General features: G+C 42.3%; 8 protein-coding genes across 16 annotated transcripts in view; 6 read left to right on the top strand and 2 right to left on the bottom strand.

Annotated features, from left to right (window-relative positions):
- Positions 1–21,494: 21,494 nt before the first annotated feature.
- On the top strand, positions 21,495–31,077 carry LOC106605200 (transmembrane protein 106B). The gene is made up of 8 exons (XM_014200589.3): positions 21,495–21,658; positions 22,457–22,667; positions 22,904–22,967; positions 23,105–23,264; positions 27,989–28,129; positions 28,543–28,592; positions 28,679–28,732; positions 30,385–31,077. Exons 2-8 carry the CDS (start codon positions 22,463–22,465, stop codon positions 30,503–30,505), a joined length of 795 nt encoding a protein of 264 aa, XP_014056064.1. The 5' UTR covers positions 21,495–21,658; positions 22,457–22,462; the 3' UTR covers positions 30,506–31,077.
- A 9,334-nt stretch (positions 31,078–40,411) lies between these two features.
- On the top strand, positions 40,412–42,735 carry seraf (Schwann cell-specific EGF-like repeat autocrine factor). The gene is made up of 5 exons (XM_014200590.3): positions 40,412–40,783; positions 40,980–41,075; positions 41,313–41,417; positions 41,705–41,800; positions 42,400–42,735. Exons 1-5 carry the CDS (start codon positions 40,543–40,545, stop codon positions 42,507–42,509), a joined length of 648 nt encoding a protein of 215 aa, XP_014056065.1. The 5' UTR covers positions 40,412–40,542; the 3' UTR covers positions 42,510–42,735.
- A 373-nt stretch (positions 42,736–43,108) lies between these two features.
- On the bottom strand, positions 43,109–59,503 carry LOC106605194 (von Willebrand factor D and EGF domain-containing protein). The gene is made up of 25 exons (XM_082974931.1): positions 59,454–59,503; positions 59,125–59,194; positions 58,785–58,935; positions 58,346–58,563; positions 56,449–56,522; positions 56,031–56,304; positions 55,492–55,694; positions 54,288–55,177; positions 53,928–54,064; positions 53,620–53,784; positions 53,161–53,265; positions 51,966–52,172; positions 51,257–51,622; positions 50,643–50,862; positions 50,079–50,321; positions 49,758–50,021; positions 49,076–49,504; positions 46,026–46,121; positions 45,683–45,778; positions 45,494–45,529; positions 45,227–45,379; positions 44,960–45,055; positions 44,488–44,764; positions 44,270–44,367; positions 43,109–44,174 (listed from the first exon to the last, which is right to left on the bottom strand). Exons 1-23 carry the CDS (start codon positions 59,501–59,503, stop codon positions 44,661–44,663), a joined length of 4,647 nt encoding a protein of 1,548 aa, XP_082831057.1. The 3' UTR covers positions 43,109–44,174; positions 44,270–44,367; positions 44,488–44,660.
- Positions 59,504–64,364: 4,861 nt separating this feature from the next.
- On the top strand, positions 64,365–66,247 carry LOC106605203 (uncharacterized). Its single transcript, XM_014200591.1, has 2 exons — positions 64,365–64,490; positions 64,722–66,247. Exons 1-2 carry the CDS (start codon positions 64,436–64,438, stop codon positions 66,245–66,247), a joined length of 1,581 nt encoding a protein of 526 aa, XP_014056066.1. The 5' UTR covers positions 64,365–64,435.
- An 868-nt stretch (positions 66,248–67,115) lies between these two features.
- Positions 67,116–68,649, top strand: LOC106605204 (uncharacterized). The gene is made up of 2 exons (XM_014200592.3): positions 67,116–67,277; positions 67,487–68,649. Exons 1-2 carry the CDS (start codon positions 67,229–67,231, stop codon positions 68,575–68,577), a joined length of 1,140 nt encoding a protein of 379 aa, XP_014056067.3. The 5' UTR covers positions 67,116–67,228; the 3' UTR covers positions 68,578–68,649.
- An 8,419-nt stretch (positions 68,650–77,068) lies between these two features.
- On the top strand, positions 77,069–80,197 carry c05h7orf78 (chromosome 05 C7orf78 homolog). Its single transcript, XM_014200593.3, has 5 exons — positions 77,069–77,155; positions 77,310–77,790; positions 77,946–78,030; positions 78,250–78,392; positions 78,815–80,197. The coding sequence occupies exons 2-5, from the start codon at positions 77,347–77,349 to the stop codon at positions 78,896–78,898; spliced, it is 756 nt and encodes a 251-aa protein (XP_014056068.1). The 5' UTR covers positions 77,069–77,155; positions 77,310–77,346; the 3' UTR covers positions 78,899–80,197.
- Positions 80,198–80,993: 796 nt separating this feature from the next.
- Positions 80,994–84,368, top strand: LOC106605206 (ADP-ribosylation factor-like protein 4A). 5 transcript variants are annotated; one of them, XM_014200598.3, is made up of 2 exons: positions 80,994–81,132; positions 82,933–84,368. In XM_014200598.3, the coding sequence occupies exon 2, from the start codon at positions 83,033–83,035 to the stop codon at positions 83,633–83,635; it is 603 nt and encodes a 200-aa protein (XP_014056073.1). In that variant the 5' UTR covers positions 80,994–81,132; positions 82,933–83,032; the 3' UTR covers positions 83,636–84,368. The 5 variants fall into 5 exon arrangements, with proteins under 5 accessions (XP_014056073.1, XP_014056071.1, XP_014056072.1 ...); XM_014200596.3 differs by lacking the exon at positions 80,994–81,132 and adding an exon at positions 81,183–81,924; XM_014200597.3 differs by lacking the exon at positions 80,994–81,132 and adding an exon at positions 82,014–82,553.
- Positions 84,369–129,964: 45,596 nt separating this feature from the next.
- Positions 129,965–131,815, bottom strand: part of etv1 (ETS variant transcription factor 1) — an 18,232-nt gene continuing 16,381 nt past the window's right edge. For all 5 annotated transcript variants that reach the window (XM_082975303.1, XM_082975302.1, XM_082975304.1 and 2 more), the window contains one exon: positions 129,965–131,733. In XM_082975303.1, coding sequence (XP_082831429.1) covers positions 131,506–131,733 — 228 coding nt within the window. In that variant the 3' untranslated portion in view covers positions 129,965–131,505. The remainder of the gene's footprint in view (positions 131,734–131,815) is intronic.

Raw genomic sequence — 131,815 nt, 5'->3', positions numbered from 1 at the left:
TTACTTAAAATACTATTTGAACCCAGGTCTGACATTAGCTTACCAATTGGTACAACGAGCGGAAATCTGATTAGGGTTGGAGACAATTACAATGCCGCTACGTCACTTTCCCTTGGATGTAACGAACCCCGTTGTTTCCTTCTGGCTGTGATCCTATTCTGGTAAATGTATGGCGTAATCCACCCTAAACAGTCCTCATTGGCTTTAATGAACGTGCCATGAGGGCCCAGGTGGCTAATGGCTTAATGAGATTAAATCTGGGGTCAGGTCACGGCAGTCCTTCTTTTTTACAAGTCCTCTGGCACACTAGCAGAGATCCCAGCATGCCAAAAGGTAAAGATATTAAGTATGCACACAAGCAACCACACGTACAGTGGCTTGCGAAAGTATTCGCCCCCCCTTGGCATTTTTCTTATTTTGTTGCCTTACAACCTGGAGTTAAAATGGATTTTTGGAGAGTTTCTATCATTTGATTTACACAACATGCCTACCACTTCGAAGATGAAAAATATTTTGGGGGGTGAAACAAACAACAAATAACAAAAAAACTGAAAACTTGAGCATGCATAACTATTCACCCCCCCCCCCCAAAGTCAATACTTTGTAGAGCCACCTTTTGCAGCAATTACAGCTGCAAGTCTCTTGGGGTATGTCTCTATAAGCTTGGCACATCTAGCCACTGGGATTTTAGCCCATTCTTCAAGGCAAAACTGATCCAGCTCCTTCAAGTTGGGTGGGTTCCGCTGGTGTACAGCAATCTTTAAGTCATACCACAGATTCTCAATTGGATTGAGGTCTTGGCTTTGACTAGGCCATTCCAAGATATTTAAATGTTTCCCCTTAAACCACTCGAGTGTTGCTTTAGCAGTATGCTTAGGGTCATTGTCCTGCTGGAAGGTGAGCCTCCGTCCCAGTCTCAAATCTCTGGAAGACTGAAACAGGTTTCCCTCAAGAATTTCCCTGTATTTAGTGCCATCCATCAATCCTTCAATTCTGACCAGTTTTCCAGTCCCTGCAGATGAAAAACATCCCCACAGCATGATGCTGCCACCACCATGCTTCACTGTGGGGATGGTGTTCTTGGGGTAATGAGAGGTGTTGGGTTTGTGCCAGACATAGTGTTTTCCTTGATGGCTTAAAAGCTACATTTTAGTCTCATCTGACCAGAGTACCTTCTTCCACATGTTTGGGGAGTCTCCCACATGCCTTTTGGCGAACACCATGTTTGGCGAACACCAAACATGGCGAACACCAAGCACTGAACATACAAACAGATACACACGTGTGTGCACACAGATACTGTGTAAATTTGTTTTCCCACACTCTAACACACAAACACACTATGCATTATGCCCATACACACCCACTCACACTCTCGCTCTCTCTCTCACACATCTCCCTCACACTCAAACACAACCTCACACACACATGCACACCCCTCCTGCAGAGAATTGTCGAGACTGTGCGATGCATGTGAGTAAGATACTGCACCTTGGAGTGCACTAGAGTCCCAGTCGTGTCCTCCCAGTGAGGCAAGGAAGGACTTCAGGAGATTAAGAGCTTACCTCATCTGCCTCGACCACTCTCAGCTGTCCTCATCTACTGACCATGGGCCAAAACCAATTAGTCTGATGACAGGCTAGCGTCACAACACACACGCAGTAGGCTGGGCAGATTTTTTTCCCCACAAAGCCTGCTGCTGCTGCTACTTCAAAATAGCTCCACATTAATTAATGGACTGTTCGACTAAACATTCAACTCTTTGATGCGACTTTGATCAGTGCCCTCACTAAAAGCTGGGGTCAAACAATCAATTACATAATGGACCACTCGACTAATCAATGGCAGTCGAGTCACACCCATTTTTTAACTAATCAAAATGAATCTATTGATTAATCAAAATTACAAATATGTATTTTGTCAATGAATGATAATTAATTGGAATTAGTTGTACTGTAACTACCAGTAAGATCATAAACGACAGTTGTGATCGACATATCTGTTGATCTTCTAAACTTTGAAAAATATGAGCATATGAAAGCAAATGGTTCTATTGAGAATAAAAAGCACCTTCCATAACTATTTTCATATAGATGCTCGGATGGAGTCAAAGTAAATATGGGTCAGTAGCATTGAAAAACAAGCCAAAAGAAGCCAGGAAAGAACGAGGTCAGGTGCAGTTTTTTTTAGTGGCCTCCCAGCCAATCCACCCAAAATAGAGGAAATGACCCAGATGTCATATCACAGCCTACACTTCACGTCATCATGTAGACCACCTGCATGGCTGGACGTTTAGCAGAGGTTCAATAATGTACGGAACATATCATGGAGGACGGAATCATCAATAATGTCGGTTTCTCAAAGTTTGCAGGTTGAATAACTCAAATTTAACCATTAACGCCATGCAAATGGTGAAAAAAGTGAAGGAGTTACATGCTTTTATGGTAAGGGTATTTAGTCATTTTGAGTAATACAATAACAGCAGGAGCCTGCATATGTTCTTTTTGGTGATAATAATGCTTTCTAGTATAATTCTGACACCGCTGACTTGTGGCTGGTTTTTCTTTTGAAGGCGCAGCCTAGAGCCTAGAGGACAGGCCTACAGCCAGACACTTTTCAATGAGTGCTGCCATAGCAACGGCGACGAGAGCAACCAGACCCAATGGTAATGTACTGTGACAAGCAGACAGGATGGCAGTGTGTGTATGTATATGTGTGTGTGTGTGTGTGTGTGTGTGTGTGTGTGTGTGTGTGTGTGTGTGTGTGTGTGTGTGTGTGTGTGTGTGTGTGTGTGTGTGTGTGTGTGTGTGTGTGTGTGTGTGTGTGTGTGTGTGGCCGGCGTGTGCCTGTGTGCATGCCTGTGTGTGATGCTCATTAACTACTCAACACCACTCATTTGTCTTTGCTGTTCAGAAGGAGAGACTTGGGAAGAAATTGGAGCAGGGGTACACTATAGCTAGTCCTGAAGCACTCCTACTGTGTGTGTGTGTGTGTGGGGGTGTGTGTGCACACGTGCGTACGTGCATGTGTACGTGGCGTGTGGCGCAGGAAGGCACAGCCAAGGTTCTGCCCCCACAGGCATCACATTGGGCCCCTGGGGGACGCCTTAGTGAGTCCAAACAGAGAGAGGTCCAGTGGGTCAGGTTCACCAGGCATTACCATGACCTACAATCACACAGCCTGCTCTATTTCCATCTCCTGCCACTTCCTTATACTCTATTGGTCTCAAAACACACCGCAATTTGATCAATTCAAATTCTGTCATGGAGATTAGAGCGACTTCAATCACATTTCATTTCCCCCCCAGCCTACTAGTCAAAACATGGTATCTGCCTTGCACAGTCGTACATAACACAAAAAGAACGACCAAAATACAGACTGTAACCTCAAAACCCTCGTGACGCCCAACAACCTACTGGCTACACCATCCACATCTGGCCAGACCATCCACATCTGGCCACAGTCCTCCCCAACGCACCAGTCAGTTCCTCTCCTATAGTCTCAATCCCAACAGGACGCTAATGCTACAGTCTAGCAGCTGTGGTGAAACACAGATAGCGTGGCATGTTAATCCAACCACTGGCCTGACGCTCCAAAAAACGTGATTAATGTGCAGCCCTCCAGATTGACGGGCTAAGTAATTGACCTTGGACACATGTTGGGACCAATATTACACCCCTCAGAATGAGGGGGGTTCAAAATGGCAAGCAGGTGATCAACAGCAACAAACAACATCTCAGCAAATATTAAAGTAAGTAGTGTAGTATGTGTGTCAAAGGTCACCGTAACATGTAAACAAATACAGTTAAGTACAACAAAAACATATGAGGGCAGAAGCATTTTTGGGGAAGGTTAATGTGTTAACTTAAAGAGCCATGCTGAGCATCAAGCATTAGTCGAAACCCCAATAGTCCAGAGGGAAAGTCTGCATGGGCCACGACCAAGCCCTCTGAGCAATCGCAGATCTCAAGAGTCATATTCTAGGAGAGAGCAAAGCAAACCAAATCAGGTCAGCACTACAAGGAGTGGCCCATTTCATTCATTCAAAGAAGGAGGGCAAGAAAAAGGAGGGCAATAAAAGAACCATTTAACCACACACTAAAAGCCTCATGCAAACCATGATCTAATCCCACATACACCCAGACACTGTCATAAAATCTCTCCCCAGCTTTTCTCAATTTGGTCAGAATGTGATTGGATGATCCTCTGTGGAAACAGATGTACGTACTGTACATAACCAAGATCAATCTAGGGTTAGCTATGTCTGACAACAACCTCAACACACACGGTATGCTGAACAGTTTATACTATATAGGACACAGTTAAACTGTTTCAATACTGTAGATCCCCCCCTCAAGATTACCTGTCTCCTTGTAGTTGACTCCTTGATCCCTAAAACAACATTTTACATTGATAATCTATAATTCTGTAAGTGGTGTTGTAGTTATTTGAACCACAGTACAGGACTGTGCAGTAATAGCATTTTTGATTGAAAAGCTAGTGAATATTCTTTGAGATTGTTGAGAGATGGGGTTGAAAAAAAGGCAAAAATGCCCCCAGGACTCATCTGAAAACTGTATGATTGCATGTTGAGTAATCACAGTTTATCATAATTATTAGGAGGATTCAACCAAGACGACTAATATTCATGCTTCCTGGATTTCCGAGGGCTCTGTATCCTGGTGGCTTTTGACTTTGCCTGCAATTACCAATTCATGTAAACTTGTTCTAACCAATCGCAGAGGGAATGGCAACGTTAATATTTCATTGCAGTTCAATATTGAGAACTTACAGAGCAATTACAAACAAGCACATGGCAATTCAAGTGAGGATATTGCTTTAGGGAGTTGTGGAGTTGTGCCTCGTCCCTAACGTAGCATCGCTACTCCCAGTTTAAGCGTGACTATTCCGTTTTAACATCAGTGCGTAGTTTATAGAATTCAAACGGCTTATGGCTGGGATTGATAACGTCCAGACCTCTTAAGGCCAATTCCAGAAATGTAAAGAGAGAAAGCATGCTTGGTATTTACATGATTAAATTCCACATTCTTATTATGTCGTTGATAATTTCAATTAACATTGGTTGCCTAATGCCCCGTTACTGATTTATGATTGACAGTTGAAATTGACAGGGGCAAATGAACTTAGCAGCAAATGGACTGAAGGGACTGCAAAAATAACCTTGCAATATGGATTTCATCCGCACCCTCTGCACAGATGCTGATAGTTTGCTGACACTGGGAGAGGGCGGATGTGTCTACAAGGCTCTCCCTAAGGTCTTATCAGAGACACACAGGCAGCCTCAGACTGTAGTCTGTCTGGAACGGCAGTGCCAGAAGACTCTTAACTCTCCACCTAAGACTGGAACGGAAGGGTTTTCCATACCCCTTATGGTAATCCAGAGTAAATTATGTACAAATATGATTGTGTTTGTAGTGGGAGCTGAGTGCTTAGGATGCTGTAGCCGTACGGTAACAGGAAACTCAGACTGAGTAAGAGGAAGCCACCTCTCTAATAAAAGGTGGAGGAAAGTAGGACAGCAGTCAGAGTTCAGTATAACTGCAGTATGCTGCAAATACTGCATCCAAAATAACAGTTTTTTTAATACAGTAATTTTGCAGTGTAATTGCAGTTTGAGTGCAGTATAACTGCATTTCAACTGCAGTACACTGCAGTTATTCTGCAATTACTGCGCCCAAGATACCACAGTTGACTGCTGTTACTGCATTTTTACTGGAGTTTCAAAACGGGATCTTTTTTTGTAAGGGTCTCTCTGGGCTTGTTAAATCTCTACATGTAAATATGTTTGAGCACCTCAAGACTCCTTCTGTATTGGTCTGCATTTTAGGAATATTTTGTACATTATACTCATTAGCATCGACTGATTTCAAGAATATTTTGTACATTATACTCATTAGCATCGACTGATTTCAAGAATATTTTGTACATTATACTCATTAGCATCGACTGATTTCAGGAATATTTTGTACATTATAATCATTAGCATCGACTGATTTCAGGAATATTTTGTACATTATAATCATTAGCGTCGACTGATTTCGTCATGCTTGGAGCTGCCTCTAATTTTCTTAGTGTGGGCACAATGACGAAACTAGTGGCAATACAAAGTAGTCCACGACTAAAACACTGTTAGTGCAAAATATTTTGAAATGTTTCTACTTGACAGCTGTCCTAATTCACAATTTTTTCCACATTATTTAGAATAGCTCATGGGAATAAGTACAGAGATTGGAATAAAACTATTGTTCCAATAATCTGCTGAGGAACTATCCAGTCATCTGCAATACTTACAGTATACTGCCCTCCTGTGGTTATCAAAGACAATACTCCTCCTCCTGCCAGGCAATTCTAGAAATGTAAAAAGTGTGTATTACCTCACATGTCTTCTTATCTGAAGGAATAGTGAGTTCTCTATATGTCTATCATCATCCTCTAGTCTAGCTAATACAAATAAATGCACACTGCCTACCAAATTATTTGAGTCTTAGTTCCTTTCCATTATTTGAGTTTCAGTTCCTTTCATTAATTTTCAAGAGCGACTGCCCCTAAAAAGCAACTTCTCATTTGAAAACGGCCCATGAGGCATCGATATCAGTCCAAAACATTTATTCAAGTGTCAAAATTGGATAAAAAGTTTAAATAGGAACATTTTTGTCATAAAGTCAGTCTCATCCAAAAGTACGTTTTGCGAGATGATAGGAAAAAAGTGTATGTCACAGAATGAAGGGTATTTCAATCCTGCCTACATGCCCACAGCTGGCCGCATCCAAGTAATCATGCATTTACTGCAATTCTACCCATTTTGCCATGGGGTGGAGAGAATTTTTTATTTATTTTGAAGCTAATCTCTTGCAATTCTACACATTTTGCCATGTTAATGATGTCTGAGTGAGAGTGACTAACAAAGTCTATGGGGGCTCCCTGGAAGTCAGAGCCCCGGGGCCTGGTCGGTTTTGGCCTTTAGAACAATAAGTTTAGATAGCTGGCTAGACTAACTTACCAATAAACTTTTTTCGCTGATATGGCTAATTGATAGACTGTTAGTGACTGACATAACAAGATAAAAATTGCTGATGCACAAACAAATTTCAAACATGAACCTTGTATATTCTACCTCCCAACAGTAAGTGTTTTATTATTTAACCAAGGAAAGTCGGTTAAGAACAAATTCTTATTTACAATGACGTCCTACACCAGCCAAACGTGCGCCGCCCTATGGGACTCCCAATCATGTCCGGTTGTGATAAAGCCTGGATTCGAACCAGGGTGTCTGTAGTGAGTCCTCTAGCAGTGAGATGCAGCTGGCTAGACTAACTTACCAATCAATTTTTTTTTCGTTGATATGGGTACTTGATAGACTGTTAGTGACTGACATAACAAGATAAAAATTGCTGATGCTCAACCAAATTTCAAACTTTCTCCTTGCATACTCTACCTCTCAACAGTAAGTTTCTTAACCAGGCAAGTCAGTTAGGAACAAATTATTATTTACAATGTAAGCCTACACCAGCTACACCCGGATGATGCTGGGCCAATTGTGCGCTGCCCTATGGGACTCCCAATCACAGTCGCTTGTGATAGAGCCTGGATTTGAACCAGGGTGTCTGTAGTGAGGCCTCTAGCAGTGAAATGCAGGGCCTTAGACCACTGTGCCACTCAGGAGCCCTGAGACCCTGACTGAGCTCCAAAAAAATAAATACAAAATGTTGCCGTTTTAAAGCAAGTTTTCTGCAGTTCTACACATTTTGCCATGGGGCAGAGAGAACATTTTGCAATTTTATAACAAATTTCATGCAATTCTACTAATTTTGCCAAAATGTTACACATTTTGCCAAGACTAATGCCATGTTAATGGCATCTGAGTGAAAATGACTAACAATATCAATGGGGGCCCCCTGGAGGTCAGGGCTCTTGGGGAAGTTACCGGTCGGTATTCAGCCATGATTACTACAAGTTTAGATAGCTGGCTAAACTAATTTACCAATCTAAACATTGTTAGCTGACATGGCTAATTGAGTGACTGTCAGTGACTGACATAACAAGAGAATTTAACCATCTAACCATCAGTAGGACATGGGCTCCTTCAAGGAATACACACACGGTAACCTTATTTCAGTATTGGAATCATGTGACAAACTTGTAGCCCGGTTACAATGCTGTCATTTGTAGAACACCTGGAAAGCCAAGAATTACAGTAGGTTAGTCTCTCCCATGAGGTGACATAGTCTACCAGGAATCTGACAGTAGAATTAGAACCTAAAGCCATGCTAGAATACTAAGTATGCTCTAAATGTCCCACTCCCACCTGAATTGCCTGTTTGTTCTAGAAACATGCAGTATACAGACTACATAATCAATATGAGACACAGCAACCAACATATTTGAAATACAAAATAGATGTAAGATTATTTACATTATCACACTAGTATTGTAAACACATTTTATATAAGATCTAGGCCTATAATTGTCACACAATTACATAACAACAAAGTCAGTCCAATTTAGATAGTGAGGGGGCATGTACGAATATCGTTCTCCTAGCAGCAGGATATTTTTCTGGCAGCACGATTGCGGAATGTTTCTTTCAAAATAAGAGTCCCCTTGCAAATGCATGCTAAACTTTGGGAATATAATTTTTTTGAACTCTAGTGCAGTGCAACTGTTTTTCACAGCATTGCAACCACCTTTGATTTTTTTTTTAAATACACTTTGAATAAAATACAAATGTATGTTATTGGAATTACTCAAAACACTCTGCAAAACTTAAATGGTTCTTGTGCTGAGCAACCGATGTAGTGCAGAGTACTGGTGACTCCTTACTCCAACCACTCCAAAACGTTTCTACCTGACTCAGCTAAAGTGGGGTGGGAAATACTCAGTGGGGTCTCTACTCAGTGGTGGAAAAAGTACCCAATTGTCATACTTGATTAAAAGTAAGATACCTTAATAGAAAAAAAAGTCACCAAGTAAAAGAATACTTGAGTAAAAGTCTAAAAGTATTTGGTTTTAAATATACTTAAGTAACAAAAATAAATGTAGTTGCTTAAATATACTTAAGTATCAAATTTCTAACTCTTTATATTAAGCAAACCACGGCACCATTTTCTTGTTTTTAAAATGTACGGATAGCCGGGGGTACACCAACACTCAGACATCATTTACAAATGAAACATGTATGATTAGTGAGTACGCCAGAGCAGAGGCAGTAGGGATGACCAGGTATGTTCTGTTGATAAGTGTGTGAATTGGACCATTTTCCTGCACTGCTAAGTATTCAAAATGTAACCAGTACTTTTGGGTGTCAGGGAAAATGTATGGAGTAAAAAGTACATTATTTTCTTTAGGAATGTAGTGAAGTAGTTCTCAAAAATATAAATAGTGAAGTAAAGTACAGATACCCTAAAAGTAGTACTTTTTAAAGTATTTTTACTTAAGTACTTTACACCACTGTCTCTACGAACCAAATATGGTTACTTTTGGAGGGAGTCTTTGTTTCACGGCCTGCTGCTGGATTTTCACTCCGTCCCCTCTGTAGTCCCTAATGCAATACACTGTAATAAACTGTATATGGGAAACATATTGGCTTGTAGAGATAACTTTTCCAGCTTTCTCAGCTAAAGTGAAGTGGGAAATACTTAGTAGGGTCTCCACTAACCAATCACAGCTTTAAATCACCTGCTACTATCCATGCTCTTGAAATCAATACACACTCAACAACAACAAAAATTAAACACAAAAGCTAAACTTTTTTTAATCAAAACTAAATCTAATTTATTTACGAGTTAAATGTAATGAATATTTACCAGGCTATTAGGACACAGTATAATCACACTTTCTGAACAGCAATGGACAGAATTATTTACGTTGTAGGGCAATATGTGCTTCTTATCTATCAAGGTTTGCATTACACAGTAAAGGCCTATTACCTAGTTTAAAAACATTATAACAAAGATTATTTACAAGATTATTTACATGATTATTGATCAAGGTCAGCAAAAGCACTTTTTGTAGAGATTAAAATGTATTACAAGAGACAACAAGGTTACAAGGCTAACAGTACACAGTAAAATCAAGCTTTCAGAACAACAATGGAGAACATAATTTACAAGTTATAGTGTGAATGAGAGAAGGTGATACTCGCGACTAGCGACTGGCTGGCGTGGGAGCACAGCGTGAGCACAGTGTGATGACTCATCCCCAGCTATAACATTTTCCAACAAGATAGAACTGCCAAAGGGGGCGGAGTTGCAATCTACTGCAGAGATAACCTGCAGAGTTATGTCATACTATCCATGTCTGTGCCCAAACAATTCAAGCTTCTACTTTTAAAAATCCACCTTTCCAGAAACAAGTCTCTCACTGTTGCCACTTGTTATAGACCCCCTTCAGCCCCCAGCTGTGCCCTGGCCACCATATGTGAATTGATCGCCCCCCATCTATCTTCAGAGTTCGTACTGTTAGGTGACCTAAACTGGGACATGCTTAACACCCCAGTCGTCCTACAATCTAAGCTAGATGCCCTCAATCTCACACAAATTATCAAGGAACCTACCAGGTACAACCCTAAATCCGTAACCATGGATATCATCCTGACCAACTTACCCTCTAAATACACCTCTGCTGTCTTCAACCAGGATCTCAGCGATCACTGCCTCATTGCCTGCGTGCGTAATGGGTCCGCACCCCTCATCACTGTCAAACGCTCCCTAAAACACTTCAGCAGGCAGGCCTTTCTAATCGACTTGGCCCGTGTATCCTGGAAGGATATTGACCTCATCCCGTCAGTAGAAAATGCCTGGTTGCTCTTCAAAAGTGCTTTCCTCACCATCTAAAATAAGCATGCCCCATTCAAAAAATGTAGAACTAAGAACAGATATCTTGGTTCACCCCAGACTTGACTGCCCTTGACCAGCACAAAAACATCCTGCGGCGTTCTGCATTAGCATCGAATAGCCCCCGCGATATGCAACTTTTCAGGGAAGTCAGGAACCAATATACTCAGTCAGTTAGGAAAGCTAAGGCTAGCTTTTTCAAACAGAAATTTGCATCCTGTAGCACTAATTCCAAAAAGTTTTGGGACACTAAAGTTCATGGAGAATAAAAGCACCTCCTCCCAGCTGGCCACTGCACTGAGGATAGGAAACACTTTCACCACTGATAAATCTACGATAATCGATAGTTTTAATAAGCATTTTTCTATGGATGGCCGTGCTTTCCACGTGGCCACCCCTACCCCGGCCAACATCTCAGCACCCCCTGCAGCAACTTTCCCAAGCCCCCTCCCCCCCACTTCTCCTTCACCCAGATCCAGACAGGGGATGCTCTGAAACAGCTGTAAAATCTGGATCCCTACAAATCAGCTGGGCCAGACAATCTGGACCCTCTCTTTCTAAAATGATCCACCAAAATTGTTGCAACCCCTATTACTGGCCTATTCAACCTCTCTTTCGTCTAGGATCCCCAAAGATTGGAAAGCTGCCGTGGTCATCCCCCTCTTCAAAGGGGGAGACACTTTAGACCCAAACTGTTATAGACCTATATCCATCCTGCCCTGCCTTTCTAAAATCTTCAAAAGCCAAGTGAACAAACAGATCACTGACCATTTCAAATCCCACCGTACCTTCTCCACTACGCAATCTGGTTTCTGAGCTAGTCATGGGTGCACCTTAGGCATGCCATCTTCATCGACCTGGCAAAGGCTTTCGACTCTGTCAATCACCGCATTCTTATTGGCAGACTCAATAGCCTTGGCTTCTCAAATGACTTCCTTGACTGGTTCACCAACTACTTCTCAGATAGATTTCAGTGTGTCAAATCGGAGGGCCTGTTGTCTGAACCTCTGGCATGTTCTATGGGGGTGCCACAGGGTTAAATTCTCGGGCCGACTCTTTTCTCTGTATATATCAATGATGTTGCTCTTGCTGCTGGTGATTCTCTGATCCACCTCTACGCAGACGACACCATTCTGTATACATCTGGCCCTTCTTTAGACACTGTGCTAACAAACCTCCAAACGAGCTTCAACGCCATACAACACTCCTTCCGTGGCCTCCAACTGCTTTTAAATGCTAGTAAAACTAGGTGCATGCTCTTCAACCGATTGCTGCCCGCACCCTCCCGCCCGACTAGCATCACTACTCTGAGCGGTTCTGACTTAGAATATGTGGACAACTACAAATACCTAAGTGTCTGGTTAGACTGTAAATTCTCCTTCCAGACTCACATTAAGCATCTCCAATCCAAAATTAATCTAGAATCGGTTTCCTAGTTCGCAACAAAGCCTCCTTCACTCATGCTACAAAACACACCCCTCGTAAAACTGACTATCCTACCGATCCTTGACTTCGGCGATGTCATTTACAAAACATTCTCCAACACTCTACTCAGCAAACTGGATGTAGACTATCACAGTGCCATCCGTTTTGTCACCAAAGCCCTATATACTACCCACCCCTGCGACCTGCATGCTCTCGTTGACTGGCCCTCACTACATATTCGTCGCCAAACCCACTGGCTCCACCTTATCTCAGCTCATTGGTCAACATAGCAACACCCACCCGTAGCAGGCAGTCCAGCAGGTATATTTCACTGGTCATCCCCAAAGCCAACACTTCCTTTGGCCACCTTTCCTTCCAGTTCTCTGCTGCCAATGACTGGAATGACTTGCAAAAATCACTGAAGCTGGAGTCTTATATCTCCCTCTCTAACTTTAAACATCAGCTGTTAGAGCAGCTTAACGATCACTGTACCTGTACACAGACAATCTGTAAATAGCACACCCAACTACCTCATCCCAATATTATTACTTACTCTCTTGCTCTTTTGCACCCCAGTATCTCTACTTGCACATCATCATCTGCACATCTATCATTCCAGTGTTAATGATAAATTGTAATTATTTCGCCTCTATGGCCTATTTATTGCTTTAGCTCCCGACTCTTCTACATTTGCACACACTGTACATTGATTTATCTATTGTGTTATTGACTGAACGTTTGTTTATCCCATGTGTCACTCTGTGTTGTTTTTTGTCGCACTTCTTTGTTTTATCTTGGCCAGGTCACAGTTGTAAATGAGAACTTGTTCTCAACTGGCCTACCTGGTTAAATAAAGGTGAAATAAAAAATAAATAAATAAAAAGACCATCTGTGGGCTATCACAGAGGTAAAACATACCTTATCTGTGGCAATCTCGATGAAAAAACATTCCCACAGAAGTTATAGGGTCACTGAAGCTAGGAGAGGTTGTGAGAGAAAATGTTGTCTGAAGAGATAGTATTGAATTGTACACAGCATCTCCTCTCCCTCTATCTTGGTTCGTGCAGGTGACTGTGACCTCCTCCTCAGACCAATTGGCAGTACGCCAAGAACATTGTTCTGGGAACCAAAATGATACCTCAGTTTCAAAATCTCAGCTTGGAGAGGAGATGCCTCATGAGGTATAGGTTGGTCTCATGCAGGAACCAAATGTTAATGATGAATTAATAATGAATAATGTAAATCATGCAAATATAACTTGTCTGTGTAAGCAGTATATAAGAGAACTAACGGGACTGCCCTGGCAGAGCTCCCGACGAACATGTACTATGTGTAAGGCTTGGGCGTAGTGGGGGTGAGGAGTCAAGCGCAGGAAGCAGAGAATACAGGGTGGTGGCTTTTAATGAACACGATGGCGGAAAAACAAGCCACCCCAACAGCGATACTGAGCGCACACAAAACCAAAGTGCCCCAAACACAGGGGACAGAAAAAGGTTGGCGCAAACCACGCACTAGCACCTAAACACATATAGCGTGAACACAAGCCAAAAATACAGAGCAATAATCCCGCACACAGAGCAGGCGGGCCTACTGGCTAAAATAGCCCAGTAAATCAGCCCAACACAGAATAGGTGCAAACAATAACGGAAAGGGGGGGAAAAAAGGGAATCAGTGGCAGCTAATAGGCCGGTGACGACGACCACCGAGCGCCACCCGAGCAGGAGGGGGAGCCACCTTTGGTAGGAGTCGTGACACTATGGCGCATTAACCTCTCCAGCTTGCTGATTATAAAGAATGATTCATATAAGTTTGACTTTGAGTTCCTGGTGGTAATTTCCACAATAAGGTGAAAACTAATGAAACTTGAATCAAGGAAATTAGTGTTACTGTGTCAATGTTTGGATTGTTTCAAGAGTTCATAAAGAGCTATGCATTTTGATGTGTTTCATTGTACTGTAAGTGCTATGGATTTATAGTTATAGAGACACTGTTATTCTATTCATTGGATGGCGGATAGTTCAAAGAGGAGAGACACAGGGGTGCACCAGTATCATTTAGATAAGAGTTGTGATGATTAGATCCAAGAATGTGTGTGTTGTTTTCATGCTGTCATGGTTGTCGTTGGGAAAGGAGGACCAAAATGCAGCAGAAATAAGTGTACTCATCCTCTTTATGAAATAAAGAAGGAAAACTGAAAACAACAAACACGTACACTGAAACACTACGACAAAATAACAGTCTGGCAAGGCACACGGCTAAACACAGAACAATCTCTCACAAAACCTACACCAAACAATTACCCATATATAGGACTCTCAATCAGACGCAACGAGGAAGCACCTGCCTCCAATTTGGAGTCCCAACCCCCCCATTAACCTAACATAGAAATCCACTCACTCGACTAAACATAGAAATACCTAAACATAGAACATAAACCAAAACCCGGAAATAATAAATCAAACGCCCTTCAACAAACACACCACCCCGAACCACATAAAACAAATACCCTCTGCCACGTCCTGACCAAACTACAATAACAATTAACCCTTATACTGGCCAGGACGTGACAGTACCCCCCCCCCCCCCCCTAAAGGTGCTAACCCCGGAAGCACCTCAAGAATAACGAAAACCCCAAACAACAAAAAATCCCCCTAAACTAAAGGGAGGGAAGGGAGGGTGGCTGCCGTCACCGACGGCACTTGTGCTACACCCCCCCTCCCCAACCCACATATGCAGGTGGTGGTTCAGGCTCCGGCCTATTGTCCTCCAGAGTGCCGACCGACCCGATCAGCCTCGGACCGTAGGGAGACTCCCCTTGCTCCAGATCATGGGCAGACTTCTTCCTCTCCACCCTGTAGGCAGCCTCATTAATTAAACAGTTAATCACTTTAAGTTCTGAATTGTCAGGCTTACTCAGTTCAGGGTTGCTGCTAGACTCCCTTGGTTTTTGGTCATCGGCAGACTCTGGGCAGATGGGCCACTCTGGCATCTCCGGGCAGTTGGGCCGCTCTGGCGACTCCGGGCAGTCGGGCCGCTCTGGCGACTCCGGGCAGTCGGGCCGCTCTGGCGACTCCGGGCAGTCGGGCCGCTCTGGCGACTCCGGGCAGTCGGGCCGCTCTGGCGACTCCGGGCAGTCGGGCCGCTCTGGCGACTCCGGGCAGACGGGCAGCTCTGGCGACTCCGGGCAGACGGGCAGCTCTGGCGACTCCGGGCAGACGGGCAGCTCTGGCGACTCCGGGCAGACGGGCAGCTCTGGCGACTCCTGACTGAGCCGACGCACTGGAAGCCTGGTGCGTGGTGCTGGTACTGGGGTTATCAGCCTGGGAACACGCACCTCCAGGCTAGTGCGGGGAGCGGGAACAGGACGAGTCGGACTGGGCTGACGCACTTGAAGCCTGGTGCGTGGTGCTGGTACTGGAACGTGCCAGACTGGGAACACGCACCTCCAGGCTAGTGCGGGGAGCGGGAACAGGACGAGTCGGACTGGGCTGACGCACTTCCAGGTCCGCACGAGAGACAGGAAACTGGAAACCCAGGGGTATGGAGGCGCACAGGCGGTCTTGATCTTACCTCCTGCACAATCTGTCCTGACTGGATGGAACTAGTAGCCCTGTACGGCTAAACACAGAACAATCTCACACAAAACCTACACCAAACAATTACCCATATATAGGACTCTCAATCAGAGGCAACGAGGAAGCACCTGCCTCCAATTTGGAGTCCCAACCCCCCCATTAACCTAACATAGAAATCCACTCACTCGACTAAACATAGAAATACCTAAACATAGAACATAAACCAAAACCCGGAAATAATAAATCAAACGCCCTTCGACAAACACACCACCCCGAACCAGATAAAACAAATACCCTCTGCCACGTCCTGACCAAACTACAATAACAATTAACCCTTATACTGGCCAGGACGTGACACATGCATTTGTTTTAATGTTTTGGGCCATGCAAAGTGATGTTAATTAGAGAATAGGAGATACTCGGAGTTGGCACTCTTGGAAGAATAAAAACCGGGTTTAAACTTAGATCATGGAGTCACTGGTAAACCAATCTCGTGATGCACGTTAGTATGTCATAGTGGGGAATTTTCTATGCTGTTAAGACAGTATCTTTTGTATTATTTTTATTGTTAGATTTCTGGTATGTTGAATAAAAAATATGAGCTGGCACACAACAAGAGAAAATTGTTTTGTGTAGAGGCGATGACTAACGGCAAATAAATTATAAGCTATAAAAATAAAGAAAGTCGCACACTCTGTATATAAACTCCCAGTAATTTATTGGGTAAATCAGCAATGTTTTGGCATCACTGTGCCGTCTTCAGGGTAATGTCATGAATGCTTGAACCAGGTTATGTAGACAAACAGTGCAATTAGTGCAGCCAATGACAATAGTGAGGGGTGTGTCATAATTATTAAGTTAATTAGAATTAATTGTGTGAAACTGTTTAATAACATTTGTTTATAGCATATTGAATATATTAGGCCATTTTATCTTATGAAAACATTATAAAATATTGTACATAATATTAGCATCAACATACATTATTGTTTAATTCAATTTCACATATATATTTAATTGTTTCCTATTTCATTTTTTTTAGCAACATGCTCAATGCCTGTGTATTTGAGGGAGGAGATATGATGGTTAGCTTCAACAAAGTGAGCTGCTTCTGGATAGCCAATGTTCTTACGCCTGATTGAGCTAGGGTGTTCAGCTATGCGTTGTTTATTAAAATGTATTACGTAGTCATTTTCTCTCTGATAACTGATATAAAACATACTCTCACATGCCATTGTGACAAAGCGTATTCAGAATGTCCTCTAATAAGTCTGCATTACAGAATAGGCACACATTAAGACCACAACTACTACCATCTGACTGTCTTCTAAAATTGGATGAACTGATGAGAACAATTCATAATTTAGTGTCACATCCACCACAAATCCATACATTGCCAGATACTGTAATGCCAGGTATTTCTGAAGTGGAAGTAGTGTATCCTTTAATTCTCTTTCATTTAAGGAATCCATCATTTTAATATGTAATGTAATACAATTACTGCTACTAACTATATGTTGCATATCTATGGCTATAACTGTCCAATGTGACATTAAGTTCACAGGCACGATCACATGATCAAATCAAATCAAAGTTTATTTGTCACGTGCACCAAATACAACAGGTGTAGACCTTACAGTGAAATGCTTACTTACCAACAGTACGATTATTAAGTAGAAAATAGGTATTTGGTGAACAACAGATAAGTAAAGAAATAAATACAACAATAAAAAGACAGTGAAAAATAACAGTAGCGAGGCTATATACAGTAGCGAGGCTATATACAGGCACCGGTTAGTTGGGCTAATTGAGGTAGTATGTACATGTAGGTATGGTTAAAGTGATTGCATATATTATAAACAGAGAGTAGCAGTAGCGTAGAAGAAGGGTTGGCGGGTGGTGGGTGGCGGGTGGCGGGACACAATGCAGATAGTCCGGGTAGCCAATGTGCGGGGGCACCGGTTAGTCGGGCTAATTGAGGTAGTATGTACATGAATGTATAGTTAAAGTGACTATGCATATATGATAGACAGAGAGTAGCAGCAGCGTAAAAAAGAGGGGTTGGGGGGGCAATGCAAATAGTCCGGGTAGCCATTTGATTACTTGTTCAGGAGTCTTATGGCTTGGGGGTAGAAACTGTTGAGAAGCCTTTTGGTCCTAGACTTGGCGCTCTGGTACCGCTTGCCATGTGGTAGTAGAGAGAACATTCTATGACTGGGGTGGCTGGGGTCTTTGACAATTTTTAGGGCTTTCCTCTGACACCCCCTGGTGTAGGGGTCCTGGATGGCAGGCAGCTTAGCCCCAGTGATGTACTGGGCCGTACGCATTACCCTCTGTAGTGCCTTACAGTCGGAGGCCGAGCAGTTGCCGTGCCAGGCAGTGATGCAACCAGTCAGGATGCTCTCGATGTTGCAGCTGTAGAACCTTTTGAGGATCTGAGGACCCATGCCAAATCTTTTTAGTTTCCTGAGGAGGAATAGGCTTTATCGCGCCCTCTTCACGACTGTCTTGATGTGTTTGGACTATTCTATTCTAGTTTGTTGGTGATGTGGACACCAAGGAACTTGAAGCTCTCAACCTGCTCCACTGCAGCCCCGTCAATGAGAATGGGGGCGTGCTTGGTCCTCCTTTTCTTGAAGTCCACAATCATCTCCTTTGTCTTGATTATGTTGAGGGAGAGGTTGTTATTCTGGCACCACCTGGCCAGGTCTCTGACCTCCTCCCTATAGGCTGTCTCGTCGTTGTCGGTGATCAGGCCTACCACTGTTGTGTCATTTGCAAACTTAATGATGGTGTTGGAGTTGTGCCTGTCCACGCAGTCATGGGTGAACAGGGAGTACAGGAGGGGACTGAGCACGCACCCCTGAGGGACTCCAGTGTTGAGGATCAGCGTGGCGGATGTGTTGCTACCTACCCTCACCACCTGGGGGCGGCCCGTCATGAAGTCCAGGATCCAGTTGCAGAGGGAGGTGTTTAGTCCCAGGATCCTTAGCTTAGTGATGAGCTTTGAGTGTACTATGGTGTTGAACGCTAAGCTGTAGTCAGTGAAAAGCATTCTCACGTAGGTGTTCCTATTGTCCAGGTGGGAAAGGGCAGTGTGGAGTGAAATAGAGATTGCATCATCTGTGGATCTGTTTGGGCGGTATGCAAATTGGAGTGGGTCTAGGGATTCTGGAATAATAGTGTTAATGTGAGCCATTACCAACCTTTCAAAGCACTTCATGTCTATGGACCTGAGTGCTACGGGTCTGTAGTCATTAAGGCAGATTGCCTTAGTGTTCTTGGTCACAGGGACTATGGTGGTATGCTTGAAACCAGTTTGGTATTACAGACTCAATCAGGGACATGTTGAAAATGTCAGTGAAGGCACCTGCCAGTTGGTCAGCACGTGCTCAGAGCACACGTCTGGTAATCCGTCTGACCCTGCGGCCTTGTGAATGTTGACCTGTTTAAAGGTCTTACGTCGACAACGGAGAGCGTGATCACACAGTTGTCTGGAACAGCTGATGCTCTCATGCATGCCTGTGTTGCTTGCCTTGAAGCGAGCATAGAAGTGATTTAGCTCATCTGGTAAGCTCGTGTCACTGGGCAGCTCGCGGATGTGATTCCTTTTGTAGTCTGTAATAGTTTGCAAGCCCTGCCACATAAGACGAGTGTCGGAGCCGGTGTAGTATGATTCAATCTTAGCCCTGTATTGGCGCTTTGCTTGTTTGATGGTTCGTAGGAGGGCATAGCAGGATTTCTTATAAGCTTCCGGGTTAGAGTCCCGCACCTTGAAAGCGGTAGCTCTACCCTTTAGCTCAGTGCAAATGTTGCCTGTAATCCATGGCTTCTGGTTGGGGTATGTATGGACAGTCACTGTGGGGAACATGTTCCAGTCAAGTAATATATTGACGGTTACAGCAGCTTTCCCACTCGCCTTCTGCGGATCCTTGCGAGGCACCCCACTCTGTGTCCTCTGTACCTGCGTCTCTTTCTCTTGCCAATGACGGTGATGTTGGCCTTGTAGGGTGTTCGAAGTACATCCTGTGCGTGCCTTGCAGTCAGAGGCCGAGCAGTTGCCTTACCAGGCAGTTGCCTTACCAGGCAGTATGCTCTCGATGTTGCAGCTGTAGAACCTTTTGAGGATAATAATTCATAAAAATATATATTATTACATTATTTTACGAGGCAAGTCAGTTAAGAACAAATTCTTATTTACAATGACGGCCTAGGAACAGTGGGTTAACTGCCTTGTTCAGGGGCAGAATGACAGGTTTTTACCTTGTCAGGTCGGAGATTCAATCTAGCAACCTTTCGGTTACTGGACCAATACTCTAACCACTAGACTACCTGCCGCCCCCATAAATAACTCCTGCTGTGTCCTGCATGTTTGTAGATTCTATAGAGATCATCTCTATAGAGATAATCTTAATCTTAAAAGAGTCAAATATAAGATGTGCCTTGTAGTGTCCTTTTTTGGCATTTATCCCTGAATGACAGATTACTGAGCTCAATATGTAGGTCAACCTCTCATTGCGAACTGCTGAAAGAGCAATAAAGCGAGATAGGGACACAAGGTTTCATATTACCGTGGATGACTTTTGACCTTACACGAGAAACATAAAGTGCAAGAATATCTGTACTGCTGGTCCAAATAGTTAGTCTACTGAGTACGGCTGCACATTTACTACATGTGCGTGAGGCTTCTCCCTTTGCAATCATTTGCTTGAAAAGAATGCCAAGCGTGCCTTTTTATGTTTGGTAGTGAAGTTTCTAATAAGGAGAGTACGGAAAAAAATTATGAAATGTATGCATTCACTACTGTAAGTCGCTCTGGATAAGAGCGTCTGGTAAATGACTAAAATGTCAAATGTAAATGTGATGTGCTGTGATCCATGAATCAGTCCAAAACCCAAATCCAAGAGGCCAGCCTTTGGATTGATTGCGACCGAGGTGGGTTTAAGAAAATCGTTGGAAGGCTATGCATAATTGGGGTGATATAAACCTATAGCAACATGATTTTACTAGGATGCTACCTAAAAGATTGTTTTATTTGTCAGGCCAAGTGATTGAGCTGATGCATGTTTTGGCACATGTCAAGGTTGGTCTTGGGCTCCATTTAAATGTGTAACGTTGCAGCCATTACCATCACCATTAGGTTAATCTAGGTCTTTAACAGGTATGCCAGTCCATCCTTGCTTACGTTGTGTCTTTGTCTTTGTTTACATTTTATTTCACACTGGAAGCAAACAAGGCAGTTTTCTCTCTACAAGCAAATATGTATGCCATGTACAGTCTATTACAGTATATTGCATTGGGGGCTATGGAGGGGGTGGAGAATGAAGTGCTGCTGGATATGTATGACACAGTCCCCTTCCAAAACGAACTATATTTGGTTAGTAGAGATCCTACTGAGTATTTCTAACCCCACTTTAGCTGAGATAGGTGGAAACGTTTTCTCTTTAAAGCCCAATATTCTCAACATACTAGTGTCAACATTGTATTTTCATTATTGGTCTTAAAATATATTATTTACATTTGTTTTCATAAATTACTTATTGCAATTTCTTGTTGGCACAGTAAAAGTGGCCATAGATTAAAATTCAATATAATTTGAATTAGTTATACACATTGACATAGCATTTTTGAAATTCGGGCTTTTATTTTGAAGGTTTCAACATTACCATACGAAAGTGACGTCATCGTTGGAGCTGCTGGCAGAATACTAGTGCGTGTATTTATGTCAGTACTCTATATTGACATAAACAGCGGCTGTTCGTGACCAAGCATATGTAAAGCAATTCTGCGTGAATATATGCAAAGGTAAGCAGATGAATCCAATATCGAATGTTGCCATTTTGATCATATCCGTAGTGCGTGTGTAATAGCGCACAGTGATGCTTTGACATTGTCAGAGGAACCGGGCAACATTTTGCAATATGGAAACATTTTATCCATGCTAACAATGCCCTATGCTCTGCAAGTATTCTACGCAATCATCCACATCAATAACTTGACACCAAATACAAATACAACAGAATATCGGAGCGAATACGCAACAATGTATTCGTGAGTTTCGGATTAAAATGGCAGGCGGCGAACGAGTTTCTCTGGAAGGAACATGGTGTACTGTGCAGCATAATGATCGTCTGCACGTCATCACAGTACCTCGACCATCGGCGCACAATATATAGTAGGAGCAGAAGACACGATGCGATGTGTTTTGCTGACTAGGTTACGTATATTTGGTCCATACGAAACCTTGGTCAGACCAAGTGTCTTTTGTTTGACAATAATTGTTTGAAGCACGCATGAATTACATAGATGGTGCACACTTAATAAGAGCTTTTGGGGAGTTGGTGTAAACTGGTCTAAACAAAACCAAAATAATCTGCAAAAATGGTATAGGAGAATGGTAGCCTGTGTACAGTATAAATTGGCTTTAAAACCTGTATTTACATGGTCATGACATAGGCAGGTACATTGTTATAGTACAGAAGTAGTATAAAACAATTTGTGTAAACTGACCATAACTACCATGTAAATATCAAACGAATATGTGGCATGAGTTTACACTACCAACCACACCTACTTATTAGATCTTAAATGTTTTATTCACAGAAAGTGATGGGGAAGTCACACTCCCTCTTGTCGAAGGGGAAAGACGACCACGACAGTCAGAGTGGCCTGGCGACTGGTCCAGAGTACATAGATACACAGAGTGAAGAGGATGGAAAGAATGGAGATGTGTCTCAGTTCCCCTATGTGGAATTTACTGGCAGAGACAGTGTCACATGCCCCACATGCCAGGGCACTGGCAGGATACCACGGGGTAAGGGGATAAACATAAAAACAAATGCATTCCTACACACTAATAAACATGAACTCTCACTCACTGACACAATACACCTACATCTGTTCTAAAACTCCACCTCATGAGCTGCTAATCATTTTTGCCTAATTTGCATTTTGACTGACTTCCAACATTCACTGAAAATGAAAAAGACATAAGTTGAACCAATATCAGTTTCCTCTGTAAATGGCTTTGTCATCCCATCTCTAATGCAGGCCAAGAGAACCAGCTTGTGGCTCTGATTCCATACAGTGACCAGAGGCTCCAGCCAAGGAGAACGTAAGTCTCTCATCTCACTCAGCCAGACGTCTCTTTTTTTGAAAGATGTGCAATTGAATAATTCAACTGTGGTTGACTGTGGTCTATATCCAACTTCTGTCTTTCTTTTAATGGCGCTTCCTCCCTTTTTCTTGCAGAAAGCTGTATGTCACAGTGTCCGTGTTTCTTTGTCTTCTGCTGTCTGGCCTGGCTGTGTTTTTCATGTTCCCTCGTTCTATCGACGTCTCCTATGTGGGCGTGAAGTCTGCATTCGTCTCCTATGACCAGGACAAACGGATTGTCTATCTCAATATCACGGTAAGATCCTCTCTCTGGTGTTAGTTGTCCTTGTGTTTCCATGACATGGTTTCAAATCAATTTGTATTTGTCACATGTTTCGTAAAACAACGGGTGTAGACTAACAGTGAAATGCGTATTTACCGACCGTTCTCAACAATGCAGAGAGAAAAATATAAAAACAACAACACAAGGACTAAGTACACCATGAGTAACAATAACATGGCTATATACACAGAGTACTAGCACCGACTCAATGTGCAGAGGTATGAGGTAATTGAGGTAGATATGTACAGTTGAAGTCAGAAGTTTACATACACTTAGGTTGGAGTCATTAAAACTCGATTTTCAACCACTTCACAAATTTCTTGTTAACAAACTATAGTTTTGGCAAGTCAGTTAGGACATCTCATTTGTGCATGACACAAGTCATTTTTCCAACAATTGTTTACAGACAGATTATTTAATTTATAATTCACTGTATCACAATTCCAGTGTGTCAGAAGTTTACATACACTAAGTTGACTGTGCCTTTAAACAGCTTGGACAATTCCAGAAAATTATGTCATGGCTTTAGAAGCTTCTGATAGGCTAATTGACATAATTTGAGTCAATTGGAGGTGTACCTGTGGATGTATTTCAAGGCCTACCTTCAAACTCAGTGCCTCTTTGCTTGACATCATGGGAAAATCAAAAGAAATCAGCCAAGACCTCAGAAAAAAGATTGTAGTCCTCCACAAGTCTGATTCATCCTTGGGAGCAATTTCCAAACACCTGAAGGTACCAGGTTCATCTGTAAAAACAATAGTACGCAAGTATAAACACCATGGGACCACACAGCCGTCATACCACTCAGGATGGAGATGCGTTCTGTCTCCTAGAGCTAAATGTACTTTGGTGCGAAAATTGCAAAAGTGCTAATCAATCCCAGAACAACAGCAAAGGACCTTGTGAAGATGCTAGAGGAAACAGGTACAAAAGTATCTATATCCACAGTAAAACAAGTCCTATATCGACATAACCTGAAAGGCCGCTCAGCAAGGAAGAAGCCACTGCTCCAAAACCGCCATAAAAAAAGCCAGACTACGGTTTGCAACTGCACATGGGGACAAATATCCACATTTTTGGAGAAATGTCCTCTGGTCTGATAAAACAAAAATAGAACTGTTTGGTCATAATGACCATCGATATGTTAGGAGGAAAAAAGGGGAGGCTTGCAAACCGAAGAACACCATCCCAACCATGAAGCACGGGGGTGGCAGCATCATGTTGTGGTGGTGCCTTGCTGCAGGAGGGACTGGTGCACAAAATAGATGGCATCATGAGAAGGAAAATTATGTGGATGTATTGAAGCAACATCTCAAGACATCAGTCAGGAAGTTAAAGCTTGGTCGCAAATGGGTCTTCCAAATAAACATTGACCCCAAGTATACTTCCAAAGATGTGGCAAAATGGGTTAAGGACAACAAAGTCAAGGTATTGGAGTGGCCATCACAAAGCCCTGTCCTCAGTCCAATGGAAAATTTGTGGGCAGAACTGAAAAAGCGTGTGCGAGCAAGGAGGCCTACAAACTTGACTCAGTTACACCAGCTCTGTCAGGAGGTATGGGCCAAAATTCACCCAACTTATTGTGGGAAGCTTGTGGAAGGCTACCCGACGCATTTGACCCAAGTTAAACAATTTAAAGGCAATGCTACCAAATACTAATTGAGTGTATGTAAACTTCTGACCCACTGGGAATGTGATGAAAGAAATAAAAGCTGAAGTAAATCATTCTGTACTATTATTCTGACATTTCACATTCTTAAAATCAAGTGGTGATCCTAACTGACCTAAGACAGGGAATTTTTACTCTTGATTTAAATGTCAGGAATTGTGAAAAACTGAGTTTAAATGTATTTGGCTGAGGTGTATGTAAACTTCTGACTTCAACTGTACATATAGTTAGGGGTAAAGTGAATAGGCAACAGGATAGATAATAAACAGTGTCAGCAGTGTATGTGATGAGTCAAAGTGCAAAAAGGGGCAATGCAAATAGTCCTGGTAGTTATTTGGTTAACAATTTAGTGGTCTTAAGGTTTGGGGGTAGAAGCTGTTCAGGGTCCTGTTGGTTCCAGACTTGGTGTATCGGTACCGCCTGCCGTACAGTAGCAGAGAGAACAGTCTATGACTTGGGTGGCTGGAGTCTTTTACAATTTGTAGGGCCTTCTGTTACACCAACTGGTTCTGGATGGCAGGGAGCTCGGCCCCAGTGATGTACTGGGCCGTACGCACTACCCTCTGTAGCGCCTTGCGGTCGGATGCCAAGCAGTTGCCATACCAGGCAGTGATGCAACCAGTCAAGATGCTTTCAATTGTGCAGCTGTAGAACTTTTTGAGGATCTGAGGGTCCATGCCAAGTCTTTTCAGCCTCCTGTTGGGGGAGAGGTGTTGTTTTGCCTTCTTCAAAACTGTGTTGGTGTGTGTGGACAAGGTTAATTCCTTAGTGATGTGGACACTGAGAAACTTGAAGCTCTCAACCCGCTTCACTACAGCCGTGTCAATGTGAATGGGACCGTGCTTGGCCCTCCATTTCCTATAGTCCACGATCAGCTCCTTTGTCTTGCTGATGTGGAGGGAGAGGTTGTTGTCCTGGCATCACACTGCCAGGTCACTGACCTCCTCCCTATTGTCGTCGGTGATCAGGCCTACCACCATTGTGTTGTTAGCAAACTTAATGATGGTGTTGGAGTCGTGTTCGGTCACGCAGTCATGGGTGAACAGGGAATACAGGAGGGAAATTAACACGCACCCCTGAGGGGCCCCGTGTTGAGGGTCATAGTGGTAGATGTGTTGTTGCTTACCTTCACCACCTGGGAAATATACACCTGCTCAAAAAAATAAAGGGAACACTTAAACAACACAATGTAACTCCAAGTCAATCACACTTCTGTGAAATCAAACTGTCCACTTAGGAAGCAACACTGATTGACAATACATTTCACATGCTGTTGTGCAAATGGAATAGACAACAGGTGGAAATTATAGGAAATTAGCAAGACACCCCCAATAAAGGAGTGGTTCTGCAGGTGGGGACCACAGACCACTTCTCAATTCCTATGCTTCCTGGCTGATGTTCTGGTCACTTTTGAATGCTGGCGGTGCTTTCACTCTAGTGGTAGCATGAGACGGAGTCTACAACCCACACAAGTGGCTCAGGTAGTGCAGCTCATCCAGGATGGCACATCAATGCGAGCTGTGGCAAGAAGGTTTGCTGTGTCTGTCAGCGTAGTGTCCAGAGCATGGAGGCGCTACCAGGAGACAGGCCAGTACATCAGGAGATGTGGAGGAGGCCATAGGATGGCAACAACCCAGCAGCAGGACCGCTACCTCCGCCTTTCTGCAAGGAGGAGCAGGAGAAGCACTGCCAGAGCCCTGCAAAATGACCTCCAGCAGGCCACAAATGTGCATGTGTCTGCTCAAACGGTCAGAAACAGACTGCATGAGGGTGGTATGAGGGCCCGACGTCCACAGGTGGGGGTTGTGCTTACAGCCCAACACCGTGCAGGACGTTTGGGATTTGCCAGAGAACACCAAGATTGGCAAATTCGCCACTAGCGCCCTGTGCTCTTCACAGATGAAAGCAGGTTCACACTGAGCACGTGACAGACGTGACAGTCTGGAGACGCCGTGGAGAAAGTTCTGCTGCCTGCAACATCCTCCAGCATGACCGTTTTGGCGGTGGGTCAGTCATGGTGTGGGGTGGCATTTCTTTGGGGGGCCGCACAGCCCTCCATGTGCTCGCCAGAGGTAGCCTGACTGCCATTAGGTACCGAGATGAGATCCTCAGACCCCTTGTGAGACCATATGCTGGTGCGGTTGGCCCTGGGTTCCTCCTAATGCAAGACAATGCTAGACCTCATGTGGCTGGAGTGTGTCAGCAATTCCTGCAAGAGGAAGGCATTGATGCTATGGACTGGCCCGCCCGTTCCCCAGACCTGAATCCAATTGAGCACATCTGGGACATCATGTCTCGCTCCATCCACCAACGCCACATTGCACCACAGACTGTCCAGGAGTCGGTGGATGCTTTAGTCCAGGTCTGGGAGGAGATCCCTCAGGAGACCATCCGCCACCTCATCAGGAGCATGCCCAGGCGTTGTAGGGAGGTCATACAGGCACGTGGAGGCCACACACACTACTGAGCCTCATTTTGACTTGTTTTAAGGACATTACATCAAAGTTGGATCAGCCTGTAGTGTGGTTTTCCACTTTAATTTTGAGTGTGACTCCAAATCCAGACCTCCATGGGTTGATAAATTGGATTTCCATTGATTATTTTTGTGTGATTTTGTTGTCAGCACATTCAACTATGTAAAGAAAAAAGTATTTAATGAGATTATTTCTTTCATTCAGATCTAGGATGTGTTGTTTAAGTGTTCCCTTTATTTTTTTGAGCAGTATATATTTTTTTTCAACCTAGGGGCATTCTGTAAGGAAGTCCAGGATCCAGTTACATAGGGAGGTGTTCAGTCCCAGGGTCCTGAGCTTAGTGATGAGCCTAGAGGGTACTATGGTGTTGAGCTGTAGTCGATGAAGAGTATTCTCGCATAGGTGTTCTTCTTGTCCAGGTGGGAGAGGGCAGTGTGGAGTGCAATAGAGATTGCATCATCTGTGGTTCTGTTGGGGCGGTATGCAAATTGGAGTGGGTCCTACGTAATGACTCTCTTTCCAACAACTGTTGTGCCGTATGTCTTTTCTTCTAGAACACTCTGAACATCACCAATAACAACTACTACGCTGTATCCCTGACCAACATCACAGCCCAAGTGCAGTTCTCTAAGACTGTGATTGGGAAGGCCCGTATTAGCAATGTGACGACCATCATACCACTGGATAAGCAGCAGGTGGGTCTTTACCATGTGTAGTTCAGAATAACATGCCTTGGTATAACTGCTTGTTATAAACATATTACAGTGTATGAAGTGAGCATAGCTTGACAAGTGCATCAAAGTTGTACTTTCAACTGTCCTGAAGTGCTTTTCTATCGCTCAACACAGCAGCTCATTGTTCCGCCCGCTTTGCTGCAAAATCTAGCAACAAAATCAGGCAGCATTGATAATGAACCTTGTTGTTGTTGATGAATCCACTAGAACATATGTCCCTGTTCTGAGGACATCAGTAGCAGCAAGGATGGAATAAGGATGACATTTTTGGACTGTTGCCCTCAAAAGTTACTCATTGCTTAGTCAGCACTCAACCGCCCTGTTCAATATGGGAGATAGGTAACGGCTGCATTACAACATATTGTTTATTTCAGATTGACTACATGGTTCCCACAGTAATTGCTGATGAGATGAGTTATATGTTGTAAGTATTTCACAAGTAATTACATTTTATTGTGTGGTTGACAGTACAAATCGTGACATTTCTTTAATAAATGTTTTGTGTTGCAGCGACTATTGTACCCTGCAGTCCATAAAGGCTCACAACATTGTGGTCATGATGCAGTAAGTATACAGTGCATTCGTAAAGTATTCAGACCCCTTCCCTTTTTCCACATTTTGTTACATTACAGCCTTATTCTAAAATTTGCATAAAAACTTTTTTGCTCATAAATCTACACACAATACCCCATAATGACAAAGTGAAAACAGGTTTTTAGACATTTTTGGAAATGTATTAAAAATAAAAAAACAGAAAAACCTTATTTACATTGGTATTCATACCCTTTGCAATGAGACTCAAAATTGAGCTCAGGTTCATCCTGTTTCCATTTATCAGCCTTGAGATGTTTCTACAACTTGATTGGAGTCCACCTGTGGTAAATACAATTGATTGGACATGATTTGGAAAGGCACACACCTGTCTATATAAGGTCCCACAGTTGACAATGCATGTCAGAGCAAAAACCAAGCCATGAAGTCGAAGGAATTGTCTGTAGAGCTCCAAGACAGGATGGTGTCGAGGCACAGATCTGGGAAGGGTACCAAAACATTTCTGCAGCATTGAAGTTCCCAAAGAACACAGTGGCCTCATCATTCTTAAATGGAAGAAGTTTGGAACCACCAAGACTCTAGAGCTGGCCGCCTGGCCAAACTGAGCAATCGGGAGAACGGCCTTGTTCAGGGAGGTGACCAAGAACCCGATGGTCACTCTGACAGAGCTCCAAAGTTCCTCTGTGGAGATGGGAGAACCTTCCAAAAGGACAACCATCTCTGCAGCACTCCACCAATCAGGCCTTTATGTTAGAGGGGCCAGACGGAAGCCACTCCTCAGTAAAAGGCACATGACAGTAAAAGGACTCTCATACCATGAGAAACAAGATTCTCTGGTCTGATGAAACCCAGATTGAACTCTTTGGCCTGAATTCCAAGCGTCAATACTGGAGGACACCTGGCACCTTCCCTACGGGAAGCATGGTGGTGGCAGCATCATGCTGTGGTGATGTTTTTCAGAGGCAGGGACTGGGAGACTAGTTGGGATCGAGGGAAAGAGGGAGGGAGCAAAGTACAGAGAGATCCTTGATGAAAACCTGCTCCAGAGCGCTCAGGACCTCAGACTGGGGCAAAGGTTCAACGTCCAACAGGACAATGACCCTAAGCACACAGCCAAGACAATGCAGGAGTGGCTTCGGGACAAGTCTCAATGTCCAGCCAGAGCCCAGACTTGAACCCGATCAAACATCTCTGGAGAGACCTGAAAATAGCTGTGCAGCAACGCAGAAACTCCCGAAATACAGGTGTGCCAAACTTGTAGCGTCATACCCAAGAAGACTCAAGTCTGTAATCGCTGACAAAGGTGCTTCAGCATAGTACTGAGGAAAGGGTTTGAATACTTAATATAATACTAATGAAATATCACATTTACATGATTTTTTTGCAGAAATTTCTAAAAGCCTGTTTTTGCTTTGTCATTATGGAGTATTGTGTGTTAAAAAACTATTTAATCCATTTTAGTATTAGGCAGTAACGTAACAAAATGTGGAAAAAGTCAAGGGGTCTGAATACTTTCTGAATGCAGTGTACCTTTTCAAATATCTACTAATACATTGAGTTTACACATGTTACTGTACCTACTCTATTTATTTTGTCAAACCTCACACGCCCATATGGGCAGCCATTTGGGGGAAACTCACTACTGTCTATTGACTGGTTTTCAGGGTGACTGTGACCACATCCTACTTTGGGCACTCGGAGCAGGTCTCCCAGGAGATGTACCAGTATGTGGACTGTGGGGGCAACACCACCTCACTGCATGGACATGTGAAGATGTATCAGTAAGGCAGTAAAAACAAAGCCATAATGGAAGCCCATCGATCTAAAGGTAGACGAAAGGGTTTTACGGAGTTCCTTTGGGCAGACGTCTACTGTAGAAGGAGGAACCATGTCTCAGAGAAAGTGAAGTTAGCAAGGTGCCAATGTACAGTTTAATGAGGGTTTGATGATGTCACCGGTAGAAAATCTCTTGTGCAAATTCTTCTTAATAGAATGATCCAATGTGTATAGGCATTTGAGATAAAGATGCACTTTAGCTTTGTATGGGGAAACGCAATCATAGGAAAGTATTTATACGGCAGAGTTGTTGATGTAATGTAATCTGTACCACTAACCTTCCCAGACCACTTGGTATGGGACATGCAATACAAATAAAGTAATAGGACAGCATTCTCATTTTGATTATCAGCACCACTAATCACCCCAAACCACTGTTTGATGGCATTTTATTCCATTCTTTTTTTATACCCGCCATTTTGTTTTCTTCAAGGATGTATTTTGTACATAATAGTACTTCCTGATGTGTGTCGTTACTCTTACATTTTCATTGTAATGATAGTTAGATTTACATCTAATTCCGAGGTGGCTTATCATGTCAGGGTGAAGTCAGCGTAATTATGATGACTACGGACCTTAATTAGATTGCAACATTTAGGTATCTAATGAGAGGAATCTTGTATTTTTATATCATTCAAATACAGTACCTGTAACTATTAGATGTGTTCTGTATGATGTGAATTACTCTTTAATTGTAAACCTCTGAATTGTTTTTTTTAATGGGAATGTTAGGTGTTTTTTTTTCCCTTACTTGGGTAGTAGATGACTACTTATTTCGAAATATGATATTAAGTAAATACCCTCAATGGTGTTGTAAAGTTAGGTCTTTATTTTCTCCTTGGGAATCGATTTTTAAGAGGTCATTTTGTCTTTCCATGTTTTGTTTGATGCCCTTTTGCCCCTTTTAATTCTTCATGATTGATCACTGAAACTTGCAAGTAAGTTGTGCTTTTCGAGTTTGTGTTTCTTTCTGACATGATTAAATGTCAGGATACAGTAAGTATCCATTTGTTTATTTTCCTTAAACATTTGTTAAAGTCTGTTGTGCATGTACAGAATACTTAACTGAGGACAATTAAAAATGCCCAAGGTAAAATATCAGATGGGTACATTGTTTATATTATCTGATATACCCTATGGAGGAACAATCACACCAATGTACTGTTGTATATGTCAATGTACCATATTATGTACCAACTCATTCAAGAAGACAATTTTCATTTTAAAGTCCGTTCTGAATCATCACTGAGGTGTGTTGACCTTGTACTACTGTGTAAATGTGGATACTGTCCATGTAAGCCACTGCCAATCCATACAGTACATGTAACAATGTTTTTTCCTTGCATGAAACTGGGAATAAATGTGGTTGATTTTGAGGTTTTTGTTTGGTGCATTTATTGATAGTTTTGTTGTTGGGGGATAATTCAAAGGTTGGAGAAATGTGCAATACCAATCACCATCACAGGGTAGGCGCCTAATTTAACAAAATTAACTTAGAAATAAGTAAGTGTTGGATGAAAATATAGTTTCTATAATGACCAATGACCATATGCACAGGTTTGCATAAAAAGCTTACCATACTCACTATTGAAGTCCAAGTAATTAACAACACAATGCATGCCATTCATGTGTAAAACACACCAAGTCCAATATTTAGCATCTTAAAAATAGCATGACGTTACATTTAAAGTCACACAGAATAGACAGGCTTAGGTATGTTTGACAGGGTGATCTAGTGAACAAATGTGAGTGTTTTATTCTAAATGGACAGCATACAGCATGTTTGCTGTCATACAGTATTGTGTCAATGTGGTACACTGTTCTACAAGATCCTAAACAGGTTTGTATGCTGTATTGTAATGCATGTGTATTGTAATGCATCTGCTAGTCCTGTATGACCTTTGAATTTATTTGTAGACTGTTCTGGATGTGTGTCAGTGTGTTACTTTGTTTGCTTCCAGATGTTCACTGGTGCTTCAGGTCCCCAGTGTGTAACGGTATGCTTACCTCACATCTGTTGCTGTCGTTTAAACGGCAGTTGACTTCCTCTCCAGGATTCAGGTCAGGGACTTGGAGCGGTTCCTAATTAACCAGGGCCCAGTTTCCCAAAAGCATCTTAAAGCGATAGTTCACCCAAATTACTAAATGACACATTGGTTTCCTTCCCCTGTAAGCAGTCTATGGAAAAGGTATGACAGCAATCCATGATTTGGTTTAGTTTCCCTGGCACTGTTTCCACATGTTAACGTTCTAGCATTTGGCACAAATCCCATTCAAGTCATGGGACCAATATTAGCATTTTTCACGCACCATGTCCAAATCATCTGAACGTATCTAAAATTGATTGTAAAAGCTCAACAAAGTCAGTTATAGATGTTTTTGAACATGATGCTAATATCGGTGCAATGACTTGAATGGGATTCGTGCCTCAATGGTTTCCCAAAACCATTTTTACTAAAGTTTCACTTGAAAACATTTACATTTTTGTCATTTAGCAGACGCTCTTATCCAGAGCGACTTACAGTAGTGAATGCATACATTTCATACATTATATATTTTTTTTGTACTGGTCCCCCGTGGGAATCGAACCCACAACCCTGGCGTTGCAAACACCATGCTCTACCAACTGAGCCACACAGCTAAGTGCGTCGTTAGATGCTTTTTTGCCCTTCCGTGTCATTTTATACACAGAAGATCTCCACTGAACATACAATAAGGATGTTTATACACCTCTGTGACCACAAAGTTCAATAGAAATACAAAGTTGCCAATGGCTTTGCAATTGTTACAAACAAGCAAAGGATAAAAATATGCTTCAAATGAAAACCGAGATGACTGCATTAAAATGTAAATACAGTATAGGCTACATAGGCCTATGTATTTCAATCATATTGTGTAACATGTTCGCGACTTGTAAGCTTAAGTTCCATCTATTGGGAAACCGGGTCCAGACACAGACAAAATGCAGTCACGTGCTGTGCTCACTGGCCCCATTTATGACCACCAACTCTGAGGGAGATTGAGTTTTCCTGTATTCAGAGTGTATTGAAACTAATGGCCAAGATTCTGAACTATTTGTAATGGTGTGGGGTCTACTGTGCTTCCTCAGCATGATACAAGACATCTGGAAAATAAAGTAGACTGAGTGAGGATGTGAATTTGGTTTCAGACTTCTGGGTTAAGCAGTTCATGCAATGTTCACAAAATGGAGTTCTTGCGGAAATATGGTTGTTCTTCAGGGAGAAAAGGTACAAATGGTGAAAGTAACATGATGTTTTTACAGCTATTGAGGAAGTACATTAACCCAGGGATGTATGGATGCCAGTGTATGGGTTCATGTTTCAGGGATGTAGCCTAGACAAACAACAAGGGTGTGAAATAATTATCTAAATCCAATTGTGTTTCTACAAACAACACTAAATATCACAGCACACCGAAAAATACATTTAGATATCAGTGTAAGGTAGACTAGGAATTTAGAAATGGGAGCACACTAGACCAGATTGGCTGTGTAAATGTCATTTCCTTCCCCATAGATCATATATACTTTCCCTTTTCCAGATGTAAGGAAATTACTTTTCCAGTTGCGCTGTCGATGGACTTCCATTACAGAGAAAACCAACTGAACATTTATGTTCTACCACTACCCTAGTCTCCCTTCCATGATGGAGAAATAGAGTTGCCTAGTACAACCTAAAATGGTTCCTTGAATAACCCTTTTTGGTTCCAGGTATAACCCTATTGCGTTCCATGTAGAACCCTTTTTCCAGAGGGTTCTAAATGCAACCCAAAATAGTTCTACCTGGAACTAAAAAAGGGTTCTAACTGGAACCAAAAGGGTTCTCCTATGGGGAACCGATTTTTCTAAGAGTGTACCTATCATTGTGAATTAGGTCTACTTCAAACTCAGCAGACTATACTTTACAGGCTATAGCCTACATTAGGCCTACATTCTGACTAATAACCATCACATCATGCATCGAACGTAATAATGAAGCCTTGATCATTTTTAAACTTCTATTGAAGTCTATCATGTGAACACGTTAGCCAGGTTGCTGTCTCTGTTCAGCTATTACATTCCACTCCTTGCCACTTGTCATTTGCCAAAGAGACTGGCCTTTCGGCAATCTTCAAATATGAACATTCTATCATTAATGAGCTTGAGGAGATCAGAGGATTTGATCCTGATTCGATAACCCTCACAGCTATCCAACCACAATGTTTATGCAAATTAGATCGCATTTCAAAAAAAACTTCATTCATACATTTGATTGGAAGCATTCTAACATTCAGCATTCTGACATAAAACATTTAATTGTAAACATAAACATTGGGCGCGGGGAGAACAGAGCATTCCCGTTCATTGCTTTTTTACCACCAGTCAATGTGATCACATCACACCAGAGAAGCTTCCCCACCACTGTGAACACTCTAGCATATTTTATATCTAGCAAGCAAGAGCAAGGTGCTTCTTTGTCGAATATATGTTTTATTTGCTCAAAATAGGTGACCAAACTACATTAAGTGTACTAAACATTAGGAACATCTACTCTGTCCATGACATAGACTGACCAGGTGAATCCAGGTGAAAGCTATGATCCCTTATTGATGTCACTTGTTAAATCCACTTCAATCAGTGTGTAGATGAAGGGGCGGAGACGGGTTAAAGAAGGATTTTTATGCTCAGAAAGAAAGGAGGACCAAGACACTCTTCATATAATTAATTAAAATGCCTTTATTTGTATGGCATGTTCAATGGAAACAAAGTTTTAAAAATCCAACGCGTTTCGGCTGCATGACCTTCGTCAGGGAGTACAAAGAAATGATAATACAATGCCCTCTTTGGAACAGCTTTTTCCAAACAGAGGATTTTTAAGCCTCTAGACAATTGAGACACGGTTTGTGTATGTGTGCAATTCAGAGGGTGAATGGGCAAGACAAAGGATGTAAGTGCCTTTGAAAGGGGTATGACAATAGAAAGAGGCAACTCAATATTAGGAAGGTGTTCCTAATGTTTTGTACACTCAGTGTGTTGGGACACACATTGGGCTAGACTACTGGTTCAAGAGTTATAACAGGAATAGAGAGAGGATGGATGTAAGAGATGCCAGTGGAGATGCCAGCGAAGATGCATGAATTGCACAATAATATTTTTTTGTCTGACGCACGTTTTGTGCCAATGAATTGAAGTTGAACATCACCAAATGCGTCAGTTTAATTAAATGTGCAATAAAAAAGTATAATGTCTAGGCCTATTTAATTAAACCCTGACAGGAGTGTCAAGGAGTGGAATGTAAACTAAAAAAGACTGGTACACAGACTATGAACACGTGACATAGTAGCTATAAGTATTCAAATGTTTGTGTGAACTGGAAAAGGACCACAATTGGGTTTCTCTAACATCAAGGGAGTCCCTTGTTGACATTTCACATTAGCTGGAAAAGTCTTGACAGAGTTCAGAGACAGCTGTCAATAAATCACTTCAAAACAGTGAGTGACTTCTGTGCAATGGTAATTTCGGTTATCCCAGAACTAAAGTCTCAAGTAATTTGTCAGCTGCCCACCCACGAGAGATTAGTGCAATGGTAAAAATGTTGTAAATGTTCAGGCTATCTCAATTCTCTAAATCTAAGTCTAAGTCTAAGTCTTCATGGCAGGCATTCCTCTCTGCAGAACCACTTAACAGAGAGGTCCCAAGAGAAAATTGAGGCCACGTTCAAACTCCCCAATCCCACCCTGTCCACACCGATGTGAAGCTAGCCACAATAACTATTAGCCACAATAATGGAATTTGCGAGTTGTCTTCAAAATAAAAGTCCCACATGGAAAGTGATGCAAACGGATACAAATAGTGGAACTATGCCATATTTGGACTAGATAATGCTAAACAAGCCTCGCTTGTGGTTATATAATTCTAAATAAATACAATAATTCAATAATTTGAAAATAAATAGTACAAAAAAAAATTTCATCCCACTGTGGATATATTTGACTGCATAATTGCATTTGGGGCATACATACAGTATATGCATTGTACAGCCTTACCTATGGAGTGTGGACTGTCTGTGAACCCATGGAACGGGGTCTCAGCCTATTCAGTGACACCCACAGATTACAACTCGGTACAGTTTACACAAATATTAGCGTCAGAGCTCTTCTTGTCATTGGTAATCAGTCCTGCTACCGTCATGTCGTCAGCAAAGTTGATGATGGTGTTGGAGTCAAAAATATTAGCGTCTTATTGCAGGACTTTATCTGTGGCAAATCACCTCCTCAGTCGAACCATTGTGCGTATTAAATATTCATTCATATTGGACTGTACAGCCTTAACTATGGAGTGTGTGCCCATGAATTTGGGTATCAGCCTACTCAGTGACACCCACAGATTACAACTGTAGAGTTTACACATATATTAAAAATCTAATCAAATTATTATTTGTCACATGCTTCGTAAACAACAGGTGTAGACTAACAGTGAAATGCAGAGTTAAAGATAAAAGATAAAATAAAAAATGGAAATAGTGACACGCGGAATAAATACAGAGTGAATAACAATAACAATGACGAGTAAAAATAACATGGCTATATACAGGAAGTACCAGTACCGAGTCGATGTGCAGGGGTACGAGGTAATTGAGGTAGCTATGTATATATAAGTAGGCTTACTGTAAAGTGACTAGGCAACAGAATAGATAACAAACAGTAGCAGTAACCTTTTGGAATTACCCGGATTTCTGCATAAATTGGTCATAAAATGTGATCTGATCTTCGTCTAAATTACAACAATAGACAAACACAGTATGATTAAACTAATAACACACAAATGATTGTATTTTTCTTGTCTATATTGAATACATAATTTAAATATGTGAACCCCTAGGCTAATGACTTCTCCAAAAGCTAATTGGAGTCAGGAGTCATCTAACCTTGAGTCCAATCAATGAGACGAGATGGGAGATGTTGGTTAGAGCTGCTCTGCCCTATAAAAAACACTCACAAAATTTGAGTTTGCTATTCACAAGAAGCATTGTCTGATATGAATCATGCCTTGAACAAAAGAGATATCAAAAGACCTAAGATTAAGAATTGTTGACTTGCATAAAGCTGGAAATGGTTACAAATGTATCTGTAAAAGCCTTGATTTCCACGGTAAGACAAATTGTCTATAAATGGAGAAAGATGCTACTCTCCCTAGGAGTGGCCGTCCTGCAAAGATGACTGCAAGAGCACAGCGCAAAATGCTCAATGAGGTTAAGAAGAATCCTAGAGTGTCAGCTAAAGACTTACAGAAATGTCTGGGACATGCTACCATCTCTGTTGACGAGTCTACGATACGTAAAACACTAAACAAGAATGGTGTTCATGGGAGGACACCCCGGAAGAAGCCACTGCTGTCCAAAAAAACCCATTGCTGCACGTCTGAGGTTAGCAAAAGAGCAACTGGATGTTCCACAGCACTACTGGCAAAATATTCTGTGGACAGATTAAACTAAAGTTAAGTTGTTCGGAAGGAACACACAACATTATGTGTGGAGAAAAAAAGACACAGCACACCAACGTCAAAACCTCATCCCAACTGTAAAGCATGGTGGAGGTAGCATCATGGTTTGAGGCTGCTTTGCTGCCTCAGGGCCTGGACAGCTTGCTATCATGAATTCCCAAGTTAATCAAGACATTTTGCAGGAGAATGTTAGGCTATCTGTCCACCAATTGAAGCTCAACAGAAGTTGGGTGATGCAACAGGACAACGACAAAAAACACAGAACTAAATCCACAACAGAATGGCTTCAACAGAAGAAAATACGTCTGCTGGAGTGGCCCAGTCAGAGTCCTGACCTCAACCCAATTGAGATGCTGTGACATGACCTCAAGAGAGCAATTCACACCAGACATCCCAAGAATATTGTTTAACTGATACAGTTTTGTGAAGAGGAATGGTCCAAAATTCCTCCTGACCGTTGTGCAGGTCTGATCCGCAACCACAGAAAATGTTTGATTGAGGTTATTGCTGCAAAAAGGAGGGTCAACCAGTTACTAAATCCAAGGGTTCACATACTTTTTCCACCCTGCACTGTGAATGTTTACACCGTGTGTTCAATAAAGACATGACAATGTATAATTGTTTGTGTGTTATTAGTTTAAGCAGACTGTGTTTGTCTATTGTTGTGACTTAGATGAACATAAGATCAAATTTTATGACAAATTTATGCAGAAATCCAGGTAATTCTAAAGGATTCACATGCTTTTTCTTGCCACTGTATTTAGTAGTCTTGTTTAGCAGTCTTATGGCTTGGGGGTAGAAGCTATTCAGGGTCCTCCTCTCCACCCTCTCAGGGCTGGGCATCTCAGGCTCCGCACACTTTTTAATTGCATCCTACTTGGCAGGACGCTCCTACCATATGACATGGAGAGGATCTGTGACTGCACCATGTACTCTAACTACTGGTGTCCTCCAGGGCTCGGTTCTAGGCCCTCTCCTCTTCTCTCAATATACACCAAGTCACTCGGCTCTGTCATATCCTCACATAGTCTCTCCTATCATTTCTATGTGGATGACACGACTATCTTTCTCCTTCCCCACTTCTGACACCCAGGTGGCGACACGCATCTCTGTGTGCCTGGCAGATATCTCAGCTTGAATGTTGACCCACCACCTCAAGCTCTGCCCTCCAGCCTCTTGTTGTGCCCTCTTCACAAATGTGTGGGTGTGTGTGGATCATGTTAATTCCTTAGTGACGTGGACGCAGAGGAACTTGAAGCTCTTGACCCGCTCCACTACAGCCCAATCGATGTGGATGGGGATGTGCTCGCCCCTCCGTTTCCTGTAGTCCACAATCAGCTCGTTTGTCTTGCTGACGTTGAGGGAGAGGCTGTTGTCCTGGCACCACACTACCAGGTCTCTGATCTCGTCCCTACAGGCTGCTTCATTGTCGTCGGTGATTAGTCCTACCACCATCGTGTCATCAGCAAACTTGATGATGGTGTTGGAGTCCAAAAAAATTGCGCCATAGCTCTTATTGCAGGACTTTGACCATGGCAAATCCCCTCCCCAGCCATTCTATTGTGTGTACTGAACATTCATATTGAACTGTATAGTCTTACCTATGAAGTGTGCACCCATGAAATGGGGAGGTGATTTGCCACAGTCAAAGTCCTGCGATAAGAGCTATGAGTCTAATATTTGCTAACTCTACACAGTTTTGTTCTGCGGGTGTCACTGAGTAGGCAGATACCCCATTTCATAGGTGCACACAATAGGTAAGGCTGTACAGTGCATATACACTACATGGCCAAAAGAATTTGGACACCCTTTCAAATGAGTGGATTTGGCTATTTCAGCCACACCCGTTGCTGCCAGGTGTATAAAATCAGCCGCACACAAGCCTAAGATCACCATGAGCAATGCCACACGTCGGCTGGAGTGGTGTAAAGCTCGCCACCACTGGACTCTGGAGCAGTGGAAATGCGTTCCCTGGAATGATGAATCATGCTTCACTATCTGGCAGCCCGAGGACAAATCTGGGTTTGGCGGATGCCCACTTTCGTCTGTTGGAATTGTCCGTCTATAGCAGCAAAAGGGGGACCAACTCCATATTAATGCCCATGATCTTGGAATGAGATGTTGGACAGACAGGTGTCCACATACTTTTGGCCATGTTGTGTATGTATGCCCCCAATGCAATAATTTTATAATCCAACCTTTTATTAGCATTACCTAGTCCAAAACTGTCACGAAAACCAGTATTTGTATCCGTTTGCGTCACTTTCAATGAGGGACTTTTATTTGAAAGCCGAACTATTGTTGTTAATCGACATTGTGGCAAGCTTCACATAGGTCCCGTCCTCTCAGTATCCTTTCTCTCGACTAACATCTGCTGTAGTATCTCTGTCCATCAGTGGGGGCGACGTGGAGAGAAACCCTGAGGTGTCATTGTTCGAAGAACTTCGTTTCAACCCCAGTTCCCAATGTCCACTAAGTGAAGAGGATGGTGCTTGCTCGCTGCTGCTTTCCCGCGTCGATAAAGATGACCGTTGCGCTGCTGGCCTGCTTGGTTGCGCTTGTGGGCATCTGCTTAGCGCGCTCGGACGCTCCGCGAGGGGTGGCGGTGCCCTTTGTTTTTGACCTCAAAGCGACGTGCGACCCTCCGTGCCAACATGCTGGCATCTGCATCCGAAACAACACCTGCTTCTGTTCTCGCGGCTATGAGGGAGAGACCTGCCAGTATGGTGATGTTACAACTTTATATTTACCTAGAAAGGAAACAGTAAACAAAATGGCCAAACTAGAAAAGAAAAGTGATGCATTGAAGAATATATGAAAAATGTATATCATATATTTTTTAATCACAACATGTATGTAAAAGTTGCATGACTTACTGACTGGGTGAGTGCTGATGAATATATTGTCTGTTGTTTTGAACAGCAAACTGCTATCCCAAATGTAAGAATGGAGGAGAGTGTCTTCGCCCTGGAAAATGCAGATGTCCTTCTGGATTTGGAGGAAAATATTGTCATAAAGGTACTTATCTAACTCAGTTAACCTTTTAGATATACAGTATGTTGGTGCTTGGTTAATGTTAAAAATCTGATTAAATATTGTAATTATATTTATTTATTGGTAACTACAGTACATGTTTTATTTAGAGAGTGTGGTTTGAAAAGGGTAGGGAGTTAAGACTTAGTCCTATAGTAGAGGTTATGAACATGGACATGGAGAGGTAAGTGGATGATCTGATTTTATGTCTGTCTTTTCCAGTGAAATGTGATAGTGGATGCTGGAATGGTGGCGACTGCATCGCTGTGAACGGAGTGGCCAAGTGCATCTGTCCCTCCAGCTGGACTGGCTCCAAATGCCAAGAGGGTTTGTTTACCTCCTAATTAGCCTAATCCACACAGAGGTGAAACCAGCAGTGAGACTGGTTGCACAGCTGGCCTATTAATCAACAGTAGCATATTCATCCTCTCCGGAAGCCTCTGACAACTTCATTAAAATGCTAAGATGCCTTCACACGTACTAAAACAATAAAGAATAGTTGATTCGATTACGATCGAATGGGACAAAGAAAACGCTTCACATGGCCAAAGGTATAATGGTGATTTATTGGTTCCCGGAATGTTGAGAATGCGTTGTTGCGATGTTTTCCCCAGCGATCTGTCCCCAGGGGTGCAGGAACGGGGGCAGCTGTGTGGCCCCAGGAATCTGCAGCTGTCCAGAGGGCTGGCTGGGTGGAGCCTGCCACACTGGTGAGTGAGATCTTAAGATGAATGCACCAACTGTAAGTCGCTCTGGATACGAACGTCTGCTAAATTACTAAATGTAATGTAAAACGTGAGAATCATACACAGTTCACTCTTATACACTCTCATATATTTGGCACACAACCAACATACACTATACACATTTTCAGACATGCACTTTCTTACTCTGACCCCAACAGACACACAAACACGGTAAATGATGCACACACTTGCAGACACACTTACACAGATACAGGCAACAGGCCAAATAAATGTATAACCCATAACTGGAGCCTAATCACTGATCTGTTCTGGATGTGTGTTAAGTGTGTTATTTTTTAACACTGACACACTTGGGTCAATCAATAAATAACAGAGAAGTTAATCAGGCATGCTAAATAATAACACATATAAATCTGACTGTCCTTTATCCTGAAAGAATCTACTGAGTCAGAAACCTGTCAATATGAGATACCTGTTGAAAATGACTGTTTTGAGATTTTGTTCTCAGAGCTGTCTTTCCCAAGATGTGAAGGGGCCACCAGACCACATAATGAGCCCTCCTTCCTCTTTTTCTCATTTCCCCCCCTCTCTCTATCTTGCAGCTGTGTGTCACCGGCCCTGTCTGAATGGAGGCAAGTGTTTGTCTCCCGATTCGTGCCGCTGTCGCCCTCCTTACTCTGGACCACACTGTGAGGAGAGGAAGGTGTTTTAACCCTTTAGGGGTCAGGGGTCAAAGAGGACCAGTCAGAGGCCATGTAGAACCGTATTCATTCCAAATCTGGTGCTTTAGATATCGTCTCTCTACCTTTTGTAAAAATGTTTTTCTTATAAAGAACCACAGATTTTTGTGTTAACAATAACATTTGACTGTTAACGTAATATCTACTATACAATTTTGGGTTTGTGCTATATAATGAATAAAATGTGGATAAAAGGTTTATTATTTTCTTTTGAAATCATTTCTTATCATGCAGTCAGATGATTTACAGTAAAACAACACTTAGCGAACTGCTGTTACTAACAATATACTGTAGCCAATTAATAGTATAACTAAACTGTTACAAAAGTGTACGTCCAGCCCTTATTGAATTGCATTTCAACTATTCAACCTGAAACCCCACCTCTTTAAGGAATACCTAGGATAGTATAAAGTAATCCTTCTAACCCCCCCCCCCCCCCCCCACCCTTAAAAGATTTAGATGCACTATTGTAAAGTGGTTGTTCCACTGGATATTATAAGGTGAATGCACCAATTTGTAAGTCGCTCTGGATAAGAGCGTCTGCTAAATGACTTAAATGTAAATGTTACTTAAAGCAAATGACACAATAACTTTTTATTTTGTTTCCATATGCGTGATTTACAACAACGCGGTGTACATGTTAAAATAACAACTGTTTTGACCTATGTACAGTATAATGTACAAAAGTGATCAAGTATATCTGAATTGATACTTACAACAGATCTTCGTCAACAGTTACAAAACAATTGCAGACAAGTGGCCCTAAAAATCAAACAAGCTAATAACATTTCCAAGGCAGGTGTGATGTATAAAGAAGAATAGTCTTATTTCTCAATACATATTAAGTATTAAACAGTGCACAACAGCTTAGGCAAAAAAAAACACTTTCAGTACCACAATAAACCAGAGCTGAAAAAACTTTGGTCAAATCAATAACAAGGAACAACAAAACCAAAAGAAAAGTGGGTATTAATATCTTATAAAGCTAGATTGTTCTTCAATAAACCATCAACTAGTTTTTAATCTGATTCTCTTCTCTTACTCCAACATAATACTGTGTGCAGTAACACTTCTGTATAAAAGCCTAGGATAAGGACTATAAAACACATTTGTATGCATTAAAATACATTAATTCATGTCTATGTTAGATTACATATTTTGGCTGCGTTTATACAGGCAGCACATTTCTGATCTTTTGCCCAATTATTGTCAAACGAGCTGATCTGATTGGTCAAAAGACCAATTGGTGGAAAAAGATCAGACTTGGGCTGCCTGTGTAAACGTAGCTTTTGAGACATCAACACGATTGGCATAAACATTTCTGAATGGCTATGCAGTGTTTAAGACAGTATTATGCATTGTTTATGAATATGTTATGCATTTCTTATGCAAGGGCTTTACATCAATGTGCTACCTTGAGCATTGAGGTAGTAACAAAACAGGGACAATTAGATACGTGCAATATATCCAGTCCCCCTGTTAATGTACAAAGATACACACACACACACACAAGCACACACACACATACAGGCACACACACTCCACGATCACACACTGCCTAATAAGGACTCTCCACTTGCGCTGTGTATTTTGTAAAACTTCTGCATCTTCAGTCATTTCCCTTATGCAAGAGCGGCCTACAAAAGAGCAAAGAGATTTTACAGTACATAATCTCCCAACAATTAAAAAAAAAAACAGTTAATAAACATCCAAACTGTGGCCCCATGCTTACCTTTAACCCACAGGTGACGCCAGTGTACCCGTTGCGGCAGTGGCAGAAGTTGGGCAGGACACACCTTCCCCCGTTGAGGCATCTCTGCTTACAGACGGCTGTCCGTCCGGCAGAAGGAGGAAATAGTATAGAACTCAATATAAGTACAGGATAAAAGTATATAGCTATGTATTGAAACTTGGCAGCAGTATATCATATTGAATGAGAGAAGGACTCACCAGACTGACACTGTAGGCCTTCCCATCCTGTGGAACAGTGGCAGGTGTTGGGTCCCACACACTCACCACCGTTCTTACACTTCTGCAGGCACACGGCTAAACACACACACAGAGTTGCTTAGCATTGTAAAGGCATCTTTACATGGTGACAGATTCAGGTTAACATTATGTTGTCACTCACGAATGTTACACCTCTTCCCCCTCCACCCAGATGCACAGGAGCAGGAGTTGGGCCCCACACACTTCCCCTTGTTCATGCACATGGGGTCGCACACACCTGAAAGACACAATGCAACATGCATTTTTGGCTCAATTAACATAACTACATGTACATACTAGCTTGCTACAGGGTTATTACAATTAGGTCCTTTCACATGTATTTACGTTGGTATAGGGCCTATAACCATGTAATACTACATGGATAGACAGTGATGTGGGGTGTTTGGTTGTGTTGGGTGGCAGTGGCTCTTACTCTTCTGACACCGCTTCCCTGTGTAGCCCCCGGGGCAGGAGCACACGTTGTTCCTCATACACTGACCTCCGTTCTTACAGGGAGGGCTGCACACAGCTGGAGGGCACGGCGCACAGTGACACAGCTACAGTTATACCTCACTAAACCACAGTACCACCATGCAATAGACTTCTGTGCAAATTGACGGATCAATCACTAATAGGGGAACAGTAGAATGTGTCACAATCAATTGAGGTTATTGATTGTCAGTGTGACACCTATTCTTACCAATCTGACATTGGGAGCCATAGAAGCCACCGGGACAGGCGCAGATGTTGGGTTTGATACAAGTCCCACCATTCAAACACACTGGATTGCAGACAGCTGGAGGTGAAGACAATGGAATATTTAGCCCATAGCTAAACATACTGTTGTCGAAAAGAGATATTTGTCATGGGCTTCTAAGTAGAAACACGTGGTGTTGATTGGCGTTACCTGAGTTACATGTTGGTCCGTACCAGCCAGCCTTGCACTTTCACACATCGGGAGAAATACACTCCCCTCCGTTTTCACAGTGCCTGTTGCACACCACTGAACAGAGACACACATAGACACAGTTACACACGACAACTCCTAACCCCTATACACACATTCCATTTTTTTAAAGAAGCAGACTGGTTTAGATAATTGTAGGGAAACATGATACATGCCAGAAAGGAACAAATGGATTGAATTATCTCTCACTGATTTCACATCTTGGTCCCACGTAACCGTAAGGACAGGTGCAGAGATTCCTGACCAGACAGGTTCCTCCATGCTGGCAAGATGGCTCACAGTTAGCTACAAACACAGCAACCAAGGGGTGTACAGAGCATCCAGTAAGAAAAGGAGAATATATACAATATTTACAATGGAGAACATATAGCCTGTACCCAGATCTGTTTGTGCTATCTTACCATCTCAAATTACGACATTGTCATGCCACACAATGAGTGGCAATGAGTCGGCAAGTTAGCACAAACAGATTTGGGGCCAGGATATAGAGTACATAGTTAGAGTTCAAATATGTGTGGGATGATATGTTTACCTTCCTCACATGTTGGTCTGCTGTAGCCCACGGGACACACACACACACCTGGGCTGACACACTTCCCCTGGTTCTTGCAGTCCGGTCGGCAGACAGCTGAGAAGTTAGAAGGTTAATAGAATTTACAACTTCTATGTGTAACTGAAAACAACTTATTCTAATTTACAGACATTTTTGCAGAAGTTACTTTGTAACTCTCATAAAGAGCCATAAGAATAGAAACTCAGCTGTCTCGTCCAACCCTGACTGTTGTTCCTACCTATGTGGCAGTTATATCCGGTATAGCCTTCTTTACAAGTGCAGGTGTTGGGTAGAGAGCAGTCCATATTCCTTCCACATGGATACCGGCACACAGCTGGAAAAACCCAACAAACAGTTTCATGGGAACCTACAGTACACAGTGGCTTGCGAAAGTATTCACCCCTCTTGGCATTATTCCTATCTTGTTGCCTTACAACCTGGAGCTAAAATAGATTTTTGGGGGGGTTTGTATAATTTGATTTACACAACATGCCTACCACTTTGAAGATGTAAAATATTTTTTATTGTGAAACAAACAAGAAATAAGACAAAAAAACGTAAAACTTGAGCGTCCATAACTATTCACCCCCCCAAAGTCAATACTTTGTAGAGCCACCTTTGGCAGCAATTACAGCTGCAAGTCTCTTGGGGTATGTCTCTATAAGCTTGGCACATCTAGCCACTGGGATTTTTGCCCATTCTTCAAGGCAAAACTGATCCAGTTCCTTCAAGTTGGATGGTTTCCGCTGGTGTACAGCAATCTTTAAGTCATACCACAGATTCTCAATTGAATTGAGGTCTTGGCTTTGACTACGCCATTCCAAGACATTTAAATGTTTCCCCTTAAACCACTCGAGTGTTGCTTTAGCAGTATGCTTAGGGTCATTGTCCTGCTGGAAGGTGAACGGCCATCCCAGTCTCAAATCTCTGGAAGACTGAAACAGGTTTCCCTCAAGAATTTCCCTGTATTTAGTGCCATCAATCATTCCTTCAATTCTGACCAGTTTCCCAGTCCCTGCCGAAGAAAAACATCCCCACAGCATGATGCTACCACCACCATGCTTCACTGTGGGAATGGTGTTCTCGGGGTAAAGAGAGGTGTTGGGTTTGCGCCAGACATAGTGTTTTCCTTGATGGCCAAAAAGCAAAATTTTAGTCTCATCTGAACAGAGTACCTTCTTCCACATGTTTGGGGAGTCTCCCACATGCCTTTTGGTGAACACCATAACGTGTTTGCTTATTTTTTTTCTTTAAGCAATGTTTTTTTTCTGGCCACTCTTCCATAAACCCCAGCTCTGTAGAGTGTACGGCTTAAAGTTGTCCTATGGACAGATACGCCAATCTCCGCTGTGGAGCTTTCCAGCTAAAGAAATCAGCCAAGACCTCAGAAAAAAATTGTAGACCTCCACAAGTCTGGTTCATCCTTGGGAGCAATTTCCAAACACCTGAAGGTACCACGTTCATCTGTACAAACAATAGTACACAAGTTTAAACACCATGGGACCACGCAGTTGTCATACCGCTCAGGAAGGAGACGCGTTCTGTCTCCTAGAGACGAACGTACTTTGGTGTGAAAAGTGCTAATCAATCCCAGAACAACAGCAAAGGACCATGTGAAGATGCTGGAGGAAACAGGTACAAAAGTATCTATATCCACAGTAAAACGAGTCCGATATTGACATAACCTGAAAGGCCGTTCAGCAAGGAAGAATCCACTGCTCCAAAACCACCATAAAAAAGCCAGACTACGGTTTGCAACTGCACATGGGGACAAAGATCGTACTTTTTGGAAAAATGTCCTCTGGTCTGATGAAACAAAAATAGAACTGTTTGGCCATAATGACCATCGTTATGTTAGGAAGAAGAAGGGGGAGGCTTGCAAGCCGAAGAACACCATCCCAACCATGAAGCACGGGGTGGGCAGCATCATGTTGTGGGGGTGCTTTGGTACAGGAGAGACTGGTGCACGTCACAAAATAGATGGCATCCTGAGGAAGGCAAATTATGTGGATGTATTGAAGCAACATCTCAAGACATCAGTCAGGAAGTTAAAGCTTGGTCGCAAATGGGTCTTCCAAATGGACAATGACCCCAAGCATACTTCCAATTTTGTGGCAAAATGGCTTAAGGACAGTAAAGTCAAGGTATTGGAGTGGTCATCACAAAGCCCTGACCTCAATCCTATAGAAAATTTGTGGGGAGAACTGAAAAAGCTTGTGCGTGCAAGGAGGCCTACAAACCTGACTCAGTTACATCAGCTCTGTCATGAGGAATGGGCCAAAATGCGCCCAACTTATTGTGGGAAGCTTGTGGAAGGCTACCCAAAATGTTTGACCCAAGTTAAACAATTTAAAGGCAATGCAACAAAATACTAATTGACTGTATGTAAACTTCTGACCAACTTGGAATGTGACGAAATAAATAAAAGTTTAAATAAATCATTCTCTCTACTATTATTCTGACATTTCACATTCTTTAAATAAAGTGGTGATCCTAACTGACCTAAAAAAAGGGGATTTTTACTTGGATTAAATATCAGGAATTGTGAAAAACTGACTTTAAATGTGTTTGGCTAAGGTGTATATAAACTTCCGACTTCAACTGTATATACTGAGATCCTGTGACACTTAGATTACACACACGTGGACTTTATTTAACTAATTATGTGACTTCCGAAGGTAATTGGTTGCACCAGATCTTATTTAGGGGCTTCATAGCAAAGGGGGTGAATACATATGCGCGCACCACTTTTCCGTGTGTTATTTTGTAGAATTTTTTAAAACATGTTATATTTTTCATTTCACTTCACCAATTTGGACTATTTTGTGTATGTCCATTACATGAAATCCAAATAAAAATCCATTTAAATTACAGGTTGTAATGCAACATAATAGGAAAAACGCCAAGGGGGATGAATACTTTTGCAAGGCACTGTACGTCCATGTAAGGAAATTAATGTTAAAAAGATATGAAAAAAGAACAAAGACCATATGAATGAAAAACAGACAACAAGAGTGCTGACCGCTAACCTTTGCAGGTGACCCCATCTCCAGTGTAACCATACGGGCAGCGGCCACACTTGAAGGAGCCTGAGACAGTGGGCTCGCAGGGCACACTGGAGAAGCAGGGCGAGTCCGCACAGGTCACTATTTTAGACGATGACCCCCACCTGACCCCATGGCTGAGGTCAGGAGTCAGGTCCACCTTGCTGCTCTGACCTCGGTTGTGATTGGTGGGGGTGGAGACTCTGGTGATAGTTTGGTCCTGGGGGCTAATAGATGTCTTTCTGTCCACGGAGAGGACTTTATTGCTACCCAATGAGGGCCCCTCAGTTTTTCTCCTGTTCTGGGAGGAGGTGGAGGAAGAAGAGGAGGAGGTGGTGCCAGTGATATCCCTACTGGAGTCTTCCGTCACTTGGGGACGTCCATCTTCTCTGTTGGTGGTAACTGGCCTCTGTCCTGTAAAACACTGGAAGTTAGAGGATAGAGCTTGAAAAGGAACTCAAATGGGATTTGTATAGCGCTATTATAACTCAATCACCTCTATCAACTAACCCTGAAGACCTAGCATTACAGTTAGCTTTACTAGGAGCCAGCTATAAAACTATGAAATAAGCCCATATAAGCCCAGATATTTAATAACCTTATAATAAACACCCAAACACACAAACCCTGTGAATCATCAGCTAAGTGATCAGGTGACCCTTCTCACCTGTTGTGGTGCTTCTACTACAGGTGTGTCCGTTGCCATGGAGCCCAGGTGGACAGGGTCCACAGATGTACCCTACGGACACGTGTGTGCTCTCGAAGCACTGCACCCCTGGGTAGCATGGTTGTCTGGAGCAGGGGGCCTGGCTTGATGGTTTAACCGTGCCAGAACCCTGGTGACCTCCTGTGGGTACAGCGGGTACAGGCACGGTCACTCTATGAATAGGCTCATAGTCATCACCCTTACCACTGGACGGCTCCGATTTAACTACAGGAGAAGAGGAGGTAGAATATAATTATTCACAGTCAATAGAAATATATTAAGAAATTAATGAGGGGTGGGGGTGAGCGGATATGGGTAGAGAAAGAGAGAGATACAGAGGGAGGGAGAGAAACAGAGACAGGGAGAGGGGGAGAGTGGGACCGGACCCACTGCAACTCTTCCCGTCCCCAGTGTAACCCTCTGGACAGGAGCCACAGGTGAATGAGCCCAGTGTGTTTTTGCAGCCCACCCCAGGGAAGCATGGCTCTGCGGCACATTCATCCACATCCTCTCTACAGGTATGACCTGGAACACAAAAACAACATGAATGAAAACAGCCTTCCACACACATAGGATGTAATCCACTAACAAAACATCAAAATCTAAATTCACTGAACCAGATAAGGAAATCTGGCACGGCTTGTATCCAAACACTGAAAGAGTGGTCATAAGGAGTATGGTTCATAGAATGGAGGGTCAAAGCACAGCTTCCTAACTGATCGATTCAAAGTAAGCTCTCAGAGTCATGAAAGCATCCGAGACCCACGAATGAGCTGCAGTATTAGCATGGACAGCATGTACAACGTACAGTGTGTGTTGTAATTCTAATTCTGTCATGTACAGTACCTGTCATTCCGGGGGGACAGATGCAGGAGAAAGAGTTGGGTCCGTCTATACACTTGACCAGACGGCAGGGGTTGGGTTTACAGTCGTCTATGTCCTCCTCACACCTGTCCCCTGTGAAGCCAGCGGGACAGACACATAGGTACTCCCCGCTGCCAGAGGGGAGGTTGATGTTTGTAACACAGGAAGCTCCGTTCAGACAGTCACAGGGCCGCAGAGAGACCTGGACACACACACAAACACAAACACGCACACACACACACAAAGGAGCGGGAAGTGTTAGTAGAGCTTTAGTTTAATTCACAAACACTTTGAAATAGACATATAAGCATGAGGAAGAACGATTGACAATCCGTGAGTAATTACTACATTTTAGTTTTGAATGTCTTGCTAACAGACATACCAAAGCAACAGACGCAGAAAGACTAGTACAGCGGCAGGCTGGACAATAAGGATTGTACATCTAGAGCTCCCTCTTGCGGTAGACAGAAAAGCTGACAATCAAGAGAAATCTATAGGAATCCCCATTCACAGAATCAAGTCAAGGAATTCACATCCCAAGTTTCTTATTTTGGGAACATCCTTATTCAACGGTGTTCTCATCTTTTGAAACCTACCTGTACAGAGGCAAGCGTCTCAGCACTACAATCGTCTGTGATAGTGAACTGAAAGGTCTGCGTGGAGGAGACGGCAGCAGTGTCAGTAGCCTTCCAGATGAGCAGGCCAGCGGGGGAGAGGGAGGCGTCACTGGGGCCTGACTCCAGAGTGAACAGCACCACAGAGCCTTCTGGGTCCTGAGCCTGCAGCTGGTACACAAAGTTATCTCCCTGGAACGTCTGCAGACGCCCCTGGGCTGACTGAAACACTGGTGGCTCATTCTCTTCCAGGAGCGGAATAGTAATATTTAGTAATAACGTTAATAATGTCATCATTAAAGTGCATATCATTATCTGAGGTACAAAATATACAATCATTTTCCCTTTATTTCAACTTGTTTATCTATCTTTGTAAATTGTTCTATTCCTAATTTGAACCAGTTGTATTAATTTCTATAATTTACTCTGATTGATTTGGAGTGATTTGGCCTCATTTTGTATAAACACTCAAATCAAAACACAGCACAAAGAACACATTGAGTCAACCACAATTACAGTACCCAGAGGCCTGACGTTACTATAATGAGTCTGACCCCAATAACACCTTGTTCTCTATAGCATGACCAACGCTGAGCTGTAGTCATATTGCGGAGACCGTGCAGCCATATGTGTTCTCTGTGACTGTGTGCTGTCGTCAGTAGTGAGTGGCAGCAAATACCTTTCAGTTTGCGTGTTCTGAATTTGTATAGAGATGCTGTTGTATAATGTAAACAGCAGTTGTAGAGTAAAAGTACGTTGTAGGTAAGAGGACATTGTACTTACTCTCAGCGATGGACCATGTGTATTTGGAGGAGTCTGGTCGGCATATCAGGCAAGGGCTGCTGGGATTGAGGTCTCCCTCTCCATAACACACACTGTCAATGTTGCATGTTTTCTCCTGCTGATTGATACACAGTAACACAACTGGCACGTATCTGTTTGCCTTTTAGAAAACATAAAAACATCTGTTCTTGCCATTGAAATAGGAACCAGGAACACTTTTCAGGCCAACAAGAGAACAAGGGCTGGCAATGTCTTACTGCATATACACGCAAGTGAACCTTGACAATCACACTGTACATGTGGATATGGCTAAAACACCTAATTGTTTCCTGTGTTAAGAGATGCCAGGGAGGTAATCAATCAGAGCATTGGCCACTTTTCGTTTGGGTGATAAATGTTCTGTTTGAGTTCTTCAGAAGAAACTGGTTGGCACGCATAACTAGGAGTGGTGCTCATATAGCACATGGGGATGTGTGAAACGTACTCGTCAGCATGAAGCGTCTCCACTTGCGCCACATAGCTAGCTTTTTGTGTGGCGCCGACTGGTAAGACGCTTCGGGCTGAGGAGTACGTTTCATACATCCCCATGTGCTACACTCACAGTTAGCTTTAAGAGAATCCGGGCCCATGTGCTACACTCACAGTTAGCTTTAAGAGGGTCCGGGCCCATGTGCTACACTCACAGTTAACTTTAAGAGAATCCGGGCCCATGTGCTACACTCAGTTAGCTTTAAGAGAATCCGGGCCCATGTGCTACACTCACAGTTAGCTTTAAGAGGGTCCGGGCCCATGTGCTGTTTTTTCCTGGTGGGGAAGGGGCCTAAAATTTGAGCTAGCCTGAATGTCCCACAACATAATGTACAGTATCTGTTGAATGTTAGTGGCTGAAAAAGAACCCAAACTACAAAAAGCGGATTCATGCATCCTCAGGCTGAAAACATGTTCTCAATACACTTGGAAAACACAAGGAACAAGGACATGGAAAAAAGGTTACCTTGTTACAAGTATTGAATCATTTAAAGTCAGATTCTAATCATTAAACAACACATTCTGATCATGCTACCAGAAACGTTGCTACCATTAAAACCCTGAGAGAAACCCACCCTGGAGGTACAGAGAACGTCAGCATTGAGCGTGCAGATCTGACAGGCTCCATCGAACAGGGTCAGGATCTTGGCATTACTGTAGCCGTAGCCGTCGTTGGACACCTGCCAAGACAACGTTAATGACTTACTTATCAGTGACTACTGGTAATAAACATTTACAGAAGCTACTACAATAAGTAAGAGTATCTTGTCCAGGTTGCACCATCTTGAAAACATCTGGTAGGTGTGCGAACAAACCACATTACAACACTAGGCCAGAACCCTGCCCTGCTGCAAACAGTACTATTGTTTAGGGCTCTGTTACCCAGCTGTATTTTATGGGTGATTTGCCCATTCCCAAATGAGTCTGGACCCATTGGTGGGTTGGGACCTTTTGGGTAACAGCTTAAGACTGACTCCTGGTTAGAAACGGTAAAAACTTTACTGCGATGTGCTGCATAGTGTTGTTCCACTGACTTTGATCTGCCAGCGTGCGAGGGGTCTGTCGGTGGCCGTATCCAGGTCCAGGCCTGCACTGGGTTGTCTGTACTCCAGGGGGAGCTGACACTCCAGACCTGACACATCCAGGAAGTTAGCCAGGGTAAACTGAGGTTCGTCCAGGGTCCACTCACCATCCACAAACTGGACGCACGCAGACAGAGACAGGTGGGGACACTTGGGTCAGAAGTACTGTGCTACAGAAATTAAAATCACAAATATGGAGGTGTGCGTGTGTGTGTGTCGGTGTGTATGTGTGTGTTTCTGTGTGTTATGTAGTATGGTACCTTTTCCTTCAAAAATTCACACTTGAGTTCATAGGAGTCTTTGAAGCCTTGTCCAAAGACCTGTACAGTGGAGCAGTCACGCTGTCTGACATCACACAGTCCCTCGTTCCCCAGCTCTGTGATCTCTGGAGTCTGGTCTTCACCATCCCAAATGACACCAGAAACAGACAGAAGTGAGAAGCAAAAAAAATGTCAGCAGGTTTTTAACAAATAATTTCACTAGGATTAGTAAATTACTGTGATATGTCTTTCATTTTGATGAGCTATGAGCCAAACCCTGGTCTAGTGTTGACTTACAATATGTATGATTGACTTAGAGTATAGATGTGTGTTACAGATCCAACCCTCCCCTCTTCTTACCAGAGATAACGCTGCAGTCGTAGGAGCCGAACCCGGGGAAGCACACACACCCCCACTCGGAGCACTGCCCATTCCCATTACATAGATTAGGACACTTGAGGAAGGACAGCATGTCCTGGTGCTCTTCCTCTCTCCCCCTCTCCTCCACTAGCCTCCTCTCACACTCATTCTCAAGCAGAGGCAGAGTGGCGCCCACCCAGGCCTGGTCGTCCTTTAGCTGGAGGTCGCTGATGCACATAGCCACTGCCTGGCTCACTATGGCCGGGCCTAAGAGCCGGCCGCAGCCCAGGGCCACGCTGGAGTTAGCCACCGCCCGCTGGCACTGCACCCTGGCCTGGAGCTGTGTTAGCCCAGACAGGGTGGGCCAGGTGGGGGGAGGGGAGGACTCGGGCCGGGCCGTCAGCTCGTGGTCCTCTGGGAAGAAGTAGGTGAAGCCCTCCAGGTCGGACTGGCTCAGGCTCTGGTAGGGCGTGTCGGGGAGGAACTGGTAGGACTGGCGCCTACCACGGCTCCTCTGGTTGTTGGCTCCATGGCTGGAGCCTGTTAGGGTAGAGCCTCTCTCTGCAGGCTGGGCGGCGGTGTCCTCGGCCCGGCCGTGCCGGTTGGTGTTCCCTGAGGGCTGGTCGTGGTGGTCTTTGAACAGCTCTACTGAGTTGATGTATTCGGCAGTGATATCCAGAGTGGGGATGATACTGTGGAGTCTCACGTTGCCGTGGTGAGAACAGGAGGAGTCGGAGCCAGGGATTGGCTGAGACCTGGTTTGCGGGGATGTGGGGCGGGACTCCTCTTCACAGTTACAGTACCTGCGAGGGTTTGGGGCGCTCTGATAGGACGGAACAGCGTCAAACAAGCTGCCACCAGGAGGGAGTCTGCCAGAAGAGAAATACATCCTTATCAGTTAGGATCTCGACGGAAATACATTCAACAAATAATAATGTAACACACCACAGCTGAAAGAGCTCATGTAAAATGTTAAAAATGATTCATATCCATCGTTTAAAAGAACAGTCTCAGGTCCAGATTTGGTTGTTGCACTTGCGCTTTGCAGATCTAAAGAAATTCTATAGAATTAGGAATTACAATGAAAGCTGCAGTGCAATCACTGATAGGCTGGTTAGAACAATCACCACATATCTTCTTCAGATCTGCAAACTCCATAGCGTTAGAGGCTAGAGGTTGATTTGAGACTTGGCATCAGACTAACTTCCATTCAGAGATGAAGGTTGCTACGTCTTCGTTGTCCAGCGCTGCGCCCCCTGCTGTGTGGAGGTCATTGTGGGTCTGTCCGTCATACGTCCCACACAGGCCCTGGGTTTGGCTCCAGTCTGAGCTGGGGGCCCTCAGGGTCAGACTCATGCCCCAGTCAGACACATCGGCACGCACAAATGCCCCAGACGAGAAGGTCATCTACAGCACAGACAGAAAGGGGATTAGATCCTATTGTATTCTGTTGTATTTAATTTTGCTCTATTCTATTACAACTAAATTATTTTCTGCTTTCCAGTGCGTCGCTATATCATCACAGTCTGTATCATATCATAGTTAGCATAAACAATTGAATACAGACTTTGCACTGTAGTTTACACTGCCTTTCTCAACACACTATTGGCTAATGACTACTACCTGTGGGCGTGAGCTTCAACTCGGTGAGCTTTTCTTTTTCCTGCCACCACCAACTCATCGGAAGACAACTTTAATTTAATTCAATTTTTTACGTTACACTTTATTTATTTATTCACTCACTGTGACTTTGCGTCCTTGGTAAGACTCAGTGATGCGGATGCGGCTTTTGCCCACGTCCCTGTTCTTCACCGTCAGGTGCGGCCTGGTGTCCCCCAGCTCTCCGTTGCACATGTCGAAGGCTATGACGTCACCGCCGTCTCTCGCCACGAAGCCGCAAATGCACGAGGCACCGTGGACAACGCTCCCACACTCCCACTGGCGCACATGGACCTCGAACGGCTGCCTCGTGCTCTTGTACAGCACAAACGTCCCGATCTGATAGTTGTCATACTGCCTGGAAGGAAATGCATGAAATATATTACACTACAGTATCAGTTACGGTAATGTGTATTCTTATGATTGTTATCATATTTGCAGGCTAACATTGCCTTGACTGCATCTATCATTTATGCTGACTATAAAGGAGTGACTGAAGTACCTGCCATCAAACGTGATGATGTGAGGATCAGTGAAAGAGTAGCAGTATGCAGAGGGAACATCCGTCACTGTGATCTGAAAACACAGAGAAAATATCACATATCAGATATGATTTATTTCAATTTCACATTCAGCTATCTAGATGAGAAAATAAAGTGTATACAGTGCATGCTTACATGAGTGTGTTGGCAACTTACAGTTTGTGTTTGGGCACTGTGGCAGTGAGCAAATGTACACTATACAGTGTATACAGCATCATAGCATATTCTGCCTCTCTTGGGTAGCGGGCAGTATTTTGACGTCCGGATGAAAAGCGTGCCCGTAGTAAACTGCCTGCTACTCAGGCCCAGAAGGTAGGATATGCATATTATTAGTAGATTTTGATAGAAAACACTCTTAAGTTTCTAAAACTGTTTGAATGATGTCTGTGAGTATAACAGAACTCATATGGCAGGCAGAAACCTGAGACAAAATCCAACCAGGAGGGGGGAATCTGAGGTTTGTAGTTTTTCAAGTGATTCCCTATCCAATATACAGTGTCTGTGGGGTCATTTTGCACTTCCTAAGGCTTCCACTAGATGTCAACAGTCTTTAGAACGTTGTTTCATGCTGCTACTGTGAATGGGGACAGAATAAGAGCGCTTGGAATCAGATGACTGAGAAAATGACATGAGCTTACCGTTGCTGTTCGTTGTCAGAATGCACTCCCAGGACTTCTACTTCAACAACAAATCTTGTTTTGGTTCCAAATAATCCATAGTTATATTCAAATAGCTCTGTTTTGTTTGTGCGTTCAGGTCACTATCCGAAGGGTGACGCGCGAGCGCATTTCGTGACAAAAAAATGTCAAAATATTCCATTACCGTACTTAGAAGCATGTCAAACGCTGTTTAAAATCCATTTTTATGCTATTTTTCTCGTAAAATAGCGATAATATTCCAACCGGGCAACGTTGTATTCATTCAAAGACTGAAAGAAAAAAATGGAGTAGTCTCGTGAACAGCACATCTCAGTCTCACTGTCCCCAGGCTGACCACTCACAACCTCTGCTGCTGTTCTTTGCCCAGAGACAGCAGACACCCCATTCCACTTTCTGGCGGCTTTAGAGAGCCAATGGGAGCCTTAGAAAGTGTCACGTTACAGCACAGATGCTGTATTTTCGATAGAGATGCAACAGAAGGACAAGAAATTGTCAGACAGGGCACTTCCTGTATGGAATCTTCTCAGGTTTTGGCCTGCCATATGAGTTCTGTTATACTCACAGACACCATTCAAACAGTTTTAGAAACTTTAGAGTGTTTTCGACCCAAATCTACTAATTATATGCATATTCTCGTTTCTGGGTAAGAGTAGTAACCAGTTTAAAATCGGGTACGTTTTTTATCCGGCTGTGCAAATACTGCCCCCTGGCCCCAACAGGTTAATAAGAGTGTGCTCCTAATCTCAGCTCGTTACCTGTATAAAAGACACCTGGGAGCCAGAAATCTTTCTGATTGAGAGGGGGTCAAATACTTATTTCCCTCATTAAAATGCAAATCAATGTATACAATTTTTGACATGCATTTTTCTGGATTTTTTTGTTGTTATTCTGTCTCTCACTGTTCAAATAAACCTACCATTAAAATTATAGACTGATCATTTCTTTGTCAGTGGGCAAACGTACAAAATCAGCAGGGGATCAAATACTTTTTTCCTCCACTGTAAGTTACACCCAGATCTGTTAACAACCTAGACTGGTCCCAGACCTGTTTATGCTGTCTTGCAAAGTTTTATGGCAAACAGTGTGACAATGACCATAGGAGTTATCAAGACAGCACAAACAGATCTGGGACCAGGCTAAAAACAACCGTCACTCTCCTCCCAACCCATCACAAGGGTATTTTTTCCAGTTCCAGTACCTGCACACTCTGTGGTGTGTAGCCGCTCCAGAGGAAGTTGGATGTGACGATGGGTTTGACAAAGATCTGTGTTGTCCTGACCCCATCCTTGAGGAAGTCTGTGACCGCGCTGAGGTGAACCAGGGCCTGGCTACACACCCCATTATGACACCCCAGGCTCTGAGAGAGATCCACCCGGCACGACGACAACACCACGTCTGGACCCAGCAGATCGTCTCCTGCAGAGGAATAGATCATGTAATGGTTGTTGTCATTGGCTTTGGTTTTGTCTTTTTCGTAGGGACACCAACATGTCAATATGCGTTGTCACTGGAGAATCAAGACGCTATGGAAATCAAACGTATTGCCAAAATCAGTTATTAAGAATACTACATTTTGAAGAATAAAACTTTACTGTGGTGATACTGTGAGTATGCATGATTACTTACGAAGCCTTTACCTTGATTGCTTGTACTCAGGTGTAAGGAGAGAGTACACTGCTCTGTGGTGGAGGAGGAGGCACCATCAGGGCAGGGGACAGGGATGGTACTCTCCACAGTCAACTTATAGTCCTTCCCATCCTCAGACACAGTAGTCACCTCTGGTCTCAACTGCAGAGACAAATCACAAGAGAAATTCTGACTAACCAGTGACTATTTAAAACAAAAAGGAGACACACAAACCCAGACCCAGAGAGAGAGAGACAGACAGACAGGCATGCACGCACACACAACTTACACACTTTACACACACTCAAACACCAAATCCTTGAAATAGTGTTCTCTATCTCTTTGACGTACCCTGATCCCGGCGAAGAACTCTTCGCTCTCCGCAGGGGTTCCCTGGATGTCCGGCGAGTCCAGAAAAAAACTGGAGCAACAGCAGTAAATCTGACAGAGAGGGAAGGACAGCCACAGCCGTTCAAGAGGAAGAGAGAGGCTACAGTTCAGGATGTATAAAAGCCTTTATAGTTGAAGCCAGGTAATATACATGACACCACAGGAAAACAAAGCAACATGTCTGACAAGAGTTTCATAAAAGGATGACACGACAATATACTGTATAACTTTGATGGCCGGTGACAGTCTAGGTTTTCAACACGGCCAGCTCGATTGCTCTATATCCTCACTTGTAAAAGAAATTCACTTCAGTTTTGAGAGAGAGCTCGGAAGCTAGCATTATTCTGGGCGTTTGACTGTTTTACAAGAGAGGTAGAAGCTACCCGTAACCACAAGTCTCGGATCAAATGACACCACCCCCGATCTTAACCTTAACCATTAGAGAGAGGAAAAATATGTGACCCTGCGTCAGTGGTTAGGGGTAACTTCTACCCACCTTGTCCCCCAGTCGGAGGTTGATCCCGTCCAGCTCGATGAAGGCAACGGTTTGGACAGTAGTCTCTTGTTTCAGTTCTTCTTTGATGCCTTGGGGGGAGAGGCGAGACCAGGCAACCACATAGCCTAGGGAGCTGTTCACTCTATGGCCCTCGAAGCTGCACTTCAGGTAGACGATGCTCCCAGAGAGCTCTGCTACTATCACAGGTATTGCTGGAGAAGGAGGCTGTTTGGCTGGAAGGGATAACGGAGTCGTGTTCAGTAGGGTACACCGAAGCAAAATGTTTAGCAACATATTTTATTGGACAAAATTAGACAAAATGTCTTATTGGACAAAATGGGTAGTTTCACTCAGTTTTATTCCTACTGAACACGTAACTGGTATTTACATGGACATAGCAGGTAATAATGTATACAGTATTTGGGTGATATGAGATTGTTGTGTTATAATAGAAGCTTGGCTGAATGTTTTTGTCCTGTGACCCACCAAGTAATCAAAATCTATATTTCAGGCAAAGATCCAGTTATCAGCCACTGCTTTCCAGTGGGTCCCAACATTTTGGTCTATTTCTGTAACTCTAATCAGGGAAAGGGGCCAACCATAACAAACCAAAAGAGTAGGTACCTTCTCCTATTTATAGTATCCCTTCCAACTTGATAACGTCTCTTGTGTGAATAAAAGTGAATTAAACCATCCACCTATGTCCCCAGCCACCCTCCTCCTTCCCCCTAAAACCGGCAGAGGGATAATTCAGGACCTCGCCGAGAGATGTTGTCATGGAGACGGGGCGAGGGAGGCAGGACACACATGCTTAGCTCATTAAGAGGACCTGTGAGGGGCCTGTTGCTGCATTCCACACCGCATGGCAATTCTGACGTGGATTGTTGTGGTGTCTGACTTTAACAAGGGCCTCCTATAGAGCCAGACAACAGACAGTCAGGAGGCAGAGAGCTCACTCACCTTTACACGCTCCATCAACCTCCACCTCGTCAGGACCACACACCACCGCCGAAGAGTCTGACATCTCTACATGGTGAATGATAGCAGGACAATTAACAGACAATTAACAATGGTGGTCTTAACAGTTAACACTGCAGAGGTCTGAGTCACAAGCACATAAATAACAGTTTAATGAGTTACATGTGGTTAGTGCTAATTCTTTAGCGTTTTTACAGTTGTATCATGTCACCTTTACCTACACTATTACCACTATAAGAATTCCCTCTTAATAATAATAATAAAATGAGTTATATCCTATTCTAGGAGCATGTACAGCATTTAGCAAACACTTTTAAAGAAACCTAAAGTAATGTCATGTTTACATTGACACATACAGGAAGAGATCAAAGCATAGAGCATTGGCAATACGCATTTAAAAGTGATGCAGCACTACATCGTTCTGTACTTCCGGGGTCAGCCCTAATCTTTTGAATGGGCTTGACGATTATTTCATCAAATTCATGAAAACACGTCCGTTTATACAATTATATATGTGTTTGTGGATGAATAGCCTTTTATGACATTTTGGCGCTGAAGACCATAGCACTCCGTTTTTGCCCATTGAAGAAAAGAAAAAACTACAAGGCTACTTCCTAGAAAATGCAGCCTCACTTTCATAGCATATGGAGCTCCTCATTGCCTCCACCTAAACAGACTATCGTAAACAGCTGCTGTACCCTGTGCGCAGTAGCCCATGCAACCCTGGGTGGGCTGGAGCAGGTAGACGTAGAAGTCTCCACAGTTGCGCACGGTGACAGGGATGCGGAACAGGCAGCAGTCCTTACTGCTGCTGAGGAAGAACTGCCAGGTGGCACAGGTCGTCAGCTGCGTCACCTCCAGGGGCCGAGGAAGGCTCTCGCCCTCCCCCAGAGACAGCCAGACTGGGGCCTGGGTCCCACAGTGGTTCACCTGGTGGACACAGATGAAGACAATGGAGAACAGAATAAGACTACTTTAGCCAGGTTCCAGATCTGTTTGCGCTGTCTTGCAAACTTCTAGTCACTCAATGTGATAATAAGTAAGACAGCACAAATATGTCTGGGACCAGGCTAGTTTATACTGGGTGGTAATAATACAACCACATGGGTAATGATTGGCAGGGCGACACTTTGCAGGCAACAACTGCAATATGACACATGACAATGCCCTGGGAAGAAGAGGAAGCTGACACCTCTGATGGATCCTTCAGTCTGCAGTACAGCAGGCAGCCCAGGGAAAATGAGTCTCCCCATCTCTCTCCTGTCTCTCGTCTCTCTCCTGTCTCTCTTGTCTCTCGTCTGTCTCCCCGTCTCTCTCCTGGCTCTCTTGTCTCTTGTCTGTCTCTCTCCTGTCTCTCCTTTGTCTCTAATATCTCTCTCCTGTCTCTTGCTCTCTTCGATCCTGTGCTTAATGCTGATACCATCCCAGGGTCCTCGGAACAAAGAGCCTATGTTCACTTGAAAATGCAAGACTAGCACTCATGTTACCACTGCAATGACTTGGCTACTCACTGAAAAGTACTCAAGTGCAAGAATAGCTGCTTAAGAAAATATTTACTATATAAACTAAAGTAAAAAATGTAATAAAAAGTAACACAATAAAATAACAATAACGAGGCTATATACAGGGGGTACCGATACCGAGTCAATGTGTGGGGATACAGGTTAGTCAAGGTAATTTGTACATGTAGGTAGGGGTAAAGTGACTATGCATGAACAATAAACAGCGAGTAGCAGCAGGGTAAAAACAAGGGGGGGGGGGGGGGGCATTTGATTAATTGTTCAGCAGTCTTATGGCTTGGGGGTACAAGCTGTTAAGGAGCCTTTTGGACCTAGATTTGGCGCTCCGGTACCGCTTGCCGTGTGGTAACAGAGAGAACAGTTTATGACTTGCGTGACTTGACAATTTTTGTGTCTTCCTCTGACACCGCCTAGTATATAGGTCCTGGATGGCAGGACACTTGAACCCAGTGATGTACTGGGCGGTACTCACTACCCTCTGTAGCACCTTACAGTCGGATGGCGAGCAGTTGCCATACAAGGCGGTGATGCAACCGGTCAGGATGCTCTCGATGGTGCAGCTGTAGAACGTTTTTTAGGATCTGGGGACCCATGCCAAATCTTTTCGGTCTCCTGAGGGGGAAAAGGTGTTGTCATGCCCTCTTCATGACTGTCTTGGTGTGTTTGGACCATGATAGTTTGTTGGTGATGTGGACACCAAGGAACTTGAAACTCTCGACCCGCTCCACTACAGCCCCGTCGATGTGAATGGGGGCATGTTCGGCCCCCCTTTTCCTGTAGTCCACGATCAGCTCCTTTGTCTTGCTCAAGCTTGTTGTCCTGGCACCACACTGTCAGATCTGTGACCTCCTCCCTATAGGCTGTCTCATCGTTGATCAGGCCTACCATTGTTGTGTTGTCAGCAAACTTAATGATGGTGTTGGAGTTGCGCTTGGCCACGCAGTCGTGGGTGAACAGGGAGTACAGGAGGGAACTTAGTATGCACCCCTGAGGGGCCCCAGTGTTGAGGATCAGAGTGGCAGATGTGTTGTTGCCTACTGTTAGCACATGGGGTGGCCCATCAGGAAGACCAGGATCCAGTTGCAGAAGAAGGTGTTTAGTCCCAGAGTCCCTGTTTAGTCCCAGTCCCTAGTGATAGGCATTGTGGGCACTATGGTGTTGAACGCTGAGCTGTAGTCAATGAACCGCATTCTCACATAGATGTTCCTTTTGTCCAGGTGGGAAAGGGCAGATTGGAGTGCGATTAAGATTGCGTCATCTGTGGGTCTGTTGGGACGGTATGCGAATTGGAGTGGGTCTTGGGTTTACGGGATGATGGTGGTATAAACACCATGGGACCACGCAGCCGTCATACCACTCAGGAAGGAGACGCGTTCTGTCTCCTAGAGATGAATGTACTTCGGTGCGAAAAGTGCAAATCAATCCCAGATCTTCACAAGAACCTTGTGAAGATGCTGGAGGAAACAGGTACAAAAGTGTCTATATCCACAGTAAAATGAGTCCGATATCGACATAACCTGAAAGGCCGCTCAGCAAGGAAGAAGCCACTGCTCCAAAACTGCCATAAAAAAAGCCAGACTACGGTTTGCAACTGCACATTTTCACTCAAAGCACACGCACGCATATGCACACAATTTGATTTGAAGGTACCGATCCCAAGTTACCCCCCCAACACACACACACACACACACACACACACACACACACACACACACACACACACAAAATCAACTGAGTTAGCAATGAAACACTGTCAATACTATGTTGCAACCATGTAATAACTTGGCCTAGCCTGGTCATAACAATTGTAAAATAGGAGTTATGGGATTATGAGACAAATTAATGTTGAAATTATGTTGATCTTGGTGATCTTGTTTGTACTTTTGTGCATAAAAAAACAAGTTTATTTGGAGAAATGAAACTCTTTAACAAAACAACAATTTTCTGGAAGTGGAACGTCTAGGAGTTGTGACTAGAGGGAGTACAACTACGACCGGAAGTTACTTTTCGCAGCAGGTTAGGAGAGCATTTTAGCTAACCCTAAACTTTTTCTAACCTTAACCTAAGTCTCCTAACCGGCCACATGAATTATCCTAACCTGCTACGAAATAGTACCATCCGGTCGTAGCTGTACTTTAGTCAGAACCAAGTAAAAAATGGTGACATCATAGAGAGACACTGACATTCTAGGTGCATCAATCAAACAATTACTTGACTAAACAACAAAGTACTTTCAAAAAATATTGTGTTAAACTAGTTAAAATAACTGTTTATAACTATGGAGGATCATAGCCTTTTCCAGAGTAATGCCTTCACACCTGACTCAACACAAGGTAAGCATTTTATGTTCAATTACAATTCAAACCTCTCAAAACTGTCTGTTAGCTTTTCAGCTCTCTAACTATCTATGCTTTATGCTTTATTCTAAAGTTAGCATGAAATGATCATTTTGCATGACAGAAATTAACAAGGCAAAGACAATGACTTTAAAAAATGCATTTATTCATAACATACTGTACAAAATATTTTGTGAATCAAAAAATGATAATTTGGTTTCCTTTCAGGAAACAGTTTACTGGCAGGACAGATAACTCTGGTCATAGATCACAGCACAAACCCTCCGGTTGTAACAGCCCATTTCCAGCAGCCTCCTAATCATCCCAATCTCCTTCATCACCATCTTCATCATCACCCCCTTCTTTCTCATCTTCAAACCCATCAACATGCGATCTATGGCACATTGTTGTCTACCAAAGATCAGCCCCCTCAGCCACCACCAGTGCCACAAATCTGGGCAGTATGCCCCCCACCAGGGTACATCTGTGTGGCTGCACCAGCACCAGCAGCTGCAACCAACATTACCATGGCACCTATTGACACAACAATGAACACTGGCAATCCAGTTGTCCCATTGGAGGAGGCCGCAGGAAGCCCTGTGATGGAAGCTACTAAAAAGAAAGAGGATGCAGAGCAGGGAAGAGGGGAGACGACAAAGGAAACAGCCATCATTGGAGAGGTTGGTGACAGTAGTGATGGCATGAACAGTGAAAAGATAGAAGGTGAAAAGAGGGATGGAGAAAGAAGTGACGAGGAGAGTAACCCTAGTCCTGTGAAGGAGGTGGTCCAATGTGCAAGGAGCGGTGCTGCAGATGGAGGTGGGGACAGAACAGGTTCAGACATTTCCTCATCCAGGAAGCAGAAAGGTAGCGTTAAGGGGGCTAAGTTAGGGGTGCGGCCTACCCAAAACGCTCCCCAACCTCCAAGGAGCCGTCTGGGTCATCAGATGATGCAGTCTGTTCAGGTTTTCCACAAACTTGGGGTAAAAGCCCAGACATCCAATCAGTCCAACCAGTCCATTCCCAATGAACAAATGACAGAAGAACAAGTAATTTTGATGGACCAGGACCTGCTAGACTTTGAGACGATTCATGTTACCGTAGCAAACAGTAACTCCTCAGTGGTGGAAATAAGAATACGAGATGATGTAGATACCATTGGGGCATCCCAAGCTGAACATCCTTCGTCTGCAAAACCAACTGTCTTTGACAACCCAATAACACTTGACAACCTTTCACAGAAGTCTGCTAGCTCCACAACCAAGTCTGTCTCCCCATCCTGTCAGAGTAGGCAACCAACTTCATCAGGGGGCACAATCCACAGCGACCCCACACACTCCCAACCCTTCGCACCACCCATTACCCAAAACCACCCCCCGTTCAAAGCCCCCAACCCTCACCCAAGGAGAAGGTACCGTGGTTCTCGCCATCAGTTTCCCAACACGTGCCATCACCCAACCCCTCCTGGGCAGTACGGGAGGTTACCCCCTCCTGATTCCCTCTACTTTCCCAGCCCCTGGCAGGCCTCGGTGCCCATCTCTCTGTGGCAGAGGGAGGAGAGGGAGGACATGAAGAGGAAGACCCAGCAGCAGAGAGAAAGGGTGTCCCGGATCACCAAACAAGGCTGGGACCACAACGTGTTCATCAACAGGGACCAGTACACTCTGGAGAAATACCTGAGTAGTTCCACAGTACCCATGCTGAAGGGCACCATGAGCGCCTGGAAAAAGCTAATGGAGATCTGGAATAAATGAATGGCAATTTTTTTGGTTTGCATGTGTTTAGTGCATCTTTTCGGAAACTATAGTGATGCACGAGGTATACTACAAAAGGTGGTAAAGACGGTTCACTTCTATGTTTTCTACATTGACTGTCACTGTACTGTATGCAAGTTACGGACAGTCGTGTTCCACTAATTGAATGTGATTTACAGGGAAGTGTGATTGTCAAATCCACTATGCACAGTGCAGGAGATCCACTTTGTATGTGATTTTCTTCAACTTCCCCTACATCTATGTTGTAATTTAATGTATCCAATGACAGTCCCAGCTGGGAGCAGTTAGAGTGGAAGTGTTTAGTATGAAAGGATCTGTTACCAAACATGGCGTCTCCAAACATGGCGTCTCTTTGGCTACGGAACTAAGCCGTAGCCAAAGCTAACAGCCTTATTATTTATAGGCTTCCAAGTCAAGTAGAGACACTTCAGCCTTGGCAGGATGTGACTGCTAATGTCCATATGGTCCATTTTAATATATGCCTTCACATGAGAGGTATCATAAAAGGGGGAAGGAATATGAAGTACTTGCTATTCAATGGCATGTGGTAAAAACCTGATGTGGTGATCAGAATGTTGCTTAAGATAAGCATGTTTAAAGCAGCTTCAAAGACAGTCCGACTTCTCAGTTTAGGGTGAAATGTGAAATTGAAAAAGGAGGGAAAGTATTTATTTGTAGCATACCGAAGCAAGACCCTCGGGTGTTGGACAGAATCTAAATGAAAGACATCCTCTTGAAACTTTGCTGAGAGGGAAAGTAGGCCTACTGCAAATACAGCTGTTCTGAAGCAGGAATGGTTGGTAGTTGCCACAGTAACACCAGCTGTGTTCACCTGAGTAACAATTCTGACATCACAGTCAGGTAATGGTGGAGCAACATTCTAAAATGTGCCTCTGATGCTCTTGATTTTATGTAGGTGTGTCCTTTATAATGTATCTGGCATAAGAGCAGAGGATAAAAATGAACTTTCAGTACAATTACCAACAACACTTATTACAACAAGATCATGGTAAGTGTGTTGTTTGAACATCTTTTAATAGCATAACCACAAAACCAAAAATGATGAAACAATCAGAAATTGCTTCACAAAGAAAAAGTGCACTTAGGTCATACTAGCATCAAATATGATTACTATTAATTGCATGCCTAACAAAAATAGATGGTCATGATTTCTCAAATATTGAATATAAAACTAATTTGATTGTCTTCAATATACAGGACACCGTTCAAAAATGGGCCTAGATTCTGCTGTTCTTGCAAACATTTCCACAGAGGCCTACACCTCTGGAGGTATCATCCAGACATCTACTCCATTGATTGATTATGTCTACACTCCACACCCTCAGCACCTTCCGATGATGCCTATTGGACCAGCCTGGCCCTCACAGCCATACCACTGTGTTCCAACCATGGTGGGTGCTGCTAAACCTCCCGTGTCTGTGGTTGATCCCAGCATCCCCTCTACGGTGATGAAAGGAGAGAAGAATAAAAGGCAACGAGCTGTTAGGTCGAGGGCAAAAAGAGACCCTAACAGTTTCACTCAGAAATATAGGAGACTGATGACAGTGATGGGCAAGACTGGAACCAAAATTGACGACACCTCTTATTCAAACTATCAGAGATGGGACGCTACTGATATGGTGAATCTTCCAAGTCAGGCAACTGAGGCCAAAACAGAAGAGGTGGGTACCGCTGACAGAAACTTATATATGCTAATGGTTAATGAAGAGCAGAACAGCATGAGGGAAAATAAAGACGAAGACAAGATGAATAGAGAGAAAGATGGAGAGGAAACTCCAAAAGTGAGAGCTGTGGGACTTAAAGGCCAACATGAGATGAGCATGAGGCAGAGATTTCACAGCCAAGTGAAAAGTCATCGCGCAACTAACTATGACACAGTGACTACAGTCGGACAAGTTGTTGCAGGTGACGACAGGATCTTTCAGAGGTACCCTATCATCGTTCACTCTCAGCAGCACCTGGCCAGTCCATCTCTCTTCCACCAAGACGGGAACTCTCATAGTCAATGTCCTGAGATACCCTTCAGCACCATATCTCTGTCCGAGTGGGCGGCCCTCATGGACACGTGTCTCTTCCCACCTTGGCCGCAGGGGTCAAAGGCTTGTGTGGTTGGAGAAGACACAGAGACAGGCTTGGCCCCTGCTGCCTCCAATGACAGGTCAACAGACTGCCATAGCAATGAGAGTCGTAGGTATGTGCCCTTGGATGACAGCACCTTGATTGATGAACTTTACTATCAGTATGCACGCCACAGATTTACATCATTCTTACCAGATGGACAGGACTAACGAATGGAGAGAGCGGATACAAAATCACCCGAGACTTTTGAAAATGTTTATCTGGCTCTAATAAAGTATATATTTTCAGCATTAAAAACGGTATTGTCACCTTTTCTTCCATAGCTATGCTACATTTATCCCCCAGTTCATAATAGTAGGCTTAATGTGTTCATAATATTCATCGTAACCCATGTCCGTTGAAAAAAAGAAGTTTGAAGCCCATTGGTAGGCTACAGGTAATTTTCGCACATCATTTTACGGTCTACATACAATTTAGTCCCAATTTGCCATTATCAATTAATAACATTGGCATATCACTTACCTGTTTGACAAAACATTGTATTAGGGAGTAAAATGATAAGGAAATAGAAATGTTCCAAAAATGTGTTAAGTTTCATCGTTCACGAGCCAATGTGAAGCCTTCCAAAATGACCTCTGACAGACCACGGTTTTACAAAGGTCCTTGGCTCCTCAAAAGGTATGCTCAGTTCAGCTGCCTTGGGTTTTCCAGTAGCCTAAAAAAAAAGAGTAGGCATAGGCAGAAATAATCGACAATCAAAGACACCGCCGAGAGTCAAAGAAAGACCGTTTCTAAGAGGTTCGCAAGAGCTGATAAAAGCACTTCCCCGGCACGCCGGACTGCGGCGCGTGACCACAAACTCCAAGAGCAAAAGCAGCAACATATTAGGAGGAGAGTCCACGAACCTTATCTCGACCGAATCTACAGCGACGACTGTTTGGACAAGGACAAGTGATAAAAGGATTCTAGTCGGGGTCTATCCAGCTGCATCAACAGGAAAGTGGTCGGGTCGTCATCATGATTGTGGTCATTCATTCGCGGAGAACTGTTCAATTTTGAGCAAATGTAAAAATGGTAGGCCTAAATCAATGATGAAATAAAAGTAGAATTTATGCTTTTTTGGTTGTTGAAAATTATGGACTGTTATTACAATGTTTGTTCTTGGTACAATGTTATTAGTCATGATTGATTTTTCCTCTGGACTGTAATTACCACTCAACAAACTGAACTCTACCCAGAACACATCATCATTTTGTCACAGTTGTTGCTGCTGAGTGGATGACGTTGAAGACTATCATATTTACTAATGCATAATAAACAGAAACAACTATGGAAATTATTAGCACTAAAATGTATGACATTACCATTAGTTGATTGAACCTGACCAACTTGACCGAGCTTGGCAGGTAATTTGCCTTATAATTATTCTGCAGTATACAATAATTATACATTCCATACGCCCATGTAGAACCAGAACAGTAAGGTTAAACTGAATTTACCACAGGCAAAGATGTGTACAGTCTATGATTTTTTCTCTCTCTCTAGTCATCTAAAAAAATGCGTTGATTTCTCTCTAATTATCCAGCGACTATCGAGGCGATAATGATGTCCATCCACTATGCAGTCATGGGATGTTTAGTCACCACTCGAATCCACTAAACCATCTGGTCATACTGTATCTTTCGGGAAAATGACTCGGCCAAAGAGTGAGATTTTGGATAGGCCAGATATCACGTAGGCCAGTATAGCTCACTCTAAACGGTATCTTTCCATTCTCATTTAATTTGAAAGTGTATTGTGCAACCGTATACCTTGCTTACTGCATTCCAAGATCTCTTTCAGTGTTTAGATTTGAACCGACAATGATCGCTCAGTTTGAATTGTTTATACACAGATGTAGGATCTTAATTTGAGCCAGTTTGCTACAGCAGGAAAATAGTCCTGCAGCAACATGTTGATTGTAATATGGAAATGTTTTGTAGGGGCTGATACATTTGTTATGGCAAATCAAGTCTGAAATTTTAAAATGGAAATTACTATGTTTATTATGATGTTAGAAGATTTTTTTTAAACCTTCGAATACACCATCTTTGCTTTTCCTGATGTATGGGGAAATTCTCAGCAACAATAGTGATCAAATTAAGATCCTACATAGGGAAAAACGTGAAACGCTATTCATTGCTGAGCCCCAGTTTAACCTATGATATAAAGGTAAATCTGTTCAGTGATGTGTGTGAGACATAAAAAGCAGTCAGATCACCAGAAACCAGCTGTTGAATTGTGTTTATAAAGACAGAAATGTTACTATAGCTGTGGACATCATTCAAGAACACATTGACATTTGTTTGAGAACTGTTAGAATTACATAACACAGAATTACGCTATAAAGAATGGACTGATATCTTAATGGGGAGGATTTCCAGTGGGCTCAAAGAGCTCTTGAAAAACAAACAAACCAATCAGATGGGTGATAATTTTTTCTGAAAGTCATAGAATGGTTTTCACAAGATGACATTTATATTCTGCTGGATAAAGGTTCCCTAACCATCTTGTCCAAGGCTTTCTCCTTTTGACTCTCAGGCAGAGGGAGGCACAACCTCTCGCTCGTAAATCTCCTGGACCATCAACCTGTGAGAGTCTGGAAAATCTAGCAGGTAAAACATAGATATTCCCCTCATGCAATTTCTTTCCCATAACAAGTAATTAGGTAAAATCTCGATCGTGCATTCCTAATCACTTAGTTTTTCAACCATGTAAACACTATATACAATCATGTATAAATCTAATCTTGGGAAAGAATAAGTGATCTGACCCATTAACAAATACAGGTAATTGACAATTTGATAGTTTAATCTAAACACTTGACCTCATTTTGTGCAATTTTCCCTATTACAATCAGTTATGCATGGATGGAGTGAGGAGAAAATACTACTTCCTATACCTCCTGTGGGAAATCTGATATCAGCTAATGGAATACTGGTGTGTAATTACTTTGACCTCCCCTTACAAACCCTGATTGCACAACTTCATGTACACACAACATGGTTTTGGTATATACTTTTAGCCCCTAATTTGTGCAACACGAAACGCGGCCCTCTCTCAAACAATATTTACAAAACAGTGTAAAGCCTACCACTAAAGCACACACAGTTTTAAATATAATCACCAACATAACAAAACAAAGAAAGCAAAATACAAAAGATAAAGACAGAACAGGCTCCATGATTTACGTAAGTAGGAAAAGTAATTAGCTCTAGTGACAGGCCTTACAGGGCCATTACCGGACTGACCTTGTCCATGTAGCCCAGTGGCGTTGCAACAGGGAACCACTCCAAAGGCCAAAGCCATACAAGTGTCTAGACATGTGTTCACATGCCCAGCCCACTTCTGCCTATTGATAGAAAGATGGCACTATGGAGAAAGTGATGTTCATTATAATCCGTTGCCAAGGAGGAGGTACTGCTGAGCAGATTGGCATATTGACATGGTCAATTGTTATACAGACGAAAGGATGGGAGGCTATTAGTTAACATGGTAACATGCAGTATTAAAGCTGTCGATATACATGACCTTGCTTCTGGTGCCCTAGCTGTACAGGAAATAAAAAATAACCCACACACTGCTTGTTGTGCTCCAGAAACAACCTAAAACATGAGGTCTTCATCAAGTCTCAAGTCAGTTGCTGACCTCTGACCTTTTTAGATATGCATTCAGTGTTCTACCCTTTCTGACATGACATCTAAATATGACATTGACCCAGCACCCTGATTTACACTGCAATCTGTTCACTTTTTTTTTTCTAAGACAAAACATCCTGTTTCCAGACAAAAATAAAAGTAGGCCTACCTAAGGGAGGAGGGGTGAGAGGGTAGACAGTTGAAAGGATGGGGGGGAATGGCTGGATCTAGGACCCACAGTCGCTTTCGTGACCGAGCTTAAACAACGGTAAAAACAGACATTGGGTCCTGGAACGTGGTCAGAGACGGGCTGTGGCCCAGGCAGACGGGGGCGTTGAGCTGAAGGAGAATGGCTGGGGAGGAAATAGGAGACATGCAGCTTAGTAATGAACCCAAGCCGTTAATGGAAGAACCATTTCCACAGCCCAACTCCACAGTCCACACATATACTATCGGCTGCCATTTGTTCTTTGTATTCTCCATCTGTATTTAGCTTTGTGTGTTTCTTTCTTTCAGTACACCTACAGCTACCAGAGATAGCTGCGTGATTTGTCTGGGCTATTCACTTGTTTGTGTTCAGACAATATAGCAATTACGCACCGTTGACAGTTCTCTGCTTTGACACTCTCCAGTACACTTACTGTGGGGTTAAGTGGGATGTGTTTAAGTGCACTTAAACAGAGGGTCATCAGTGACCTCTCAGGTTGACAGCTTTGACAAAAACCCACAATAATTGGTACAACCAAACCTTGAGGGCTTGGTAGGTGTAAATGACACTGGATACAATGGCGAGAACTATTCTAAGACACAGCTGAAAAGGCAAAGGTTGAACCCAGCGCTCTATCTCAGCTTTATAGGGGCATTAGGGTCAACTCCTTTACAGGGGCTGTATGGCCTGTATCAGGCTTCCTGTTGCTTTTAGCCTCTCCGTTCAGCTGCCATGAAGGGCCCAAATAAAAAGGCCACCACAACAACTGCGTGGGTAAACTCTCCCACATGCAGATATGTATTTGTGTAAGGGGAAACCCTCCGCTTTACGTCTGACCCCAATATATTGCAGCTGTGACCTCTGACCTCCTCTGTCTGTGTCTAGACCTGAGGTTCCATCCTCATTCGACCACAGGATATTGGGAATCTGTCAGGAAAAAAAGGACAAAGGTTTCTTTCAGCATATCCAAAAATGTTTTACTCATAGCACAATTGACCATTATAGATGGCTGACTTAGCATAGCACAATGGCAACTGAATACAATGAATGCAGTTATGGTTTGTGTATGTTTCTCTTAGTTGCCTTGAGAATGCTGACCTGAAAGGAGGAAAGTCTTGAAGATAACTCATCGTACTATTCTATACAACGTAATGTCCAACAACTTAATTGTTGCTTGGGGATAAAGCTAACAAAAAACACTGAGATGTGACCAGATCCATTTCACAATGACCACAAAATATTGATGAGGGGGCTACTCATTTTACTATTGGGACAGTTGTTACAAAGACATAATTAAAGATGGAAATGTATTGTGCAGGACAGAACTTGCTGCTGACAGTCTGATTTGTCTGGGAGGTTTAGTCTGTAAAAGTATCTCCATGTAGCTATAGTAGACATAAAACAGCTATCTGATTCAGAAAATGATAGCAAGTCAGGGTCTGGAAGAGGCATAATCTCTGTATGCCCTGGCCTGTCTCTAAAGGGTTTCTGATGAAGCATTCATTATAAACTGTTTGCTTACCAGGTAGGCTACACTGTGTCTTACTGATGGAAATATGCCTCGGAATTTAACTGAAATAGTGAGAGAACTGCTGAAATGAACTCAACAAAAAAGAAACGTCCTCTCACTGTCAACTGTGTTTATTTTCAGCAAACTTAACATGTGTAAATATTTGTATGAACATAACAAGATTCAACAACTGAGACATAAATGGAACAAGTTCCACAGACATTTGACTAGCAAAAATTGAATAATGTGTCCCTGAACAAAGGGGGGGGGGGGGTCAAAATCAAAAGTAACACTCAGTATCTGGTGTGGCCACCAGCTGCATTAAGTACTGCAGTGCATCTCCTCCTCATGGACTGCACCAGATTTGCCAGTTCTTGCTGTGAGATGTTACTCCACTCTTCCACCAAGGCACCTGCAAGTTCCCGGACATTTCTGGGAGGAATGGCCCCAGCCCTCACCCTCCAATCAAACAGGTCCCAGACGTGCTCAATGGGATTGAGATCCGGGTTCTTCGCTGGCCATGGCAGAACACGGACATTCCTGTCTTGCAGGAAATCACGCACAGAACGAGCAGTATGGCTGGTGGCATTGTCATGCTGGAGGGTCATGTCAGGATGGGCCTGCAGGAAGGGTACCACATGAGGGAGGAGGATTTCTTCCCTGTAACGCACAGCGTTGAGATTGCCTGCAATGACAATAAGCTCAGTCCGATGATGCGGTGACACACCGCCCCAGACCATGACGGACCCTTCACCTCCAAATTGAGTACAGGCCTCGCTCGGTGTAACGATCATTCCTTCGACGACAAACACAATTGTTTTTACAAATGATCTTTGAAAGACAGGGTCCTGAAAAAGGGACGTTTCTTTTTTTTGCCGAGTTTACATATATTACATATAACAAGAGAGATTCCCTCTCTACACCTATGCAGACTCCTCTTTCTCTCTCACACACACACTGTAGAGCCTCCTCAACTGATGTTTTCAACACACACTACATACCTTTCACTTAGAGTATGTAGTGCCATCTAGTGGTTTCTTATTTTCCTCACCCCACCTGACAAGAGGTAAACTGTTGAAGACCAAATTAATAATTCAGAAATAATTAGAAATTCCCCCTGTCAACCTGGACTCAAGGGTAGACGTAACATAGTAAAGGTAAATCAGGGACACTCCAATTAGTATGATATGTTAGGTTTCGTATTGGTATGTATTCATTTGTGGATGTCCATCATTCATTTTGTATGATATGTTACGAATTTGCAAATCGTATGATACACTATGTGGACACCCCTTCAAACTAGTGAATTAAACTATTTTAGCCACACCCGTTGCTGACAGGTGTATAAAAATCGAGCACACAGCCATGCAATCTCCATAGACAAACATTGGCAGTATAAAGGCCTTACTGAAGAGCTCAGCGACTTTCAACGTGGCACCGTCATAGGTTGCATACCTTTCCAACAAGTCAGTTCGTCAAATTTCTGCCCTGCTAGAGTTGCCCCGGTCAACTGTAAGTGCTATTATTGTGAAGTGGAAACGTCTAGGAGCAAAAACTTCTCAGCCGTGAAGTGGTAGGCCACACAAGCTCACAGAACGGGACTGCTGAGTGCTGAAGCGAGTAGCTAAAAATTGTCTGTCCTCGGTGGCAACACTCACTACCGAGTTCCAATGTTAGCTAGTTGGCTTATGTTAGCTAGGCTAAAATTAAATCAAATCAAACTTTATTTGTCACATGCGCCGAATACAACAGGTTTAAACCTTACCATGAAATGCTTACTTACAAGCTCTTAACCAACAATGCAGTTCAAGAAAGAGTTAAGAAAATATTTACCAAATAAACTAAAGTAAAAAATTATAATAAGTAACACAAAATAACAATAACGAGGCTATATACAGGGGGTACCGGTACTGAGTCAATGTGCGGGGGTACAGGTTAGTCAAGGTAATTTGTAGGTAGGTAGGGATAAAGTGACTATGCGTAGATAATAAACAGCGAGTAGCAGCAGTGTAAAAACAAATGAATTTGAGGGGTGGGGGTCAATGTAAATAGTCCGGGTGGCTATTTGATTAATTGTTCAGCAGTCTTAGGGTTTGGGGGTAGAAGCTGTTAAAGAGCATTTTGGTCCTAGACTTGGGTGACTGGAGTCGTTGACATTTTTTTGGTCTTTTCTCTGACTCTGCCTAGTATATAGGTCCTGGATGACAGAAAACTTGGCCCCAGTGATGTACTGGGCCTTACACACTACCCTCTGTAGCGCCTTACGGTCAGATGCCGAGCAGTTGCCATACCAGGTGGTGATGCAACCTGTCAGGATGCTCTCGATGGTGCAGCTGTATAACTTTTTTTAGGATCTGGGGACCCATGCCAAATCTTTTGGAGGGGGGAAAGGTGTTGTCGTGCCCTCTTCACGACTTTCTTGGTGTGTTTGGACCATGATAGTTCGTTGGTGGACACCAAAGAATTTGAAACTCTCGACCCGCTCCACCTTTTCCTGTACGCCTTTTCCTGTAGTCCACGATCAGCTCCTTTGTCTTGCTCACATTGAGGGAGAGTTTGATGTCCTGGCACTACACTGCCAGTTCTCGGACCCCCTGACACATCCGATGAGAGTCAGAGCCTGTGTAGTAGGATTCAATCTTAATCCTGTAAGTAATTCGCTAAAAAGCAAAAGTTGTCCAAGATGAGATTCGAATACGCAACCTTTGGTTTGCTAGACATTTGTGTTATATGCCCACCCATCCACACCGACTAAGTAGCCTTCTATCTTCTGTAACCATACCAAACATAACATATCATACTAATTTCAGTGTCCCGGATTTACATTTACTATGTTACGTCTAGTATGAGACTAGACTGCCTCTGTCTACACATCCTGACTGTGTAAATTACCATATAATTTTCTATTGTTACTCATAACAATTCAGTGATCAAACACATTTGTGAACAGACAAACACTGTAGATTTAATCAAATATTCTAAGAAACTACACTAAAGTTTACACATTCGAAAACTACCCTTCAGGATAGAAAGTCTACCAAGCACAGACCGCGTTATTTCATATGCCTCCAAATTACTTAGTCAGTCTTTACTAATCTGACAGGTCCTTAAGTTTGAAGGTTGATACTGGCATTCAGAGGACACATTGTTCCTCGGTTGCTAGGAAGTTTCTCTTTTTTCTTTTAGGGAGTCTCCTGCTGTTCTCAGACCTTTTGCATATTCTTTATGTAAAGTCTCCAGACCCTGGTCACTTAGCAACCACTTTTATTGTATTAACACTTTCTTCCTGTGTTGTCCCTTACTTCACATCGAACAGTGCAAGCTGAACTTGAAACTTGCAGTGATTTCTGAACATGTGTCTTCTGTAACAGATTGTGTCTTTGAAATTCAAGGTAAGAGTAAAATGATTTATCCCTGGTCAATGCTGCTTGATGTTTTTAAAAGAGGTTGAAGCAAAGTGTGTAATGTTAGACACTTTAAAGTTTTCTACTGCTGTATGGTTAAGAAGTTCAATAGCCCTTAATTATTTTCTTTCCACCTGAACAGGTTACCGCTCATACAATTTCAGGACTGTGATATCACAATGACCTCTAACAGTTATTTGGATCCTTCAACATCAGTTTATTTTAATAAAAAGACAGTATTTTCTGCCAGCCTGAACTTAGCCACCATAAGAAGCAAAGGTTTTATCCGTCCTCGTTATTCACATCAGGTTGACCCATGGAACTTGAAGCCGCCTGATTTCTCTCCTAAACTCTACACATCTCTGAGTGTCCCTCGAAGGAAGAAGACAAAAAATACACATCAACCTTTACTGACACTTGCCTCCAATGAGACAGCCTTCAGAGTGGACAGATTTACCCCAAACATTCTAATTCCTGAGATTGACCAGAATAAAAAAGCACTGCCAAATTTCAGCACATCATACAGACCTCCTGGCTCTTTAGAATCCAAGCTGATGTTTGTTAAAACAGGGAAATACCCTCCTGTGGCCTACAAGAACCCTAAACCACATAACTTTAGACAGGTATGGTGCTGGAACATAACACCTTCCTTACAAGTTCTTTGTGATTTCCATGATTTGTACAAAATACTGGTACTAAATTCTTGCCGTGTATGATGCTAACACAAGATGGCGACAAATTTATTGAAAAACGTTTCGCTCTGAAACATTTATTTCAGCTTGCTGATGACATGCCAAATATTGTTACTGCAGCTGAAAGGGATCCTGGTCACTTGAACTTCAAATCTCAGCACCTGAGTATAAGTAAGTCAGCTTTCCTGAATATTGGTGCGTAGACACTGCTCTATTACTGTAATTAGACAATTTCCTAAGCATCATCCATTTTGTGCTTACTCATGACATAAGCACAAGGTCATTTATCATTTGAAAAAAGCTAAGCCTTTTATCAAAACTGTGCCTACATTACACAGCAAACTCAGCAATATCCTGCCGACTATGACACTGGTTTCCATTCTACTCCAGTTAGGGGGACCAGATCGGACACAGACATTTATTCAAGGGAACCTTTGGGGAAGATGGACACCTATAAGCCAACAGAGCCCAGATGGGAGGCCAGGCTCACACTCCCTAAACTGCCCTGGCCCCCAAAATCTGCCTCCTACACTGTGAGTGGGCTGGTTTATGACCAGCCTGGCTATAGGACCCACACCATTTTAATTCAATGCTTTCAAGCTACTTTAGGCCAGTTCAGTAGCATGAGTGTTGAATTGGCCAGTTACCAAGTTATTATGCTGTTTAACACAAAAGTGCTAAAACAAAACAATTTCCCCGCCCACCACTGTTTCGGTAAAAAGCTTAGGGCTGGAGAAATGTAACCACTGAAATTCATAGGCAAGAGATATTGATGCAAGGATTGACCCTCCATGATATCAAAATTATTGTTTTAACTACATGTTTTAAGGCTATACAGGATCATCTTTCCTCCATTTAAAAGCCTAGAGCATAAGGCAAACCCATAATAAATATAGTATCTTCTGCTTCAAGTGTCTACTGATACACATTTTCTGAAATATGTTTTTATTTTCAGAGACACAGGCACAGACGCGGAGTGTACAGTGCTTTCATGGACAGAGTAGAGGAGAAGATCTCCAGCTCTTGGAAAACTGGCTGACACTTTGACCTCCTAAGTCATTTATGGAGTCCACAGCTGTGCAGTGATACATGCATCGGCTCCCCTAAAATTTCCAGTGTGTTAAGCCAGAAAATATGTTCTAATCTGGGTGTGTGAAAGGCATGGCTGAAATATTTGCATTCACAAAAAGGAATCTTTGAGGTATCATGAAAATACAATAATTGTAGGCTAGACTAGAGAGTTCATTGCAAAAAAAAATGCCCATGCCATGACAATTTTTGAAAGATGTCCTTTTTTTTAAAATCTAGGCCTAATAGGCTATTGTGTGTGTATAAATCTATTCTCTCAGACAATAGGCAACAAAGATAATCCCAGTAACTGGAAAATGTAAACAAAGTGTGTCATTACAATGCCATTGAAACTCATTTCTAAAATGTAGGCCTATATGCAATTAAAGTTCACAATTGGAGAGCAGCTAATCTCGGTTAATCCAGAACAAAAGTCTTGAGTAATTGGTCAGATGCTCAATTAAATTCTGGGTCCATACATGAGGGAGGGAGAAGGGAACAAACAGCTCTACCCGTTCTCTTTGCAAGTTAGGGGCAAGTGTATGGGCCAAATGTCCCCTCCCCTTTCCGAAATTCTAAAGCACCGGAATGCTGCTCATTATCTCACACTTCCCGTTGTATCATGACAAATTAGTGTACCATTTATGTTAACGTAGTCTGTCCATGAGAGATTAGAGAGCAACCAAACTAATATCGGAACCCGGACCCAAATTATTGCAAATGTTTGTTCATGTTACTAGCAATTACAAGCACATTCCTATTGCTAAACATGCCCCACATTTCTATATAAAAGTTCACATTTGAGAAAAAAGTTATGTATATTTAGAAGTTGTAGCCTACACATTGTATTCCTGAACCAGGGGGTATACTGCAAAGCAGCATCAATGATTTAGCCAGCTAACTTTTATAAGCAACCAGAAATAACTTGGTTTTATGGTTAATAAAATAAAATTGTTTGTTAAATCAATTAGACCATGCCCATGTCAAGCTTATCTTTCTACAAAATAAAAGTAATCAGAATATTTAGACAAGTTAGCTGGCTAAATCCATAATCCTGTTTTCTAGTATACCCACAGAGTTTCTAAACCTTGTTATAAACTGGATGGTTCGAACCCTGAATGCCAATTGGCTGAAAGCCATAGTATATCAGACCATATACCATGGGTATGACAAAAAAGCTTTTTACTGTAGTAATTACATTGGTAACCAGTTAGTAAAAGCAATAAGGCACCTTGTGGTATATGGCCAACATACCACGGCTAATGTCTGACTCCAGGCACTCCGCAGGTAGCCTAGCGGTTAACAGAGTCGGGCCAGTAAACGAAAGGGTGCTGGTTTGAATCCCTAAGCTGACTGGGTAAGAAAATAAAAAATGTATGTGCCTTTGAGCTAGGCACTAAACCCTAATTGCTCCTGTAAGTCACTCTGAATAAGATTGTCTACTAAAATGTAAGACGTTGTGCTTAAGAATAGCCCTTAGCTGTGGTATATTGGCCATATACCCCTCTGCAGCAGACCATGGATATACTGACAAGCAGTGGCGGTTCTAGACATTTCAACTGCGGGGGCCAAGCTGGGGCCAGTTACATTAGACGTTATTGTTGTCATATCGTTTTCTTCACTGCATTGCAGGCATTAGCATGCAAAAGACCATGTTCATAATCATCATTGTTGCCACTGTCTAATAACGGATGTAAAAAAAAGAATGATAGCAAAAATTACTCCATATTTAGGGTTAGGGTTAGGGTTAGGGTTAGTGCTGACAAGATACATGTCCCTCTGCCCTAACAAAACCGTTGTCCACAAAGGGCATGGAGGGCTGTCTAGCTCCCGCCTATCCTTTCTTTGAATTGGTGGATACATCACATTATTGTAATCGTTTTTTAAATATTTGATTAGGGTCATTGACGTCAACCGCCTGTATTTAATCTCGAGACAACTCCAATATGAAGTGTTTGTTTTTTTCAAAGTTGCCGGGATGTCACGTGTCCTACTTATAACAGTACACTCGTAACAACTTAAGCATTACAAAACTTCTATTCGATCAAATAAACCATTTAACGCCACCTGCTGTAGGGAGGCAGATTTTCCAGCGAGTTGGGCCTCTCTTTCTCTTCCTCTATCTGTACTCGCCAATTTCGATTGTTTGTAAACTGGTTCGACCTGGATGGCGCGCTTTGGTCACGTCCACATTTTATCCAACAGGTGCTTGCGTTTAGTAATTACAATGTTGTTTGTGGATGGGTGTTTGCCTAATATCTTTCTTCGTTGAATATTTATGTGACATTATGTCCTGATGTGTTGAAATGTATTATGTATTTGCTAGTGATATTGAAACTAGTTAAGTATTAATTAGGCTATTGAGTGAGATATTTATTTAAACTGAGGAAATACCAGTTTATGTTCATTTTGGATTATCCCAGTGTTAAGGGTTGGGTTATTTTTTTTGTTACCTTATTAGCCTCAAGTGGGTAATTTTCGGGAAAATTTAGGCTGGAGTGGCATGTTGTTCCAGCTGGGGCTCTGCTAAACTCAGCTGTGTGAGGAATTGTCGTCACTCTGTCTAAAAGGAAGCTAACCTTCTGCACCTGTAAATAAATTCCACAATTTTGGACATTTTGCACCTGATTCCGTCTGACAAGACGGATAGTGCGATCCGGGATCCCTGGGACGTCCCTAACCAAACCCATACCTTCACCATTTTAAATGTGAACTTTAATGAGGCGCTATTTATAAAAACATAGGCTACCGTATTTATTTTTAAATATATATAATTAACATTATTTCAATAGATACCGCAGGATTATAATTTATACAATTAATTCTGTGATTATTGTCATTAAATTCAGTATGTGTGGGATACATTTTGTACTATTGACCAATCAGTTTGAAAGTAAACAGAAAAGGGCGCATGACGGCGGCGGCGCTGTTTAGCCTGTATCAAAACCCAAACCAAGGCACACGCGACACACCAACACAGCACAAAAAAACGCTAAGGTAGGCATTGTATTATAGTTCAATAAGTTGTTTATTTTAATACATTCGTTTCACAAACTATTTTGTGACTTTTCTTTTACTTTTAGTTTCTTTTACTTCGACTTTTACGAATATAGCCTACAGAATGCTTGGCTTGCTATGTTATGTTAATAACCATTCGTAAATATTATGTTTAGACTTTGAACTAGCCTACTATCAGATACGTTTTTATTTTAGGCATTGTTCATGTTGCATAGTATTGCGTAATGATAGTATAATAAATCTATTGGCTGGAATAATGACGTTACAGCAACAGGTGATGGGCGTGGTTTGAGAGGATACATTATTGATGGACTTCCCCTTAAACCAATCGTTTGCTAGAACATGAGTAGGGTTTTCCACAAATTGCACTGCAGTATTATTCTATGGGAATGAAACCGTCTTGTAAAATAATAGGACGCTGCTGACTGCGCGACAGTCCATCGGAATCCCTGTATTGTGAACATTGGATAACATGTTACTGGACCTCGTGAACACAGTTCCGCATATTCAGAGTGGATAGATGTAAGTGATGCCCTGCACGAAAATGTCTGGCTGGACGGAACGGTTGTAGGCTGTTAAAAAGATTTATGCCGCAATTTGAGAGCCTGGTAAGAGGCAAGTGACGTTTCTGGCTGTCAGCATCTGTATGACTATCGACTTTATATTAATTTACGCACCTGTCCTTGGCAATAGGCTTGTGCATTGCTGCCGCCTAAAATTCAAGTGTGTAGCATACCTTGACAAAGTCCGGTATTTCTGCATTGTATTTTCATTTGAGCCTTTATAATTGAGGGTGTCTAATGAATGTCATATGCATTTGGCAGTACTCAGGTCAAATGCTGCCACCAATAAGTGAATAACACATGGATAACTGATATGATAACCTTTATATAGTCTATAGGTATTCTGTGTCGAATTAAGTTTGTGGTAGACTTATATTTGTGTCCTTTTTTTGCTTGGCTGAAGTAAAATTTGTTTTGTTTTTAGGTCACTGTTGCAATCTAATTGGAATATAATCAGTGCCAATCATCGTTGGAGAAGTAGACCAACCCTTTTATTCCACCTGTTGTTCCCCATATGAGAAAAGATGGGGAATAGATTATCAGAACCACAGACCTTCCTCTCAAGAATCCCCTTCTTTCAGTCATTCCATATCGCCATTTTGGGACTGGACTCTGCAGGTAAAACAACTGTCCTGTATAGGTTGCAGTTCAATGAGTTTGTCAACACAGTGCCTACCAAAGGCTTCAACGCAGAAAAGGTCAATGTGTCTTTGGGCGGCCACAGGACAGTGACCTTCCATTTCTGGGACGTGGGTGGTCAAGAGAAGTTGCGTCCATTGTGGAAGTCATACACACGCTGTACCGACGGAATTGTATTCGTGGTGGACTCTGTAGATGCCGAACGCATGGAGGAGGCTAAAACGGAGCTCCATAAGATCGCCAAGACCGGAGACAACCAGGGAGTGCCACTTCTAGTCGTGGCTAACAAGCAAGACCTGAGGCACTCTCTGAGCCTGGCGGAGATTGAAAAGGCGCTAGCGTTGAAGGAACTGGGCCCTGGCACGCCTTGGCACCTGCAGCCCACCTGTGCCATCATAGGAGACGGACTGAAAGATGGCATTGAGAGACTCCATGACATGATCCTTAAACGGAGAAAGATGCTCCGCCAACAGAAGAAAAAGAGATGATCAAGGAGTGAAATGAATGAACTAAATGAAGGACAAAAGGAGATGTTCTCGCACCTGGGTGTATATAGGAATTCTCCCATAGGCTCGGCACACTGAGTTTTATCAGTCACTGTTAAACTGTAGGTTCTCGTGTCTCAGACAGCAAAGTCTCTTGCTTCATCTTCAGTATTTGTTGCTTTTTAGTGGTTGAGAAAGCACTATGAAGGTAAAGGATTTGGTGTTTATGATTTTATATAGGAATTTTTAAGTTGTCGTTACAAAGAATGGTTTTGATCCTTGGTATTAGACCATTAGTAATGGCTACTTCAAAAATGACAAGTTTGACGAAGAACAGAAAATAAGTCACTTTTCTCTACAAAGGTTAGTGGGAGGACGACAAATGTGGTCTTCCGCAAAGGGAACTTTTGAACCTTGTAAAGAGTGCCTAAGCTACTTTTAAATGTTGTACCTTTTGTATTTTTTCCCCCCATGTTTCTTTCCTTCTCAAAAGGAAGGTACAGTCTTGTGCTTTTTCTCTGTCTAGTGTACCTCTACTGTCTGTTTGTTAATGCACTTTAGATGACCTTTTTTGATGATGGAGTTTACAGCCTTGAGGTTTCCCAATAGAGCTTATTACACAAAGAGTTTAGTTGCTTCAAAAAAAGGCACCTGTACTGGGTCCCTATTGGCCACATGGACAATAGATGGGATATGTGTTTCATGTTTTCATCTTTAATAAAGCCTCTTTGCAGCACTGCTTTTGTTTTGTATGAAGGCTATTTCTATTTCGATTATTTGTCGTCATAATATTTTCAGAGGAGTTCTGAAGATCTGATGAGATGTGTAAAATGTATGTCCTCTGATTGTCATATTTGAAAGAAACTGAAGTAAATCAAAAATGAATCTTAGTTGCTCACACTTTGTACTGATGGATAATGGATCTCCTTCCTTTTTTCTCTTTCTGAAAGTAAACAAGAAGGATATGATTAAGGTGATGGTGGTTGAGTGTTTACTTGCAGTGTGATTATAGGGCCTGGAGTCCTTTTATGTTTTCTGGAGCCGAGAGGCTCAGCAATGCAGTCAGGGCAGTCTACTCTGCATGCCAAGCCAGATGCCATACCCTGTACAACAGGCTGGGGCAGGAGGAAACTGGAGGCTTGGGAGGCAGAGCATTTCTGTGATGGGGAGAGGCTGTTGTCACATAGCTCAGTGAAGTGATGCCTGTTGCTCACCCATCCCTTTAGAACAATCGTAACCTTGTACTGTAGAGCAGCAGGGGGAGCAGCAGTTGACCTACTAAATATAGTACTATATTTGCATATGTTGCCCCTGTTATTCTGTTCTTTACAATGCTCCACTTCAAGTGCAGAATTTGCTCTTTTGTTCTCATGATGTATTTGACAAAATTATTAGACCTGTTTTGTAATGGTCCTGTATGTTATAGATGCCATTTCACTGTCCTTTCTTTCCTGATTCAAATGATATTAGTAATGTTAAACCTACACCACCATTTTACAATGTCTGTCTTTTGATTGATATGCATCAGGTTTTAAAGAAAGACAGACAGTACGGCCTCAGGTCCAAGATTCATCTTGAGGGTGTCACTCCTTATCTGTGTTGCGCAACTCTTCCCAGTTTGTTTTCCAAGGAAGGACACCCTATTGGATGGCAGCGACATATTCCTGCTATTCCCATTTCCTGCTCTCCATTCAAGGAAATGGAGGTAATGGGAGTGAGTGTGAGTGATCATGGGACTGGTTTTGGGGTCAGATCCTGATACAGGCCTGGTGGCAGGGTCTCTTCCGTTGATCCACTGATGTAATTAACTAGGGATTAGGATTGGACATAGCTTTGGAAATCCTGAAGCTGGTTTTCTTTCTCACACTTTGCTTTTGCTAACTCAATTATAAACTAACATGGGAAAGTAACATTCATGCCCTGTAATGGCCCGTCGTCACATGATATCCCTGTTCCAAACTAGTTTCCTGGACACCTACTAGGTGGGGGTTTTATTTGACCTCTTGACCCTGGCTGAGGTCAACTCTGTGACGATAGTAAGTCCCTCTCCTCAGTAACAGGATCACTGTAGGAAAGGCATTGTCTCACGTCTGCGCTGGCAACTGTGTGTCGCTTTAGGAAGACAATTGTAGGAAAGGAGAAAACCACTCCTCATTCCACTACTCTACTAGCTAACCTTGAGATTAGGAATGTCGTGCGTCAACTCGCTTTCTCAAAATGCAAGAAAATGTACATCAAGACGGAATCTAATATTTTTGTGGAAATATTTTATTTACCTGTGTAGTAAAAATATATTTTCTCTTAACTGTATACATTTTCAAGCTGTGTACACTGTACTCAAGGGAAGTAGCAATAATGCATACTCCTCTGCTGCTCATTATGCAGGGTTGTCATATCAGGATTCATCTTTTTCCTGTCTTAGCGAGCGAGTGGCCTATTTACATGTGAATTCTTCCATCGTCCTAGCAGCCTCTCTGAAAGTAGGGTGAACGGGGCCACCTGCAAGGGGAAAGAAAAGGGGAGGGAAAGAAAGACAGAAAGCTCTAGAGAAGCTTGCTCTTGCTCTTCTTTGGTGTAAGGTTGCTCTCTTTCCATTAATCCTCAGAAGCATGAAAAGAGAGACTGAGAAAAAAGTGAACGGGACCAGATGGGCATATAACAGGGTTTTACCAAATTTATTCCGCGGGTGATTTTATTTGACCCCCCCCCAAGTTTTCTGAGCAAAAAAAACACCAAAAAATCAGCTCCAAGTGATTTTAATTTGGAAATCTGTTCCAAAGTCTTCCCACGCATAATAGATATATGTGATCGTATACAAATCTAAGCAAGGTTTGAAATTGTTACGTTTTAGTAAAAAATATCAGTTTGGGCCTCAAATTTGCAGTCTTCAAATGATTTGTCATTATGTTCTGGCCTCCTGACTATCCTTTCAAGAAAAAAAATCGGCCTGCGGCTTAATGTAGTTTATGATCTCTGGCATATAATCTATCGTTGGTCCCATAGATTCATTCATTATCCATTCATTAGGGATTATACATTTCTGTATCGTTGTTCTTATTATGAATATGTTCCTAGAAATGATTAATTTAATATTCTGGGTCTTGGAAGTCATGGGAAGTAAGACCAATAACCATTGTGTTGTCCTTGTTGTTGCTTGTGGGGATTATTTTGATAAAATATTGCTCAGTTGGTTTGGATATCTTGCTGGCAACGCCAACTCTGAGTTAGTTCATTAGCTACTCACTGAATGTGAATGTGATTTTTATTATTCCTATCTGGGCTGTTTTACTATGCATAGAAGTCAGTGCTGCCTGCATGTTCATGTATTGGCATCCCCTGCCTTACCCTGTATGGAAGGCTCTGTGAAAGGCTCATTGTCCAGGTGATGATTGCTTTGTCAACTCTGTCTGTGACTGAGAGGGCTTGAACATTGGCAGCTGTGATCTGTATGGGAGACTGTCTATGTGAGAGAGGGACAGAGAGAGAGATAATGTGTAGATGACTTTGTCATTCTCTCTGCCATTCGGCCATACACACGCACACGTGTGTGTGTGTGTGTGTGTGTGTGTATGTGTATAAAAAAAATAAAACTCCCGCCAGTCTAGTCATTGTGAAGCACAAGCCTGTGAAATCTGGCTTTCGTCTCGTTTGTGCAGGATTAGGTCAGGGGCAGAATGAAGCCCCTTTAGCTTTGTAGTGGCTCCATTGTCTGGTGGCAAACGTCAGGGAAAGTTGTGACCTGTAAAGCAAGGGTTCAACTCAAAGGACTGATTCATTTGGTGAGGGGATGCGGGAAAAAATGTATTTTGATGGAGGCAGCTCAAATCTAAATAGGCTAGTTGTGAAGTATTTTGTTCACTTGTTGTCTCTCACCAACTTGTTTACTTTGAACTATGTTTCTGAAAAATGATACATACGGTACAGTTGAAGTCGGAAGTTTACATAGGTTGGCGTCATTAAAACTCGTTTTTCAACCACTACACACATTTCTTGTTAACAAACTATAGTTTTGGCAAGTCAGTTAGGACATCTACTTTATGCATGACTCAAGTAATTTTTCCAACAATTGTTTACAGACAGATTATTTCACTTACCATTCACTGTATCACAATTCCAGTGGGTCAGAAGTTTACATACACTAAGTTGACTGTGACTTTTAAACAGCTTGGAAAATTCCAGAAAATGATGTCATGACTTTAGAAGCTTCTGATAGGCAAATTGACATAATTTGAGTCAATTGGAGGTGTACCTGTGGATGTATTTCAAGACCTACCTTCAAACTCAGTGCCTCTTTGCTTGACATCATGGGAAAATCAAAGGAACATCAGCCAAGACCTCAGAAAAAAAATGGAAGACCTCCACAAGCCTGATTCATCCTTGGGAGCAATTTCCAAACGCCTGAAGGTACCACGTTCATCTGTACAAACAATAGTACGCAAGTTTAAACACCATGGGACCACGCATCCGTCATACTGCTCAGGAAGGAGACGCGTTCTGTCTCCTAGAGATGAACGTACTTTGGTGCAAAAAGTGAAAATCAATCCCAGAACAACAGTACAGTAAAATGACCTTGTGAAGATGCTGGATGAAACAGGTACAAAAGTATCTATATCCACAGTAAAACGAGTCCAATATCGACATAACCTGAAAGGCCACTCAGCAAGGAAGAAGCCACTGCTCCAAAACCTCCATAGAAAAGCCAGACTGCAGTTTGCAACTGCACATGGGGACAAAGATTGTACTTTTTGGAGAAATGTCCTCTGGTCTGATGAAACAAAAATAGAACTGTTTGGCCATAATGACCAATGTTATGTTTGTAGGAAAAAGGGGGATGCTTGCAAGCTAAAGAACACCATCCCAACTGTGAAGCACAGGGGTGGCAGCATCATGTTGTGGGGGTGCTTTGCTGCAGGAGGGACTGGTGCATGTCACAAAATAGATGGCATCCTGAGAAAAAATGATGTGGATATATTGAAGCAACATCTCCAGACATCAGTCAGGAAGTTAAAGCTTGGTCGCAAATGGGTCTTCCAAATGGACAATGATCCCAAGCATACTTCCAAAGTTATGGCATAAGGACAACAAAGTCAAGTGATTGGAGTGGCCATCGAAAAGCCCTGACCTCAATCCCATAGAAACTTTGTGGGCAGAACTGAAAAAGTGTGTGCGAGCAAGGAGGCCTACAAACCTGACTCAGTTACACCAGCTCTGTCAGGAGGAATGGGCCAAATTTCACCCAACTTATTGTTGGAAGCTTGTGGAAGGCTACCCAAACGTTTGACCCAAGTTAAACCATTTAAAGGCAGTGCTACCAAATACTAATTGAGTGTATGTAAACTTCTGACCCACTGGGAATGTGATGAAAGAAATAAAAGCTGAAATAAATAATTCTCTCTACTATTATTTGGACATTTCACATTCTTAAAATAAAGTGGTGATCCTAACCTACCTAAAACAGGGAATATTTACTCAGATTAAATGTCAGGAATTGTGAAACTGAGTTTAAATGTATTTGGCTAAGGTGTATACAAACTTCCGACTTCAACTGTACATTGCTTTTGTCTGGAAGGTCCCTCTCTGTCGCATTGATATTCAAGTCAGCCTGCCATAAGGATGTCAGACCTAAAATGAAGTTGCAATCCAAGAGAGGGTTATTTTAAGAGGTTTGTGTAATGTGTCATACGATACAGAAGTTAATGCAGTTGCCCCGCATAACTTTCTCTTTGTCCCATTACATTTCATTCTTGTTCTATACAGTATGTCGCTAATGTCATATCTAATGGATGTGATAGATTATGATCCAATGTAATTCCTAACTGTTTAAACATCAGTGTGCAGAAGAAGGTTTTTGACAACTTAACCCTAATTGCTAATGTAATTGACTAAAATGTAATTCCATTCACTTACCATTCACTGTAGGTGTAGACATCTCCAGAAACATCTCTATATTTCTCTACACAGAAGGTTGACATTTGGCAAGCCTTTTTTGAGACACTGTGGGGGCACCCTAATATCTGTAAGGTAATTCAACAGCCGTGCCATAAAGACTCTTTATAGGAGGAGTTCATTAACTACAAAGAACATTGGGATTGAATAATGGAACCAGACGCTTTTAAGAGTCTAGGAGGGGTCGTATTGATGTTGCCCAATCATTTACGCCCACCACCGACTGGCCAGGGGTCCTCAATCTGTTTCGATTTCCATGGCACTCAGGGATGGCCCTCACTGTAGGAGCTCATTGCTTTCAGGCCGAGGCTCTCTGCTTCGGTACTCTGGTATATTAGAGGGGGGCTGTACGAGTGCACCATCTGCCCCAAAGCCACATTAAAGTCAAGATAAGAGAGCAAATGATTGGGTTCGGTGGAGTCTGTGTTTCATGGGTCTGCACTCATGCATACCCCTTATCTGTCTCCGTGTCTCTTTTTTTAAATGGCAGTAAGAGGAGATGTCTGGTTAATCTATCTCCCTCGCTCTGTCCTCAGCTGTCGGCAAACGGAGAGCTTGGAACTGTTAGCGGGCTGACAGAATCTGTGATAAATAATTTAATTATCTTCAAACCCTTATCTTACAGTGCCAGGGCTTGATTTGTAGGCTACAGCTAGCAATTTGAACATTAGTGTTGTGTTCGGATTTGAAGAATGTTTTTGGACCAAAATGTGTGTGCTAAAGTAATTTGCAAGAATGGTCCCTCTGGGCACAGACGTCTATTCAACGTTATTTCCACGTCATTTCAATAAAATTCAACCAATTTGTGCCCGGTGGGGTACTTCGAATTAAGTACATTGATCTGTTCATAGTAAAGGTTTCATGTTTGGTCAGTTTTGAAACACAGCTGTGATATATGTCAGCTAGTGAACCCAAATATACAATATTACAAAGACGAACTAGAATGATAGTGTAGGTTTCATATGAAGTAGACACGGGGACGGGACCCCCTTTCTCTCTACAAGTGAAACCTCGTGGGGCGGTTATTGCCCTCTGACCCCCTTAGTCATAAATCAAACTAAATTAAAGTCAGGATACCCAGTGCATCTGGTGCCCCACCCCTGGTAACAGAGCCTGGCCCTGCCGCCCCTGCTCTCTCTCTTCATTCATCACTGCTTCTCTCTGGTGTGCTCACTCATCGGTGTCCAATGCACTGGAACACTCCTGTCTAGGAAGGCGCAACAGGCTGCCAGGCAGAGAAACCCTGTTATCAGGAGGAAGCAATGGGATTCTTCTTTACTTCAACTCAGGTTTCTCTCTCTCTCGCTGTGTCTCTCTCTGATGGATCATATGGCAGCAATTACTGTATGTTGCATGCAGAGTTAAGCCTCGTATCACTTTCTCTCCCACTGTTTTCATGAACCCTTCACTCGCAACTAACCCCAAATTCTTCAAGCATTGTCCCCTGCTTGGAGTGAAAACCAAATTAGGGTTATTTGCAAAACAGTCGTGGCCAAAAGTTTTGACAATGACACAAATATTAATTTCCACAAAGTTTGCTGCTTCAGTGTCTTTAGATATTTTTGTCAGATGTTACTATGGAATACTGAAGTATAATTACAAGCATTTCATAAGTGTCAAAGGCTTTTATTGACAATTACATGAAGTTGATGCAAAGAGTCAATATTTGCAGTGTTGACCCTTCTTTTTCAAGACCTCTGCAATCCACCCTGGCATGCTGTCAATTAACTTCTGGGCCACATCCTGACTGATGGCAGCCCATTCTTGCATAATCAATGCTTGGAGTTTGCCAGAATTTGTGGGTTTTGTTTGTCCACCCGCCTCTTGAGGATTGACCACAAGTTCTCAATGGGATTAAGGTCTGGGGAGTTTCCTGGCCATGGACCCAAAATATCGATATTTTGTTCCCCGAGCCACTTAGTTGTCACTTTTGCCTTATGGCAAAGTGCTCCATCATGCTGGAAAAGGCATGTTCGTCACCAAACTGTTCCTGGATGGTTGGGAGAAGTTGCTCTCGGAGGATGTGATGGTAACATTCTTTATTCATGTCTGTGTTCTTAGGCAAAAGTCTTCGCCTCACTGTGTGTGCAGATGCACTCACACCTGTCTGCTGCCATTCCTGAGCAAGCTCTGTACTGGTGGTGCCCCGATCTCGCAGCTGAATCAACTTTAGGAGATGGTCCTGGCGCTTGCTGGACTTTCTTGGGTGCCCTGAAGCCTTCTTCACAACAATTGAACCGCTCTCCTTGAAGTTCTTGATGAGCTGATAAATGGTTGATTTAGGTGCAATCTTACTGGCAGCAATATCCTTGCCTGTGAAGCCCTTTTTGTGCAAAGCAATCATGACGGCACGTGTTTCCTTGCAGGTAACCATGATTGACAGAGGAAGAACAATGATTCCAAGCACCACCCTCCTTTTGAAGCTTCCAGTCTGTTATTCGAACTCAATCAGCATGACAGAGTGATCTCCAGCCTTGTCCTCGTCAACACTCACACCCGTGTTAACGAGAGAATCACTGACATGATGTCAGCTGGTACTTTTGTGGCAGGGCTGAAATGCAGTGGAAATGTTTTGGGGGGGATTCAGTTCATTTGCATGGCAAAGAGGGACTTTGCAATTAATTGCAATTCATCTGATCACTCTTCATAACATTCTGAAGTATATGCTAATTGCCATCATACAAACTGAGGCAGCAGACTTTGTGAAAATTAATATTTGTGTCATTCTCAAAACTTTTAGCCACGACTGTATGTTAATATGCTGTTTATCAATGACTGCTATTTGATAAGTCACAATCAGGATGTTACCAAAGAATAATGGACAAGTGCAAGTTGCTAATTAATTGAGCCAATTAAATAGACCAATTGTGACCTATCCAGTGTGAAGATATACAGTATGTTTAGTGTAATTAGAATTATTTGGCATACTATAGGCCTTGAAGCTGCTGGCATTGAGGGAGGTGAAGGGCCTGATAAGCTGTAGTGGACTCACTAGTAAAGCTGTGGTTTTATCTCCCTAGATATGGCTGATAATCCATTTAAAGAGGCTAATCCTCTCGTTACTGGTAATTTGCTATGTCCTTATAGGGGACATGTGACCCATATGCAGCTCTCTGACACCACTGACCAACACTTTCATATGAATTTGACATTTTCAGTATGTTGTAAACTATTACGTATTGTTCTTTGAATTAGACCCAAGACCTTGAACACATCTTGGTTCGTCCTTGATCTAAGCATTAACAGTCCAACAAATATCTACTTTTTGAATGCCTCCGGTAAGAATAGGTAGAACTACAAGTGCAACAACGTGCAGTGAGAGGACTGAGTGGATAGTGATTATCTTGCCCAATGCATTAGACTTGGCATGCTAGAATGGACATGCATCCAACAGTTGCTGCTCTGCCAACCTGAGGAACACAGAACACCTTGTGATCAATTATGGCTGTTTTTTCCCTGTTATTTTCTGTGGGAAACCATTATCACTTTCTACTGCATGAGCACAGGTGGTTCCTGCTACTGCTATGGTCACAGTCGCTTTCCTGATTTTTACCTCTCACCACTTCCAAACAAGGTCAATACTGTAGACCTTTTCTAACGCCTTTAAACAAAAGCGTTTGTATTTCTTGAATTGCTACACACATAAAGAAATATATACAATAACTATTCTATTTCATGTGTTCCTCATAACCAAAGAATGTCCCATTTGAATGAGAGAACGTCAAGATAACTTGATAAAAGTTTAATTCGTCTGTCTCTTTGAAAGGGACTTGACTCTCCGCAGTTCCGTAAGAAGCTGCTCCGCCCAGGCGCCCACCATGGGATCAAACAAACAGATTCCTTTGAGCAGTACTTTGTTTCTGAAATGAAAGCACAGCGATAATGACTTTTTGATGGTAGTTGAAACTCTAGCTGAGGCTCCCAGTGCCAGATCTGAGGCTGTAGACTGGAAGCTCATTAGCAGTATATCTCTCTGGCTACACTGGCTGAACACAATGTAGTTTTGTCTCTATGCAGTCTGGGTCTTTGACACAGTGAGGCCCTGTGCTGAGAAAGACAATCTGACTCAGGGTGGAGACACTTCAAAAGAGGGCTGGCTCCACCTTTACCTCTCCCTGAAACCACAGAGAACAGTTAGGGGTTGTCCATCATCCACCCTCATCAAGGGCAAGGACAGTTCAGTACCTATCTCCCCTTGAACATGAGCTCAATAGAGATTGTAATACAGATTTTCCACTAATGCAGTTGCATTTCATCCTACATATGTGGTCACAGATGAGATAACTACAGGTTTTGATACCCCGCTACTGACACTTCACTTCTTCACCGGAAGGCTGGCATGCTTGTTGACATTGATCTTGAAGTGTGGCCCACTCGCTCTGGGAAACACAATAGCCTGGCAGGTAACTGGAAAAGCGTGAATGAGAGGAAAAGTGAATGACGTAGAAACAGGAAGGCAATTAGCTAGCAGATGGCAAAAACACTATCTGTCACCGGGGGTAACATCCCATTCCATACTGCTTGAGGTGGTGTGTTGTTTGTGTTGTATTCTGAGCTGTGGACCTTAAGACAATGACAACTGGCATCTTGATTAGCTGGACAGTAAGTGTGCAAATGCTGTCATTTAGTGCCGAAGTGATTCTGCATATGTTTGTTCTCACTAACACCCAGTAAATAATGATAATACTCAATATACAGTTGAAGTCGGAAGTTTACATACACCTTAGCCAAGTACATTTAAACTCAGTTTTTCACAATTCCTCACATTTAATCCTAGTAAAAATTCCCTGTCTTAGGTCAGTTAGGATCACCACTTTATTTTAAGAATGTGAAATGTTAGAATAATAGTAGAGTGATTTACACACTTTTTTTCAGTGCTGCCCACACATTTTATATAGGATTGAGGTCAAAGCTTTGTGATGGCCACTCCAATACCTTGACTTTGTTGTCCTTAAGCCATTTTTCCACGACTTTGGAAGTATGCTTGGGGTCATTATCCGTTTGGAAGACCCATTTGCGACCAAGCTTTAACTTCCTGACTGATGTCTTGATGTTGCTTCAATATATCCACATCATTTTCTTTCCTCATGATGCCATCTATTTTGTGAAGTGCACCAGTCCCTCCTGCAGCAAAGCACCCCCACAACATGATGCTGCCACCTCCGTGCTTCACGGTTGGGATGGTGTTCTTTGGCTTGCAAGCCTCCCCCTTTTTCCTCCAAACATAATGATGGTCATTATGGCCAAACTGTTCTATTTTTGTTTCATCAGACCAGAGGACATTTCTCCAAAATGTACAATCTTTATCCCCCATGTGAAGTTGCAAACCGTAGTCTGGCTATTTTTTCTGACATTTTGGAGCAGGTTTTGTTGATTATAGGACTCGTTTTACTGTGGATATAGATATTTTTTATACCTGTTTCCTCCAGCATCTTCACATGGTCCTTTGCTGTTGTTCTGGGATTGATTTGCACTTTTCGCACCAAAGTACGTTCATCTCTAGGAGACAGAAGGCGTCTCCTTCCTGAGCAGTATGACGGATGCGTGGTCCCATGGTGTTTATACTAGCGTACTATTGTTTGTACAGATGAACGTGGTACCTTCAGGAGTTTGGAAATTGCTCCCAAGGATGAACCAGACTTGTGGAGGTCTACAATTTGTTTTCTGAGGTCTGGCTGATTTCTTTAGATTTTCGAATGATGTCAAGCATAGAGGCACTGAGTTTGAAGGTAGGCCTTGAAATACATCCACAGGTACACCTCCAATTGACTCAAATGATGTCAAATAGCCTATCAGAAGCTTCTAAAGCCATGACATCATTTTCTGGAATTTTTCCAAGCTGTTTAAAGGCACAGTCAGGTTAGTGTATGTAAACTTCTGACCCACTGAAATTGTGATACAGTGAATTATAAGTGAAATAATCTGTCTGTAAACAATTGTTGGAAAAATTACTTGTGTCATGCACAAAGTAGATGTCCTAACTGACTTGCCAAAACTATAGTTTGTTAACAATACATTTGTGGAGTGGTTGAAAATGAGTTTTAATGACTCCAACCTAAATGTATTTAAACTTAAGACTTCAACTGTAAGTTGAAAACCTATTAGAGATGGTCTGCATGTGAATTTATGGAGAACCCCCAAACTGTATTGAGTTGTGGTCAGCAAATCCTAATTTTCCAAAAACTTGCCAAACTTTAAAAAAAAACATATTACTCACAAAGAACATACGTATTTGTTGACACTTTGTTCACTCCTGAGTGTTATTTGAGTTCAGCTGTCTCCTTGTCCTCAATGGACCCCTCCGGTGGGAGAAGGCATGGCGTGGGTGGGTGGTGTTGTGATTTGGACTAGCTCTGCTTAGGACCTGTTTCTCTAGAGCAGGTGCTTCCTTGTACAAAATCCTCACCAGCGGCAGAGCACACCGGTCACTGAAGGACAAACAACAGACATGTGGAGAAAGGGAACTCTCTGGGCAGGAAAACCCATTGCACATAATCCCTCATCAGCTATTGTCAACATCTGCATCGCAGCAGTTTTGTCATGTGAGGGCATACCACCGGAAGGCCCGGAGATGATCAATGATAGAAATACAGTAGTTTTATTTTGGCATAGAATGTGACATTTTTGTGGACTTGCTGTATGTCTGGAAGAAATATTCATGGTCTGTCATGACAATAGTCAAGTCCAAATGTCATCATTCCTAAACAAAGCTGCAAGACCAGTATGAAAGGAAGCAGTTTGATTTTGATCCACATTGGGAAATCCCTGTCCACATACCACTCAGATTCCAGACCGTCTATGGTTCTTTGAGCTATTTGAATTGCTAGTGTGCCATCAATTGTCGCATTGGGGCGGCAGGTAGCCTAGTGGTTAGAGTGTTGGGCCAGTAACCGAAAGGTTGTTAGATCGCATCCCCGAGCTGACAAGGTAAAAATCTGCCGTTCTGCCCCTGAACAAGGTAGTTAACCCACTGTTCCTAGGCCGTCATTGTAAATAAGAACGTGTTCTTAACTGACTTGTCTAGTTGGATATAAAAATACATTAGTGGATGGTATCCTATTTCTGCACTGTTGCTAATGGAGAGAGGGTTCTGTTTGGTTCCCCCATCCGCTGTCCTGTCTCACAGTAGGGGGGATTCCCCCTCTTCTCCCTCTCTCCCCATTCTCTTTCACACTCACCCACTCTACAGGCAGAGAGACAAGCGGTGCTATAGGCTAGGGAAGTAGGCCATAACCCAGCCAATAAAAAAAACATGTGTCCATGCAGAGCACATGAGGTTGGTGGCACCTTAATTGGGAAGAACGGGCTCGTGGTAATGGCTGGAGCAGAATTAGTGGAACGGTATCAAATGCATCAAACACATGGTTTCTATGTGTTTGATGCCATTCCGTTTGCTCCGTTCCGGCCATTATTATGAGCCGTCCTCCCCTGGGCAGCCTCCACTGATGCAGAGACAGAGCAAGAGATATGTGTCCTACCTGAACTCCAATACAAAGACATTCTGAGCCTCAGGGCCCTGAGGCTCTCCCATGCTAATAAGGGAGGAGTGGAGTAAGACTCTATGACGCAGTGTAATATTGTGATTATATAAATAGATCGCCTTCACACTACAACAGAGAGGTCACACTGAGGATTGTGTTATTGATCGTACCCAATTTACCAACTAGCCGAACATTTGTTGAAGACCGTTTATTCGCCACGGACACAAGACGTGTTACGGTTCTCAGTTCTCTAACTAACCTGGGGATGTCCTTTCCGATGGATCGCACGAGGTCTCCCTAAATGAACGTTTTGAGTTATTCATTGCTTCCTTTTTACAGGTCAGAATACAGTTTCCTGTTAACGCAATCACTGGACAGATAGATGTGGATCTATGGGAATGAGGCTCTGTGGTTCACGTTGTGGACATTGACCAACTGAGATCTGTCAGCTTAACGTGAAAGACAGGAAATAATAAACAATCTCAAACTGGTTTATTGCATGTATTTTTTACAGAACAAGTCTGCCCTGTAAGTTTAAACGATAGTCACAATGACTTGGTTTAGTCATTCAGAAGCGTCTCTGTGAAAACAGCCCTCCCTCTAAACAGTAATGACCAGCTGCACCTCGTAAGCAAACAAGACTCCATTGACTATGAGATAACCCGCCATGATGTCATTAAACAAACAACGGAACCTAATAATAATAAAACTCTTCTCGATGTTTTGTTGACGTTGTCCTTACCAGTGGGTGTTAGCTCATCCACAATGGTCAAAGTCCAACTCCGAACCCGATGTTCTGTGCCATGCAGTCTAACACAAGTCATTACATAAACATTGACTGATACAGCTACCTACTATTCAAATAGAATATTATACAGTAGGCCTCTGTCATTTTCAGCTTTGCCAAAATTACAGTTGTCAGTATGGTACTTTTGAGTGTAATGACCCAGGATTATAACATCAGGTGTGTGTGTGTGTGTGTGTGTGTGTGTGTGTGTGTGTGTGTGTGTGTGTGTGTGTGTGTGTGTCCTGTGTTGCATGTCCTGTTCTTCCCATTTTATTCTAAAGTTTTTACATTCAGAATGTTGGCACTTTTGCATGATTCTAGAAATCCTAATCAGCATGACAACCATTTCTAAGTAATCCTTTGACAATACATGATGCATTATGTTCATCACATCTGTAGGCCACTGACTGAGCAAAACAAAGGCCACTAGACAAGACTGTAAGGAGACCATTTTATGTGAATCAAGTGCAAAACCAGCTATGTTGAGGGTTTGTGTGTCTTCTGTTTTGTTGTTGATCATTTGGCTTGGTTCTGTGTGTACAGTTGCTTGCGTGTCCACTTTCTCACTGAGTGTCATTCTTTCAACAAGCAGCTCATGACGTCTGTGGATCACATGAAGGAGGACAAGTGAAAAGAAAGTCCAGGATGGCCAGATCAAAGGAAAGAACGGAGGGAGAGATGGAGGAGAAGGTGACAAGTGACAGCGAAGAGGGAGGGGAAGATTACTACAGAACAGAAGGAGAACGGATGAAGAAAGCAAAAGCCGGCATTGTGGCAAGATTATCAGCAAGAGAGGAGAAAACAGAGAGGAGTAAGGTGGTGATGGACAGAAAGGAACAGGAAATGAAGGAGGTGATGATGAAGGAAAAGTGGGAGAAGTTACACGAACACAAAGAGATGGGATTGGAAGTGGTCAGAGAAGAGAAAGAGCAGTTACAGGAAGAGAAAGAGAGGATTCAGAAGGAGATGGAGAACATTTTAAAAACGAGAAAAAGCAGATTTGCGAGAGAACTGTGATTTGAGGAGACCGAGTGCAGGTGGTGTCGTAAAGACAGCTGTTGGAGGAAGAGGAGCTCAGGGAGGAGAGGTTGGAGATGAAGGAAGCTGGTGAGCACATTGAGAAGGAGCTAATGGAGATGCTACTTGAAAAGGGGGAGATGCTCAAGGAGAGAGAGAGAAGTTTAAAGAAAAGAGGAAGATGGAGGAGAAAAAGATGAAGGAAAGGAAGATCATTGACTTGGCACGTATGTTTATGAGTGAAGTGTTAAAGGCCATCGGAAAACAATGGGAAAAGATAGAAAAAGAAAGGGGGCAATTGAGGAGGGAGAAAGAAAGGATGCTTAAAGAGAAGGAGACAATAAAGGAGATGAGCAAGGAGGAAGAGGGGCAAGAGGAGGAGAGGGCGAGGAGGAGAGTGATACGAGTTAGTCATCGCTCATTCTACTGAACCGCAACATTAAAAACATGACTTACAGCATTAAACAAACGCAGCATGAAACTCCTTAACCTTCCACTATTTTTGTTAACATCCTTAATAGCCAGCTCTAGTTCAATGTTAAGTTAACAGTAGATTCTTATCATGAAGAAATACTACTTTATTATTGTGGACTGAACTACAGCCTGTTAGCTGCTCTCCCTGTTTTCTGGATTACAATGCTTCAGAGATACAGTTGCCTGGAATTTGAGGACTTCCAATGGCGGCCTTTGTTATTGGTTGAGGTGTGTAAAAGTGGTGACAGGCTGTACCATAAGCTACATTCCACAGAGTTACTGAAGAGAGAGGCTTGAGGACTCTGTGGCTGGTACAGTGTGGGTCAGGTGGGGTGAGGTTAGGGAGTACATTGTATTAAATCACTGCTCTGAGTTGCCCTTAATTAAGCGTAGATCTAGAATCAGTTTACGCTCCCTTAATCCAGTATATGTTAGCACGTATTACAGTGCACACGACTGACCTTAGATCAGCAAATGACTATAGAGAGCAGTGTTAAGCAGGACTTAAGTGTTAGGAGTGGCACTTTTATGTGGATACTTCCTCCTACACCTTAAAATAGAAATGTTGCTTATAGCCCAATAATTATTCACAGTGTGGGTATCCAGTTATGTCTTCCCAAAATGGGCGTCAACATGTCTGCAGGCCAATCACCCCAATAGGAGGTTGATGGTCAAATTTAGGAATGCTTAAAATGTATATTTTCAGGCGATGGAGTATGTAGGCTATACACTGAACATTTGTTATTTAGTGTATCCAGTTGAATGGATGCAACACTTGCTTACAACTGAAAACGTTTGAGATACGAAGCAATCTATTTTGATCATTTGTGTCTTGTGAGGCTCCGCTGTAATACTGTAATATCTGCTGTAATACAGCAAGATTCCAGTGGTATGTGGTACATATGTGTCACGCCCTGATCTGTTTTCACCTGTCTTTGTGATTGTTTCCACCCACCTCCAGGTGTCACCTGTTTTCCCCATTTATTTCCAGGGCATTTATTCCTGTGTTCTCTGTTTGCCCGTTGCCAGTTCGTCTTGTCAAATCAACCAGCGTGTTTTTCCGTGCTCCTGGTTTTGACCTTGAGCCTGCCTGCCTCCCTGTACCGTTTGGAACTCTGACCTGGCTAATGAACTTTTGCCTGTCCTCGACCTGCCTCTTGCCTGCCCCTTGTTGTTTAATAAATATCAGAGACTCGAGCCATCTGCCTCCTGTGTCTGCATCGGGGTCTCGCCTGTGTCGTTATACATATGACCCATTAATATGAAAAACTCCTGGGGATTTTAAAACGGGGTTAAACCATGCAATGGTTTAATTTCCCCTTCAAAGTCATATTTTTTTACTATCTTTAATAAGATGATCTCATGGGGTTAAATCATCGAGTAATGTGTTCCTATATTTGCATCAATCCCCGACAGACTACATATCCTCTGCCCACATTAACTATGGCCAAAACTCCAGAACGTTCACTTTATACATTATTAATAACTTTAGAAGACACAGAGGGGCCAGAGGACTAACATTAACTGTGGTTTTTAACAATAAAGCTTACAAATAAACGTTTTTGATGTGGATGCACTGGGGAACTGGGAGAGAGTAAAATCAATAGCAGTGCAGAGGAATTTGTCATTCAGCAATTACAACCAAAGCAAACATTCCCACTCCTTTGGTTTATGCCAAGTGTCTGGAGGGAATGTTTCTACTGTCAGTAGGAGGAGAAAGAGAGAGAGGGGGGAGAGAGAGAGACTTCTAGGATCTGTGGGGGGTAAACATCACTGAGTGCTATAGGGAGATATATTTCAGAAATGTGTTTTTGTTGAGTTCTCATGCAGCCCAACCTCTCTTAATGCTATTCTCTTAAGGCAGCTTAGTAAGGGGATAGCAGAATAATATTTGGTGCCTATGTGGAATTACCCTGCGAGACTCCTAGTGAATAATCTACTACCAATATTTGTGTTTTGAAAGGGGGAAGATTTTTTTGGTTTAAATGACGGTTTCACAGTTCTTCAATTGTAATCAGAAGGATTTCAATGACTTTCTCCTTTTGAGATTATTTTCCTCTTTAACAATCTCCTTTCATTGGCCTTCAGGATTGGCAGAGTGGGGCAAAACTGACCTGTGAACTTCAGGCATGAAATTAGACTGACGAGTTTAAGTCCTTCACAGGAAATCCTTCACAGCACTCTGCTTTATTCCTGGTACTGTATATGTTGCCATATGTAGCATGGCTTGGCTATAATTAAAAGATACATGCAAATAGTAGAGATTCACAGTTTTATTAGTTTGTGTACATTATGTTATTCTGAAAAAGTAGTCAAATGTTTAGCTCACTATTTTACAACTTGATGTTAGAAAGTAGTCTATGGGCCAAGATAACTGAACCATGGATTATAGTTCTTTAAACAGCCACTACAAACTTTTGCTAACTTTAGCCACCACAAGCTAACAATCAATGAAAGTGATGGGGGCATGTCAGCATGTAAAAAAAAAGAAAGAATGTCCAAATCACCTTTAAGTAACATCAAACTAACTGTGGAGTTGATTTGAACTCACATACCCCCATCACTCCATTGATTATTAGCGTGTGGTGTCTAAGGTGAGCTGAAGTTTGTAGTGGCTGTTTAAACCATGGTTTCTCCTGGCCCATATGCTACTTTAAGGGTGAGGAACCATCTAACATAAAGTTGTAAAATACATATTAAGAGGGTTGTTGGTTTTCAGCAGTAAAGGCTGCTATTTGATGCTAAACTGCCCTCTAGTGTAGAAAGGTGTGGCTGCAGATATTCTGTCGGGTCCCACTTTACAGTAAGACCAGGATTCAATCAAAGGAGCTTTGTCGACATACACACTGCACTTGACTTTTTAAAGGAACGTTACGGTTGAGCCGACATCCCAGTGTTTACCATGAATATGATCTCCGTGAACATCAGGGAAATTGCCTTCAAAAGGCACATTATCGACAGTGCACTGCGCTTGTCGACAACGTGCCTTTAATTGAATCTCTTCCTAAGTGTTCCTAATATGCATACCTATATTTACATGGTACTTCTTACATAGGCAGATAGTGTCATTACATTGTAGGTACAGATTGTTATACACTTGTGTAGTACTCACCATGTGGATGCATAGGGTTTCCAATAACGTATTGTAAAGTGACTGCAAAGCCTCTGTGGTGACTTGATCCCCATCCATCAAAATAGTTTGCTATTCTGATTTCATATGATCAGATCAGTTATCAGTGTCACAGCCTTTCATACTATTGTCATGTGAACAGCAGGGTTCCTGATATTGTGTTACTGTAAACGAGCTCAATCTTTGTAAAGTGTTAATGAGTGACTTTCATTGTTTTTGTTAGTGTGTCACAGGGATGCTCCCTAGCACCCAGCCCCCACACCCATCCCCTTTAATGTACTAGCAAGTGATTCCTACTGTACTAATCAACACTCTGCTTTGTTGGCATCTTGAGTTCTCATAGTTGTACAGAGTTGTCTGTACGTTGCTTTCCCATTGTTTTACTACGGATGTCTTTTCAGAGCATCTCAGCCCTTTTATTTTCATATCATCATCATCATCATCATCATCACTGTGATCGTTATTGTAGTCCTCCGTCATACATTATGCACGGTGGCACCAGACTGATGGTGTAGTCTCTTGGTTTTATACATCAAACATTCAGCAGAGGGCGCTATTGTAACTCCTATGAACACTGAAATGAGCCCTCTATGGAGTTTCTACATGTTGATGTACAGTATGTCTGTCTGTCATTCTGTATAATATGTGCTTTAGACATGTATTTTTGGACTCTGCTATATTATTCTCTGAAGTGTGTAATATTGTGTAGAGTTAACTTTGAAGAGCCCAATGATAAAACGTTTGCTTTTAACAAACAGAAGTCAGGGCCACTCTGCTCAAACCAAAAAAAAACGGTCATTTTAGACATTTAACCATTCATTTCTACTTTTGATATTTCCCCCTTGACCAATAACGATGAAACCCAAAAAACTGGCTACTAACAGGCCATACATTGTATAAAATATGTCAACCCAACTTTCAGTCATTCTACCAAATTTCACTTTCCTAAGCCCTTTGAAACTGCTTTTCTGTTTGTTTTTGCTCGACCTGGCACTGTGGCACACCACAGACCGCAGTAACACTTTGCGGTTTGCTCCGTGTTCTTCTCCCACAAACAACAACACTTGAGAGAGTACATGGGCGGCAGCAGCGTTCGCAGCTGCTTTGTATGCACGCTCACAGTCGCACGCCGGGCCGTCAGTATCTGCGAGCGGTGTGATTAATTAACATCCAGTTCATAACCCCCCAAATTAGCGCTAGAGCACACAGGCTAATGAGCTGACTGTGAACCTGGAGGATACAATAACCACACTACACCTCATCTATCAATACTGAACTTTCTCTTAGCTACCCAAATAGGCCCAGGCATGACTTAACTGAATATCTCTCTCTCTCTCTTTCTCTCTCTTTCTCTCTGTATTTACATCCTTGATCATGGTAAAATACAGTTATTGAAATGGCCCATGCCTTTTCTCTCATATCCCATAGCCTTGCCAGGCTCACAGGCTGGTCTTTCTCACCCCATCCAGCTTGAGTGATTATACCTGGCCAGTGAGCTCACCAGTCTCAGTCAGAGCCCCAACCAGCACTGTCAGTGTCAAGCCTAGTGGCAGTAACGACAGCTGCACAAACTCATACGGTGTAGTTCTTATTTCTTACGTAGTGCAAACAAACCAAATGCATTATTTTGCCATTCAGTCACAATCTCCTGAAGGTTTTCTGGTGGACACAAAACAAACATGTTACCTAGACAGAGCAGAATACATGTAAACTGTACCTCGTTAGCTTTCAGAGACCTCGCTAACAGCTAACCCACTTGGCCTGTAAGCCACATGGTCCCATCCCGAGCTGCCGGCCGCTGTTGCCGCGGGTGATGATGAAGATGTTGGCACAAGCAACAGAGACTCAGGTGCTATCTCCAAGGGAACCAGCATGCACTGTGACAATGTGATCACCTCTCAGGCGACTGACACCTGCTAACCCCAGCCTGCGAAGCTGCCCAACTGGAAGCAGATTGATAAGGCTGTTGTATGAATGACACAATGCCTTTTATGACAGGTTATAAAAGGTCATGACAAGGGAGATAAAGACAAAGGTTATGGTAAAAAGACTGCGTACGCTACTTTATGTAGGAACGACAATGTAGGCTACTTTATGTAGGAAAAATTATGTGGGATACTTTATGTAGGAAGACTATGGGATACTTTATGTAGGAAAGACTGTGGGATACTTTATGTAGGAAAGACGGATACTTTATGTCACTTACATTTATGATGATAATTGACTTAACACAAAGTTCTGCATTTGATTATCATTATCTCATTGTTGCCTCAGATTAATATGTTAAGAGGTTTTACTTGGGTGATTTTCCTTGAAACTGTGACCACGGTTAGTATATGAAAATAAGAGTCGCACACTCTCTCTCGCACTATCTATCTATCTATCTATCTATCTATCTATCTATCTATCTATCTATCTATCTATCTATCTATCTATCTATCTATCTATCTATCTATCTATCTATCTATCTATCTATCTATCTATCTATCTATCTATCTATCTATCTATCTATCTATCTATCTATCTATCTATCTATCTATCTATCTATCTATCTATCTATCTATCTATCTATCTATCTATCTATCTATCTATCTAGCTTTTATATGTATAATATATAAACTCCCTGTATTGTATTTGGTAAAACTCAAATGTTTGGGGATCATTGTGCCTCCTTCAGGGTTAGTATGACACTTATGTAGGCTGCATATTTGGCAATATCATAAGATGTGAATTGAGTTTGTAAGCTTTTCTTATATGATGACATATTGTAAAGTTTTCCAAGTTGTAGCTGAAATATACGTAGGCTCTTGAGCTCCTGGGTAGCTCAATCAAGTTAATTAGAGTGCAATCATCGCTTTATCATTATTTAACATTTTCCCTCTTTGATGTTGATGTTTCGGGTTCATCCCTCCCAGCTAAGTACTGTACACACTCCAAGCTTTTTCATATTTAGGTGATGTCCCCCTGAAGGTGCTGTTTGACAGAGCTCAACTCCATGTAAACAGAATCAACTTTTTCTTTCCTTGTTAAACCTAGGCAATATTCTCAAAGGAATACAGCCATGAAGTACTGCTGGCCCATATCAAACGTATTACTGTACTGTAAAAATCAGGCATAAAATGTTTATACTACCAGAAACCTGCAGTATTTTGTAAAAGGCCACCAGTTTATTCATAGACATGTTATTTTGAATATTGGTCATTTATGTCATATAGTGCATTTGCCTAGGTCAGACAACCTCAATAGCTCATTGCTAAATGGAAAGTCTTTTAAATGTTCATTGGTTCATTAGATAAGTGTGCCCATTTTGATTGGTAAAAGCATTCGCTGCGCTTTTTCTTATTGGCTCTCCCTTATGGGCCAGATGACCATTAAGCGTCCATGGGTCCGAGCCTTTTCATTACCTATGTCACACGTCGCCACCGACAACAACAACAAGGAGTGAGAAAGGATTTAAGCTCCCTCTTTAAAAGTGTAATGCTATATTTATAAGCCAGTATTTATAAACACATTTGCATATATCAAGATGAAAAAGTTGTTTGAATTGGGGGCAATTTGCATTTGGTGAAACATATGGCGGAGCGGTGGAAGCCATGGGCCATGCCTTCATTACCCGATCTTCGTTTCATCAGCTCCTCGCTCCCCCGCTGAGCCTCCCCACGGTGTCGCCTTCTGTCCCCGAGGTTCCAGTGACAGGGGACAATATGTCCCCAAGGTGAGGAGCAGGGGGAAAACCGTACGCGCCGCTTCTCCAATGATTATTTAATCAGACTTTTCACTCTGGATCTTCAGAGAGGAACAAGGGGAGAGAGACAGAGAGGTACAAAGTGGTGCTTATTACCCATTTGTTCAATGCTGGGAGGAGAACAAGGGGAGACGAGGTGATTGGTGATTCGTTAACGTGGAGAGAGGAAAGATGAGAGCGAGAAGATGGAGGTTCATGACAGAGAAAGAGGAGGGTGAGAGGAGAATATAGTATCTAATATAGTAGAGAGGAGAATATAGTATCCAATATAGTAGAGAGGATAAGTGAGAGGAGCGGAGAGATGGGAACAGTTCATAAGAGAGGAGAAAAGAGCAGTGAAGAAGAGGAGAGGAGGAATGAGAAGGGCGAGAGAGGAGAAGTGAGAGTAGAGGAGGCCTGAAGGGAGAGGAGAGGGGGGCATGCAGGTGAAGTGCCGGTTGGCAACTTGGCACTTGCCCATCACGGCTGGCTGCAGCTCGGCGTGCCACTCGCACCACATTTGCATGTGCAAAAAGGGCTTGTGTTGATCCGCTGCGGTGGCAGTCTCTCTCTCCCCTCCTCTCCTCTAAGCGTGTGTGGTTGTCACTGCTTGTGCTGTGTGTAAGTGCTTATGAAAGGGGCTCATCACAACTCTCTTTAGCTCTGATCTGATGTGTTTTGACAGGCGATACCTAGTCTGGTCGCATCTTTTCATGACTTCAGGTTATTTTCAGTCACTATCTGGAGCCCGAGAGCACAGTCAGGGAAGGGCAGAAATAGTACAGGTCACAGTTGTCCGTCACGGTTTCTCTCCTCAATGTTTGTCTTGCTATTTCCATAGTTGATTACATTTGGATGCTGCTGGATTTAGAGCCAGGTGGCTTTTACTGAAGACTACTTTTAGTCAAATATGGTGAGGTGAAAGACCTGTTTAGCAGATTCGGTGTTATTCCATTAGAAAATGAGTGACCCATATTTTTAATGCAGACAAATTGTTCAATTGCACTTAAATTACCAGCAGTGAAGAAAAAAAAGTAACCACCCTTTTAGGATTTGTTTTTGCAATTGCTGTATATGCTGAACACTTTCCCTTCTACAATTTTGTTCAATCTTTTCTGCAGGAACTGTACAGCAAGAACAGACAACAGGATGTCATATTTATATTTTTAACAGAGAATAAAATGACATTGTCTTTCCTGCACAGAGTAGCCCACATAGTCTTTCCTGCACAGAGTAGCCCACATAGTCTTTCCTGCACAGAGTAGCCCCAATACTATTTTCTACACAGAGTAAGCCCAATAGTATTTTCTACATAAAGTAACCCCAATAGTCTTTTCTACATGGATTAACCCCAATAGTCTTTTCTACATAAAGTAACCCCAATAGTCTTTTCTACATAGAGTAACCCCAATAGTCTTTTCTACATAGAGTAACCCCAATAGTATTTTCTACATGGAGTAACCCCAATAGTATTTTCTACATGGAGTAACCCCAATAGTCTTTTCTACATAAAGTAACCCTAATAGTCTTTTCTACATAAAGTAACCCCAATAGTCTTTTCTACATAAAGTAACCCCAATAGTCTTTTCTACATAGAGTAACCCCAATAGTATTTTCTACATGGAGTAACCCCAATAGTATTTTCTACTTGGAGTAACCCCAATAGTCTTTTCTACATAAAGTAACCCCAATAGTCTTTTCTACATGGAGAAACCCCAATAGTCTTTTCTACATAAAGTAACCCCAATAGTATTTTCTACATGGAGTAACCCCAATAGTCTTTTCTACATGGAGTAACCCCAATAGTCTTTTCTACATGGAGTAACCCCAATAGTATTTTCTACTTGGAGTAACCCCAATAGTCTTTTCTACATGGAGTAACCCCAATAGTCTTTTCTACATGGAGTAACCCCAACAGTCTTTTCTACATGGAGTAACCCCAATAGTCTTTTCTACATGGAGTAACCCCAATAGTCTTTTCTACATGGAGTAACCCCAATAGTCTTTTCTACATAAAGTAACCCCAATAGTCTTTTCTACATTAAGTAACCCCAATAGTCTTTTCTACATAAAGTAACCCCAATAGTCTTTTCTTCATAAAGTAACCCCAATAGTATTTTCTACATAAAGTAACCCCAATAGTCTTTTCTACATAAAGTAACCCCAATAGTCTTTTCTACATAAAGTAACCCCAATAGTCTTTTCTACATAAAGTAACCCCAATAGTATTTTCTACATAAAGTAACCCCAATAGTCTTTTCTACATGGAGTAACCCCAATAGTCTTTTCTACATGGAGTAACCCCAATAGTCTTTTCTACATGGAGTAACCCCAATAGTCTTTTCTACATGGAGTAACCCCAATAGTCTTTTCTACATGGAGTAACCCCAATAGTCTTTTCTACATGGAGTGAACCCAATAGTATTTTCTACATGGAGTAACCCACTAAGGGATCTATTCAATCTGTATCTCTGAAGCGAGATAGAAATGTAAAGGTCATTTCGGATTGAGCCGTCATGTGCACCGTTCACCATGAATGCAGTCTCCACTAACGCGAGAACATTGCCTTTAAATTTCAATCATTCTATAACGCTGAACTTCCGCGATACAGATTGAATAGAGCCCATAGTCTTTTCTACATCAAGTAACCTACACAGTCTTTCTAACATTAAGTAACCCCAATAGTCTTTCCTACATAACCTTTGTCTCCATGTGTTTTGTTGGAATGAGCTTATCTCCACCAGGGTTAAAACCATCAGTGGGCCGGGCCCTGAAGAAACAGAGGCATTAATCACAACCGGGCCTGAGAAAACGGCTTTTCAGCTATGTACACAGTCAATTCAAAATACTGGTTTAATTAATTTCCCCTTATGATAATGATTTCATCTGGGCCAATAAATAGACATTTTCACTTAGTTTTATCAGCGCGCGGAATAACCCTAATATTTTTTCTGCCATTTAGTTCAAGTTAAAATAGGGGTATACAGGATGGGTGCATGTTTAGAGCCACACATCCACACATTCCGACTGGGGAAAAGCATCCAGTGAGTTAATAAGTAATGACTGCCCGAGATCACAGGAACCTTACACTACAGCAAAACAAGTTAAGCGCAAGCTTTGATAATGACTGTTAATAATTCAATGTGTGTAATTATCCCGATGTGGAAAGCAACAATGGTGGCGGGATGCTGTAGGGATGATGAGAAGCAATTACAGCGAGAGGTCGGGGTCACAAGATCAAGGGGGACATAATAGGCAACCATCTTTGTCGAGTCGACTTTGTTGAACGTGCAGGTGTTGTCGTCGAGACAGACTCCGTCAAACTAACTAGATCTTCTGGGATTCTTTGGATGACTGACGATAGGATTTACATGCCACTTCAGGTGATAGACACGAGCACAAATGACAGTATTTTCTCAAATCCCATATATTTTCAGGGGAAATGTTCATTTAAATCAATTCATGAGACACTGCCCTAGGCTACTGCTTCACATTCACAGGTTCACAGTATGCTCTGGAGTTTTGAGTAACCTAAATGAACTGTGACCTATTGCTTCCTCAGATATGTACCTCCTTTGTTTGTGCCTGTGATTCACTCAGGGCCCACATTTTGAGGTGAAGGATTTACAACTCAAAACCATTTACATTAATGCCAGAGCTAATCACTCTATTTGTCATCTCCAGATTTGAATCTCATAATGTGCTCCAAAAACCTGGAAAGAATCTGGCGTCACACAAAATCACTGTCTTTCAACAGCCCCTCTCACTCTTTTACGTGAAAAGGGCATTCACACGCATTCGGCATCCATTGTTGGTGGGTAAATGACTAATCATAACATCATTGAAGTGTGAAACAACAAACGCGGTGTCATTGACAACCTTTGCTCCCGAGCGGTGAGAGTTAATTTGATCTTGATGACACCAGGCTCTTTCAGGCCTTTTCAGGCCACAAGCAGCTGGAGCTAAGAGCACGAGATGAACGAGGGATGAATTCCACACGAGGAGCGAGAACAGAGGGGTAGAGTTGTTATTATACCTCTATTGAGGGGCTAAGAGGGGCTGCTGAATTGCCCTGGATTACATGTGTCTAATTCCAGCGCTGGGCCCTGTGAGCACTGAGCAGCCACTGGGCCTAGGGCCAGTATTAGGCGCTGGTGGAGCGCTGGTAAGAATAAGATCACAATTGCATTTAAAGCCCAGAGAGGGAGCGAGAGCGAGAGAGAGAGGAAGCCTATGAACCCTAATTGCCAGATGGCGAATATTTTCGCTCCCTTTCAACGGCGCATTAATTGCAGGGCTGCCCGGGGGTTGAGACGCACTGATCAGTGTGGTAGAGGATCCTGACCCTGATTATCCCCCGTTGAAGGAGGGAGGTAGGGAGGGCGAGGGGGGTTGCAACAGATATTCACCCAATCATTTGCCTATCGAGCCACCTGGGCCTTGACACTAGGGGTGGCGAGTGTGGAGGGGGGGGGGGGGGGGGCTTGGAGGGTCTGTGGGGGCAAGGGGAAGACTGGTGGGGTGTTAGGGCTGCAGGAGGCTTGAGGGGTTGTTTCAACATTCCGTGACCCCCCCCCCCCCCATCCCACAAAAAAACCCTCTACCCACCTAACTCTCCTTACAAATCCCTCTTACCCCACCACCACCAGCCTAACGCCCCCTATGCGACTCGTTTACATATCTCCCAAAGATGTAATTGAATTAAATAAAGCTTTCTCAGGGGCAGCTGCCACAGCTGCTGTTTGTGGCATGTCAAAAGGGCCGCCACTTTAAGAGCACTTACATATGATCCAAATTAGCAGGTCAGATAGGCAGGCGCTCGATGACAGGGCTGAGGCTGCCAGCGCTACGAGGGGCCTACAGCTGGGAGTATTTCATTGGGAGTGAGGGCCCTTTTCAGTTTAGACCCCTGATTAGGAAGGGTGAGAGACACACACACACTCTCACACACACACACACACACACACACACACACACACAGACACACACACACACACAATGGTCACTGGGGGAATTAGGGAGCATTAGTTAACTGTCCCATTAAGGGCCCATAAACACAGAAGAGCAGGGGTCAGGGAGTCAGAGGATGAGCTCTCTAACCAATCAGCTGGGATTACCATAGGACAGGAAGTGGTGCGTTGGTAAACTGCCCCTCTAAAGTATACATTGAGGTACAATTTTTTTATTTAAACACACATTTTGAATCAATTCCGTTACATGCAGTGTTTTTCTGAGGATTATCAAAAGTATTTATAGCCGAAATCCAAAATAGGCGCAACAGCACCACTGTCCGCCCCAGGCCCATTTGTTATTGTTTTTGTTTTGAGGAAATGAGCATCCAGCATTGTGGTAAAAATACATCTTAGTACATACTCGTTGTTTTATCGCGCGTGCGGTGATGTCGGATGGGGAAAAAACGGTGTTATTTGTTTGAACTAACGTCTTTTCTGTTTCAATATCGCAAACGGACTTGGCAGCTTTACCGCTATGGATTCCAGCGTTAAGGATGATGTTATTTTGAACCAATATCTCAATACATGTCCCAACATTAACTGCATTGTTTGTCATTGCTCATTGTGTTGTCAAATGATTTCAAAGGTATACTTTAGTAAAGTCATTGCTTATTATAGTGTCAATAGTTTGCATTAGTTGCGCATCCAGGGGATAGGTTTGTATTCCACAATGCCTGTCATACTAATCAGCTTTCGCAAACAATTATCTAATGACTTGTCACTCAAAATCCGTCTGGCAATTATGTTTATTTTTACTGCATGGCAGTGTGGTGTTTATGACAAATGAACCATTATGTAATTGCACCTGTTTTCTTTAAGAGGTGTGCTGTTTGATTAGCTAGCAGTAGGACTGACATCATTAGACAAATTAGCCTTAAAGTTAACACGAACATTGCCAACCTTATGTAAACAACCTTGTACTTATAAAGTGGTCATCAAATATGCGATGGCAATGTGTGAAATGTAAATATTTGGTGTCACACCGCTATCAAAATGTGTTAAATTACATATATGTAAACTATTAGATAAGTGCTTTACAGCGTATGTATAAATACGGCGAAGCTATAGATCTGAAGAGTCAAGTTAGAGGAAGTGTTTGTCATGATTCCCACTGTATTTTAAAACTTTATTATCTAGTCCATTCAAGACTCGTTGGATTGATGTATATTGAAAATATTATTTCCTAAACGCTATATCCACAAATGTTTCATATTTGTGTTTTTCCATCAGAAATGATTGCTTATACACACCTTCATGTGTGTGTAAAATATTACTATTCTCAGATTTTTTTTATTCATAGATTTTAGATGAGTATGAAAATGTGTTTATTTGCAAAATGCTATATATCCATTAGCTGGAATCCAGTGTTTGACTGTAATATGTGCTTGTCTCACCTACCTGTAGCTACAGTACAGTAGAATGCACTTACTGTAAGTCTTTTGATAAGAGCATCTGCTAAATGACTAAAATGTCAAATGTACATGTTTTACATACAGATATTACTTAATTTAACTATTTGTTCAAAAAAATATTGATGTCACATGTATCATTGTACAGTTCTTTATTAAACATAGTTAAGTGTTACATTTGACTCTGTAAATCCTAGCACTACTACTTATTTCTCTGAGAGTGAGGCAGATATATGGCATTTTGCAAAAAAAAACATGACTATTTGTCTCTCTGTAATGAAACCATCAAGTGATAGATTTTAAAACAAATACATGTCTGTCATTGGACAACCCCGTTCCATGATTAGATAGTGAAAAAGCACACCAATCTCTTTCATCATTTCTTTAAACAATAAAAGCTTATTTACCAACATTTCTGAAAATGGATATATAGCGTTTTGTAATGAAACTCTTCATCTGCCTTTATCAGACTTATCATCTATGAGTTCTACCTGTCCCCTCCAAAGCCTACCATGTTTCCTAGCTTCTACCAACGCTAGGGAACACCACTACTAACCAAGAGTATGAGGATTGAAGTTGAGTTATCGTTACCCTTTGTGTATTTATTTGTCTTACTATTTTTCTATAATTTATTTTTTTCCCCTCTGCATTGTTGGGAAGGGCCCGTAAGTAAACATTTCAATGTTAGTCTCTAAACCTGTTGTTTTACGACGCATGTGACAAAAAAACATTTGATTTGATTTGAATCTAAGGTGTTATTGTTTTTCTTCCCGTCCTGTGGCGAGCAGAAAGCCTGTGACTCAGCTGTTTCCATGCTGCATTATAGAAACTGAATGTGAAGGCACACCAAACAGGCCCTTTAAAAATGCATGAGCGCTCCCCAAACCTCCCTCTCCCTCCTTCCAATAGAGCTATCACTGGGGCCTGTTATCTCCCGAACCCCCAGGTAGAAAATGGTAATGATACCACTTAACATCACTGCACATATGGAGGAAAAATGGAAATGCCAACAGCACCTCAACTATAAAGCAAATCAAATTGAAATATTAATCCGCTGATTAATATAACATTATGAGAGCCCATTCTCTTTGTTGTTTAACAACAAAGGGTTGCAAAATAAGCAACTGCCTAAGAGGTAAGGGGTTTAAAAGAGTCCCACAGAGGTGCTAAAGCCCCTTTCAAACATCATTACTGTGCATAATGTATTCACTTCCACAGTGCTGAGATTTGATATTGATGTTTACTCATTTATTTTTTAATTAATGTTCGTTGTTAATGAATTCTTTGATGAGAGGCATTTTGTAAATCATTATCCATGGAAGAGAAAAAAGGGGTGCAGCGTTTCTCGGCCGTTGAACTGGGTATATAAATGCTAGGTGTAAGGAGAAAAAGTTGATGAAAAGTGGGGTCATTGTCAAAAAAAATTTTAAATCCCCGGTGATACATTTTTTGTTGTGGATTTGTGATCGCAACTTCTATCCACGCGGGGATGTGTGTTGAGAAGTCAACTGGGAGATGCACGGGAGTGTTGAGCGAGTGAGATACTTAGCTAATTAAACAAATCTTACTCAAGGCTCCAAGAGGAGGAGATACAGGTTGGTTTCTCCACAGAGCCTTTGGTGGAGCCCTGTCCTTCCCCTCATCTATATTGATCACTGGGGATCTTATGGAGGACAGAAAGTGAGCAGGGAAAACAGGAAGTAAAGTGAAACCACCACCGCTCAGCGTCAGCAAGAGATAGTTGAACAAACTGTTTACTCTGAGTTTTACCAACATCTCTTCTATTATTGGTGAAGTACTGTACTGTATGTTCCTCAGTTACCACCAAAGAAAGATTGTCCTATGGCCTTGGATGATACTGAATCTGTGGAACAGTAGACTGTTTGTACCATTTGGCCATTGGTGAGTCTCGAGTCCCCTACCCATCGGGAGACCGCTTTGAGGAAGCAGAAACCTGGACCTCGAACAGCTCTTGGCAAGGCCAGTCCTGTCTCTCTACAGATACTGTACAAGGCAGTTCAAGGCTCTAATCCTACCAAACAATTAATTGTGTACTTGGATCAATTAGGCATCCCAATTGGTCCCACTGATCTCCCCCAGTTGCATTCTGGTTTGTAAATTCATGAAAAACTTTAACGCAATATAACAACATGTTCCATTCTGCTACTTTTCAGCTCCAGTGTGGGTTATTCACCTACATAAAAAAGAAAATCTGCCAAACGTTTATTCAAAAATGTTGAAAAAGATTGTATGAAGTGCCTCTAAAGTGGAATTTGAATTAAATCTTGATCCTTTCTAGGTTTTAGGCAACATATGCAGTTTTTTATTTAGTAGGCTTTGGTCTGTATCACAAAGATTTCAATTCCATTTCAATCATGAAAGCACTTTTCAAGTTTACATGTCTTGTCATTATGCAGTATATGTTTTTGAGACAGAGGGACAATCTTCGTGACTTATTGTGTTTGCAATATCTCAGTGTTCGTACAGCTTTTTTTTCGTCCTATCCTTCCAGCCAGTCTCAAATGGAGCCCAGCCACACCGCTTTAACGGCACATTTATCAAAAAGTGAAAGCAAGCATGGTGCAGATGTTATGCGTGTCGTAAATGATTGCTCCCACTTTCCCAAAAATGTCGCAACTAGAATTACGGCTTTTCATCAGCCGATATATTTCACTTGTGATTAATTGCAACACTCACATTTGGATCATTTCTGCACAAGAGAGAGCATTTCTGCTTTGTGAAATTGATATAAAAGAAATGCAAATCGATGGTGTTCTTGGCACCAAACATATGCTGCCACAATGCCAACAAGCCTGCCCCTGACAACCCCAGCTGGGGGCTTGTAAGACTTGCTCTTGGCAAAAGACGTTTTTTTCCCAGCCGCTTTGCAAATGAACACCAATTAATACGAACAGCATCCAATTCTAGTGCTGCACCTGGTTAAGTCTCTGAGAAGAATCGTTCTCCAAATCTATTACATGCTAAGGATCCAATGGATTGAAATTCCATAAAGATCATCATTGTATTGGTGATGTGTGTTAAATCCTCCTGAAATCCAAACCGAGACAAATGACTCTGGCCCACCATCTCAGTTCATTTTTTGTCTTGATCCATCAGGTACAATGTAACATTTCTGTCCTGTCCTTTATAGCTCACCACTAACCTAGTTGTCTCTCAGCAAATGCATAGACATCTCGACTAGTCAGTTTCCCATCGACCAAATTCTGAGCTGCTGTGGTAACATCCTTGCCTCTCTCTCTCTCTCTCTCTCTCTCACTTTCTCTCTCTCTCTCTCTCGCTCTCGCTCGCTCACACTCTCTCTCTCTCTCTCTCTCTCTCTCTCTCTCTCTCGCTCTCGCTCGCTCACACACTTTCTCACTTTCTCTCTCTCTCATTCTGTCTGTCTTTCTCTCTCTCTCTCTCTCTCTCTCTCTCTCTCTCTCTCTCAAACTGATAGTCACCATATGACTTATGATGGATAGGAAGCTTTAATGAGCTCTTACAAGCAATTAAGTAATCAGGGAATCCCGCTGCTCGGAGCTGGAGCTAGCGAGAGCGGTGACAAATGGAGGCCCATCAGTACTGTAATCAACACAGGACAAGCTCCTCTCCTTCGCTCACCACTCCCAAACAATGACACGCAAGGACAGCGATGGGGCAACCAGCACGGCCCAATCTCATGTTGTTGTTGTGTCTCCAAATAGGATCTGAACCGTTGGACATTCCAGTGTGCTCTTTTCAAATTGTATGCACGTTAGACGTTACGTGCGATACCTACATGACAGGTTATCGGCAACGAGTGGAGATAAGTGCAATGTTCATGCTATGTGATGTTTTTTCTGTTTCTGATCAACACAAACATATTCCTATGCACGATTCCTATCAATGATATCAGTGTACAGTGGAAGCCTTCATTACCACTTCAGTGGGTTCCAGACGTACAGGTTTATATCGCAACATGTTGTGGCAAGGAAAATTGAATCTAATTGCAAGACTTGGCCTGCTCAGCTCCCAGTCCGCCTGGGGCTACAGTATGTATGTAGTGAGCCTCTACGTTCTCAGTTTCACATTCTCACCCACCCAAAGAATGGTGTGCACCCCAGGGTGGTATGACACCTCTCCCACACTCCTGATATACTCTGAATAATTCAACTCTTACCATACGTCTGATGTCTCCGTGTTGGATATCAGAACAGAGTTGGAGCCCGACACAATACCTTGCGTATTGAAAATCAAATATGTTGCTTATTAATAGGGCGGCTTTGGCGAACGCTACCTGGAGAAATGCCTAAGGGAGGCTGGGAGAAGGGCGCCCATAGGGTAACGCTCTCATGTGAGTGAGGGAAACAGCTGAGGGTGCAGATTTGACATCACTGAAACTGGCACAGTGAACACACACCCCCACACACACACAAACGTGCAAGCACGCACTGTATGGAAATCAGAGAGCTAGGCCAGCCATGCATGACAAACTGTGCTTGCGTGTGTGTGTGTGTGTGTGTGTGTGTGTGTGACAGAGAGAGAGCCCTGTTTATACCTGGTGCTAACATGGGTCCTTTGTCTTGATCTTGTCTACATTCTGATTGTGCCCACATTTCCAGAAATGTGTCTACACATGCTATTAAAATGTGTCTGTTATCCGTCCACTGTGCCTACACTGTGTCCAGATTTCCTGGTCCCTTCCTTTATGCAAATTATTTCACAGCTATTCTTTCAAAAATAATGCTTATTTATTTATTTATTTATTGTAAGATACATATTGATGTAATCAGTCAATGGTGCCACCTGTCAGAATAATAGATATCAGAATAATGATGATTTAAGTGTTTTTTTCTGAACAGATCTGTCTACATTTTGTAAGATATCCAGACACAATGCATGTCTGACTACCTCCGGAGGTGGGCAGGATGATCTGATCACAATCCGATAACAATGTGTCTTTTGAATGCCTACACCTGTCTAAAAATGTAGGCACAATCAGAATGAGGACAAGATCGTACAAAGGATGTGAGTTAGAGGGAGAGGGAGAGAGAGAGAGAGAGAGAGAGAGAGAGAGAGAGAGAGAGAGAGAGAGAGATGGAGGGAGAGAGATCTTGGGGACAAAGAAAAGGGCAAGCTGGCAGGAAGTGAGTCCAACCCTCAATTGACCTCTGCTTTGAGTCAATGACAGCACACAATCAAAACAAGGTTTGATGTTTGGGTGGTGGCAGTATCACAATAAAGCACCGGACCAGTTATGTTTTGGTTAGCTACCATCTGGCGCGGTGCCACATGGATTGTGTTCCTTCCAATTCAAATTGGCTCAGGGAGGTACTCATGTCCTTTCATATACTGCTCATTATATTAGCCACCAAAACTGAAGGTATAATAATTACCCCATCCACTGCGATCATTTCTTCCCATTTGGAAGTCATTGTGTAAGCAACAATGTTACTGATATCTGTGGGTCTTTACAGTGAAATGTACACGCTGAAGAGTGAGCTCTGTTGCACTGCTAACTCGGCGTCATTTCCTCAGATTCCGTACAGATTGCACCAGCTAATTATGATCTAATAACTGGCAGACTGTCTCAATATTATTACAGGAAGAGTAGGTTTAAATGAATAGCTCATCATCTGTCCTCAGTATCAGTCATGTTGTTTTAATGATCATAATTCCACCATTAAATCTTAATAATATGTCAAGATCTTAAGGGAAGTATGTCAATTTGCTGCTCCAATTGGAATTAACCCAAGTATTGCTCAAGTTAGGTCTGTTTTTCCAAGGAGGCTTATTTTGTTAGCTATGTACACAGCGCGCGAACAGACGCAGAGCCACATCATTCTTCAGTCAGAGACACAAAAATGTATGTTCATTCATTTATTCATCTGTTGATGTAACGAGATACAGACAGACCAATAGTTTTCTCCTTTGAATATTTGGGCACTGGCATGTGCAAATACACAACCATTCAAATGTTGGCAAAATGAACGCAGTTTTAAGAGGTCCGTGTGGTTTTCCATTTGAATATGCATCCCTATATGAACTGATTTTCAGAGTAAACATCTCTGAATTATAAAGCAACCATAAAAACACTCAAAGGACCCGTGGAGGGAGATATGGCGCTTTTGGCTGGACTTTCAGAATCTCTAAAATCACTGCTTTGAGGTGTAAATCTGTAAGATAACTTCTCCCCAAGGCGTTCTATTTGTGAGTCAGACAGACACTGCAAACAGCTTCCAGCTAAGAATCGCTGTAGGGGACAGAGAGAACAAGAGAGCAAGAAACAGAAGGGAAAAAAAACAATAGAGAAAAGAAAGGGAGAGGACGTGGGAGGGAGAGAGAAAGAAAGAAAAGAGAGGGAGAGAGAAACAGAAGAGGAGTTGAAATAGAAAGAGAGAGAAAGAGTGCAAAAAGGTGTCTGATATAGTGAGCATCATCACTGCCGGCCGGTAGTGTCTAAGTCTGTCCAGCTCCGCGCTGTACATGTTACTGGAACACTGGAGGGGCGCTGGAGCACCAGCAAGACATCTAAATCAATCAAGTGTCCGGTCGGTGGGGAGAAGGCTGGACGGGTGGTAACAGGGTGTACCCAGCCCCAGGCCTAGGGGTCACCACGGGCATGGGAGGGGGAGCAAGGGAGGGGGTGAATGGCGCACAGTGTCAATGGCCCTGTTGAGGAATAGCATGAAGAGACAGCGCTAATGAGAAGAGCACAGTGTAAAACTTACATTAGTGTTGTATTGTGCAGTAGATAAGAGAGGGAGAGACTGTTTTATAGACTGCTGTGTTTAGCAGCTTTAGCTTTATGGTAATCATAGCCATCGTGTCCGTATTACAGTCTTATAAGTTGCTGTTTGACTTAGTGAGAGTGGGCTCATGATCTCTACCATTATACTGTGAAGACAGATATGTGGTAATAGGTCATTGATGAACCTATGATGAACCTACTGTACATACCGTACGTACATCAGTCAAAACAGTGGAAATAATCGTTTTCCATTCTTCAGAAATGCCATGAATAGAAAGCTGAAATATAGACTAAATGGCAAAAATAAAACTGTTTCCTAACATTAGCTTTACCACACACACACAACACACAAATACAGAGCCCATTAGAGCAACACAAGTCTCACGAACTGAGAAACACAGTTATCCCTGAATCCTCCCCCCTCCCTCTCCAACAGATCCTCACCTACAAAACAACTCCAAAATTAGGTGAACGCTCGCTCAAAATAGGCCCTGTCCAAAATAACCGTAAGCCATTGCACCTCCAACACCAATTGATCAATTGTAATTACCTACCTGTGGATTAGCCTAGTGCTGCTAGTGCTGCTCCTTAGGCCCCTGGGGCCGGTGCTATAGACAGACCTGGAGCCTGAGAGCCAGTCACAGGTACAACTCCATAGGAAGGAGGAGAGAATGAGCTTTTAATTGCTTTGTGCACTGTGTGTAATTGAAGGTTGAAGTGTGTTTGCCATTAGGAGTGTGACTTCACTTGGCCCTGTCTAATTAATCCTGTCACACGAGCCTTCTGCCTTCAATTTTCACTTTGCCGCTCAGCATCGCGAGGTGAGAATACAACTGGAAATATAGGTTGGTAACTGTCTATCGCTCACTGGGCCAGACGCAGCACAAAAACAGCAATATGAAAGGGAGAGAGAGAGACTCTGTTTTTCTGAATGTGGGGAGAACACATATTGGGAGATGTTTGATTCAATCAAGCTTTAGCAAAGCAACTTTCCCAGTACACACATTTGATGGCAGTTTTTCTGTTGTTGCTATAGGGACCAATACTGTAGATTCAAGTGTATCAATATTGCTTCATTAGCATAGAGATTAATGACATTTTTAATGAGTGAAATCTCATATAGGATGAGGATGACTCATTCAGACCTTCTGGCTTAAATATGTATATATCTTTCTTATATGATAATCTTATCTAAAAATAAGAAGTATACAGATGTAGGATCTTAATTTAACCTATATTGTCACAGCAAGCAGGATTTGAACGTTTAGTCCATAATGTTACTTGATCGGCGTTTAGGCAACTAGCTGGCCAAAAGTAGGCTACATGAAAAGTGCAATACTGTTAATATAACCATGTTTAAGTGCGGGTTTTCAGTGAATTTATGTTAATCATGAAGCTCATTTGCAGGAAAATTGTCAGCAACAAAAGAGTTATCAAATTAAGATCCTACATCTGTGGCTAAATACTTGACTTACTTCTCACGACACTAGAAAATAAACACATACACATAAAGTAATCACATATCATACCCTCTCCAACCTACAGACACTGAAGGGCAGAGCCAGAGACAAAACAAACAAGCTCCCTGCCTCCCAACGGACTGAATGCTGACATCTTTGGCCCACATTCTGCACAAAGAGTTGTGATCATCATCACTTTTGACAATTTTTTTCCCCCATTTCCACTGTTTTCCCTGCCTGGACTTGCAGGAGGAGTGAAGACGAGTCGTTGCCCATAGTGAGTCCCCCTGGCACAGATAGACATGGGATGGCCGTGCAACAGTATGTACAGCCTGCCTTCCTTCTGTTAGCAGTGCATCTGAAGATAGCAAACTGCACTGTTGCTCGCACTCCCCGATCCTGTTGTTGTCGTTGGCCAGCAGCCACCGCTATAGCGAGCCAACTGAGTTAACAGACACTTCCGCTCGGCACATAAGGAACCATCTGTTTAAAGGCAAAAAATAAATAAATAAAGGGCCTCTCTATACCACCCGTTTCCTCCCTCCTCCCATCCTTCTATGGCCATGCTACAGTAAATAGTGTTTAATAACAGGGCTACTCCTCATACTTCACTGAACAGCCAATGAAATAGCGGTAAAAGTGTCTAATGTGCCTATTGTCTCTATCTTAAAGGAATGACTTAACAAGTATTTCTCGACACCTAGATGGCCTTGATTCGGGACTCTCCTCGCTGTCTAATAGGCTTTATTTAACCTCCCATGTTTTTTTAGATTGTCTTTTTCCGTCCGCAACATTATTCATTGGTCAACTTCACACAATAAGTGTTATTGTCCCTTATGAACTTTTTCATTGTCGTGTTACTAGGGCGGAAATGACAGACTCCTGCCAGAGTCTTTGAGCAGTAGATTACTGTGGTCAATGTCAAGTAGGGTTTTAAAGCCTGATGATCCTAAAGTCTCGGTGTGTTTAAACCATGGTTCCACAGTAGCCTTGGCTCTGTAAAACTCTTCAGACATGCCAGCTTGTAGCTAAATAAATATTGGCCGAGGGGCATTTGAAAAAACATATTGTCCTGGCTCGGCATCCAATCCTTCGGCCCTCTGTTGCCAAAACAAGACGACGGGGGTCTACAGCAGAATTGATCCTCACATGAGTGGGTTTGTAATGGTCAACTCAAACTCACTGCCATGGCTGTCTCTCGGGCTTTGTTCAGGTTTTGTGTATATTTCATATACCGTACATGCCATATATAGGCATATATTACAGTGTCATATATATATTACAGTGTCATATATATATACAGGAAGAGTAGGTATATATACAGGAAGCGTATATATATATATATATATATATATATATATATATATATATATGATGTTACATCATGTAAGCTTGTGGAGGAGACTGGGTGTGCCATTTACAATATCACACAGCGCCTTTGTTGCTCCCAATACGGTTAACGAGAAGAGGAGGGTTCTTGTTCTTCTGTCTTCTGTTTGCACCTTGAAAGAAACACATTCAGAAATATATTTGTCTCCCTTGTTTATGACATGTATTTTGAGAAAGTGTTCTAAATCTGACAGCCGCCACACTGGGGTTTATTTTTCATCTTTAGAAATCATTGGCCAGGGTCTGTGTCATTTCATATGTACACTATTTGGAGCATTTTGTTAAGCTTAAAACCATAGTGTTTCTATTTTTGGTTCCGCTTACTTTATTGACTCGGTTAAGTTCCAACACACATTTTTAGAATCTCGCCAGGTCCTGGATTTAGCTAACAAACCAAAGCAAACTTTTCTCTGCCTACCTTATTTAACATTAAGGAAACTTCAACATTGAGCTACAAAAGAATAAAATAACTTTAAGAGAGTTATGACTAGAATATTACCACCTGTACTCAATCTCACATGTGAATGGCCCATAAATACTCATCATAAAGAAATAAAGGTGTATTTTAATAGGTGCATTTAGTAGATTTGACATGGCTGCCGTGTATTAGCACAGCGAGCGCGTCTGTAAAAACTCCACAGAGAAAGAAACTGATAATTGTCTCAGAACCTATTTCTATTTCTCCTCTTAAGCCTATTTTAAGAGCATTAGGTCGTTATAAATGTGAGATGGTCTAAATTTAGCCATGCAACATCTATCATCATCTGACTACATTAGTGTACTTTCCAGGCTCTGCACTGACTAAACTCTCTCTAGGAATTAAACGAGTGGGACTCTTGTATTAAGACTTATTTTTATAACTTCTCCCAGATACATTTTTCTTAGTGTTGTCATTATTATTATTTACACTACTGTCTATATGGCAGAAGGTTTTTGTTAAACAGCTGAGGAACAGCATGTAAATGGTTGAAAAAAATGAATCATGTATGTATACACTGAAAAGCAGCCGTATGGGAATTATGCCGCTAGGACTCCATTTTGTGCCTATTAAGATCCCCCCCTGGATACACTTGCTGTATGTAGCAGAGCTAATGGTCCAGGGAAGGGGAAACTGTGCGTGAGGAGGTAGAGCCCTACGCTGCTAAGGTCTCTGGGCCCGGCGACAGATGGTTGGCCACCACACTGACACTGGGTGGCTGTGTGTACTAGGGTCCGTCGTGAGACTGATCTGTGGTGTTGGCGTGGCAGAGATCAAACGACATTGTGGAAGGTGAAGAGACGGGTCGAGCGCCAGGCCAACTGTGTGACACCCGGAGAAGGAGATGCGAGACGAGGCGCCGTCGTGGCAACCCTGCCTCGACTGTTGGTTTTGACAGCCTCCCGTTTGTGTGTACAAAACGTCTCCGGAGTCGAGCGTTGGCTGGCAGGGAATGTGGCACGCTACATGGTGTTTTGGGGCTGTCGTGTGAGAGTGTTAACCCTCACTACTCGTAGTGCAGGCAGGAGATGAAAAAAGTAGCCACACTAGCAATAAGTACAACAACAAATGATCACCATCATCATCATCATCACTACATGCAAAAACAATTAGCAGATTCAGGCAGCAATCATTACCTCAAAGCTATGTGAACAATAGATGCCGTACTGCCATGCACTCACAGATCATCATCAAGACACAAACACAGTGTCAGTAAAGGGTTGTTTAAACACATCACCCATTTTGACAAAGGATATTGTGTAAACGGTAAGAAAGGTAGGCCTACATATTGAGAAAATACTTTGAATGGCAAAGTACGTTTGTTTTCATTTAGATGGTAGTAGACAAAATGAGATGAATGTGAGAAATCCCCATTGAAAACAAGCAGGGCATCCATTCTACAACAGATCCACCCTGGATAAAGGGTAGGACCGTCAAGCGATTACTACCCCGTCTTACATTCCCAATGATCAGATTATCTTCTGCCCACAGTCTAGTCAGAAACTACTTCGACCCGACGCTCCCATCTAAAAGCATCTCAATATCCAATTTCACAGCTTTCTAAACATGGATCATGCCCCTATTTATTACTGCCATGATCTTTGTGTCAGTTTCTGTCAGTCAGCCCCCAGTCTGCTCTTTGTGTTTCATCTGCTCCAGAACAGGAAGATGGCAACCAGATCAACAGGGGGAACAGTGTAATGAGTGTAGATGGAACCACCGGCGATGCCTAGATCTGAGAGGGCTCCTCGTCAATTACAGACGACGCTGTTCGTCTCAGGAGTCAGCAGCTTCTCTGAGACCTTTGATCCATTCGCTGTGAGTGAGTGGCTACTGGAGATAACAATTACAGCAGCCTATACAGTACACAATCTGGATGGGCTCGGTGCAATTGATGAAACGGTTGTAGATGTAGGCCCACCTACATTGGACATTAAAGGGCCGATGTGTATTTATGAAAATTAGTGTTTATATGTTTTACTTTCATTCTATTCCCCATGTTCAGTGGATGAAATATGATTGGTGTGTAAAAAAAAAAATATATATATATACCAGTCAAATTTTGGACACACCTACTCATTCAAGGGTTTTCTTTATTTGTACTATTTTCTACATTGTAGAATAATAGTGAAGACATCAAAACTGTGAAATAACACATTGTAGTAACCCAAAAAGTGTTCAACAAAATATATTAAATATTTTAGATTTTTCAAAGTAGCCACCCTTTGCCTTGATGACAGCTTTGCACAATCTTGGCATTCTCTCAACCAGCTTCATCTGGAATGCTTTTCCAACAGTCTTCAATGAGTTCCCACATATGCTGAGCACTTGTTGGCTGCTTTTCCTTCACTCTGCGGTCCAACTCATCCCAAACCATCTCAATTGGGTTGAGGTTGGGTGAATGTGGAGGCCAGGTAATTTGCTGCAGGACTTCATCACTCTCCTTCTTGGTCAAATAGTCCTTAAACAGCTTGGAAGTGTGTTGGGTCATAGTCCTGATGAAAAACAAATGATAGTCCCACTAAGCGCAAACCACATGGGATGGCGTATCACTGCAGAATGCTGTGGTAGCCATGCTGGTTAAGTGTGCCTTGAATTCTAAATAAATCACTGACAGTGTCACCAGCAAAAGCACCCCCACACCATCACACTTCCTCATCCATGCTTCACGGTGGGAACCATACATGCGGAGATCATCCGTTCACCTACTCTGCATCTCACAGACACGGTGGTTGGAAACAAAAAATCTCAAATTTGGACTCGTCAGACCAAAGGACAGATTTGCACCGGTCTAATGTCCATTGCTTGTGTTTCTTGGCCCAAGCAAGTCTCTTCTTCTTATTGGTGTCCTTTAGTAGAGGTTTCTTTGCAGCAATTTGGCCATGAAGGCCTGATTCACATAGTCTCCACTGAACAGTTGATGTTGAGATGTGTCTGTTACTTGAACTCTGTGAAGTATTTATTTGGGCTGCAATTTCTAAAGCAGGTAACTGTAATGAACGGTGCAATTGCAGCAGAGGTAACTCTGCTAATGAGTCACCTCCACTGAACAGTTAATGTTGAGATGTGTCTGTTACTTGAACTCTGTGAAGTATTTATTTGGGCTGTAATTTCTGAAGCAGGTAACTGTAATGAACGTTACCTCTGCAGCAGAGAGCATGAGAGCAAGTTTCATCATAGCTCTTGATGGTTTTTGCGACTGCACATGAAACTTTCAAAGTTCTCGAAATTTTCCGTATTGACTAATGATGGACTGTCATTTCTGTGTTATTTTTTAAGCTGTTCTTGCCATAATATGGACTTCGTCTTTCACCAAATAGGGCTATCTTCTGTATACCATCCCTACCTTGTCACAACACAACTGATTGGCTCAAACGCATTAAGAAGGAAAGAAATTCCACAAATTTACTTTTAACAAGGCACACCTGTTATTTGAAATGCATTCCAGGTGACTACATCTTGAAGCTGGTTGAGAGAATGCAAAGAGTGTGCAAAGCTGTCATCAAGGCAAAGGTTGGCTACTTTGAAGAATCTCAAATATTAAATATATTTTGATTTGTTTAACACTTTTTTGGTTACTACATGATTCCATATGTGTTATTTCAAAGTTTAGATGTCTTCACTACAATGTAGAAAATAGTAATAATAAAGAAAATCCCTTGTTTTTGTGTGTCCAAACTTTTGACTGGTACTGTATATGGAACCCGTTCAGGGAACAGAACAGAAAACTGGCAAAGAATGACATTTTTCAAGGAACAGAAATGGAACTTGGAACGAAATGAGCCATACTGTTCCGGGAACAGAATCATTATTTTAATGCATAGGAATCGGTTAATAATGCTATTTTATGTTCCAGACATTTTTTTACATTCCCACAAGAAAACATAACAAAGCATCTATGCAAAGCCCTCACTCTGCCAATCAGAAACGTATTCCAGTGTCTGCCTGCAAGCTGAAAATCTTTGCCTGTGTGTGTTTAGGCTACCTGCCCCTCCCCCCTCTGAAGCGAAGGTTACTGTAGCTACTGACGTTACAAGCGTGATTCAGAGATTATGGAGAGAGATTTTTTTTATAAACTAGAGAAGAATGGATTAACTTTTTCAATGTTAGTTAAGGATACTATAGACCTAGTTACCACTTTTCACGCTGGATTTATTAACTACAAAAGGTAAGATGTGTTTTTAATTCTGGTGGCGCTCTGAACACACAAGCTTTCTAGCTAGCTAGCTCAAATGACATTCAAAGTTCCTCTATAGAAGTGGCTTCTCCTAGGTTATAATTCTGTAGACCTAGTTCATATAATGCATGTCATAGCAAGATGCCCAGCGATTCAAGCCTCCTCCTCAACCCTCTCACGCTATTATTGGAAGAAAACAAAAAAAATCAGCAGACAGTGCCTTTAACTGTACCAACAGCTGTAATGGGCCTGCTATTACAGAGGCCTTATTATCTCCCTGCTTTTCCTTGTAAAACCACTGTTGTTCCTCTGATTTACCCCTGAATGATTTATGCTCACTGGTCTGGCCACTGATGGCCAGACCAGTGGCAGGAAAGACACCCTGGCATGAAAGATAGAAACACACTTAGGGGCTTTCTCACGGGTAAACACACCATATTAAAAGCACACTTGTTTCGAAAGCCCAAACACATTTGCTACATGGGGGTGGCCCAATGTCATTTCACTTGTCAAATACTACAGTGTCAGAGCCAATCAGGCTACTCGGCTGGCAACACAACCCATTTAACCTGAGCAAACATGGTGTGTCATAAAGCCCAAAGAGAACTTAGAGCCTCTGCAAACACCGGCGAGGTATAGCGAGGACCATCGGGCACGAATCAAGGCAGCCACGGTGAACACGAGTCACTCCCGTAATGGGTTTGTGATGACTCAAGAACCAAGGGCCATCTGCTTACTCCAGTGGGGGAGGACAGAATGGACAGAATCACAGAATCAGAGACACACGAATCATCCCATATTAGCATGACTGGTAGTAAAGGGAAAAATGACTGTCACACAATGCATAAGGTTTTAAAAAAAATAAAATCTTAAAGTGATAGTTCAGTGATTTGACATAATAAGATACGTGTTTTCTTTGAAAAGCAGTATATGGACAATGAAAGAAATATGTAAAATGGCTGAACTATCCCTTTAAGCCATGTTCTATGTATTGTAACCAGATAACAGGATTAGCATGGCGATTTTCAGCTCCTATACATGAAGCCTAGAGGGCTTCACAAAATTAACTCCTTTCTCTGAAACCTGTTTATTTCTTGGTGAAATAAAATGTTATAGGATCTCTATAAGCTCTCTTGCTTAGTGCTCTTTTGTAGGGCATTCAATTTCCCTGATGACATGAATGCTCACCACGTATTTAAAACACAGGGGTTTGCATGGGATTTCAATGTGGAACTTTGAATAAACCACAGTCATTTGTGTCCGCTCTGGAACCGTGAAGTTCATTTCAACAGCCAAAGTCAACCACAGCCTTGGACACACACAACTGCGATGAGGCACCAAAACAAAAAGGCTTTTCTCCGGAAGCACAAGTTTGAATGTACGGTCGTTCCACGAAAAGAGTGCCTTTTACGTTCTTTTGATATTTTAAGTAGAAATTGTGCATCAATATTTAATTTTAAATGCCTGCTATATTAAATGAAATGCCCTTTAATATAGACCATATAATCACGTTTGCAATATGAACAGAGGCTTGCTAAAGTGAAAAAAGTCCATGTTTCGCCATCATTGCAAAGCCCTAGTTATTTTGTTGCTTTGATAAAGTCATTTCTGAAGACTATTATTTATTTAATAATGTGATTAGTGACTTTGTCCCCACATTTTAAGGTCAACCCTGTTACATGAACTGAACTCTCATTTTAATATGGTGAAACTATTCCTTTAAAATAAAAATCCCATAGAAACATTGAACATCTAACAGTCAAATCAGTGTCAAATCAGAAGAGCTGGTTTGACTATTTTTGGCCATTTACTGATGTTTGTGGTGGATAACTGAGCGGGTTGAGCATACCACGTTAACCCTGTTACCCATAGATAGACAGGCTAGAAATATTTTTGCAATTAAATTGCCACTGCCTGTTGCACACAACAAGCTGATTTAAGATGAAATTTCCTACCCTGTTCTGGTCAACCTATTTTTTTATGTATACTGAACAAAAATGAGTTTTTCTGTTTGTAATAAAGCCCTTTGTGGGAAAAACTCATTCTGATTGGCTGCGCCCCTGCCCAGTCATGTGAAATCCATAGATTAGGGCCTAATTCATTTATTTCAGTTGACTGTTTTCCTTATATGAACTGAAATTGTTGCATGTTGCATTTATAATTTTGTTCAGTATAGTTGAACATGTGTTCTTTATGACAGAATGTTAAAATTAGGTAAAATCATTTTTTTTTTTACCAAGTTACACTTCTCAAAGCACTGAATTGGTGGAATGACCCTGTAATCAAATAATATGAAATCCATCATATTAAAAGTTAGGTGTTAGTAAATGCTTCAAAAAAGCAATCAGATGGATAAAGTTAAAGGGGCAATACATTGCACTATAGGCAATCAATAAAAACATCTAAGAGTAGGACCTATAATAGGGTTTGCCTGTAACCTGGCCTGACAAATTAAGGCAAGCTGTGTTTTTTCATTACTTACACATCCGTTTTCATTTTTCCCCCAGTGAAACCAATTAAACAACGCTTCCTTAAATTAGTCATTGATTTTTTTACGAGTGACACTTTACACGAGGCAATAATAACTTTAAGGCAGTGTTACTTTTTCATTACTGACACTCCAGCTTTTTAAGAGTAGGAATAAAAGACACCAACAATTGTCCAACATGAAAAAAATACTGCCTTAAATTAGACATTGATTTTTCTTTGTGTGTCACATGTGGTTAAATGCTTTGCGGTAGAGAGTATCCCCACCAACCTGGAAATTGACGAGTTACTTTTCTCCATTGCACTTCTCTACACCAACCCACACATGTTTGGTTGAACTGGTCTAATTGTTTTTATGCCTGTCAGTAAATCTACTGATTAATGTGGTTTTGAAACCTTACAGAATATTTGTGTTTAATGCAACAAGAGGTTTTGTGGTAAGATTGGCTGTGGAAATTACAACAAAAATTATATTTTCTATTTCAATAGTTGCCATAGATAGCTCACCAAGATCCCATACTTCTATTCTTTTTACAAATGTTTACTTGTTAAGACTTAAATAAATCAGAAAATATTGTATTCATGGTAAAAAAAAAAATACATATTTTCATGGGTGACAATCACGCATATACCAGTTTTTCAGCACTATTTTATTCCAGAATTTTGGCTATTGCTAATCCCATCCCAACCTGTATACTTTTTACAGAACTTCATCGTGGTGACCTCATTTTTTTCATTTTTGAAGAATATAAAACAAAACATATGAATAAACAAAACACTTAAACATAGAACGCAGAATTGCAGTTGCCATTATTTTTAGACTATTAAAATCACAGTTACAATTAGAAGCAGCAACCAATGTGCATTTACCTGATAACACATGGAAACCCTATTTCAGATATAACATGGATCTTTATAATACTATAAAATTCAAAATATTTCTGATACCTTTTTATTAAAATGCAACCCCTGTATGCAACATTTACACCATTTGTCTACAAACTAAAAAGGAAAGTTAGATATGATTTCATTTCATTTAGCATGTTTTTCTCTTTTTTGTACAGTATGCATTCCTCACATTACCTTTGATTTTAAAAGGGGAAAGCAACATTGTGTAATAGGATTTAAAAGGAATGTTTGTTTTGTACATTTCCCACATTGTGGCCTTGAAATATTGGATAACTAGTGTTATGGCTGAACTGCTACACATCATTAACATAAAAACCATTTGTGTCATATAATGTAGGACAAATCAGAATGAAATGTTTGTTCTAAATATGTAATTCATTAAGTTGACTGCTGGTGTGATATACATAAAAATGCAAAGACTAAATAAAGGTACAGTCTCTGCTTCATTTGTCTTTTAAATACAAGTCATTTGCATTACATATAATAAAGTATGTTTAGGGTGAATTTGATTGCATCTGACCGTTTCGTGTCGAATTCCTACAGGTCTACACAGTCAATGCGGTTTTGAAAAGGAACCCAAAACGCAGTCATATCATGATGTACTGTTGGGCAGTCAGTATTGGCAAAGGGGCACGTTAAAAACTGGTAGCAAGGCAGCATGTAGATGTCAACTAAGATTGGTATAATTACATTACTGTTTCAAGTCTATAATTATGTCACTTCACCATAAAAGTATCTTAAAAGCATGTCATTACAATACATTGCATTATTCACTTAAATGAGTAAGAAAGTACACATGATGGAGATGAAAGGGCAATTGAACAAAAAGAGGACTGAGAGAAATAATTAAGGATGCTTCCTGTAACTGTCGAAAAGATCAGGATGAATTTTTTTCTTCAAGCTCTGAGGATTCACCTGCCTAGACTGCAGGAATATGTCCATATGTGACCTTTGGCCTTTGAGTCCTGTCTCATACGAATACGGCATGCTCGGGGGGGGGGGGGGATCCCTCCTTTAAAATCAACATAAACATCTGAAATGACCCAATTACATAGTTAGCCCCCGCAGGTTCACACACTGTCAGTCAGTCCATAAAGTGCACTCTCTATCCTGCAGTACGGCTTGGACGTCAACAAAATTGTGAAGAAAAAAGGTGGAGTTTGTGAGAGAGGGTGAGTCGGGGTCCTCTGAATGACAAAGTCTTTCCCCCCCGTTCGTAGTGACTGTGAAGTACATTGCAGTTCGGCGTCTTGGGGCTTTACGTTAATAAACGTAGCCCTCGCTGTACGGGTGTGGCGGGTTGCAGTAGGGCCCCGCCTCCTGCACGTAGGCCATGTTCTCGTCAAAGTGTGACAGCGGCACTGTGTCCTCCTCGTTGATCTGCCGCTCCATGTCCGTCTTCAGCACGGGCCGCTGATTGTCAGGGAAGGCCATGGAGAACAGAGCCTCGGGGTCGCACACAAATTTGTACACGTATCTCTCCCCTGCCACCTGGAGATAAGATTAGATAAGATAAAATGAGATTAACTTTATTGTCCCCAAAGGGACATTTGTCAGAGCACATGGTTGACTA

The sequence above is a fragment of the Salmo salar genome, chromosome 05, assembly GCF_965601325.2.
Source record: "Salmo salar chromosome 05, fSalSal1, whole genome shotgun sequence".
NCBI lineage: Eukaryota > Metazoa > Chordata > Actinopteri > Salmoniformes > Salmonidae > Salmo > Salmo salar.
The sequence above is the reverse complement of the archived record's forward strand: the minus strand, read 5'-3'. Positions and strand labels throughout refer to the sequence as shown.

What these genes read in the sequence shown, in the direction of transcription:
- LOC106605200 (XM_014200589.3), top strand. Translation starts at nt 22,463, where the DNA reads ATGGGGAAGTCACACTCCCTCTTGTCGAAGGGGAAAGACGACCACGAC. An exon ending in CACTGGCAGGATACCACGGG is followed by an intron (nt 22,668 to 22,903) that starts GTAAGGGGATAA and finishes TCTCTAATGCAG; the next exon opens with GCCAAGAGAACCAGCTTGTG. An exon ending in TTGTCTATCTCAATATCACG is followed by an intron (nt 23,265 to 27,988) that starts GTAAGATCCTCT and finishes CTTTTCTTCTAG; the next exon opens with AACACTCTGAACATCACCAA.
- seraf (XM_014200590.3), top strand. Translation starts at nt 40,543, where the DNA reads ATGGTGCTTGCTCGCTGCTGCTTTCCCGCGTCGATAAAGATGACCGTT. An exon ending in GGGAGAGACCTGCCAGTATG is followed by an intron (nt 40,784 to 40,979) that starts GTGATGTTACAA and finishes TGTTTTGAACAG; the next exon opens with CAAACTGCTATCCCAAATGT. An exon ending in AGGAAAATATTGTCATAAAG is followed by an intron (nt 41,076 to 41,312) that starts GTACTTATCTAA and finishes TGTCTTTTCCAG; the next exon opens with TGAAATGTGATAGTGGATGC.
- LOC106605194 (XM_082974931.1), bottom strand. Translation starts at nt 59,503, where the DNA reads ATGCTAGCTTCCGAGCTCTCTCTCAAAACTGAAGTGAATTTCTTTTAC. An exon ending in ACACACCACAGAGTGTGCAG is followed by an intron (nt 56,523 to 58,345) that starts GTACTGGAACTG and finishes CTGTGTTTTCAG; the next exon opens with ATCACAGTGACGGATGTTCC. An exon ending in CAGACCAACATGTGAGGAAG is followed by an intron (nt 45,779 to 46,025) that starts GTAAACATATCA and finishes CTGTGTTTGTAG; the next exon opens with CTAACTGTGAGCCATCTTGC.
- LOC106605203 (XM_014200591.1), top strand. Translation starts at nt 64,436, where the DNA reads ATGGAGGATCATAGCCTTTTCCAGAGTAATGCCTTCACACCTGACTCA. An exon ending in CACACCTGACTCAACACAAG is followed by an intron (nt 64,491 to 64,721) that starts GTAAGCATTTTA and finishes GTTTCCTTTCAG; the next exon opens with GAAACAGTTTACTGGCAGGA.
- LOC106605204 (XM_014200592.3), top strand. Translation starts at nt 67,229, where the DNA reads ATGAACTTTCAGTACAATTACCAACAACACTTATTACAACAAGATCAT. An exon ending in CTTATTACAACAAGATCATG is followed by an intron (nt 67,278 to 67,486) that starts GTAAGTGTGTTG and finishes TTCAATATACAG; the next exon opens with GACACCGTTCAAAAATGGGC.
- c05h7orf78 (XM_014200593.3), top strand. Translation starts at nt 77,347, where the DNA reads ATGACCTCTAACAGTTATTTGGATCCTTCAACATCAGTTTATTTTAAT. An exon ending in AACCACATAACTTTAGACAG is followed by an intron (nt 77,791 to 77,945) that starts GTATGGTGCTGG and finishes CATTTATTTCAG; the next exon opens with CTTGCTGATGACATGCCAAA. An exon ending in ATCTCAGCACCTGAGTATAA is followed by an intron (nt 78,031 to 78,249) that starts GTAAGTCAGCTT and finishes ATTCTACTCCAG; the next exon opens with TTAGGGGGACCAGATCGGAC.
- LOC106605206 (XM_014200598.3), top strand. Translation starts at nt 83,033, where the DNA reads ATGGGGAATAGATTATCAGAACCACAGACCTTCCTCTCAAGAATCCCC.